The sequence below is a fragment of the Xenopus laevis genome, chromosome 3S (assembly GCF_017654675.1).
Source record: "Xenopus laevis strain J_2021 chromosome 3S, Xenopus_laevis_v10.1, whole genome shotgun sequence".
Lineage (NCBI taxonomy): Eukaryota > Metazoa > Chordata > Amphibia > Anura > Pipidae > Xenopus > Xenopus laevis.
This window is the reverse complement of record NC_054376.1, coordinates 50169114-50278094: the sequence shown is the minus strand read 5'-3', so window position 1 is coordinate 50278094 and position 108981 is coordinate 50169114. Positions and strand designations below refer to the sequence as shown.

The 108981-nt window shown below is 37.9% G+C and overlaps 2 protein-coding genes across 4 annotated transcripts; both read right to left on the bottom strand.

Annotated features, from left to right (window-relative positions):
- Window positions 1-7708: 7708 nt before the first annotated feature.
- shc4.S (SHC (Src homology 2 domain containing) family member 4 S homeolog) lies at window positions 7709-52308 on the bottom strand. Its single transcript, XM_041588286.1, has 12 exons — window positions 50825-52308; window positions 38541-38611; window positions 27194-27257; window positions 23633-23752; window positions 22730-22783; window positions 20853-20904; window positions 19286-19409; window positions 18380-18548; window positions 15896-15956; window positions 13831-13962; window positions 12540-12766; window positions 7709-8609 (listed from the first exon to the last, which is right to left on the bottom strand). Exons 1-12 carry the CDS (start codon window positions 51317-51319, stop codon window positions 8463-8465), a joined length of 1716 nt encoding a protein of 571 aa, XP_041444220.1. The 5' UTR covers window positions 51320-52308; the 3' UTR covers window positions 7709-8462.
- A 15078-nt stretch (window positions 52309-67386) lies between these two features.
- Window positions 67387-94214, bottom strand: secisbp2l.S (SECIS binding protein 2-like S homeolog). Of its 3 annotated transcripts, none has more exons than XM_018255415.2 (18): window positions 93928-94214; window positions 85971-86149; window positions 84614-84935; window positions 83550-83700; window positions 82206-82429; window positions 81535-81559; window positions 80937-81052; window positions 80260-80391; window positions 79567-79647; window positions 79240-79407; window positions 78861-79002; window positions 78327-78496; window positions 76454-76583; window positions 76152-76314; window positions 75430-75650; window positions 74670-74824; window positions 73884-74100; window positions 67387-72457 (listed from the first exon to the last, which is right to left on the bottom strand). In XM_018255415.2, exons 1-18 carry the CDS (start codon window positions 93943-93945, stop codon window positions 71841-71843), a joined length of 3231 nt encoding a protein of 1076 aa, XP_018110904.1. In that variant the 5' UTR covers window positions 93946-94214; the 3' UTR covers window positions 67387-71840. The 3 variants fall into 3 exon arrangements, with proteins under 3 accessions (XP_018110904.1, XP_018110905.1, XP_018110906.1); XM_018255416.2 differs by having other exon boundaries at window positions 83565-83700; XM_018255417.2 differs by lacking the exon at window positions 79567-79647.
- Between the last annotated feature and the right edge of the window lie 14767 nt (window positions 94215-108981).

Below are 108981 nucleotides of genomic sequence, written 5' to 3'. Positions count from 1 at the left end.
GCCCAATTATGCGACAACTCGACCATACAAGAAAAAGGACAAGTATTAAAGATCATTAATCTTTCCGAGTATAAACTAAGTGAGAGTCACATTAATGTACTAAGTAAGGGTCTCTCTTTCTCACCTTCCCACAAATCAGATACCTTTGAAAATAATCAAAGATGTCAATCTATTCGTAAGAAAATTATATTTAAAGACATTTTTTGGACCTAATACCAATAGTGAGACTAATATGGAAATACCAGAGATACAAGCTCTGAGAGATCTTGAAGATCTACTAATGGAGGGGCAGGAATACCCTCCAGAAGAGGTTGAACTAAGTTTCAACAACACTATTGAGAAACAATTGAAAATCAAATCAAAATTTACACCTCCATCTAACATATGTCCCAACATAAATATCTTTACGAATTTAGTGACCCAAGACATTTTAAAGTTAGCTCCGAAAGTATATGAAAAAAACATAACTCAGGATGAAAGAAAAGCTATTAGAGAAATAACTATGTGGGATGATGTTCAGATCAAACAATCTGACAAAGGTGGGAATATTGTAATCTGGCCCAATGTAATGTATCTGGAGGAAGCAGATAGGCATCTGACATCTGAATGCTATAAAAAACTACTGGGAGACCCGACTGAGAATTTCGGTACAATTTATGAAACAATACTCAAGAATGCACAGAAAGATTTATTAATTAGCAAAAAGGAATATCAATTCCTTAAGGTTGAACATCCGAGAATTGCGACGTTTTATTTGTTACCGAAAATTCACAAACATATAGAGAAACTTCCAGGTAGACCAATAGTGTCTGGAAATGGTAATTTATCTGAAAAAGCGAGTCAATATTTAGATCTATGCCTCAAACCCATGGTAGAATCTTTGAGGTCTTATGCAAGAGACACAATGGATGTTCTAGTACAAATCAATGACATACAGCTAACGCCAAGTAACATCTTATTAATTACACTAGATGTTGAAGCGTTATACACCTCAATCAGACATGAACTAGGAATAGAGGCTGTACGATACTTTCTGTCCAAATCAGGGAAAGAATCGGAAGATCAAATTGAATTTCTGTGCAAGTTATTAAGGTTTGTACTATATTTCAATTATTTTACCTTTAATGGACAGTTCTTTCTCCAAACCCAGGGGACAGCCATGGGTACAGCCTGTGCCCCAGCGTATGCCAACTTATTCCTGGGACAATGGGAAGAGACAATTGTGTTCAGTGAAAAACTTGCCAAGTACCACAAACATATCCTTAAATGGCATCGTTATATAGACGATATACTAATAATTTGGCAAGGAACATATATAGAATTCTCTAGTTTCCTAGAGGAATTAAATACCAACAACCTGAACATTAAACTAACTTCCCAAATATCAGATAGAGAGGTGTCCTTCTTAGATCTCAATATAACCATGGGAGAGAATGGCGAATTAACAACAAGCAACTATAGGAAAGAAACGGCCACAAATTCTCTTTTGAGTCACTCCAGCTTCCATCCAACAAGCGTGAAAAAAGCCCTACCCACAGATTACGACGGAATTGCACTACTCAGACCGAATTTAAATTACAAGCAAAGGATCTAAAAAATAGACTAAAAGATAGGGGATATTCCAACAAACAACTTAAAAATGCCTATCATAGGGCTCTCTGTACAGAGAGACAATCTCTCTTAACAAAGAAGGATGGAAAATTAGAAGGTGATAACACCATACGGTTTATAAGTACTTACAGTACTGATAGTAAAGAAATTCGGAGCATCCTTAATAAGCATTGGAGTGTTCTCCTAATGGATGAAACATTAAAATCAATATTACCTAATCAGGTACAGGTCTGTTACAGAAGAGGCCCCAATCTAAAAGATCTGATGTGCCACAGCCATTTCGGCAGTAAAAAAATCCCAGAAAGGATCAAAGGCTCCTATCCATGTGGAGAATGTAATATGTGCAAACAAATGGTGAGAAAGGAAGCATTCCAAGATAGATTCGGTAAAAATAGACAAATACGAAACTATATAAATTGCGAAACAAGAGGTGTAATTTACTGTATCGAATGCCCGTGCAATTTACGTTATATTGGAATGACTACCCAGATGCTGAAACAAAGGATGCAGAAACATTGCAGCACCATTAAGAATGCCGAAAATGACAAAAAAACTGAAAAAATCTTATCCACTGTGGCACAACATTTTAGGGCCAAACACCAATCAGACCCAAAAAAATTATCATTTGGGCGATAGAAAAAGTGATATTGGGAATTAGAGGTGGTAATCTAGAACAAGAACTTCTCAAAAGAGAAACCTTTTGGATCTTTAATCTTGACACAGTTGCACCCCGAGGCATTAATGAAAATAATTTATTTACAGCATATATTTGAACAATAGTTTATAAAATGACAGGATTACATGTTATAGGCTTGAAGGTATCATCATTAGTATAGAAACCGCTACATCCAATTCCCCAAAAATCATCACCTCAGTTCCAGTAATGTGGGGGTTAACTTACAAAGAAGTCCCCTACATCTCTGGATTTAAAATCGGGAATTAAGACACGCGCCCGTCATTGAAACTCGCGTAGATGCACGTCTGTCATAGTCGGGCACGTGATCTCGCGAGAGGATGACGTCAGTGCAGAAGATATGCGGAAGTGAATGCGGCTATAAAGAACCGCGTTAGAAAGCGAGCGGTAATTGCCTTTTGAAAAAGCGAATTGCGAAACGTGCGTCAGGGCAACTGACGGTCTCCTTGTTTTTAGCCTTGAACCATCGGATGGTGGGGCGGGATTGAAACTAAAAATCTTTTTAACATTCTCAGACTCTTTTTACTTATCTATTTTCCTTTCTAAGGACTGTGGGGTTTGCGGTTTTACAGGTTAAGATAGCCTCTCTCAAACAGTTAGAAAAGGTACTTTTGAGACCGCAGCCCTACAGGTCCTGTCGTTCTACATCTTTGTGGTGCTCCTAGGGACTTAGAAAAAAACTATAGTTACAATCTTGGGAGCAACTCCACCCTCTATACAATTTCACTTTTCTCAAATTTTAATCAGAGATCGATAACCAGGGTTTTTTTTTTAATTGTGACCACAAGGATTAACTCTCAGATCTTAATTAATTTATGCACAAATCACTAAATGGAATGGTGAATTAATCGATTGCAAATTGCACTTTATTAATCAGAGCACATAAGAATTAATCAACTTTGAATTAATTGCACAGGTCACTTTATATTAATGAATTATAACAGTAAACCTTTTATTGGTTAAATTGGTTAAAAAAAAATATTGAGAGTGAATTTAATGAATTTTCTGAATGAACTTGAATCCTCATAAGATAAACGGCACCTTCAATCACAAGTGATTGAATAGGGAGTAACGAACTCCTAATCTATTGGTTATCGACTGTGTGGGTTAAACTGGAATAAAATAACAAACGATACCAATTGTAAAGGTTTTTCTTTATTAGAATTACTGGTTAAAGGTGTTTGAAGGTGAATACTGCATATGACTTGTCATATTCTGCAGAAAAGAGTCAGATTCACTAGATTTTAACAACAAGCAACTTTGTAACATTTTTATCTGGTGTTATCAGTTCATTTTAAAGATTACCAACATAGTTTCAGTTTAGATTAGTGTAACAATTAAGTATTACCTTGTTAAATTATACAACAAACCGAAACTATATGTGGAGAGAAGTGGGTGAACTACAGAGGTGTAGTGTTTTATACAGTTACAAAACAAGGTTCCTTTTCTCTTTTTCTTTTCCTTAGCCTATGATTAAGGGACTTGTTTCACGAAACGCGTAAGGCCATGCTGATCCTTTCATTGTTGGAATAAATTCTCTTCCTATTTTATCCGGAGTGCCGCCTATTTGCTTTTTATTTACAAGACTCTCTTAGTCCTGGTTAGCTAACAGAACAAAAGTAATTAAGCAATTAATAGGATTGAGCCAAATGTGGCAATACAATGGCTAGAAATGCTAGAATGCCATGAGGGGAAACAGGTAGCTTTTGAGTGGATTAGAGATGTTTCTGCGAGTAGCTAGGCATGGTCAAGTTAAACCAGGGGCTTGACAGAATTTGTACTGTTTATGGGAATTCAAATGTTGGAAGATGTGCTTTTGGGTGCACTCATAGGTTATGCAAATTTTTTCTTAGAAAATTTAATAGTTAGCCAAAAATGTAACATTTATAATAGCCAGAACACGACTTCCTGCTTTACATCCTTCTACATCAGTGGAAACCAAGAGAGCTGCAAAGCAGGAAATAGTGTTCTGTTCTGTTATGTTAGACAACCAGTCACTCTATCCTTTATACATTACATTTTTGGCTGATTTAAGGGATCCTGTCTTCGAAAAACATGTTTTTTTCAAAACGCATCAGTTAATAGTGCTACTCCAGCAGAATTCTGCACTGAAATCCATTTCTCAAAAGAGCAAACAGATTTTTTTATATTCAATTTTGAAATCTGACATGGGGCTAGACATTTTGTCAATTTCCCAGCTGCCCCCAGTCATGTGTACTTGTGCCTGCACTTTAGGAGAGAAATGCTTTCTGGCAGGCTGCTGTTTTTCCTTTTCAATGTAACTGAATGTGTCTCAGTGGGACATGGGTTTTTACTATTGAGTGTTGTTCTTAGATCTGCCAGGGAGCTGTTAATCTTGTGTTAGGGAGCTGTTATCTGGTTACCTTCCCATTGTTCTTTTGTTTGGCTGCTGGGGGGAAAAAGGGAGGGGGTGATCCCACTCTTTACTGCTCTACTGCAAGTTAGAGTGAGATCACATGACTTGGGGCAGCTGGGAAATTGACAATATGTCTAGCCCCATGTCAGATTTCAAAATTTAATATAAAAAAATCTGTTTGCTCTTTTGAGAAATGGATTCCAGTGCAGAATTCTGCTGGAGCAGCACTATTAACTGATTCATTTTGAAAAAAAAATGTTTTTCCCAAGACAGTATCCATTTAACTGTATTTTTTATTTTGCACAGCCTATCTATTTACCCAGTTTTTATTTTTATTCTGAATTCCTTTAAGATTCAAATAATCTGTGATACTGAAAAGTCAGATAATTTTTTTTCAAGTGGTCAGTACTAATACATGTATGGGATCCATTATCCGGAAACCCATTAACCCATAACCCATTATCAAATATCTTTGTACTTGATGCAAACTAACAAATAATTTAGCAAACCCAAAATATTGGGTTTATTTAGTGTTTACATGAGTTTCTTGTAGATTTAAGTTATGAAGATCCAAATTACATAAAGATCTGTTATCCGGAAAACCCCAGGTCCCGAGCATTCTGGATAACTGGTCCCATGCTTGTATACATGTATTGTATCTGTTTTATGCATTTATCTTACATGGATATACTGTATATTGGGGATGCACCAAAACCACTATTTTGGATTCGGCCTAATACTTTGTGAGAGATTTGGGCAAATACTGAACTGAAACCAAATCTTAATATGTAAATCAGGAGTGGAAAAGGAAAAAGATAATTTTTATTGCCTTGTTTTGTGGCAAATGTCACATGATTTTAAGAATTCAGATTTGGTTGGGCCAGGCACGAAGATTCAGACAAAACCTCCTGAAAAAGAATCCTGTCTGAATTATGAAATGAATCCTGGTTTCAATGCAGATCTTTATAATACTGTATATAGAAATATTTATCACAATAATGTTTTATGTAGCAAATACAATACAAAATGTTGTACAGTATTTTCCATTAGTCAAAATTGTCCCGACTTTCAGCAAGTTTTACTGACCGTCTATAATTTTTTAAGTAATTGACACAATTTTTCAAAGTCAATATCATTTTGTCAGAATGTGTTTGACTGCTTTGAGCAGTTGAATGCCATAATAGTCATGGCACTCAGAACAACTCAATTTTTCCATTGATTTTTACCTATTGCATTTTATTGGTTGAAAATTCAAAATGCTGCCATTCTCGCAAATTTGTCCCCAAACTTTTCATAGTTGGTCTCTGGGGGACTAAGTTTAAAGGTTAGAAAATGTGGGCAGAGCCATAAACAGCCAATCAGATTTCACCCATTAGATTTCATTACTTTATATTTAAACTGCTGCCTATAAGAAACACTTTGCATAGTTAGTCACTAGTGGACTGAAGTTAGAAAAAGTGGGTGGAGCCACCAACCATCAATCAGATGACATTTATAGACTTCCATTGGAGAAATTTAAATTCAAGCCCTATGATTGTATTTTAATTCAACATTATGGCAAAATTTAAAAATTATGGTAAAAAAGTTTTTTTTTCTTTTCAGTAATAAAGCATGTACATTCTCACATATAAATTCAACATTTATTTAAAATAATGATGGTACATTCCAGACAAAGCACATAATAGATGACTATGACATAAATATATAATCTTTCTAATTTTCAGTTATCTTATAAACATACCAAATGGCATAGATGAAAAATACTCTAAACATTTAAAAATAGTTGCCCTTTATGAACCTTGCAAAAAATAGAACATTTTACACATGCATATATATTTAACTATTGTCTAAATGGAGACATACTGTGAAATAATGAATATATTGGCTGAATGTTTTAAAGATTTCAGTTAATTATTTTGACAAAAAGATCTCAATGATCTGATACTGTATAAAAATGTACAGTACGTTTAAAGTGCTATGATATGTAAAGAAAATATGGTTATAAACAGATTCAGGCTATGGCAACAAGTATAAGTGCAAACATGTATACTTTTGTGCATGTGTGTATAGTATATGTATTGTGTCCATTAAAATATATTCTTCCTCTATATCCTTTACTGGTGGACAGTCCTCAAGCTCAGTCCATCTTCACCTCATCCAGTCACTCGCTGGAGTCAATGACAGACTGAAGTATGGAAGGCAAGCAGACTTCAGGCCATGTCCACCAATGAAAAGCACAGTGAATGTCAGCACCGATGCACCCACTCATGTGATCAATTAAGTGCACATTGACATAATGGAACTCTGGAATTCTAGGTTCCACTAGTGGGTTACATATATAGTCACTACTTACTTGGCACTGCCCACTTTTTCTCTAGACTTCTGGGAATAGACGCTATATTTTGGGTGAAAAACATTGCAATTTGAGTCCAAAAATTGTACTTTGCACTGTTTAAATATATGAGGCTTATCCTCTTACTATATATAAATATATATATATATATATATACACACACAAGTCTCATGGGTGTCCGCACTCTTTTCTCCTGTTTTGCTGAGGTGCACGATCAAGTGTTGTATTATATATGATAAAGGATCAGCACACTCATTTGTAGATCAATCAAACGTGCTTTTATTTATCACAATGCTGTGTTAAATAAAAGCACGTTTGATCTACAAATGAGTGTGCTGATCCTTTATCATATATATATATATATATATATATATATATATATATATATATATATATATATATATATATATATAGAGCGTTAATGGGACGCACATCCATTCGAGTGAAAATGTCTGGGTGCCAATTGTAAAGTAAATAAATGTATCCCAGCAAATGACGGCACACCAAGAAAATTGTAGCAAAACGCAAAAAAGGTTGAATTACATCAGGTTTATTTTGATCCAACGTTTCAGCTCCATCTTGGAGCTTTCGTCAGGGAAAGCTCCAAGATGGAGCTGAAACGTTGGATCAAAATAAACCTGATGTAATTCAACCTTTTTTGCGTTTTGCTACAATTTTCTTGGTGTGCCCACACACACACACACACACTACTCCTTTCCAGCAAATCGACCGCATTATTTTCACAGCCCTTTTGGATTAGTATTGGCTCAAAAGGTATTCGGGTATCCAAGGATAATGAAAACATTAAACATTTCAGCTACTACATTTTAGCTATTTGCTATACACACAATTATGAAGTCTACGTTGCTATTTTTATTGCACTTACATGATTTGGTTCTGTAGATTAGGAAGAACTTTTTTTGTAACTACTTTACCCAAATTCGGAATATTCCTCTGTGTAAACCGAGAAACTATCAGAAATGAAGCACAATCTTTTAAATGCATTTCAGAGTAGTTATACCCTCATATACTTTAACACGCAAGGCTATTAAAGTTTCCATGAGGAAGCAGTGATGTATAGTACTGTTACACACCAAGCTTAAACCCAATAATTTAATTAAGAGGTGATTAAAGGCACATAGCTTTCATTCAAGGTGATTTATGTAACAAGTGGTTGGTTGTGCTTTCAAGTATAATGTGTTTGTATTATTTCCTAGTATGAAAGTTAATAGTGTCGCTGGCAAAGAAAAATATTGAGATCTCCTAAATGCAAAGATTATGTGGCTTATATTTGTTCTGAATTCACAATCAAAAATGTCTCTTTTTCCTTTTTGCAGCTCCGTGTTGTAGTCGTGCCATTATGTTTGATAATGTCACGTCAGGGATAGGTGCAGTTGTTCAGCATATATTCACAAATAGGATGCAGTCTAATCCTTGATTCCAGGAAAGTGCTGTTTTTTTACTGGCTTCCTGAGATACAGTTCACTTCCAGAAGATATGATTGGCAATTCATTTTCCACGTGATAACTGATCAGATGGATCACACTTTCAAAAATATGGTCTTTAGTCCTTACCTAATAAAAGAGTATAAATATTTTATTCACACACAATGTGCCAAAAATTCATTAAAACGTGTATTATAAGAAAGTCAAAATCCAGATTATTTAGAAGTTGTGGAATAAATACACCCCCTTAGAATGACCCATATTGGAATACAAACTGTTATCCTAAAACTGGTTAACTCATTTTTTATGTATAAAATACAGATGCTAACTTGATAAAGGTCCTAAAAAGTACAGATATCAATGTGTGTCACATAAAGCCCCTACATTGGGGAATATATTATCCCCAAATATGTGTGTAACACATAGAAAGAAAACATGCTGGTGTGAGTAACATGTGGCTTGATGTGAAAAGCCTTTTTAGGTAGACACTTTTGATGTAACTGTTCCTTTCATATATCCCATACTAATCTGTATAGCTTAATGTGTGCAATGAACATTCCCTTTCTCCATATTTGCAGTTAAACATATGTGTGGGGTATGTCACACCTAAGAGTTGCTGACATCCATCCAGCATTCATTAAAATCCTGGGTGACACAAGCACAGACATTTTAGATTATATTTTGTAAGGTTTACATTGGTTCATGGTTCATTTAGAAGGATTATACACTAAATGCCTTTAAAAAAAATGACTCATCAGTTTTTGAAAATAAAACAAAAAAATCTATTTGAAGCTCAGTCTGTCAACTTTCTAAAGGGAAAACAGACAGACTATGTTGTAAAAAAAGGTTTGACCCATTGCAGGTATATCGCATCCATGTTGAGGTATTGGCTTCCTTAACGGTAGAACTGCACAAGCGTTTTTCTTCGGATCTACGTCCACCGACAAAATGCACGCGACAAGTCGGATGGAGATGCAGGTGTCAAGATTCTAATTGGACTAAATGAAAAGTCGCAGGTAAAAACTACATTACATCAGACGCAACACGACTGTCAGATGTGGACGCAGAAAGCAGCGTATTCATCCGACCGTGTAGTTGTTACCTCCGACTTTTCATTCAGTCCAATTATATCTTGATGCATGCGATTCCATCCGACTTGTCGCCGGGCGTCGATCCAATGATAAACACTTAGTGCGGCTCTACCCCATGGGTAGAACCACACGAGCGCTATTACTTGCGGTAGCATTCGTACCGACTCGCAGACGTCATGTTGAATCTAAGGTGAGTAATAGGAATGTCGGACGTTGTCACTGCGTGCATCTGAAATGACTGTCGTGTCGGATGCACGCAGTGACAACGGCCGACATTCCTATTACTTACCTTAGATTTGGTGCATCCAACATGGCGCCTGCGATTCATCTCAGCGCGTTGGAACGTATGCTATAGCAGTTAAAAGCGCTCATGTAGTTCTACCTTGAGTCTCCAGTGTACAAAAGGCAGTGTCAGGAAAAAACCCGGCCCAGACCCAGTACTAGATTGGCCCCCCAAACGGAAAGAAAAGTTGTGCGGCGCTAATAAGAAAAGGCTGCCTGTGAAAGAAGCTGCCTTTGATATTAGGACTCCTGGGAAAGACTGCCTTTTGACGGCAGAAAGGACTTTTGTTTTGTGTGCTTTGAAACCAACAATCTGGTGAGACTTTACTTTACTGTTTTCTTCCTAAGCATGGATGTTGTGTCTTTTTATGTTTTGTATGCTGTCAAAATAAACCACAGACAGGACCCTGAAAACTTTGTGTTTCCAACCTGAGACTCCTGTTTCACCCGTGAATCTGTTTTGCTTGATCCCTACTAGCTGCTACCAGCATTTCCCCCACAATATATAACATAAGAAAATGTAACTATAGTTATGCAAAAATACAATTTTGATGTAAAGTTATCTTTTAAGTAAAGACATTGCTGTGTTTGAACTTTTTGAATAAACAGTGAACCGGGCTTTTAATCAGTGATGTAAACCTTACAAATCACTGCTTGGATCTAAATGCATGTGCTCGCTTGTGTCATTCTAGGCTGCTATACAATGTACCTCCCTAACCCATGGGTAGTATGCTGTCCAGATATTTTTGCACATTCTTCCTAGTCCTCCAATTTCTCAATTTCTAGACCCACCCTGTATAAGATATTTAACAATAATGAAGGGTGTAAAGAAGGATCAACCTATTGTCTGGAACCACCTCTTGTGCCAGTTCCTTGTGGTCTTTGGACTAGTCACATAGCTACACATTCCTACATATCTAAAAGCTCTACTCTAACATAATAGAAGTAATCCAAATATTAACATCACTGATTTCTTGTAATACCTGTATGCATTTGTTTTTTAAAGTCAGAGTGCTGTTTAGCTCCTGCCAAGCACCATCACAGACATGTGCCAGCTACCAAATGTTTTAGTGAATATTGCGGGCATACACCCCTATCCCCCCATTATACTAAATGTGATATGTTTTTGAAAATCACCCTCATCATGTAGGCAATGATGAATAATAGATCCTATCTGTTTTAAATTTAGGCTAAAACAGATAATTGTTCCTCTGGGCTACCTGTCTGTGATAAAAATGATCTCTCTCCCAGAAACACAGAAAGATTTGCCTATCCAATAACAGCTTTGTCTTCACACAGGGAAAGATAACATTTTGGTTACTCTTCAGTTGCTGATTGAAAAATTAAAAAAGTGGAATGGCTGGTGCTAAAGATTTGGGGGATAATTTGTATCAAAATAGACCAAAACTTTTGAATGTAACTATAGAGGAAGCAGACCCTGCAGCTGCAGGGGGCCCAGGAGGTATAGGGGGCCCCATGAGGCTCAAATTCATATACAATTTCAATACATTTTGGTAAAACAGGACAACCTCTGTATATGTTTGGGGCCCTAAAATTAATTTGCTGTGGGGCCCAGTAACATCTAGTTACGCCACTGGCCTTGTGTTAAATGCTATTCCCTTCTACTTTAAGAGGTATGTAATGCAAATATTTGATCTGGACACAATTGGGCAGATTAAACAAAAAATAAGTTGGTGTTTTTTTAGATTCAAGAAAATATCCGTTGAAAACTCTTAGGGGTCGATTCACTAACTTCGAGTGAAGGATTCGAAGTTAAAAAACTTCGAATTTCGAAGTTTTTTTTGGGCTACTTCGACCATCGAATGGGCTACTTCGACCTTCGACTACGAATCGAAGGATTCAAAGTAAAAATCGTTCGACTATTCGACCATTCGATAGTCGAAGTACTGTCTCTTTAAAAAAAACTTCGACCCCCTAGTTCGCCATCTAAAAGCTACCGAAGTCAATGTTCGCCTATGGGGAAGGTCCCCATAGGCTTGGCTAACTTTTTTTGATCGAAGGATATTCCTTCGATCGTTGGATTTAAATCCTTCGAATCATTCGTTTCGAAGGATTTAATCGTTCAATCGAAGGAATAATCCTTCGAACGTTCGATTGTACTATCTGCACTAAATCCTTTGACTTCGATATTCGAAGTCGAAGGATTTTAATTCCCAGTCGAATATCGAGGGTTAATTAACCCTCGATATTCGACCATTAGTGAATCGGCCCCTTAGTGAAGCGTTAAACTGTTGCATATTGTTTCTTTTCTCCAAAGGGAGATTGGATGCCAGAGACTAACTCAGATAAGTAGCAGTGGCAGGAGGGAGTACAAATAATATGGAATGGACTGTGTCTGTCCCGAGACCACAAAAGAAAAGCTAGCACGTTTTAGTTAATATAAATTAATTGTATAAAAGTTGCTTGTGTGTGCCAGTCACTGTTTGAATTGGTTTGTTTGAAAAACTGACCAATCCTTTCTTTGGCTTCTAGTGCCCCCCCCCCCCAGTGTTCAGACAACATTCAGACAACATTAGATAGTGACGGAACTATATATTTTTTATACAGCATGGAAATGTCTTAAAGTAATAGTCTAAGTTTAAAGTTATAGTGATGTGCTTTTCTAAATAACCGAAATGAGTCTGTGTTGCAAACATGTATTGAGTAGAGTAGTTTTTACATGTACCTTGCCATCTGGGTCCACCAGCAACAGATGTTTTGGATACCCTCCTTGAAGTCCACTTAATACATATTGACAAGCAGATGTTGTGCTCTCCCGTATTAAGAAATCTCCATCATTAACAAGGAGACCTTCTGCAATCTTTCTGTTCATTTTACCATGGTACCACTCCTCACACTGCAGTGAGCTGCACACAGGCAATTTCATCTCTTTCTGTACGAGCTCTTGAAATTCTATGATAGGATAATGAAAAAAAAAAAATGAATAAAAAGCAAACGTTTCTGTTCTAGCCTCACATTTATTTATTTTTTTGTAACTTATCATTTTTATTTTTTCCTCAAAAAGAGCAAGGCATAATAACACATTTTGTACAGTCCGCATTTATTTTTATAGTACCTCTATTCACAAATTTCTGTTCTTTGTTGTCATAAAAATGTACATGTTGCCAACATTAAAAGGTATATTTTTGTTTTTAAAGCTGATTGTAAATTCTTTTAGCACCCATGCCTTATTGTTATGCAACAGAATAACAGTAGAAGAGCATAACAGTAGAAGAGGGAACTTTACAGGTATCACCATAATAGCTAGCAAGTGATCTTCCTGGTTTAAACTGTGTTGTAAAAAGTAATTAAAACACTGGAATCAAAGGCATTATTGCGTTTTAAGGTTATACATCTCATATTTAAATTACTTTTTCGTATAGTGCAGGCCACAGTTGTCTTAGACAATCAGCAGTTAACCTTTAATATTTAGATTCTTTGTTCATTTTGTTTTTTTACAGTTTGGTTTGGAACTAAGACTTGTCTAATTCATAAACACTACTTATCCTAGTAACCAGGCACCAGTTAGGAAGTAAAAATGTAATATGAATAGGAAAGGGCCTGAAAAGCAATATAAGCAATAACAAATCCTGTATGATTTATGATAAAATGAAAGTCTCCTAGTCATCAGGGTTTTTTTTTTGTTAGGGTCAGTGACCTTTACAAGAAGATAGTATTTTCAGTTGGAAAGAAATAGTATTAGTTATAGCAAATGTTAAAAAAAAAACACTTTAAAATTTGTTCCAAATAGCACATTGAAACATACTCAAAGTTGATTTAAAAGGTGAACTTCCCCTTTGCATATCATATCCACTAAAGATTTACATAAATATTTGTTAATTCCCAAAATCCCAAGGTACAATGGAATGCCTGTTCACAATTTTTAAAATGGCTTCATCGTTTGGAAAGAGTTGTTTTTCTGTTTCCAAAACCTTATTAAATTACTTAACGCCTTTATAGAAAAATCTGTAACATACTTTCTTGGCTTTTTCCAGATATCTGACATTTGTTAGGGCTGTCTTGTTTTGGCTCTGTATTTATATAACAAGGGTCATCAAACATTGCGGCATTGCTAACTTGTGGTTTCAGTATTTTGGAAGGTGAGTGATCTGTGGAGAATGATAGGTTTTTATTAGACATAATTCCTTTATAGTTGTAGAAGTTATACAGTTTGTATATTAATGCAAACATGCCCATACTTCCAAATTAGGCAGCAGACTCTAATATTAAGTCAGTCTTCAGTCTCCTGTTCTCTTTTTCATCTAAGCCAATACAATGGGTACAGGATTTTACCCAGCCCCACACATTGTATCTCATTCCCTGTCCTCCTTTTAGCAGGACCCTCTTTACTATATCTGACAGTATTTGGATGCAATCTTTATATTTGATATATGCATCCTAGTATTGTACAATGATGCAGAACATGCTGCGTTATAAATACTTTTGAACAATAACACTGAACAGTGAGCATGCATAAAGGTCCATTTGCCTGCAGCACAAACGGAGTTTCAGATATTGTTAGGACCACTGTCATTGTACACTGGCATTTGATTGATTGAAGTTCAGTGAGAGGATGGGGGTATCCTTGGCTTCATCTTAAACTTTCAGTTGTGAATGGGAGTTAATGCTTTATAATGCTTGGCACCCCTATCTGGTCCTTGTATGTATGTCTGCACAGTAGAGGGAAAATAAAATACCAACAAATCATATATTTAAAAATAAATCAAAACAAAGATAATTTGAGTATGATATTGTAAGTATAAGGTCAGGAACAGTGTAAGATTGGTGGGGAAGTTGAGGGGAGTTATTCAAACCATTTAAATGCATGGTCTAGTGTGCTATCCTGTATTGTGTGCTAGGTGCTTTGGACATTTTGCAGTGCCTCATGGTACACAATTTTTTTCTGTTAGAATGTATGCTACATTGGTACTGTCATTAAACCTTAAAGGGATTCTGTCATGGGAAAACATGTTGTTTTCAAAATGCCTCAGTTAATAGTGGTGCAAAAGAGCAAACAGATGTTTTTATATTTAATTTTGAAATCTGACATGAGGCTAGACAGGTGCCCCTAGTCATGTGACTTGTGTTCTGATAAACTTCAGTCACTTACTGCTGCACTGCAAGTTGGAGTGATATCATCTCCTTCTGTCCCCCGTCCCCCCCATTATCAGAACAATGGAAATGTAACCAGATAAAAGCTCCCTGGTAGAAATAAGAAAAACAGTCGATAGTAAAAACTTTGACTGTAAGGGCCACTGTGTTGGCTGCACTCTGAGGTCAATTTTAGAGGAACAGAACCATGCGGCTAATTATTCCTGGTAATACAGACACGTTGCTATCAGTTTTCATAAGAATATGTCACTTAACCTTAAAGGGGTGGTTTACATTTAAGTTAACTTTTAGTATGTTATAGAATATTTATTTTAATTAGGGATGCACCGAATCCACTTTTTTGGATTCGGGCAAAACCCCGAATCGGCCGAATACTGAACCAAATCCTGGATTTGGTGCATCCCTAATTTTAATTAAAAATTTTTAAATTATTTTCCTTTTCTACAGATTCTTTCCAGCTTTCAAATGGGGTCACTGACCCCATCTATAAAAATTAATACTCTGTAAGACTTCACATTTATTTTTAGTGCTACTTTTTATTACTAATTTTTTCTATTCGGGTACTCTCCTATTCATATTCCAGTCTCCTCTTCAAATCTAGGGCAAAAAAATGAAAACCAATTGCAAATTGTTTCAGAATATCGCTTTCTATATCATACTATACGTTAACTCAAAGTTGAACAACCCCTTTAAAACATAATGCTCTGTAACTGAAGATTGCCCCAATTTTAAAAAGAAAAACATTTTTGTTTTATCCTTATATATCCTTATATATTATCATTAGTTTAAAGTGCATCATGTGCTTGCTTGCTGCAGAACCTTTTAGCCCCTGTAATCAAAGCAGGCAACTAGACTGTAGTTTGACATCATGTATAACATAACATTTCAAATTAAAGCTTATTGAAGAAACTGAACAATTTCAGATCTTACCAATTTTTTTGTGATCCTCTAAACAGTTTTCATAAATGTTGGAACATTTTGCATAACCAGTCTACAAAGTAAAAGCAAACAATAAAATGAATAACATGAATAACAATGTTAAACAAAAGAAGTGGAGGGTACTCAGAGCTGGTACAGACCCAATCAAATACAGAATTATAACCAAACCCACAATACAGGTATGGATACAGGAAACCAAAGTACTTTCATAAATCTGCCCACTGGAGAAAAAAAAAAAAAAATGCTGAAAAAATAATAATAATACAATCTTTCTGTGATTCTTTTTCAACATGGGCAGTGTGTAGAATTATTAAAGAATGTTCATTCAAAATGCTGCCATAACTATTAATAGTTTGTAGTAGTTTTTTATTTAACTGCAAAATTAGTAAAATATGAATGCAATATTTCTGATCATTCTACAGAATGGCAAATGAATACTATAGAAGAGCAGTAGCCATCCTTATTTCTATTCTATGTAAATTCTGTCAATGCTAAATAATTTGTTTTTGGAGAAACCATTTTAATGATATGACATTAGTTTTCGTGCCTGTCACTAGTATGAGGCATGGGGGCCGTGTGGGTGAATAAAATGGGGTCCTTGCATCAAAACCAACAAAATTAAACTCCAGATTGTAGTAACATTGGCCATTTGCTGCTCACGTAAGAAAAACTCGGGGATTGCCAGGCAGTGTATTGTCACAGTGCCAGTTTGTTATACAAGTTTGCTCTTTTGCAAACGGTTGAATATTACCTTTATGCTATTTCTTTTTTTTTTATGTCTGGGGTCACATATACTGATAAATACATGGAATCATTATTGATGCTGTACGGGTTTTGTCACCACTCAAAGTACACTCATTGCTTAGGACTCCACCAAGAGGTGACATATGCAATTTAAACAGGTAGTTAGTATGTTATAGAATGCCCTATTCTAAGCAATTTTGTATTTGGTATTCAATTTTATTATCAATAGTTTATGAAATATTTGCCTTCCTCTTCTGCCTCTTGCCATCTTTCAAAAACAGCCAAACAACTATTGCTCTGGGAGGCTACAATTTTAATGTTTTTGGTACTTTATATGACTTCTCTTTCTACTCTAGACTCTCCTGTTCATCTTTAGTCTGTCATTTTGACCACTGCCTGGTTTCTAGGGTAAATTGAGCTTTTTATTTTATTATTTCAGCCCCTGTGATTGGTTCTTACAGAGACGTTGATGTGGCCACAATTCCAACTGTTAGTTGGAATCACAGTAAGAGATACTGTATGCTTTGAGGAAAAGGAAAGGATAAATCACTGATGGGAGTGATTTTAATTATATTATTGAGTGCTATGCTGATATATTCTTGCCTTTCACACGGATTCCTTGCTGGGTCTGAAGTGCAGTAGAGTAAAACCAGGACAGTCAAATTATTGCTCTACTGCACATGAGTACAGCTCAAGGCCACTGCAAAATTCCCAGGATGGAAGCACTCACTAGAATACTACAATAGGCTGGCATTTATTTTGCCAGGTAAGCAATTATCGATGGTGGTGTCTAAAATATTGTTTGATTAACCATTTCCTTGTTCTTTAATCGTGATATATGAGCAATTTGTGGTACAGGTACGGGACCTATTATCCAGAATGCTCGGGACCTGGGGCTTTCTGGATAATGGGTCTTTCTGTAATTTGGATCTTTCCACCTCAAGTCTACTAGAAAATCATGTAAACATTAAATACACCCAATAGGCTGGTTTTGCTTCCAATAAGGATTGATTATATCTTAGTTGGGCTCAAGTACAAGGTACTGTTTTATTATTACTGAGAAAAAGGAAATCATTTTGTAAAATTTGGATTATGTGATTATAATGGAGTCTATGGGAGACGGCCTTTCTGTAATTTGGAACTTTCTGGATAACGTGTTTCCGGATAACTGATCCCATACCTGTATTTTGAAACTCGTTGGCCAAATGGAAAACACAAGGGCAAAATGCTACAAATTCATACATGTGACATAAGCTTTAGGTATATTTTGTGTGGTTGCCAGCTTGTGTGTTTAAAGGAACAGTAATGTCAAAAAATAAAAGTGTTTTAAAGAAATGAAAATATAATGCAGTGTTGCCCTGGTAAAACTGCTGTGTTTTCTTAAGAAACTCTACTATTGTTATATATTGCTTAATAAATAATATTGCTTAATAAATAAGCTGCTCTGTAGCAATGGGGGCAGCCATTCAAAGGAGAAAAGGCTTGTGTTATCTGTTATCCATTAGTAAACCTGTGCCATATAGCCGTTTTTCAATTTCCGCCATTGCACCACAGCAGCTTGTTTAAATGAACTATAGTAGTGTTTCTGAAGCAAACAGATCAGTTTTACCACTGCAGGGCAACAGTACATGATATTTTCATTACATTAAAACACTTAAATTTTTTGGTGTTACTGTTCCTTTAAGTAAATTTACTGATAAATTTATGTTAGTGTTGCTAATATTTGCTTACAATCATATGATGTTTATCATAGGTAGATATTAATTCCATAGTCTCTGTTTTCATCCTCTTGCCCAGCACATCATCAGCTAACGGCCCTTTTCCAGGTATCTCATTGTAGTACTTCTGGGTGTCCTTGTCTTCATTTTTCTGAGTTGAAATATTAATGTCTAGTTCTGCACTATATAATAGAAATAAATAAGAAATTAGTAACTGCACCTACTGTATTCTACAGTTCACCTCGTCATTTGTTCTAGAATATAATTAGAAAATATTTGGGCCAGATGCTCCAATACACATGTGTAACCAGCACAATATTGATTAAACTACTATGGAACACAAAACATCCCTGTTTTTGTCACAACAGTACATTTCCTAGGTTTAATGTCACTGCATTGTGTTTTTACACTCCTTATCTTTCTTAATTATTTAAGAAATATTTCTGCATGTGTCTGTTATAACTCTTTCAAGATAAAAAGTATTTCTTTGAGCAATAAAAACATCTTGGTTTATGTTAATTGATTCTTCTAAAGAATTACCCCATCGAAAGGTCTGCAATATTGCTGCAAAGTTGTATTACCCTCTGCTTTCAAGGATTTCCATAGAAGAAGTGTTTCCCAAGTAAGTTGCCCCGTAGCCAGTACGGGGCAACCCTTTTGAAGTAAAAAATAACAGCGGTATCACTTTTTTTTTTTTACCACTTTCTTATTTTTTATTTCAAAGGGTTGTCCTGTAACATTCTTATACTGAACAAAGATGCAATTACCGTCCCAGCTGGTATTCTCTTGCATTCCAATTCAACACATATATTCTGTATATATAGATGGTGCTCACATCAGGTGTGTGTGCTAGGTCTAGATATATTTACATGACCATTTAGACAATTAACTTTAGTGACTTGTTTTAAATTCATCTTACCTGTCATTGGTGTCTATCAAAGACGGACTTTTCAAAAACTGCTTAAAACGTAGTTCAAATGCTTGCCCAATAGCATTTATAACCTCTTGAGCCAAGTTGTTTGTGCATTCCATTATGTGACATGCTAAAGCAGACCAGAAATAATAGCAGTATGCAAAATTAGACATGGTATTTTGTAGTTAATATAAAGAAATGTACATTATATATAATATACCAGTATATGATCTATTATACTGGGGGATTTCCAGATAAATGGTCTTTTTGTAATTTGGATCTCCATAACTTAAGTCTGCTAAAAATATTTAAACATTACATAAACCCAATAGGATTGTTTTGCCACCAATATTGATTTTTTACAGATTAGTTACCATCAAAACCCCCCACCATCTCTTTTTAACCAATAGTTCCCTGCACATTGCAGACTGTGTGTAAAAGTCCAGGGATCTCCCCTAGTGGCTTTTTGTATGCAGAGTTGTGCAGTTGGGTTGGTGGCCAACATCTTTGGCCATGTCACATCTAGGAGGTTATTTAACAAGTTCCGAATTTATCTCAATATCGGCTGCTACAAACTCCGATCTAACCCGCTGGGGTTTTTAACGCCTGAAAATTTGCTTTGCGGGAAAAGCTCCGATTTTCATGATTTTTTCCCGTGAATTTTCCCTGAAATCTCCGAATTTTTCGGAGTTTTCACCCGAAAGCTCCGAAAACATTGTGAAATTGCCTGAAACCCCAGACACAACCAAAAATCAATGGGACTGTTCCCATTGACTTTTATGCAACCTCGACAGGTTTGAGATGTCGTGTTTTTATATTCGGGCTTTTTAGCCCTCGGGATTTAATACATTCCGAAAAATTTTAGATTTTTTTTAAAGTTCAGATTTTATAAAAAAAATCATGAATTTATCGGATTTCGGGTAATTTTGGGTATTCAGAGTTTAGTAAATAACCCCTCTAGTATCTGTCTCCCTGGCAGTCTTCTGAGTTTGACAGCACTTTATGTGGGATTGTTGATGATGGTGGTGGTGGTGGGGGGGGGGGGTTGCAAGGCTTCATAGAGTTCTCACACTTGTGTCTAAACTCATAGTAAATTACCCCTCTGACAAATCCACTAGAATTAGGATGCTATTTATTTCTTAGAGTTTTGTGTTTTTATTTATTCAACTAGTCCACATTTTTTCTTTCTGACTTTTTAGGAAATGTCAAATGGAAAGCATGGTATTAAAACAGAGCTGCAAATTGGCAAAACAGATTATATATGTGAGTGATATAAGTGAGTTTATCCATTTCCCACCATTAGATGGCAATATCTATTCAGTTACGCTAAGACATTGTCATCAAAGATGATATATATCACTGAGGACGTAAAGTATTGGAAAATAAATACAATTAATGATAAAGTCTCCAGAAATTGCCCAGCAGTGTTAGTATGTGCTATAAAACAAGCAAGATTTATTGATAATCCCATACATCTAGACATCTCCTTTATACATGACAGACATGAAAAAGCTAGTAATGCAAGGGCTGCCATCAGAAATCATGGGGCCCCATGCTACTGACTGTAACATACCTCTTTGGTTAACAGGATCCTTGGCTACATATGCAACATAGTCGGTTGTATCCTAAAAAAAAAAACACATTTCCATTCTGAAATATATATATACAATATTAACTAAATTAAAACTTTTTTTTAATAATATTTGATGAATTGCATATGTTTCTGCATAAACTGCAAGAATGAATGATGTATTTGACCTTTGCAAAATTTAAAGGAAATATATAGCTATGGAGGACAGTGTTGTATGAAAGAATTAAGATATTTGTATTATGAGAGCTGAGATAATAAATAGAAGAGGTGCTTGGACAAAATATGACAACAAAATATAAAGTATGAAAGTGGGTTTATGCTTAAGTGTAATAATTTTACACAAGGAGGATTTTCTGTAAATTAGAGTCACGTCAGAGTTGCGCACTGAATGACATATGTATGCATTAAGCAGATTGATGGTGTGTTAGTTGGACATCAAACTAAACAGCTGTCATATTTATATTGTGTTATGTGCGCTGTTTTGGAAAATGTAGACGAGAAAAAGTTATTAGGCAAATGGTGCACGTGGGAACCATTAAAGTTGGCGCTCCTTATTATAAGAATACAAGCATGTTTTATGCTTATAAACATGCATGTTTACCAATACAATTTAATTGAAATTGAAATATTACACTTTCAGTACATTCACAATATCTTAATGTAAAGGGAACTATAATGTAAGAACAATTGTTACTTAAAGTTCATAAACATGGCTGTTTTGCCAACCTGACTGTCCCATCTCAGTCTGTGGGTTAGAGTATCTAATGCTAACCGACTACTGCTGCACAAATATGGCTGCCCCCTCATACAGGAACATGGGGGGTAAGAAAGGTAATGTAAAAGCATCAGGCAAATACTTTTATGGCAAAATTATAAATAGTATTCAAAGATAAAATTATGATGGATATAAAAAAAGATTTTCGGGTGTCAGTATCTCTTTAAAGGGGTTGTTCACCTTTGAGATAACTTTTCGTATGACGTAGAGAGTGATATTCTGAGATAATTTGCAATTGGTTTTCATTTTTTATTATCGAAGGTTTTTGAGTTATTTAGCTTTTTATTCAGCAGCTCTTTAATTTGTATTTTAAGCAATCTGGTAACTAGGGCCCAAATTACTAGGGATGCACCGAATCCAGTATTTTGGATTCGGCCGAACCCCCGAATCCTTCTTGAAAGATTCGGCCGAATACCAAACCAAATTTGAACCCTAATTTGCATATGCTAATTAGGGGTGGGAAGGGAAAAACATTTTTTACTTCCTTGTTTTGTGACAAAAAGTCACACAATTTCCTTCTCCGCCACTAATTTGCATATGCAAATTAGGGTTCGGATTCGGTTTGCCTGGACAGAAGGATTTGGCCGAATCCGAATCCTGCTGAAAAAGGCTGAATCCTGGCCAAATCCCGACACAAATCCTGGATTTGTTGCATCCCTACAAATTACCCTTGCAGCCATGCATTGATTTGAATAAGGTACTGGAATATGAATAGGAGAGAATCTAAATAAAAAGTAACAATAACAATACATTTGTAGCCTTACAGAGCATTTGTTTTTTTAGAAGGGGACAGCGACGCCCATTTGAAAGCTGCAAAGAATCAGAAGAAAAAGACAAATAACTATAAAACTATAAAAAATAAATAATGAAAACCAATTAAAAAAGTTGCTTAGAATGGGTCGTAATATAACCTATTAAAAGTTACTTTAAAGGTGAACCGCCCCTTTAATGCTCACAAGAAAAGTATTCTGGACCACTGCATGTTTTAGCCAAGAGAAGGGTCCAAGGTTAGTGGTAGCATCCACTGGTGGGTAAATATAAGACAATAAACAGTGTAAACACAGTTTTTTAACTGTTTACTTACTGGATCTCCACCAGATGCAAATGATATTGACTGCATATGATGATTGGCAACTACCTGCACAAATAATTAAGCATAAGTATTTATCAAAAAACAAACATATATCACAGCTTATTTTTGTTCCAGGTTGAAAGATGCAAGCATGCTTAGTAAAAAATTATTTCAGGAAGGTATTTGGCCACACAAACCCGGAAGGCCCAAACCACACTGTTATGTGACATGCCCAGTTGTTATGCCCCAACCTTTCCCAGTCCAATGTAAAAATCCTGGAGACACATTGAAAAAGTCCAGATGGGTTCACACTGCCACTTTAATGCAATGATACATTGTATAAATCATACCTCTTTATGTAACCCTGTAATGGTTATATTCAACCAATTGTAAAATGATGGCGTAGAAGTTTGAAAAAAGCATTAAAGCAGTATTCCACTCTACCACTATTCACACTGCACTTTATACTGCTTTTTATGCCAGAGGCACACTTTGCTCATAAGGCAAGAATCATAGTTACGTCTGTGACTGTTAACATCCCAACTTTCATAAATCGTATTTTTATTATTTATAAATTTAGCAGTGCCAGGTTACTACAAAATTATAAAAAAAACAAACAAAATAATATAAAGTAACACCCACCTTTCACATTTAACAGGCATGTAAATTTGAGAGAGACTGATTTTTTGCAGCTGCAACTTTTTTTTGTAAAGCATTGGGGTCGCATTTTTACTGTGTCTCTTTGCAATTTTTCAAAAAGAAAAAAAAATTACATTTTGCGACCTAATACCATAGAAGTTGATTGATATTTGTTTTGTTTTAGTTTTTCACGTCAAAATAATGAATGTAACAAATGCTCCTCAAAATCTTTAAAGATATTCACTAAAACCACAAAGCTTTGCTTACTGTGCTTACCTGTTGGGTATCACTGTTTGTCAAAGTGAGGCTGTTTGTTGATATAGACAGCTGAACATTCATACCAGAAAACTGTAGATTGCTCTTCCCCAAAATGGAAGATAAGAATTTCATTGGAGGCTAAAAAATAAAACAGCATTGCTATATTTAATTGTATTTAAAATGTAGTTATTGTGAACTGTTATTGGTTGAAAAATGAGGTTTCATCCCCATACCTACATACCCAATCCACTATATACTATGAGTATAACAGGGGAAATATGCAACAAATCGAAATCTGAAATGTTTTTGGGTTTTTTTTTGTACCTTAAGATGTTAGGATTTCCAACATATTTTCACTGGTAGTGGATCAGATTTAGATGATCCGTTTCTATTTGGAAATACTTAAAATGAATTATCTCATTCTCTCTTTTGTGGAACCAAGACTCAAACCTCTTTGGTTATCCCAAACCTGGCAGAAGCTAAAGGTAGATGTGATTAGAGATGATAACTTTTAGAGGTGCTCTCCACCAGAAAACTGCTTTTTTGCATAATGAAAGAAACAGCCAGTCAATTTTTCATAATCCAATACGACTTTTAATTGCCCAGTATGGCTCAAAAGGGAACCAACATGCAACAACTGAAAATAAGGAATTACAAGCCTTCTATAAAACATGGATGCATGTTTCACCAGCTTTGTTAAATGACTTTTTTGCCTTTTAATTGCAACAGTAAAATGCCGTCCTTATATTAGATGCTCCCCATTGCTGAGAATCAATGTTTGGCACACAATACTATTGCCATTTTTAGATCATGAAGGAATGTAGGTTAAACTACATGTATTAATGTATTCTTCTGCTGCATACATCATATGAGAGTTTTAATGATCCGATATAAGTGTGTTATGACTAGGGTTGCCACCTTTATGTCTGGCTGAGACCAGGCAGGGGGCAGGTCCGTGACATCAGTGGGTGTGTCTGTGACATCAGTGGGCATGTCTGTGACATCAGTGGGCATGTCTGTGACGTCCGTAGGCGGACCCGTGACGTCAGTTGGCCGGGCTACGACACGGCGATCAGTGATTGGCCGATCGCCGTGACAATCAAGGGAATCCCTCCCGGTTTTCCTTATATGGAAAACCGGGCAGGAAGTATAGACCCGGGCAGCCCCTCAAAATACCGGGCTGTCCGGGTCAAAACCGGACAGGTGGCAACCCTAGTTATGACAAATGTTGAACAACAGTGACTCAGGGGAAGGTTTATTGTAATATGTAATTCTGTTTGCGTTCTTTTTCCTTTGAACTCGAAAACTCATTAATCTGCCTCCCAGTGTGAGGTATTGTGTATTAGGAAGCTGTTACCCCCATATTCAGCCCAACAAACTGAGTCTTCTATTCATATGACTAAAACTGCCAAAAATACAGTATGTTTATTTCATGGACAAGTAACAACAATCATAAACATATTGCTTCTAAAAATTACAATACAAAATGTCATAACACTGGTTATTTTTATGGTATCCATGTTTATTCATTTACGTATATAAAACCCCACTCCCCCATCTAAAAATCATAGGGGCCTATTTATAAAACCTCAATTTTTTTCTGCTCGAGTTTTAAAGAGGAAAAATTTTTTTTACATTTTCAAGATTTATTATGCTCCAAAGCTGCTAAAAATCCGAATTCAAAAATACTTCATCTAAAACCTGTTGAAATCATGTAGACAATTGCAGATGGTCACTTTAACAATTGGAACATGTTTTTTTTTTACTTTCAGGTTTAGCTTTGGGCTGTTTGCACTGATTTGTGTTCGATAATCCAACTTATCAGAGGCCCATTTATCAAAGGTTGAACTTTAGAGTTATGTGAATTTTATTTTTATTCACAACACGAATGGTTAATGATTTGATAAAAAAATTTGATTCAGAGATGGGGTTAAAAAGTCAAAAATTCTAATCGAATATGATTAAAGTTTTTTTTATTTGAAAAAATCTCAAATATCATTACTACAAACAAACTCGTCTTAACACCCATTTATGAATTTGGTTTACTTCAGGTCGAAAAAATTGTATTAAAAAATACTAACATTTATTTTTTTTAAAAAAACGCAAAAAATTATCGTTTCTATTTGAATCGTATGCTTTTATCGAATTGCCACTTGAACACCTCAAAACACCCAAAATTCATGAAGGTTAAAACATCTTCAAATGGTTAAAATTGTTCCTTTTTCGAAGAAAAAAAGTACAGGGTGCAGCAGATGGGTTACCGGTAGTGATGTGTGGGCCGGCCCACAATTCAGATGGGGTTCGGGCCGACCTCACACTGTTCCTCGCAGGTGGCAGGAGGGTGCGGTTTGAGCTCTTTTCCTGCTCTCCCTGCCCACCACTATCAAATGCCGGCTTCCGACTTCCAGGTTCGTCTTTTACAGACGCTGCTACAGCTTGCCCCTTTTGTGACATCATCGGCGGGGCAGCGTAGGTCTATAAAAGTAACAGGAAGTCGGATGCGGGCGGATTAGGGTCGGGGAAAACCCCAACCCGCACATCACTAGTTAAATAAGGAAATGATACCCTTAAATAAGGACTATGCCTAAAAGTATATTTGAGTGAAAGCATCCCACAGTAAACATATTTACGCATATACTTACATTTAGAAATACCCACAAATAAGTATCAGTCCCGACATAAATTATAAGATGGACATGGATCCTGCTGTCACAAAATCACGGGTTACCCTTAATTTTGCTCACATCAATGTGGTACTGTATATCAATGAAGATGCTGGGTGTAGCTGGTTGCATAAACAACAGTTACTTAATAAGTGACCTTTTAATAAAAGTTATCTAGTGGCCTAATGGTTTTATCTTCTAATTGTCTGGTAAGTTACATTAGGAGGTACATTATTCTCTGAGCATGGCTGGCACAGTTCCTCAGAGGTTGCCATTCACCTTGACCTTTACGTGTAAACTCTTTCTTAATTGATCTGACTAATGGCATGCTATACGCAAGAGCAGGCACTTTCACTTTTCTTTAATTAATTAAAATATTTGTTTGATTTTTGGTTTTTTTCCGTTTACATAGTTAACTAATTTGTGAGTACTTCAACCAAACTTTAGTTTTTAAATGCAAACACACATGCTTTAGGGCTCTTACACATGAGCGTTCTGACCTGCGCTCCCCTGCGTTCCGTTTTTTGGCGTTCAGCCGCAGGAGAGCGCAGGAATAGACGCAAGTCATTATTTGAAATGGGGCTGTACTCACTCAGGCGCGTGTAGGCGCCGAACGCAGGTTCAGACACAACATGCTGCATTTTTCCTGCGTTTGGCGCCTACACGCGCCTGAGTGAGTACAGCCCCATTTCAAATAATGACTTGCGTCTATTCCTGCGCTCCCCTGCGGCTGAACGCCAAAAAACGGAACACAGGGGAGCGCAGGTCAGAACGCTCATGTGTAAGAGCCCTTAAGCCGCTGACAGATTCTAACATGAGTCAGTCATTTGCAAAAGTGTTAGGTTGAAGAAGCATGAAGAAAACAAGACAAACATTTAGTCTTTTAGGGACTGTTTAAATCAAAACTTACAATTACCTTTCTTTTCTTTGTGGCCCCTTTTGCACCTGGCACTGCTTCACAAAGGCGACTTATTGCTTCCCTGCAGAAAATAAAATAGAAGTACATTGTATTCCATTCCCAAAACATAAGACCGATGCCTTGTTCAGTTATCTTAATATTCTTTGTCACTAGAGAAATGTCAACTAGGTCACTAAGCCTGGATAATTATCCTTTTAGTGAGTTACTATTGCTAACATGGAAATTATTTGTTGAACATACCATCATTATTTACATATTACAGGTATGGGACCTCTTATGCAGAATGCTGAGGACCTGGGGTTTTCCGGATGAAAGGTCTTTCCCTAATTTACATCTGTATACCTTCACGCTACTAAAAAATCATTTGAACATTAAGGTGGCTATTTATCAAAGTCCAAATTCATCTCAATATTTTCTGCTACAAACTCCGATCAAATCCACTTGGGTTTTTTACGCTTATTTATAATTACATTTTCCCGAAAATTTGCTTGGCGGGAAAAAATCTGAATGTCATGATTTTTTCGGCTATTTTCAAGATTTTTTCAGAATTTTTACCTGAAAACTTTGGGGTATTGAATGAAACCCAGCGCATATCAAAAAATCATTGGGACTTCTTCCATTGACTTATATGCAACCTCGACAGGTCTGAGATGCCGGATTTTCAGATTCGGACTTTTCCATCCTCAGGGTTTAATAAATTACGAAAAAATTCGTGATTTTTAAAAAGTCTGAGTTGTGATTTTTGCATTCGGAGTTTAGTAAATTAACTCAATAGGATTATTTTGCCACTTATAAGACTTCATTATGTATTAGTCCAGGTACTGTTTTATTATTAAAGTGAGAAAGGAAATCATTTAGAAAAATGTGAATTTTATCTGCTTAATTGATAGTGACATAACGAAGGAATTGCCCACACCTTTCCATGAAATAGCCTTTGGGTCAATGGTCCAATTACTTTTGAGCCCCTGAAATTAAGTGATTATGTTAAAAAAGGCTTTAGTTCCTCACTAGTGATGGGCGAATTTATTCGCCAGGTGCGAATTCGCGGCGAATTTGCGCTATTCGCCGCCAGCGAATAAATTCGCGAAACTCCCGCGAAAATTCGCGTAAAAAATTCGCCGGCGTCAAAATTTTTTTTTCGAAAAACGGACGCCGGCGTCAAAAACGGGCGCCGGCGTCGGAAAAACGGGCGCCGGCGTCAAAAACGGGCGCCGGCGTCAAAAACGAGACGCCGGCGCCGTTTCGCGAATTTTTCGCCGTTTCGCGAATTTCGCGCGAAATTCGCGAATTTTTCGGCGAAGCGAAACGGCGCAAATTCGCCCATCACTATTCCTCACATTTTTATGCAATCTTTTTGTTCAACCCACTGAATTAAAGCTGAATGTCTGTAGTTCAACTGCATCTGAGTTGTTTCATTTAAAATTCATTGTGGTAATGTACAGAACCAAAATTAGAAAAAAATGTCTCTGTCCAAAGATTTATGGGCCTTACTATATAGTGGATTGTATTAATTACTTTAAAACATGGAAAATTCATACTTTATTAACTGTCAAAACCATGAAAAAACTGTAATACAAAACTTTGCTACAGAGTTCACGTGAGCTGTCCTTTTTCAATGAGAATTTTCTAAGAGGATTTTGGGGTTTTCAGATTCTTTTCAAAATCTTTTTGCTTTTTTTAATAGGATCGTTTAATGAATTATTTACATTTTGAGACTTTAGAGAAAATTAGTATTTTTGTGTTTTCAAAAACCTCTAAAACCACACAAATCAGGATTTTGATAAATGGGCCTCCTGTTCTACTGTATATTTTCCAGACATTTATATAGTTTTCCTTTATACTCTCAGACTACTGGAAAACAAATCAGAGTTACCAGGGTAAGTGTTACTGCTATTTTATTTTGTATTACATCCTCGTACTTGCAGATGATAGATCCATTGGTGACCAAGCAATTTAAGGACGACTAGAGAGCACTTGTTCTCTAATAATGGGAAGATGCTGAATGGCTTAATTTCAGATTGTATTGTGTAACTTTAGAATCCTGCTTTTTGAAATCCATGTTGTGTCCTCTTCTTTACCCACTCAGTAAGCATAATAGCAGACTCTTTGTTCATTGTAACTTTTGGAGGAAAGAAAGATGATATAAGAAGTAAAGAATGTTATCAAAAATTGCTTTTAAGCACAAAAAAGCTCTGCATCACCGAGGAACAGAAAGCGGTATTGTCTGAACACGACGGAAACAGCTCATCTGAACAAGGATACTTATTCAACAAATTTCCATTCAACGTCAAATTCAGCTGTATAAAAAGACATTATTGTTTCGTGTGAGAGCAAAAACATGGGGTAAAACGTATGTGTGAACATTGGGCTATTTCTTGTTTTGTTGGTCATTTCATGCAAGTGCAGATCTTAAATCAGAACTGCAAACAATCTGTTGAATGTTGGAGGAATCATTTATCTTTGTAAATGTATTTGTGAAACACTTCCCAGAAAGTTGTAGAGGGAACCTGCATTTAATGGTTCATAATATTCACGAAATTGTCAATGTACTACCTTTCCAAACTGTGTAATGTTTCATAAACACATACATGACAAGAAAATAGTGGGAGACTAGAGGCTGATTAACTCATGTTCCTATCTTTTTCAACTGAACCTTTTATTGTTAAAAATTGCACATTTAATGAATTATTCTGAACAATGAAAAATCCAATATTAATTAAGTGTAAAAACCTTGTAAAACGAAAATACTCCATCAAAAACTAGCAAAGTCACGTAGAAGTCATTGGGAGCTTTCCCTTTCAAATTGTAAAATCTTTCTTTGCTTTGATCTTTTAGAAGTTTTCAGGAGGGGGGTTCGTTTATAATCACACAGAAATTCTTACAAAAACAAGACTTTCAACGTTTTTGTATTCTTATATGGATTCATTCCATGTTTTTACCTTTTATAAATAAGTAGACATTGGTAAGTTTTTTAAAATGTGAGTTTAGTTGAGGTTGAAGACCTCTAAAATGACACAAATTAGAATTTTGATAAACAGGCCTCTTAAGGTTGTACAAGCAACATAATAATTACACTACAGCAGAGGACTAGAGAGAACACCCTATGAAGGTTGGTTTCTGATTGAAGACATCTTCAGCATTAGGAATTAACACCTGTGCCTTCAGCCCTGCAGCAGTCTCTGCTGTGGCTGAGGTGGACACTAAATAAAAATAATTTTTCAATTAATTAACCCTCGAATTCGACCCTCGAAGTAAAATCCTTCAAATTCGAATATAGAAGTCGAAGGATTTACTGCAAATACGATTGATCGGTGGAAGGAAAAATCATTCGATCGAGCTTAGTAAATGTGCCCCTTAATCTATCATTTCTATAGCTTTTTAAGAAAAAGTAGAAAGCTATGAATTTTTACAGAAAAATAGAAATGTCACTGTTAGTAAATGGGCCCCTTAAAGTATACTTCCCTTTGACTTCTATGGCATCTCAATAGTTTTAGGTTGCAAGATTTTTTTCACATTGTTTTTCGAAAAAATTGCGGTGAAAATGTAATTTTCACCGCTGTTTCAAGCCGTTTCAAGGATTCACCTTGTATTCAGATAAATCTTACAGTCATCTAGGTGTTTAGCACACTGTCCATTTTGGTTCAGCAATATGCTTATAGTGAAACGATCTTTTAAACATCTTTTACATCAGTTGTAGCATGTGTGATCAATCATGTATAAAAAGTGTTTTCCTTTTTAAATGTCATACAGTATGTGCAGGTGTGCTGTTACAAGAAGTCAGTACACAATGGGCCAGATTCAATTCAGTGATAAAAAGTTATCTCATGGTTTAACAAGGAGGAAAACATTGTCTTCTAATTCAGTTCAAAATGTTCCCCATAGATTTGAATAAAGTTTTCATGTGATAAACCATGAGATAAACTTTTCTGAATTGAATTGCAGTCCCAAAGATGGCTGATGGAGACGTATTGATCGTTCAGCAGTTAACTCCTTCCAGGAGTATGCTTTTTTGGGAGGTGAGTGGGCACCTCACAGTGACGTCTAAGGCCGATGTGCACTCTGGAGAGGAGTTACTGGTGGTCTGAGGACGCTGGAGTCTCAAGGAGTCAGGAGCGTTCTGATGGGCATGTGCACAAAAGTTGAGCGTGGCGTGGAAATTGTCGCATGCCGGGAATTGTCACCGGAAATAGTTGCGCGCGTTGGGAATTGGCGCGTGCGGGGAAAAAGTGTGTGTCCCATGAGTACAAATCATGACTCATTTTCCCGCGTCGCCTTCTAGATGCGGAGAAGAGTGCACGCTGAGAGCTGCGTTGATTCCTGCCTGGATTGCAGCCTCCTGAGTAGGCTATAAGGTACCTTGTGGTGAACCCCCCGTGTTATTAATATGTTTCACGGTAAGTAATGATGTTGTTCTTGTGTTGCAGATGTCCACTGTTGCAAATAACCACCTGCAAAGAAGTACAGGAAATCTAAACATTTGCAGTGCATAGCTTGTGTGATCAGCTGCCTGATAATTATGACAAGAGATTCTGTGAGCAGTGTTTAAGTATTTGGCGGATAAGGACAAGGGAAATGGTGTTTACCCAGAGTCTTCAATTGCCTGGATTAAGGATGTTGTAAGATCCACCATAAAGGAAATGTTATCCCAGTCTCAGCATGCGACTAATTTAGAAAGCATCTCAAGTCAGGTGGATTCTTCCTTTTCCAGCACAGTTCAATTAGAAGAGTCAGATAATGGTTCTGCAGTATCCTCAGATGAAGAAGAAGCTATCTATCTGTTTCCACCTGACAGTACCTCTAGATTAATAAGGAGAATTAGGTCAGAACCACCATGGAAGCATTGGAGGGGGAGGACCCTAAGACTTCCTCATCACAACTTGTGGGGAAACTTAAAGGGATACTGTCATGGGAAAAAAATGTTTTTTTCAAAATGAATCAGTTAATAGTGCTGCTCCAGCAGAATTCTGCACTGAAATACATTTCTCAAAAGAGCAAACAGATTTTTTTATATTCAATTTTGAAAATTTACAAAATATCTAGCCCCATGTCAAACTTCGAAATTGAATATAAAAAAATCTGTTTGCTCTTTTGAGAAATGGATTTCAGTACAGAATTCTGCTGGCGTAGCACTATTAGCTGATGTGTTTTGAAAAAAACATGTTTTCCAATGACAGGATCCCTTTAAGACTTTTCCTATTATGAAAGATCTTATGACCAGAGAGTGGAAGAATCCGGAAAAAGGGCCCTTGATTACTAAACGACATAAATTACTTTTTCCCATTTAGGAAACAGAGGTGAGCGCCTGGGGGTTGCCTCCCAAGGTGGATGTGGCGGTGGCCAGATTATCTAAAAAGACTTTAATTCCTGTAGAGGATGGGTCTGGTCTTTAGGATCCCATGGATAGGAAAGCTGAAGGTATCCTGAAGCGTTGTTATTCCACAGCGCTAGTCCTGTGTAAACCTGCCCTAGCAGCTTCCAGTGTGGCTCAGGCTTCAAAATTCAGGATCAAGGAGTTGGCAGAAGATGTGGATAATAAAGTACCCAGAGATAACTTATTGGAATCACTATCTAAGATTGGGTCAGCAGTAGATTTTTTGTGTGATACTACTATAGAGAGTATTAAACTGCCTTCAAAGGCTATGGCACTCTCCACGGCAGAGCTCTATGGCTTAGAACATGGTCAGCTGATGTTACATCTGTGTTCCATGGGATTTGAACCTGGGCGATTGTTCAGTTCAGATCTTGACAAGCTTATTGAATCCATTTTGGGCTCTAAGGGAGGCAAACATCTTCCTCAGGAAACAGCTAGGAAACTGAGAAACCAATTTTTGCATTCAAGGAGATATTCTCCTAAAAGAGAATCTAGCTTTCAGAGACCAAGATGCAGAGCCATACAAAGTGCCTTTCGTCCATTCAGGAATACCCCCTCAGGGAAGAATGAAAGAGGAAGTGATGGACAATCAGCCCAGAGGAAGAAGATTACCTTCTGACGCCAGGTTCTCCCTGCCGGTGGGAGGGAAACTAACCTATTTTCTTCCAGAATGGGAAGAAATAGTCGTAGAACCATGGTTAATGCAGCTCATTGGAGAAGGATATTGAATATAATACGAATCCATACCTCCTTCAAAAGTGGTAATTACTACTTTAACAGACCTCAAAAAGCAGAAGGCATTAGAACAGGCCATCTCAGAATTCATTGCGGCAAAGGGTTCTGGAACCTGTACCTACTTCAGAAATTGGTCTAGGAACCGACTCAAGTTTTTTTTTTTTTTGGCCCCCGAAGCAGATGGGAAATTTCGAATTCTGCCTTTTGGGATAACCACTGCTCCTCGAATATTTACAAAGATTGTAGCAGTTGTAGTGGCAGTGTTACGGAAAGAGGGAATTTCAGTGATTCCATACCTAGATGACTGGTTGATTACAGCAATCTCAGAGTCTCTTCTAAAGAAGCACCTAGACAGAACTGTTCAGCTTATACAAAGACTAGGCTGGTTGGTGAATTGGGAAAAGTTGGTGCTAACCCCAGCAAGATCCATTCAATTTCTGGGGGTTATCTTCAATACATTAGAGATGAAAGTTTTTCTCCTCAGAAACAAGATAAATCTCATTCTGACAGAGGTTCAACAGATTATTCTTCACAATACTCTTCGAGACCTAATGAAGGTTCTGGGGTTAATGACATCAGAGATAGATGCAGTACCTTGGGCCAGATTTCATATGAGACCACTTCAAGGAGAAATCCTGTTGAGATGGGACAAAAAGCTGTCCTCTCTGGATACAGAGAGATCATCGTTTCCAGGGAGACCAAGATACAACTAGAGTGGTGGCTTCAGAGGAACAAGCTATGACAGGGTCTCTTTTCGACAGACAGACTGGTCAGTAATAACGACTTATGCGTCCCAAACAGGGTGGAGAGCCCATTGGGGACAACGCACAGCCCAAGGTCTTTGGAACCGTATGGAAGCCTCCATGTCTAGAATTTCAGGGAGTTGAGGGCAGTCTACAATGCAATCTCAGTCTTTCAGGATCGATTGAGAGGGAAAGATCTAAGAATCAAGTCAGACAAACAAACAGGGGGGAACCAGATATGGAGTGCTGAACAAGGAAGTTTCAAAGATCCTCTCTTGGGCAGAGATGAATATTCCCAAAATGTCAGCAGTCCATATAAGAGGGGAAGACAATATCCTGGCAGATCAACTCAGCTCAGATTCTGAGGCTAGGGGAATGGATGCTGGATCAGAATATTTTCCACTAAATTTCTCATCGTTGGGGTCACCCTTGTATAGATCCGATGGCAACCAGATGGAATCAGAGGGTAGACAGATTCTGTTCTCTGAACAGACAGGATCGGCCGAATTACCTGGACACCATGTCATTCAGATGGGATTTTGCCAAAGTATACAATTTTCCCCCTTTGCTGATGATCTTAAGAGTCTTGCAGAAGATCAGACAAGAACAGGTGAGTGCTATTCTTATAGCAACATTTTGGCCCAGGAGGAGCTGGTTCTCACTTCTAATAAGAATGTCCAGGAACAACTACTGGATACTTCCCCAGATTCCCTCACTTCTGATGCACGGGGTCCTATGGTGCCAGAATCTGCATCTACTTCAGATGACTGCTTGGAGACTGACAGGTCCATAGGAAAAGTCCAGGGGCTGTCTTCTGAGGTGATTGACATCCTGATTCAGTCCAGAAAAAGATCTACGAATAGAGTTACTCAAGAATTTGGAAGATCTTTCAAAAATGGGGTGCTAAACATGAGTTTGGGAATGAATTATCTTCCACCAATACATTCCTTAAATTTCTACAGGAGGGGTTTGACAAGGGGCTGGCAGTAAATACACTCAAGGTACAGATTTCGGCTCTGTCAGCTCTCTTCCACAAGCCACTGTCTTCGTTGGCCCTCATTAAGAGGTTTTTCAAGGCCATATCCAAGATTCGGCCCAGACAGCTCCAACCCTTTCCTATGTGGGATTTATCGCTGGTGTTAGAAAAGCTGTCCGGAAATCCATTTGAGCCCTTGGAAGAATGCTGCCTAAAATGTCTTTCTTTCAAGACTTTATTCCTAGTAGCTATTACATCAGCTAAGAGAATTGGAGAATTGCAGTCTTTTTCCGTCAAGGAACCTTACCAGACAGAGTAATCCTGAGACTCTTTCCATCTTTCAGGTAAATTCCTTTTCCAACAACAACCCGTAGATTGTGCTTCCATATATTAACCAAGCAGGAGAAGAACAAGAAACGCAATTGCTCCTCCTAGATGTTGGTCGAGCTATCAGGATTTATATTGATCTCACTAAGGAGTTTAGAAATTGTGAGAATCTGTTTGTCTAATTCTCTGGAAAGAACAAAGGAATGAAGGTAGCCAAACCTACCATTTCTAGATGGATTAAGGAGACAATTCAGATGGTGTATATTAAAGCTGGTCCCTTCAGGATCAGGAGCCATTCCACCAGAAACAGGGATGTCTATGGACAATATCTGCAGATCAGTCACTTGGAGTACCCCGAATACATTCATTCAGCACTACAGAATGGACATCTTAACCTCTCAGGAAGCTTCCTTTGGTAGGAAAGTTCTCCAGAAGGCGGTGTAACTGGATCCCGCCCTTATCTTGCTAACTCTTACGGTTGCTCCCGGATGGGACGTAAGGGAGTGAGTACATTTTATACTTACAGAAATGTACTTTTCCCTTAGTCCCTTCAGCAGCAAAAGTTGTCCCACCCTAATAAAATTCTTGCATTCTGTGTGTATACTTTTTTGATGCACTGGTGAGGAGTTAACTTGTAATTATAGGCGGGGTTAGTTAAATTGTGATTGGCCACTTGTCCTACCTAACAGGGAGGGAGATAAATCTCACGGTTGCTGCCGAAGGGACTAAGGGAAAAGTAAATTTTGGTAAGTATAAAATTTACTCAATATGTGATATGTGAAAAGTTTGGATATATTTTGTATATTTGATGTTTAATGTAATGAAAAACATGTGAGAAAACAACTTTTGTACTGAATGCTTTTATATTTTTAAATGACAAGTAAAGTTCCCCTGGTGAATTGCAGTTTTCAGCTAACAGGAGCATCATCCAGGGTATAAGGTAAGAGATTATAATTACTAGGGGGTGCCAAAAAAATAATGTGATCATTTGAATTCTTTTAGTTATCTTAATGAAAATAGATCTTTTGTTTTAAGAAAATATAATTTTCTAAAAACCATATATTAGTTTAATAGATGGTTAAACAGACACATTTCAAGGTGGTGCACATTCACTTATGGACTTTACTATATTATATTGCTTAATTATAGTCATTTCATATACATATGCAAGTCTAGAAAATTAACAAACATAGAAAATACATTTGGTATATAACTGTGTAGATATATGGAGCTGATTTATTAACATTTAGAATGAAGGTATGCTGTAAGTTATGGCTAAAAAAACCTCCTTTTTTCGTTTTTCTTGGATTCTTCTTTTTTGCAGAAAGTGTGGTTTTTCAAAACATAAAGGCCTCACCATCTAAAACCTTTCATTAAAAAAAAAACATAATTGCAGAACAAAATTTCTCAGTCGCAGAAACAAAAACTGCAAAAAATGTGCTGCTTAAAATAGGACATTTTATAACATACTAAAAGCAAGCAGCCCCAATAATTAATTTTCCCTTTGTGTGTGTAAATTGTTTTCTTTATGTCACCAGCACGTCAATAACATTGTTACAAATCATCAGCAAAGGGAGGTTAGACACAGACTGATGTGTATGATGTATAATCTTTGTAAAGTATTACAGAATATATTGGTTCTCTATAAATAAAGATTAATAATTACAGTAGTCTAATGAATATATATATATATACATACATACAGTATGTATAGTGTCTACAGTTATGTTACATAGTTAGTTATGTTACATAGTTAAATTGGGTTGAAAAAAGACAAAGTCCATCAAGTTCAACCCCTCCAAATGAAAACCCAGCATCCATACACACACCCCTCCCTACTTTTAATTAAATTCTATATACCCATATCTATACTAACTATAGAGTTTAGTATCACAATAGCCTTTAATATTATGTCTGTCCAAAAAATCATCCAAGCCATTCTTAAAGGCATTAACTGAATCAGCCATCACAACATCACCCGGCAGTGCATTCCACAACCTCACTGTCCTGACTGTGAAGAACCCCCTATGTTGCTTCAAATGAAAGTTCTTTTCATCTAGTCTAAAGGGGTGGCCTCTGGTACGGTGATCCACTTTATGGGTAAAAAGGTCCCCTGCCATTTGTCTATAATGTCCTCTAATGTACTTGTAAAGTGTAATCATGTCCCCTCGCAAGCGCCTTTTTTCCAGAGAAAACAACCCCAACCTTGACAGTCTACCCTCATAATTTAAGTCTTCCGTCCCTCTAACCAGTTTAGTTGCACGTCTCTGCACTCTCTCCAGCTCATTTATATCCCTCTTAAGGACTGGAGTCCAAAACTGCACTGCATACTCCAGATGAGGCCTTACCAGGGACCTATAAAGAGGCATAATTATGTTTTCATCCCTTGAGTTAATGCCCTTTTTTATGCAAGACAGAACTTTATTTGCTTTAGTAGTCACAGAATGACACTGCCCAGAATTAGACAACGTGTTATCTACAAAGACCTCTAGATCCTTTTCATTTAAGGAAACTCCCAACACACTGCCATTTAGTGTATAACTTGCATTTATATTATTTTTGCCAAAGTGCATAATCTTGCATTTATCAACATTGAACCTCATTTTCCAGTTTGCTGCCCAGTTTTCCAGTTTAGACAGATCACTTTGCAAAGTGGCAGCATCCTGCATGGAACCTATAGTTCTGCACAATTTAGTATCATCTGCAAAAATAGAAACAGTACTTTCAATGCCCACCAATGATTACCAATGATTTCCCTGCAATTATCTTTGATCATTCTGCTGCAAGTAAAATATTGAAAGCAAATATCTGATTGGCTGCTTGCTTATAGAATTAATGTCAATTAATGGGAAAATTGAGTCTTAAACAACCTTCCCAGCAGGCCTGAAAGATAAATAAAAAAAATTGTTCTGATCGATCTGCCTTTGCCCAAGGAAACATAGGCTACTACAGTCATTGGTGCCCTGGTATAACTTACAGTAACATAGTGAACAAATTACTACTCTGTATTCAGATTTTTAAACTGTGCATCTGAAGTTTATAACCTACATTCATGGTTCACTGTTATCACACAGTACAGATTTAATTGATTTTGCAACTTAGATGTATTAGTAGGAGTTAATGCATTTTATTTCATTGTGCCAAAAGGTAGTGATGCTCATTGAACTTACACAATGCAATTGCTTATGTTACCTTGTAACTTGTGTTCTTGTTCCGAAGTCTAGGGATCTCATTGACTGCAGCACTTCAATACAGCCCATATACTGTAAAACATGAAAGAACACCAGTAGATAGAGTTAGTTGTGAGACACAGTCCTAATTTGTAGTGATAGTTTTGAATTCTTTGTCTGCTGTTTTTATACACTTACCATTCAAAGTGCACTAGTTAGTGCCACATGTAGCGGACCCGCAGGCCGAGAATCCATTCCTACAATATGCAATGTGCCTGCACACAAAAACATTGCCTTGGCTCGGGTGCAAGCAGACCTGGCAGAGAGATATGCAAAATCTCACAATTCTGCACAGAAAGCTGCTGCATCTTCCTGCACCTGAGCTGAGGCAATGTATTAAGGTGCAGGCACAATGCACAGTGTAGAAGGAGTGGATTCTCAACTTTATGTTAAATAGGCCAATATATAGTATATGTTATGTTTATATTCAGTATTATGCATGAGGGCATAGCTTATTACAGTAGATGCTCAGAATATTACTTCCCTGCATATCCACATTCATAAAATTCATGCAAGTCTGAGCAGCTTGCAGAGGCATTCTGCATGAATAGATAACTTTGGGTTAATGTAATAAAAGATCAGTGGTGTAACTTGCAGGGGTGCAGAGGTTATGCACATACTGCACCCAGACCTGCCTGTGGCTAGTTACGCCATTGTAAAAGGTTGAAGACTTGCTACAGTCTAGTAACTCATAGCAGTCAGCATGTCCCACTGTCTGTTCAGCTGCTTCAAAGGTTATCAGACCTGGGCAGTTTTTAGCAGAAATGTAGCTCAACAAAAGGTATATTTACACAGCCATGCCTTTTTGTTCCTGCCCTGGTTGCTTTCCTTCCTAGTGTGCAGGAATGTGGCTTGGTTTTTGTGGATGCATGTGTTGTGGTAAGGGTATAGGGAGAAGTGTCAGGCCTGCATGATAAATAATCAACTTGTGTATTTTCTTGCTGAGCCACTGGAGGCATTTGGAGCTCACAATTTGGACTGTCCATTTAGACTGCTGCTGCCTCTGCTATTCCCCTGGTCTCCACCCGTAATCTCATTAAGGTCAGGAATCATTAAGTTCATGCTGATGGTCTTACCCCCATGTTCCTGTTCCACCCTTGCTCCTGAACCCTTGCTTCTGAACTCTTACTTCTGAACCCTTGCTCCTGAACCCTTGCTCCTGAACCCTTGCTCCTGAACCCTTGCTCCTGAACCCTTGCTTCTGAACCCTTGCTACAATTATTGACGTCTGGATTTGACTTGGCCTGTTTCTTGGACATTCTCTGTGATTGTACTCTGCCTGCCTCTGACCTTGCCCCATCCCCAACTACGAGAGAACTCTGCCAGCCCCAGACCTCTTGCCTGCTTATGGACTTGCTTCTGCTCACCTTTCTATCTACAGGTTGTACTGGAATTGTTCCCTTGTTCAGCATGTTTTGCATTGTTTTGTTTTTGTTTATACTTATTAAATCTTCTGTTGCACATCATATGGCTTCCATTCTACCTAGCAACATGCACATATGCTCTCACCTGAGGTAGTTCCTGACAGAAAAGTGTAAGCAACATATTTAGTAGGAAACAAACCATTCCTCTGCCCTCTAGATTTTATTCAGGTTGCAGATAGAGTTGTGCTTGCAGGTGCAACTGTCAGGGGGCAAATTACATGGCACTTTGTTCTTATTTTTTGTATATTGCACTTTGCACCTTTCCCCCATTAATAACTTAATCTATTATATACCTTCACTGTTATTGTACCAGAATATCCTGTTATTTTATTTTCCTCCTTCAAATTGAATTAAACAGCTGCCTAATCTAGATGGACCACGAGTTAGTCTGTCCTCAATTTCAGAATGTAGGAGAACTTTACAATAGATTGTGTTGTGCTGCACTGAATTCATTTCTGGCACACAAGAAATCAAATGATGTTCTCATGACTACGTCAGCATGTAATGGCCAGTGCATTTTTTTTCAATAACTTATTTACAATTAAATCTTTTTTAAAGTTTAAAGGATGCATTTTGAAATCATTTGGAGTGCCTTGATTGCAAATATACACAGTTTGCTATTTTTTTCCTTTTTGAGTATAAATTATACAGAAAAAAATATATGAACTGCCCCAATGATTTATCATCAACAAAAATGAAGGTGTTTGCATATTTTATTGCAAATATTTTTAAAGGGATTTCTAGGGTTATTGCAACAGTCTCCCTATAATAGTTTTTAGGAGTATCTGTGGCAGAACTAACACTCAACTCTATTGGAACCAGTATTCACCAGACCCCACAGAGACAGTGATTCTGAGATAAGTTTATTGATAACATGTACATTAAGAAATATACAATTCTGACTTAACTCCTGAAGGAGATCATATAATAATCTCTCTAATGCTTTATTTACCAGTAGGTCTTTCCAGCTGACACAAGTTCACCCATTCTGAATACAGCAAAGAAGGTTCCGGGTAAATATTCAGAAGGGTTTTTTTTTTACAGTGAGAGCTGTGAAGATGTGGAATTCTCTCCCTGAATCAGTCGTGCTCACTGATACATTAGATAATGTTAAAAAGGGGTTGGATGGCTTTTTAGCAAGTGAGGGAATACAGGATTATGAAAGTTAGTTCATAGTACAAGTTGATTTAGGGACTTGTCCAATTGCCATCTTGGAGTCAGGAAGGAATTTTTCACGTTATGAAATATTTTTTAAAAGTGCTGACTAGGCAAATGGTATGTGCAAAAACATTTAAGGCAATTTAATTTCCTTGCTTTAATCCCCCTTCTAATAGAATACAACTGAGCATTGTTCTGAAAAGACGTCATGGGACGTTTCAGTGTCTCTCTTTTCTACAAATAGTTTAAGTTTCCAACTGATTCACCAGAGAGTTTTTGTTAACTTCTTATTCACTTTCTAACTTTACCCCTAGTAGCCCTGTTTCTTTAAACCTTCCCTTTCTCTGTCATCTTAAAGTGTTTATGTTGTATACAAAGCAATATATTATATATACAAACCCCAAGGATCAAACACGTGACCCTTCCCATTAGATTAATTGGCTTTATTATGTGCTCTGGTTTCAACCCAATCTGTGTGTCAAACAACCTCACAAACCCTCCAGATTTTGCACATATTCATAGAACAGCACCGAATGTCAAATTTAAAGTAACAAAATCATTTTTTTGGAGTTGTTTCTTTTCAAGCACATTTAAAGTGGACCTGTCACCCAGACACAAAAAGCTGTATAATAAAAGTAATTTTAAAATTAAACATGAAATCCAATTTTTTTTTTTATTAAAGCATTCATAGCTGTTGTAAACTTATTTGAAAATCAATCAAATATTGCCTGTCCCTCCTCTATGCCTTAGTGAAATTACTTTCACTTTCCATTCAGCACTTCCTAGATGCCACTGATCTCCACGCATTCTCCCGTTCTCTTCACTGTTTATTTGTGTAGCCAGGGCATGGCAAGATTCTGAGATGATGCAAGGCTTATCCACAAAATGGCTCCTGCCTGCTTGTTATAATTTTGAATTCCCAGACTGAAGGAAACAAAATTCAAATAATTTATATAGTGTAATTAAAGTTCATTTTGCTTGACTAATGTGATAAAATAGGATTTTGAATAATTTTTTTGGGTGACGGGTCCCCTTTAAAGAGAAAATACCTACATACATTCAACAGGCATTAGCAGCATACACAACTTCAGAGACAGATTAACATAAATTAGTTCTCTCATTAAATGGCACTTCTTAATTTACATTACTGGGTCGGACTGGGCCAGCGGGGCACCGGAAAAAACCTGGTGGGCCCCCAGGTCTTGTGGACCTCGCAGGCCCAGACCCACGCCCTCCACTAACCTTCCTGCAGCGACCTCCCTTTTTTCGAGCAGGTCGCAGCAAATACAAAGTGCGTGCATGTGCGGTGTGGGGGGGGGCGGCCCGGAGGGGGGCCCTGCAACAGCAGCCCCAATGGGCCCCAGTCTCCCCAGTCCATCCCTGTCTACAACTTTCAAGCTTTCTAAAACTTTTCCAAACTGGAGAGTGGCCGAACAAAAAGATAAATAACTGAAACGCCACAAAAATAAATCTTTAAACCAATTGCAGATATCAATGTCTACATCATACTAAGATAAGATAATATAAATATAAACAACCCCTTTACACCATTACCTGAAAGTATTTCATGAAAAATAGATAACACCTTGGTCCAGACTAATGAGAAAACGGTTTCTCTTTATTCAATTCCAAATCTCCCCATTGTCAGCAATGGAGTATTCATGCAATAAACCATGGGGTATAATTGTGAGCTTTACCTCTTGTTTCTGTTATTGGCTGCTTTGTATTTAAAAGTATGTTTAATGTATGCACCCGTTCAGGGGCGATCCTGGTCCCTCCGCCAACTGAGTCAGCTTGGTGTTGCTGCCGCCCCTCCCCCCTCACCGGTGTGCTCACCTTTTTGTTCCGGGGAGGGGGGTTCCACGAGGGCAGCGGAGAGGGCCAGGACACTAGTGCAGAGAGCATAATTGCACTCTCTGTGCTAGAAGAGCCGATTTTCCAATCTGAAAAATGGAAATTCGGCTCTTAAAGTACCAGGAATGGTCGTCCCTGGTACCTAGTGGGGCGCTGCTGCCTGAGGTGAGTTACTCAACTTGCCTCATTGGCGGAGCGCCCCTGCACCCATTGTGGAATGTGCTGGTGTGTTATATATAAGTCATTGAATTCATTTCGTTTTATTTTATTTTTTTGTTACAAAAATACTTTTAAAATGGGGGACTCTTGTGGGCCCTGTGTGGGTTTTTGATTGATGCTTAAGATATAGTTTGCTGTAGTGAGGGGTGGGGGTAGATATAAAGGTTTTGTTTTGGACCTAGTAAAGGGGTTTCCCTATGATTCTGTGCCAATCTGTGTGGCAGCAGGAGAAGTACAAGCGGCACAGTTCATTGTGGATTCCCAGCACGTAAACTGCAGAGCTGCTATTAGCCAGGATCTCTGGTCTGTCATTGATAAAATGATATATTCAGAAGAGTAGGTGAGTCATGCTCTGAAATCATATGATGATGACTAAGTGCTCACTTGCATCTTTGGCCTGTGCGTGGGATGCTACTCTCAACCCAGCTGGAAAAAAAAAAATCAATATCAGAATTACCCAGAAGTGAATAGGGTTGCAGTTGTCTTTTATTTACAGTGCAAGTCTTTTGTTGCCTTTTAACTCCTGCTGCGCCATGCCCACAGGAAACACGGCAGCAGTGGGATTCTACAGAGGCAGCTTTGCGTGGGAAGCAAGTAACTCTGATTTCCTCAGATATAATGAGATTAGTATGCACTGCTGCTCAGCACTCCAGATTTATGAATGTATTTTACATCAGCGGAGAAACAGAGCTTCTGCACTTATTTTCACACATATTACTGATATATACGTCTTTCAAATTAATATAGCAATTTCTGCTTTAATGCTATGAGATACAGTTGCCGTGATTCAGCTGGCAGTTTTTACAGGTTCATCATACTTGCTGCCAGTCTATGTGAAATATACAAAAGAGAAAAAAATGCACATTCCCAGTTCCAATGCTCCACCTGTATCCCAAGACACTATGTGAATTTAGGGAAGTGTAGAGGTGAAGAGTTTGACTACAGGTGGGTGGTTGGGACCACCATGTGGGGTTTACCTTGAAGTGGTGTGGTGGTTTGTCAAGTTTATGATTATAACTTTGTAACTAAAAAACAGTTTTTTTTTTAAAATACCTGTTACTGGTGGGGCAGGAGGCCGGGGAATGTGCATTGATCAATTTTATATAATTATTTTGTATGTTTGTAGCTATCCTGTCCAGTTCAGTTGCACTTCCTTTGTATTTGTATATTTTAATTAGCCTTGGAGTCTATAGGAAATGTCAATGTCACCATTTTATTTTATTATTTTTGGCCGTAGCTGGGCAGGTTATATGATGGCATGGTTAAATTACGATGACACAATTAAAGGAAATTATTATCCAGAGCCTCTGTAATAATAAAACAGTACATTGTACTTGATTCCAGCTAAAGGTGGCCATACACTGGCCTATATAAGCTGCCAACAGATTGAGTCGGCAGCTTGTTGGGCAGTGAATGGGATCCTTCGATGGGCTTCCCCGATTGATATCTGGCTGAAATGTTATGTTGTACCCAATAAGTAAGACCACAACATACAACAGTTTGGCACATTCCACTTCCAACCAATACATATAATTGCAAATTAGGGATGCACCGAATCCAGGATTCGGTTCGGGATTCGGTCTTTTTCAGCAGGATTCGGATTCAGCCGAATCCTTCTGCCCCATCCGAACCCTGGTCTGAATCCTAATTTGCATATGCAAATTAGGGGTGGGGAGGGAAATCACGTGACTTTTTGTCAGAAAACAAGGAAGTAAAAAATGTTTTCCCCTTCCCACCCCTAATTTGCATAAGCAATATGGGATTTTCGTGCATCCTGCCTGCTGCTAATTATCCCTCACTACCTTAAAGCGTCAAACACACTGCGGTGTCTTCAACCGACCTTAAATTGAACACTTCCTCTAATCATATTTTTTTGGAAATGGATTAAACAATTTAAAGCACTTATCACATTTGCGGAGTGCAAGGACTGCATGGAGCGCCTATTGTAGGCAGGGTACTTCAGGAAGTCTGAATCACTGATGAGATTGGGCCACATATGACTCACCGAAGTTTAATCCATTTCCTCTGAGACCAGTCTGTTTTTTATGCCAGCGGTATGGATTAAGGGCCAGAAAAATCTGTATTCATGCAACTCCCTCATGACTCATCTTTGAGGTCTGACCTCCATTGTAATTGATATCACAAATAACAAACATGTATCGAATCTCTAAGGACTGGCAATTAGTGATTCATTGGAAATATTGGGGGGATGATGCCTATCCTCTCATAATACAGTCTGCTCCCCAAGAATGAGTTTAGCCTTCAGTTCATTATATTCTGTCTGTAGGCCAAGTATTGACCGATAGTACCTATGTGTCTTTGGTCGGGGCTCAGCAAATGAAGAACGGGATTAGAGTAACCATGGGTCTTCTTGGAACCCTGCCCTTAAATACGGCCCACTAGAAAGATGGCTTTGTGGCATATTTTTTTTATTTTTATTTTCTTAAAATCACTAGTGAAGTGAAGGACCCTTAATGGTCACCAATCACTGAGTGACAGTGATAGGCACCAGAATGATGCAGAGACACATTAACCACTAAAATCCTGACACATGGGAATGGCAGTTGCCTTCCAGCTATCCCTTTTCACTATCACTCCCGTGAACAGTCTCTGAACTGCCGTGTATCTCAATTGCATCCCAAACTCCTCCAGCCTGCAGGCCGTCAGCAATAGCACTACACAATATAAGATATCATGGGCTATGCAAACTGCTAACTTCCAGTTTTGTTCCGGTTCATAATGTTTCAGCTGACATATCCCCCTCCTGTACCATCTGTGTCTAAATAGTTTATTATTTAGTCAGTATCGTTTTCCCAAACATGCATCTTGAATACATTAGAAAAAAGGCCCACGCAGTTAGAAGTAATATGAAAAATATAAAAGGTTTCAGTCACATGAGCTAAAGATTGTATCTGTATTAACAGCTGCTTATATTAACAGAGTAAGTTCTTGTCTAGATTAAGCATTATTACAATTAAATGTGTTGGTCACTGAAGATCATTTGCATGTATTACTAACAATGAACGCTGCGGTGGTGTTATGTAGATTAACTGCACGGAATCCATTTTATTCCAATATTCTGAACCGCTGTAGTATATATGAACTGCCAGTTGCTTGCTGCGAGGTTCTTTTTGAAATTGCTACCACATACCCGTATTGACAGATTCCTAATAAGACTGTTAAATTAATATCATAGTATTATTAGTGTTGTAGAATGAATTTAAGAGCCAGATTCATATGAGACACATCTGACACCCCATGCCTTTATGCAGAGGAATTTAGTCACAGTTTTCTTGCCATATGCAAGGGAAAAAGTTGTATTTATGACTGTAGCCTTGGGATAGAGAGATGTTTTTGAGAAGCAGACATCTGCAGAACAAGAAGTTGCTTTGTTCTCTCGTATCATATGGCTCTTCTGAAATACAGCAGGAGGTTACTGTGGCAGGGCCTCCCTTACAAGTGCAAAAGGAGACTGCACCCATTCAAACAACCTTTGATCTGCAAATGCATTTAAGAAAAACAAAGTACTTTGCTTCCAAAAGGCAACCATATCCCCATACTAAAATGTTCATAGAAACCAAACACGCTTTCATTTTCTAATTTATAGTAGACTGATCAAAACTAATTGCTGATTAGTTGCTATTGGTGGTTGCACTGGTGTTATCTAGCACATAATAGAGAAGGAGTGCTCTAGGGAACTCTGGGGCGGGGGGTGTCAGATGATGTCAGGGGCAAAAAGAGGTTACATTTCAGGACAGGTCTGTGATGCCATGGGGTGGGGTTATGATAAAGCGATCAGCCAAACCATTAACTTCAAAGTGCTGTTGGGATTTCTTGATTTGGAAATCAGCACAGCCATTTTTCACCAAGACAACCCTTCTGAAAACCAGGCGGCCTGGGTAAAAACAGGTGGCAAACCTATTGTGCTCCTAGATGTAACATTGATGACCTACTAGAACGGTCTAAATGGGGACATGTATTACAATCGTATATCATTTATACATCCTTATTCACTTTGTGATTGACTAAGAAACAGGTCAACGAACATTGTTGTGAGAGGTTCAGTCTATGGAAATGCATTGAGCAAGGCAAGCTAGTAAACATTTGCTTCTATGATACCAAAGCAGACAATTGCACATGTGTATCAATGCCATGGCTTTTAGCTCACTTCTTATAAAGGCCTTTTTACCCAGTATTTCCCTTCATAACAGCAACACTGACCTGTTGGAATTAGAACAAATTAAGAGGAAATCTCAGTAGCTGGCTAAAAGCTGTACTTTATAAAGAAAAAGGGGCTCGTTGGCATGTCTAAAGGCTTAGGCCTTGACTAGAGAAAACAGTTACCGTATATACTCGAGTATAAGCTGAGGTACCTAATTTTACCTCCAAAAAATGGGAAAGCTTATTGACTCGAGTATAAGCCTAGGGTGAGAAATGCAGCAGCTTCTGTAAGTTTCAATAAAAAAAATTGAGGGTTTCTGCTCCCATTGGAAGTGCCGGCGTCTCATTTTTGGATGCCAGCGACCATTCTTGGAGGCTGGCGAATATTCTTGGAGACTATTCTTGGATGCTGGCGACTATTCTTGGATGCCGGCGACTATTCTTAGGCGCGGCGACTATTCTTAGACGCCGGCGACTATTCACCCGAGTATAAGCCGAGGTAGAGTTTTTCAGCATATTTTGGGAGCTGAAAAACTCGGTTTATACTAGAGTATATACGGTATGTAATTATAAATGTCTGACCTGTGTCTGAGGCCTTCCAGCTGATATAACCTACATCAATAGCAGCAAAAGTGAATATTCAAAGGCAATCATTGTTTTTAATGCACAGGGACCCTGTGAGTGCAAAAATGCCCATTGCAGTTAAACAATAGATTTCAGGTGTAGGGTTAAATATGAGATATCTAAAATAAGCCCTAATTGGCAATGTAATCTCTGGAGAGAATGAGGTATTGGCAGCAAAAGTCTAGCTGCTATAGATTTAAAGGGCATGTAAAGTCTAAAATAGAATAAGGCTAGAAATGCTGGATTTTTTTATACTAAATATAAACATGAACTTACTGCACCACAAGCCTAATCAAACAAATAATTTATGCTTTCAAAGTTGGCCACATGGGGGTCACCATCTTGTAACTTTGTTTAAACTTCTTTGCAAGACTAAGACTGTGCACATGCTCAGTGTGGTCTGGGCTGCTTAGGGATTGTCATAAACAAAGCTGCTTGAGTTCTGCATGGCTGGTTTCTTTTTAATTAAAGAAAGTAAAAATGGGATTTTATTTTTTTTTGCCTTTACATGCCCTTTAAGAATCAACCTGTGTTACTGCAAAATTGCCTCGGCAGTGGTTAAATACAGTAGACTTTTGACCCAGGCTACAGGGCCTCCCAAAAAACATTTTTTTGGAAAGGGGTCTGGGAAAGTCAAGTTATATTACTGCACTATACTGTTTAGTAGTGGCAGCATATACAACACAATGGGGATCAATATTACCCCCACAATAAAACTAAGCCTGATTTAAGGTTTTGCCATATTTAGAGCATTTTAAAAGCAATTACCGGTAAGCAATTGCCTCCCGTGGCTGAAACATGGGAACCAGTATGAGAAAGGAAGGCAGTAGTGCTTCAATAGTGATATTAGTATTATACACATATTCTTTTAATACAAACGTTTCCTATAAAATTGACCTTTCCCCTAGGCCTTTAAGATAACAAAGACCTCTGTTGTGCTTATGAATAACTGTTAGTGCAGGCATTGGATTAGAAAGGGGCTGATATTGATCTTTTCCGTATGTATGCAACCCTATTCCTGTCTAATAGCTAAATAAAAGCTTTTATGTCGTTGAAATTCACTTCATTAAAGTGCTTCCTCTTTTTCAGCTGCTCATGCCACATACAATAAAGTGGTAAAGTATTTCTAAAATGAGAAGTAGTTTGTTATAAATGGATTATTACTAAAAAAATAATCCACAGCAAGGAAACATTCAAACGGCAAATAAATCTTCTGTTGGGCTTTATTATACAATAGAGGAGCCGTCAGTTTGAGACACTCAGAAATGTACAATGCTACCCCCCCCCCATCTGCATTTTTATAGTGAAAACAGTGACATCATTAAGCCCAATATAAAAGGGAAACACCATAGGGAGTTTTGATTGCACAGCTCACAGAATTGCCTCTAATTGCCAACTCTGCTGGGAAAAAATAATCTAAAAATATGTTATGGCATTTTATACTTCCCTACATAAATAATTACAGATACACCAATTCAATAATTTTAGGATTCAGATGGAAATCAAATGCTGAACACTGAATTATCATATTGAAATATGTGCCAAATCCACTTTTAAGAAATTGCTTCAGTTGTCCAGTTAACATAGCACTAAGGGTTCAGATAAGGTTTGGCCAGGCACTGAGAAAGTGTCAGAATGCAGCCGAATCTTGAACTGAATCCTGAATCCTCTGCAGCCATATATGTAAGTCAGTGAATGCTTTGAAGAACAAGCAGACAAACAGATTACAGGCACTCTAAATACAGTAAAAGAACTCAAAAACACAAAGGAAGATTCAAGGTCGTTTAGAAGCAGCTGCTCTTTGCACAATGTATTGTTGAGTGAGTGTAGAGCAAAAGTCTGCATCATTATCACTTTGAAACACATTTTCTATCATATGGAATTCTAGGTCAAGGGTACCAACCCAGATAGATAGATAGATAGATAGATAGATAGATAATAGATAGATAGATAGATAGATAGATAGATAATAGATAGATGACAGATAGATAGATAGATAGATAGATAGATAGATAATAGATAGATAGATGACAGATAGATAGATGACAGATAGATAGATGACAGATAGATAGATATAGATAGGTAGATGATAGATATAGAGAGATAATATATAGATAAATGATAGATAGATAGAGAGAGATAGATAGATAGATAGATAGATAATAGCTAGATAGACATAGATTGGTAGATGATAGCTATAGATAGATAGATATAGATAGATATAGATAGATAGATATAGATAGATAGATAGATAGATAGATGATAGATCGACCGATCAATAGATAATAGGTAGATAGATGATAGATACTGTAGATAATAGACAGACAGACATATAGATAGATAATGTGAATGTACACAACACATTTCCACTACCCATTTATACTTAGGATATAGGATATAGTAATTTCTGAGCTTTTTACTTATGCAAACACTGTTGCTACAGAAAACAATGTTGCATTTACACTGTAATTGTAAATGGTACCTAATTAATGTCCTAATTATTTCCCTTAAAGTAGGGAATGAGGCCATATGTGCTTCTTTGCAGTTCTTCCTGCAAGCAAATGTATGGGAGATGCCATACTGCTTTCCTGAGCTGTAGCCTTTTGAGGGTGCAGCTCCTTTGTACTGAATGCCTTAGCAGTACCGGTAATACTGATGCCTCAAATTATACACATAAATTAAAATTTACATACATTTAAAGTCTATCTAAAAGAAATGAAAGACACTGACAAATAGGATTACAAATTCACATCAGGCCACTGATAAATGACAAATATATAAAGGGTATATAAATAAAAGTACTCACTCGGACACAATAAGAAGGGCCCATTCTGACTCTGCTGGGACTTATGTGCGGAGTGGAACTGAGCATTGACTTCTCGTTGTCTGAATGCATGTTCTCATCTTGGGGCTTTGCAGTCACATCCACATCCTGTTTTACATGAGATGTACATAAGTAGCTGTTGAAAGTAATTTCTGTAGAAGGTGGGCTGCTCGGAGCAACTTGGCTTTCTGTCAGTTTCACTCTTGGCACCTCTTTAGTCCCCAGAGAGAAATGCTTTAAGCCAAGCAGGCTTCCTGCACCTGATAGCTTGAAATTAGCCATTTTTGGTATCAAAGAACATAAAGTGTTTGAAGTGTTCTGTGTCACAAGGGTGATATTTTCAATGGATAAGGAGGGAGTAGCCATTGCATGGGAGTTGGTACAGGTTTTGCCATTGAAATGCCCACTCTGGGCACTGTCTTCTGTAGTGCTTAAGGACTCATCCCTAAAGCGACTGTATTTCGTTCGCTGAAGCATTACTGGGGGTCGTAGAAGCTTTCTATGCAAACTGTGTCCCTTGTGTGTTCTCTCATAGCCTATATAAAGCCAGGGCCTTGTTCAGTTCTCATTTATTATGGTTCCGGCTAGTTTCAAATGAAATAGTTATATACAAGGTTAATATCAGTGCCAGGAAAGGCCTCCATGATAGCAAGCATATAATTATTGTTCTAAAATAATCTCATACGTGTATCAAAAATACTTTGTGGCATCAAAAATCCAACAATATTGGCACCAAGTCATTAACAAACATTTATTTTCTTACATATCAGTAGTAGTCTAAAAAGATTTGTCTTCTGTCGCTATTAGATATCTTTCAAGTTTTCATTTATCCCCTAAAGCTTCCAATGTTTCTGGCAGAAAATCCACTTTAGGAATGGGAGAAAACCCCTTTAAAATCCAGGCTTGAGTGATGAGTAAAGATGTAAAGCAGCAGAATTATCAGAGTAATCCCTCAAAAATAGCACAGGGATCCAAATATCCACAGCAGAATCCTCTCTCTGGCTGCCATCCTTCATCTCCTGAATGAGCCAGGGCACAGTGGGGGCATTCTGTACTTGAGGATTTTGGGGGCGTTGCAAATTTTCCATGAATGAACTCTTCTGAATGAATCGCTCCCTATGTCTGCATGCTATAAATTCTGTGAATGAAGCCGAGAATGGATGTAATCGACTCGCAATCCCCAGGGTGTTCTGCTGCTATCCAATAGGAGCAGAGCAGAGTGACTCATGCATCACAATAACACTAAGCTGCTGGCTACAGCTCGCTTCTTTTAACAGCACAGTATGTGTGTTCATGGACTGGATGTCTATTTGATTGTAAGCCTACTCACCGAGGCCTTGTTCCTTAAAACTCAGTATTTGCAATCCTTAGCTTTCATTTCATTTACATGAACAGGATGATCCATTATTGCCAGCACTCAGTAGGTACATACTGTACATTATGATTCTATAAAAAAAGATTCAGGACACCCAGCTGGTAAGCAATATACATATATTCATGAGTTTATACCTTACACTCCCACATCTATATTTATACCCACAAGAGAAAAGACAGAGACCCTTTCTCAGGTATAGGGAGTGAGCTACACAGAAGATGAAATAGGTCAACATTCAGGACATTATAAATTGCCTTAACCAAAAGCCCACGGTGGCTGTGCCATGAATAATTGTCCTTGTTAGCAGCATCAAACCTTAATTCATACTCCACCTTGTGTCTTCTACATACATATAAATGTGGTTTTAATAGACAAATTGTATTATGGAAACCCCTTGTGTATTTAAATGTAGTTTTAATAGACAAATTGTATTATTTGGAAAATCCATGTCCTGAGCATAAGATTAATATATATATATATATATATATATATATATTCCCTACCTGTGTACAGTAAATAGATCAAAGGAAGTATATTAAATATTTTTCAGTCTGAAAACCAGAAATAGAGTGGGACAGATTTAGAACAGACTGGCAACAATGGTGCAAATAACTCACTGGGTATGTCTACAATCTGGCACAAATTCTTGCACTTAATGCCAGAATGTAAAGACTTGTGCATGGTATAGAGTATTGTGCATGGTGTAGATTAGTGTGCATGGTATAGAATATTGTGCATGGTATAGAATATTGTTCATTTGAGCTCAAGTCACTCCTGCCATGTAAGGGGGAAACACAGGCAGGATTCTGCTCTTTCCACATGACCCTTACTTGGGACTAAGTACAATAGTAGGTGCCTAGCAGAGCAATCACATCAGCAGCCCTATACTTAATGTTTGTAGCAAAAGCAGGGCTTCTTCCTCCCAAACATGCTGCAACTTGTATCTAGTGGAAAATTTGGCACAACTAAATCAAAAGTGCAGAGCTGTGCTATAGGGCAGCACAGTTAGTTGCAAAGACTTTTGGGTGCAGCCACCTCAAAATCCTGCACTCATTTGAAAAAGTGGCACTTGCTTCATAATAAGTGTCATATGACCAGAGCATGGGCATTCACTTTGTGGCTGCAGATACACAGATGTACAAATTGTTCAATGGAACCTGTACAGAATAAGACTTATATTTTGTGTCTGAAAAATGAATCCATTTATTATGATGTTAAATGCTTAGTAGATTTATCACCATTAAGACGCTCACAGCTGCCATGTTGGAAGGAATCCATCCTCTGCACTGAAACCTAAAATGAGCTTGCACAGAGGCAGAATAAATCAATCCCTTTTGCTCAAAGGGACTTTGGGTCACATAACTTGTAAAAATACACAAAAAAATACAGATTCACCTCCTTGCTGTTTAAATTGAGGGACAAATTTAAATTGAAGGACAAGCAGGTGAGAAATCAGGGCTCCAACTTATGCAGGGCTCCTCTGAATGCAATAATGAAAAACCAATGGAAACAGTTTGTAGGCACACTGTCTCATAAATTAAAAACCAATATGATTAGGGGTTCTCTAGGGGGTGTTAGGCATCCATTACACAGCATCCACTTGTTTTAAATGGTATAATAAATGGTGGTTTTTACTTTATGAGACAAATTTTTAATTTTTTCCATTGGTTTTGCTTATTAAACAAAGACCATGTCCGGGAGAACTATGGAAGAGGGGCTATAGCTGTGAACTAATTTCTATTCTTTTTTGTAGCTATGTAGACTCACCTGCTTTTGTGTAGGGAGTCTCTTGTTTATTCCTCCTTTAATCAAATCAGAGTGCCTTTAAACAGAAGAAATTTACATTATATATACTTGCTGTTTTTATCCTCATGATGGATCCTGCAGCGCCTTTTCTGCAGCACTTCCTCCTCTCCACTCAATATAAATAATGGTGCCACATCATTAACCTAACAGAGTGCAAACATGTCCTTTATAAATACCACTACTGGTTCTTTTGCTGTGTTAAGGACAATGCACAGTGCAAATTGCCCATGAAGCGAAAGCTACAGCTTTATCCATTAACCATCTATTTTACACCAAGTTTCATGCAGTTTTTCCCCAGCTTTATAAATAGGCCCCTTTGTGTCCCCTTTAGCCTTTTCCTTGCTGGGGAGCTTTGATCTTACTGGGGGCTGGCAGACAACAAGAGACAAAGCACAAATCAAAGAATAACCCAGAAATGTAAAATACTCATTCTAAGTTAAGAGAAGTAATAGAGCGCCAGAAATAAAAAACACAACAGGCACGTGATGAGTTTTTCCCAGCACAACCCTAATGTCCTTTGGAATAGGTTTTTATTTACAATCACAGAGCTGAGTTTCTTTGCTCGCATTTCAATACACTTTGGCACATTATAATGTATGAGTATATTGAAATGACCTATAGATTATTTACCAGTATGGTTACATACAGTAAATATGGATCTTCATCCTAAATACCATTGAAATCCTTTTCACAATTTACACAGTCAGCACCCTCACCTCCAAAAAACTTTAGTATGATGCACGTCCAACGGTTCCCAGCCTCAATCCGTTCATCAATTCAAATTGCAGTAATAGACGGCACCAATCATTGATTTGTTGTCTTAAAATGCCGTTATTGGGACATAGGCTCTGACCCCAAACACCCGGTAACATTTCAGACCTTTCACGGTCTTTTCTCAAGCCACGGCAAAGACCGTGAAAGGTCTGAAACGTTGCCGGGTGTTTGGGGTCAGAGCCTATGTCCCAATAAAGGCATTTTAAGACAACAAATCAATGATTGGTGCCGTCTATTACTGCAATTTACCATTGAAATCCTGCCATAGGATTAGACTGTAAGCAGCATCAGACCGGGGTGTCTTGGGCCCACTGGGGCTGCAACCTCAAGGGCCCTCCTTTCAGCATCTGCCCCTGCCCCCACACCATATATCATGATGCATAACTTTTACCTCTTTCCTCCGGCTGTGATTGGGGGAGTGGGTCTGGTTCTGTGGGGCCCATGAGGGCTCGGCCTACCAGGTCTTTCCCTGGTGTCCCACCAGGCCCAGTCAGACCCTGGCTATGAGGATTTATAAATGTAGGGGATGCAAATAATTTACAAGAAGGTGTAGTAGAGTTATAGAAAAACAACACACCCAACAGTCATAACATGCATGCTGCTGATTCTGTGTTATTGAATCATTAATTCAGGCTTGAAATAATAGTAGTGTGGAGTTCAATTTGTAAAATCATTCATTCTGTTAAAAAACAGGTGTCAATTACAGCAGCAAATGTTGTGCATTTCTCTCTGCGTAAAATGGGTCGTTCCAGACATTGTTCAGAAGATCAGCGTACTTTGATTAAAAATTTGATTGGAGATGGGAAAACAGATAAAGAAGTGCAGAAACTGATAGGCTGCCCAGCTAAAATGATCTCACCAAAACCTGAAAAACATGGAAGAAAATGGAAAACTACCATATGAATGTATAGAAGAATAGCCAAATGGCAAAAACCTTGCAGATTATCAGTTCCAGGAAGATCAGGTTACCTTTGAGTACTGTTACAATTAGAAGACGCCTTTATGAAGCCAAGCTATCGGTTAGAACCCCTGCAAAGTCCCACGAACTAGCAGATCACAAAGTGCCGGCAAGGTATAGATTTTCACGATTTTTTCGTTGTTTGGAAAAAAAGCGTACAGAAATGAAAGTCCAACCTAAGGAGTGATCCCAATGCGTTTCACCACACTAGGGCTTTCTCAAGCAGTTAGAAAAAGGTTTTTCTAACTGCTTGAGAAAGCCCTAGTGTAGCGAAAAAAACGGAACTGAGAATCTGGTGAGATCAATCCAATTATTTTTGGGGGGTTCTTACAGCTGGCAAGGAGGAGGGAGTGGGGGACGCCCCAATACATCTCCTAGGCAATTGGCTCTCTATCTATAGCCAGTCATCTATCTTCCTGTTAATCCACTAAGAAAAGCACTCTGCATATTTCACTGCTTCACTATATGGGGGGGAAAAAAATCTTGATCTACACCCACAATTGAAATAACTTTTCTATCTTGCTGACCTACAACTCACAGTTTTTTTTTGTCAATCTACAAGCATACACCACAACCAAGGAACAGTTACTATATTTTTCTTTACAGGAAAAGTGATTACCCACCTGGATTGAATCAGTACGGTAATTATTTTTATGCATATCTATTTATAATTTATTCACTGTGTTTCCTGGCCGGCCAGTGTTTTAGAGATTTATATGTAAGTAATAAATTGTACATTTTTTAACATACTGGCCTCGTAATCCACCTTCTACCTGTTTTTCAAAATACTTGAAGAGGTTGACTTGTCCTGAAGAGGAAATGCTCTTGAAGTGGGTGTTTCAACAAGAAAAGGACCCCAAACACGCCGCAACATTTTGGTTCCAGACCAACAAGATTGACGTTATGGAGTGGCCAGTCCAATCCCAGGATTTTAATCCAATAGAAAACATGTGGGGTGACATCAAAAATGCTGTTTCTGAGGCAAAAGCAAGAAATTCAGAATTGTGAAATGTAACAGGTGCCAGGAGTTGGTTGACTCCATGTAACACAGATGCACAGCAGTTCAGAGAAACAGGGTCACATTTCCATAGGTCCGCTGTCGTTTGTCGCCCAAGTTCCTCCCTTTTATTCGCTCAAATTTTCATCATCGGGATTGGAGCGCGGGAGATTTATAAACCGACTATCTACGCATCTCCAATGTTTCTGAACCAATGTTGGTGTGGTTGGGCAGAATGTCGCCTCCCTAAAATCCTGCTGCCCTAGGCCGGGGCCTTGGTGGCCTCTCCACAAATCCGGGCTTGCTCAGAAACTGCTTATACAACTAAATATTAGTTGTTTCAAAGGAAAGCAAATTATTGAAACATTTTTCAGTTTATACAGTGAATGTTTGAGTTTGTAAAGAAGTATACAGACACTGCTATTTTTTGGAACAGCCTAATATTCCCTTTTCTTCACTTTCTGTAAAGGAAAAACACAAATTTGATACATTTTGCTTCATGTTTTGATTTGGAATAGAAAGTGCAGTAGGGATGCACCGAAGCCAGGATTCGGTTCAGTATTCGGGTTCGGTATTCGGCCAGGATTTCTCCTATTTCAGTATGATTCGGATTTGGCCGAATCCTCGTCCCTGGCTGAACCAAATCCAAATGCTTACAAACATGTTAATTTTAGTCACAAAAAACACATTTTATCCATGAGCGGCCTTTTTTTTCCTCCTGATTTTCATATGCAAATTAGGAGTTGGATTCCGTTCGGTTTTCGCCCAAATTTTTCACGAAGGATTCGGTGGTTCAACCGAATCCAAAAAAGTGGATTTGGTGCATCCCTAATGTGCGATGTTTCAAAACATTTGCGTGTATGGAAATAAAATGTATTATAAGGATTATTATTTTTTTTTGCTTATAGTTTATTAATAGATTTTTCCTTTTTTTTTCAGATAAAAAGAGTAAGAATACAAACAAAGAAGAAAGAAAATACATCCAAATACAATTACAGATACAAAACATCACAAAAACAACAACGAAACTCGTTTGATGTCCATTGAAGGGCTACACATATATATTCATATCTGGCCTTATTCTCTTTTTCATTATCCTTAAAGGAAAACTATACCCCCCAAACAATGTAGGTCTCTATTAAAAGATACTGAGTAAAACAGCTCATGTGTAAAACCCTGCTTCATGTAAATGAACCATTATTATAATAATATACTTTTTTATTAGTATGTGCCATTGGGTAATCATAAATAGAAAATTGCCATTTTAAAAAATAAGGGCCGCCCCCTGAGATCGTACGATTCACTGTGCACACATACAAACCACATGTAAGGTCACATGAGCCAATTAACAGACAGAGTTGTGTCTTTTGCTTCCTCACTTCTTCCTGTTACAGTTAGTGTTGAAGTATTTCTGGTCAGGTGATCTCTGAGGCAGCACAGATAGAGTCACGAAATGGTGGTTCAAGGCAAGAGATGTAAAAGGGCAATATTTATGTAAATATATATTCCAGTTTGGTAAGATTTTTTAATATGTTATTCAAATTGATATAAACTATCTGTTGCTTAAGTATTCATTTTGGGGGTATAGTTTTCCTTTAACGACTCCTTTCTCTCATCTATATATTCTGAAAATTGGTCATATTTTGTCTCCATTTTTGGCAATATTTCTTTATAGGGGGCTTCTCTCTTTTGAAGATTCTAAGTATATATAGGCTTTTCACCTCTCATTTAAAGCCCACATATTCTTCCAGTCATATTAGCAACCTGTTTCATCCGTCCTATCCCCCAATTTGTGATTCTTATGTGGAAGATGGAAACAAAGAGAAAAAATAAATAAATAAATTCCCGAAGGATTATTTTTTAGCTTTATTCACGTTTTTAAACACACTGCTATTATTCTGAACGTGTGCGTGTACGTGTGTGTGTAAAGGAGCTGTGCACCACTAAGCAGTGTGGTTAAATGCACCTGGGGAGCGACAGCCTGTGCAGAGTTTCCCCTGAGAGCAGCCCGGCTGATTCTAGCCACAATACATGGGCATCCGGGATCCTACATGCAAGGTGAGCGATGATGTCGGGTTTAACCTTGCGGAGTAATCACCGAAAATGTACTGCTGGTTCCAGCTCTAGCATATGGTCAGCTGGGATCCTAGAAGCAAGATCCGGTTTTCCTGTGGGTCCTATGCTGCTGCAAAGACGACCACAAGAAGCACCAGAAGTCGGCCCACTCCTTCCATGAGTACAAAGGGTTCGCCAAGGCGCTTGAGTGACAGGTTGCGGTCGGAGGTAACAATACTGTACAAAGATTTCACATGAAGACTTTCTCTCTCACATTTGTGAAGCTGCTTAAGGAGTGTGTAATGCACACTAAAGAGACCATGCATGATTTAACACTTCACTGGATGAATAGGTGGACACTACTTAAAAGAATGGAACTTTCATTTACATTGAGGGGGTTATAACCACTACACACGGTGTTGCATAATTTTATATACTTTTAGTATTTTTTCGTTTTTATTTTTTATCCTTAGATTTTTTGGCAACATTTTTTTTAACCTTTTTAAAGTCTGATTTATTTACCCTGAGGTGTGGTTTGGGGAATAAGTAATAATCGTACAAGTTTGATATATGGGTACACATTTTCCTTTCATGCAATTTGTATCAATATTGACACGGGGTGATTTTAACTTACACATATGGGGCTATTGGATATATATTTATATAAGTGGGGCGATATATGTATCATTAAAGACGGGACATACTCCCACCCATCCACACGTGAATATTATTGTATAAATGATGGGTTCCTAACCTATGTCTTGTCCCTATGAGAACACATTGTGTGCTATAGGTTTTATAAATGGATCCAACTTGTATAAAACACAGTCTCCTTGTACACAGTTTGTCTGACGATATGTCTTAGGGCTCTTACACATGAGCGTTTTTACCTGCGCTCCCCTGCATTCCATTTTTGGGCGTTCAGCCGCAGGGGAGCGCAGGAATAGACGCATTTAATTATTTCAAATGGGGCTGTACTCACACAGGCGCATGTAGGCGCTGAACGCAGGAAAAATGCAGCATGTTGCGTCTCAACCTGCGTTCGGCGCCTACATGCACCTGTGTGAGTACAGCCCCATTTGAAATAATTAAATGCGTCTATTCCTGCGCTCCCCTGCGGCTGAACGCCGAAAAACGGAACACAGGGGATCGCAGGTAAAAACGCTCATGTGTAAGAGCCCTAAGACCCACTAACTAGCAGATTAGTTTCCTTTCTCCAAAGAGCAAAATAGGAACAGGTGTGTTTAAACAAAGATATGTAATAGTACAACATTGACACCTTATCATATAGAGAGCTCCCAAAGAATGGGGAAATAGAATTTTTATAATAGGATTAAATTAAATGAACTATGGATGCAATAGCCCATGATAGTTTGGTAGATTGATACATAGTGCTAAATATACTCTAAATTTTGGACATTATTGTAACATTATTTTTTAATTTGTTTCATGTTAAAGTAACTAAATAGATAAACATCAGTGGTTACAAATGTCTTGTTTTTAACTGTTAGGGCTCTTACAGATGAGCGTTTTTACCTGCGCTCCCCTGCGTTCCGTTTTTCTGCGTTCAGCCTCAGGGGAGTGCAGGGATAGACGCATTAAATTTTTTCCAATGGGGCTGTACTCACACAGGCGCGTGTAGGCGCCGAACGCAGGAAAAATGCATCATGTTGCGTCTCAACCTGCGTTCGGCGCCTACACGCGCCTGTGTGAGTACAGCCCCATTGGAAAAAATGTAATGCGTCTATTCCTGCGCTCCCCTGTGGCTGAACGCAGAAAAACGGAACGCAGGGGAGCGCAGGTAAAAACGCTCGTCTGTAAGAGCCCTAATTGAAATGAACTAGGGGATATATATTGTCTAGTTTTGGTTTATACAGTATGTGGATTTTAGATAATTTAAGTATTTATGTAAGGAAATCCGCTTACCCTGGTGGTTTAGCGGTGTGCTCCCGGCATGCGGGGGCGTCCACCGTGTCTCTGGCAGGGATGCCCGCCGCCTGCATCCAGGCTGTTCCTGTGCCGGCTTCCCTTTGGGCGCGCGCGCGGCGCGCGTACATTATTTAAAGGCGCATGCGCGCTGGCGTGTGGCGTCAGCGTGCATTGTCGCGAAATTCAAACAGTTTAAAAGGGGAATTTGGTTTTCAGCAAATTGCCCGTTGTCAGGTTCATATTAGCTTGTTCCTGGGTGCTTTTCCTTGACTCCGGTTTGATCTACTGTGTTTGACCCTTGCCTGCCTGATCTTCTACGCTGATTTCTCCAATCCTGACCTCCGCCTGTCCATTGACCATTCTTCGATATCTCTATCCTGATTTTTGCCTGTCTGATTATTCTACCTGCTTGTGCTAGCCCGGCCTGCCGGTTCCTGGTGTCTTCCTATCTTCCAGTATCCTTGTAGAACAGTCGTGCCCCATTGCCTGCCAGAACATATGCCTTGTACCTCTCGTTAAGTCCAGGTGGCATCTGAGTACGCCGAGGGCTCCTCCCGAGGCCAAAGGCGGTCACTTAACTGGTGAAGTCGAGCCGAGACCAGGGTGCTTGGCATCTGTTCTGGTGTAGGGTGCCGACCGTGACAATTTAAAGTGAATGTACTAATAGTACTTGAATTGCTGATCATGTGACATTTACCAGCTGTTTGTTCCCGCCACACTGTATAGTTAAGGCGGTTTAATGTTCAGTTTGTTACTTTGAGAAAGGCTAGGGACCTAGCCGAAATGTTAGTCATTTATAATAAATATTATGATTTTTATATGTCCTGAGAGTGCGGACCTTCTTGTAGTAGATATATATATACATATATATATGCACATACATACACACATACATATATATATATATCTATCTATATCTATATACATATATATATATATATATATATACACACAAGCAATGAATATGCTATAAGCATCTTAGTGATGTCATCAGTTATAAATGGAGCTTAGTGATGTCATTTTTGTGACGACTCACTGAAACTTGTGTATTATAATAAAGTACCTCTTGTTGAAAAATATTAGGATATTAGAAGTCACCTCAGAGTTCCACAACCTGTATAAAAGCACTTGATGTTTGGCCTTGTGCTATATCAGTCATGGAACTCATCTTTGACTTATAATATTCTTATATTCTGTACATTGCATGGTAATAATCCAAGAGTTTAGTAGATTCAGGTTTTTCTTATAAAAATTTGAAAAAGAAAGCAATTTAGCAATCTTATTTGAGAATTGAGAATCTTGCTGAGAAGATGCTCCTGGAGCTGTGCGGTGGGAAAGGGAGAGACTGCAAAGCCTTTATTCTTATTTACTAACTTGGGGGGGTTCCAAAATTGTGTCAAAATTAGGTATCAAACTGAACGGGGTTATTTATTAAAGTCCTCTGGTCAGACTTTTTTCATCGAAAAAAAAATTCAAGATTTATTAAACGCAGATGGTGTTGAAAGTCAGAATAAAGTAAGTACTCCCAACTCAGACCTGCCGAGTTCATGTAGATGTCAATGGCAGATGTCCTGTTGATAATCCTGATCTGCGCTGAGTTTTGTTCAATGATCTGAAGATTTAGTGGTCTCTGAAAAAGTTGGCGGTTTTGGGCGTCAAATACGGAAAAGTTGCAGTTTTTGGTGACAAATATGAAAAAGTTGCCCAATTAATTTTTTTTCCCAATTTTATGGAGTTATTCCTGTACAAGAAATTTTCAGAAAAATGTATTGATTTATTGGCTATGGTTGAGAGCAGCAGGTTGGGTCAATATCCTAGCTACAGATTACGTAACCATTTAGTTTTGTGCTTTTTATTTTAAAGTGGCTGTGTGCACTTTATGATACATGGTGTGATATTGCCCTGTGTAAATATTTCTCTAAAATACAAATTTAAATATCTTGTTTCTTGAGTTAGAGTCCTGTGTGGAACCGATGTTTGAAACCCGCCCCCCCATTCTTACCTGCTTGGACCCGCTACCCGACCAGCAACTGCCTTATGCCTTATACAGGTTTTGTGCTTTCACTGTACAGTTTTAAGAACATTAGTGAAACTCTCTGCAGAAGTGGAATTCCTATTGCTGATATGTATGTCTAATCCACCTTACACATCCTAGGCGGGAGTTCTACACTGGCTTATCCTTATTATGTTTAAGGCTGCTTGGAGCAGTTCTGTGAGTCTGTGCCTGTAACTGTTTTTTTTTTATAGTTCAAAATTTTAAATGGGGGTCACTGACCCCATCTAAAAAACAAATGCTTGGTAAGGCTGTTGTATGGTTTGTTATCGCTAGTTTTTATTTCTCAACTTTCAAGCCAGGCCTCTCCTATTCATATTCCAGTCTCTTATTCAAATTAATTCCTGGTTGCTAGGGTAATGTGGACCCTAGCAACCAGATTGCTGAAATTGCAAACTGGAGAGCTGCTGAATAAAAAGCTAAATAACTCAAAAATCACAAATAATAAAAATGAAAACCAATTGCCAAGTGTCTCAGAATATAACTCTCTGTGTCATACGAAAAGTAAATTCAGATGTGAACAACCGCTTAGGGGCCTTTTTTTTATCATGCTGTGTAAAAAGTGGAGTGAAACATTACCGGCAATGTTGTTCATAGAGTGTTCATTGACGAACTGTGGTGCTGAAGCAGCAGGGCGCCCTCTTCTGTAAATGGCGTGGTATTACCTCAGGCATTGATTGATATTTCTTACACACAAGCAGGGTTAAGGGTCCGGGTAAAGACCTCATAGCCAAAGCCCTCACACTGCATTATGGGAGATCTATGGTTTCTGTACATGTAAATGATGAAGAATGACATAAATGAGAAACATTTAGATTGATGTGATGTCAACGACAAAAAGCTGCCTGCACATTTTAGCTACTACTAGCCAAATAGGAATTTTATTCCTTCTATATTTTAGCCCTTTGTAGCATTGAATGGAATACATATATTTAAGTGATGCAGCCTGCCTGCAATACTCCTACCTATCTGACCAATCAGACTCTACAATTCGATTGGACAACTACTGTATTGTGTATTGTGGCACAGGACAAATGTATTAAGCTTCAGCATGTGATCCATTTATACACTAATCGAAAGCTTGTCCCTCTGACCAATGGCATTGCACTATTCCATTATGAAGAATGACATAAATGAGATAGTATTGGAGAACTACTCAGTAATGCATTGTAGCAAAGCAGAAAACCTATGGGGTTTTACGGGTGCTGAGCTTTGGTATGCAGGCCCGCTTGCCTTTCTGACAAATAGAATTGCTACATTCCATAAAAAATATACTCGCCAGCACATTTTAGACAAACCTAAAACATACCACAGATTTACAGGGTTTTTTATTAAAGTCTGATTATTTCTGGTTGGGCTTTTAAAGGAGAAGGAAAGCTACCAAGGCAGTTTACTAATAGATTAGCCACAACAGTGCAAGCTAGAACACCATTTTTATCCTTTAGAATGTTTTTCCATACCTGAGTAAACAGCTCTAGACTACTGTCTCTGTTTGTTTAGGATAGCAGCTGCCATATTAGCTTGCTGTGACATCACTTCCTGCCAGAGTATCTCCCTGCTCACTAATAGCTCTGGGCTCAGATTACAGCAGGGAAAAGGGAGAGAGGAGCAAACTGAGCATGCCCAAGCCCTGGAGGTTTAAGCTGAGAAGTCTGATACAGAAGCCCATGTGTACACAATCGAAGGAAAGAAATGCTGTGTTTCTTTTGACAGAGGACTTTGAGCAGCATTACTTTTGAGGATTTACTGGTGTATTTATATAGACCTTTCTGATTTTTTCGTAGGAAAAAAACCTTAGATTTGTGGTTTTGGGCATCAAATCCAAAAAAGTCACAGGTTTCTAGCATCAAATCCGAAAAAGTCATATGATTCGGATTTATTTTTTACATTTTTTCAAGTCTTTGTGAAAATGTATTGCTAAATAGGGGGTAAAAGATATTTGAAGGTTATGTGTAACATCTGCCAAGTCAGTTCTTATCAGTTTGCTGTAATGTGTTTTTTATTCTTGTACTTAGGAGAATCGTCCTTGAAGCTACTCCTTTCTTTTTCCCATACCAGTTAATTGCACACACAAACTGGTGAAAAAAATACTTCATATTACAGGCAGATAAACCATATTATTGGAACAAAATACAATTTGGAAAGCGCACACCCAAAAAGAAATGCTGAGTTGCTAATACCTGAGGGGGCCGTCCCAAAGAAGCCTCCTAACATTTACAAACTCAAAAAAAATAAGGATTGCACACTCTTAAATAAAGATACAAAAAATATTTTACTAAACACTTACATAATAGCAGGTCGCCCTACGCGTTTCGACCACATAGGTGGTCTTCATCAGGGGCCAAATATTATACAAATACAAAAGGTATAAAAAAAATGCCTTTGCTATTATGTAAGTGTTTAATAAAATATTTTTTTTATCTTTATTTAAGACTGAGTGTGCAATCCTTATTTTTTTTTGAGTCACCATATTATTGAACTGAAAGTTACAATTACTGAACAGATTTTTAAAATTTGAGACGTCAGATGTTCTTTTTATGTATTAACACGAGAAAGTGTATCAAATACTAAATAGAGCTACATTTTATTTAGAGGTACACTATAGATAAATAATAATTTGGATGAAGAGTGGGCTAATAAAACGTCTGTTTTAGTATACCCAAATCCAGTTCCCTTGAAGTCAAGGCTAAAAGTTTGATTAGTAGTGCAATGGGTTCATAAGTCCCAATGAGTAATAAACTCACCACTACCAATTATTTTCTGGGCGCAACTAGATCAAAAGACAGATGGTGAACCCGGGAAGGATCTATAAAACAAATTGCAAGGGCGCGCTCCCCTAGTGTGATCTCTTTTAATATTCAATTTTATTAGGAATAAAGTGCACTTATTATAGGCATTAACAGCGTATCAGTAGACAATAAGAGGATTCGCAACCCAACGCGTTTCATAACCCATCAGTGACTTCTTCAGGGTACAATCAATAAAAATTCCTCAAAGGCGAAGGCTCGCTCTGCAATTCAAACGCTGATGGATCATTATAATCTAGTATGATAGGATGTTTTGTGTCATTTTTGGTATTTATTTTTGAATACCGTTGTATTCGATTTAGTTCGATGCAGTTTATGTACTGTATATAATATGCAGGCACTTGGGGTTTTCTGGATAAATAAAGAAACCCAGTAGTATTGTTTTCCCACCAATAAGGATTTATAATGTACAAGGTATTGTTTTGTTATTACAGAGAAAAAGGAAATAGGTTTTAAAATTTTGAATCATTTATTTAAAATGGGAGAAAACTTTTCTGTAATTAGCAACCTTCTGAATAAAGGGTTTCTGGATAATGGATCCTATACATGACACAGTGACTGCAAACAAACCTAAAGGGAAGGTATGTATTTGTTTATGATGCCTGAATTGACAAACATGTAAAAATCTTGCTGTGAGTAAAACACAGGCACATATCTGCATAAAGATTATATTGGGTGTTAGAGTCTCCTTCTTGTGACAAGGCATCACCTATTCCGCTGTTTGAATTAACTCAATATGTAGGTTGTGTGTATTACAGTTAAAAAGGCAGCTTAAGCGGGAACTTTGAAATTTGGTATTACTTTACAGAGAGACATGACAAAACTGTCAGCATTTACTGCCAGAGGTTTTCCGTCTGTGACTGCTTCCTACAGCTCCAGCGACTTCAGTGCCGAACATGCGGACGTACATGTGTGCACCCCAAGAAGCTCATCTCTGGAAAAGAGCTCACACTTTTGAAACCAATGAAAACTGTGGAAGCAGAATTGGGGGGGGGGGAGGTTAAATTAGCAAAAGCATTTCCCAGTACTAAGCACTAAGGGTTATTTATCAAAAAAAAAAAAAAAAAGTCCAACTAAACTAGAATTCATGATGTGACCTTGTTTATTAATAAAAAAAAAAAGCACAATTTAATCGGATCAGGGACAAAACTGATAAAAATCGAGCGAAAATCTGAATCATATGATTTTTTTTTTAAGAGTTATTTTTTTCCAGAATCGTACGATTTTTTCAGGCTTTTTCCTGAAAAGCTTGAATTTTTCAGATTTTTGCCCAAAAAAGTTGGATTTTCGGGCTAATTCCAGTGCAAACTTCCAAATAGGATTCCCATTGACTTACATACAACCTCAGGTCTCAGATCTCAAAAAGTCCGAAACAGTTGGATTTTCTGTCTTATTCCAGCGCAGACCACAAAAACTTCAAAATAGAATTGGGACCTCTCCCATTGACTTACATATAACCTCTGGAGGTCTGAGATGCCAGATATTCAGATTCTGACTTTTTCTATCCTGGGGTATAATAAATCTCAAAAATTCAAGGTTTTTTTCCACAAAAAAAAAAAAATCGGATTTTAGAGAAAAAACCTCAAATATTTAGAGTTTTTGGCATTCGGACTTTAATAAATAACCCCCATAATCTTCATGTTATAGAGGCCTATCACATTAAGGCACACCAAACATACAAACTGTTTAGATAGGGAGAGGTGAAATACAATAAATGGCAAGGAGAAAATTACATCTCTTGAATAAAAAATAATAAAGAAACATAATTTAAAAATAAATGACAACATACCTACAATCATTCATTTATTAGAGAAGAAAGAAATTTCACTAGTATTTACATAGTGCAAAAAGCTGTTATTACTCCAAAATGAACAGTAAAAATAGAATTATCCTTCATACAAGAAAAACCCTTCATGTGGTATTAGCCATTAAATATTTGGTTCCTATGCGCGAATCACAACGTAATAACAACAATGGATAAATATAAGCATGGTATTATGAAACAAGCACAGGTTCTCCACATTTGTGTACACAGCGCATCATTTGGATTAAAACGTTAACTACTTTGACGCTGGAGGGAGATAGTCCAACAGAATAAGGTTCAAATACCATTAAAAAGGAGAAGGTAACAATATACACATTTTCCCCATTGCTGTATTGAATGGATAAGAGTTTTATACTCTATACAATAAATGAGTGCTTAACAATATGTAGCATATTCTCCGGGTTAAGGTTTACTCAGCCAGTATCAAGAACGCTCAACGGAAAAGGGACAAATGCCAAACTTGCTTGGTTTAGTCTACCTTCTACAAAATGTGCTGCCAGCTAAATATGTATTTACACAGACTTCATTTAGAATCACTATACAGATGCTCTTTCATTATAGGCAAGGTCCCTAAAAGGTACTCAACTTTTTTTTTTTTTTTTTTAAACGTCATAAATATTTCATTTATGAAAAGTTAAATCTGGAAGACCAAGCACAGCGTCTTAACAAGGGTCATTGGATTTTTAAAATGACCCTTTATATATAAACATGTGACCTGGTTCAAGCAGGCCCAACAACCCAAAACTGCTGTTTGTTTGAGTTAACAAAAACATGAGGGATTTTCAGAAATGTAGAACAAGTAAGTGTGTGTTAAGGTATCACTTTTTTGTGTTACTAGTCCTTTGAAAAACATAGCATTAGTGCGGGTCCATATGTTTGCTATTAAAGGAATACGGTATGTAAGAATTCTACATACACTTTCTTGTCTTCCATCTCATCTTGTCCTGCACAAAACAAATCTCTAAAAAAAACTATAATTGACCTCTCCAGTCCTGGTACAGTACTTTTTACTGTAATAAAGCTCTTCTCTATGAAGATCAATTAGTAGCAAGGGACCTTGACATTAGAGCAAAAAGGGCCTTCACTAAAACATTACTGGACTCTGTATTTTGAATCTGAAAGCACTAGGGAGTGTCAAACAAGCTAGAATAAAAATGGGCTCTAATGATACTGCAAGGCAAAATGTCCTAATATACAATATTCTTGTCTTTATGAGGTCATTTCCAGTATGTACAAACAGTCTTACAACACAGCTTACCACATAGAGCACAGGTTGCCTCAAGTATCTCCTGTTCTGATTGGTCATGAAAGCTTTTCCTTCTCTGGATGTTACACTATGCCCTTTCTCTTAAGGAAACTTGTATTTAATAATAACCAGCTATTAAAGGTCACTGCCCAAATGGAAACAAAAAAAACCAATGAAGGTAAATACAACAAACCAGCTATATTTGTGCTCCAGGTACAGTCTAGAGAAAATTTAGATTACAATAATAGTAAAGTAACGTTCTTGAAATTGATCAGACACTTTCCAATATTATGACTTCTGGTTTCATTGTAAAGCCCATTAACTTACATTGTAAGTAGTTCCGGAACGTTTTATTTTTTTTTTACATTCGTATCAAAAAGGTGGATTAAAAAAAATGTGTACAGAAAGAATTAAGTAAATATTGCCTATTTCAAGATCAAGAATAATTTGAACCACATAAATATGGACTTTTTCTTGTAGGTATTTTTTTTTGTTTTGTTTTAGGTTCAGTATTCTGTCACGTCCAACTATGACAACACTTAAAGGGTAAGGTCTGTCCCTGAACACTCATCGTTGTTAAGACTTCATTCCTTATCCTGAAAAACGACAACGTACTGTGGGTAAAACAATACATTGAATAGCCTTCGGTTATATAACTGGCACAACTGTGCAGAAAAACAGATACTTCCAATAACATGGAAAGTTTTAAAGTTCTAGCAAACCTTAAAAAGCAGCTACTTTTAAAAGGTATTTTAGTTGCAGGTGTCCACAGCATTGCATAGTTGTCTTGTTATTAATGGGAAAAAGGTCATGTTCTTAAATAAAACCCATCAACAACTTACTTAGATAGAGTAAGGGACATTCTTCTATTGCTTACATACACACTAGTGTGTAATGGCGGCTGCATTACTTGCTTTGGTTGGGTCAATCCCAGAGACTGCAAGCTACTTCTACTTGTGTTGAGATGCAAGAACGGAGGCCCCTGCTAACATACTATATTAGAGAGATGTCCTAAAGGAGTAGGTATATTTTACCATTAAGACCTGGCTCAAAGACTATGTCTCCTTCAAAACACTTTACTTTTGTAAACCCTTTTGTGAAAGAAGTGTACTTGAAATTACAACCACTTGTAATCCTGTATGCATTCACTTATACAAGTGATGCCACATATATAAATATATAGAACAAGTGAGAGACAAAATGATAATGAAGCATATATGGTAATAGGAGGACTAACTTTAGGGGACAGGAATACACCTTGGTTGTGCCGTTTTCATGTTGCGACCTGCACCTCTCTCTTCTCTTAAGGTCCCGATGGACGCAAAGATTTTTCTTTGATGAAGGATCGATTTTAGTGCAATACGACCAATCCGTCAAATTATCGCTTTTTTGTGTTACTAGTCCTTTGAAAAACATAGCATTAGTACGGGTCCATATGTTTGCTATTAAAGGAATACGGTATATAAGAATTCTATATACACTTTCTTGTCTTCCATTTCATCTTGTCCTGCACGAAACAAATCTCTAAGAATATATATATTGTGCCGTCATCATGTTGCGGCCTGCAGCTCTTTGATAGATCAGTAGATGATGGGTTTTACAAATACAAAATGCAAATGGTTGCATATAAAAGGATAATAATATATGTCTGTACTGTGTTTAACATATACTGTGTGAGGCAACACATCTTAGTAATAACAGAAGTTTCAACACACAAACTGAAGCGCAAAGCCGGCCTTCATAACGCATGACTTTATGTGCTTCTCATTGATAAATACAATGGTAGGTTCATACATAAGGAGCATTCAGAGACACCCAGGCACCAGAATGCAAATTAATTTGTACCTAGAAGAAGCCAGGAATCTATCATTTTGTAACACTGTCCTACCTTTGAGATGTTTTACCTAAAAGGCTTCTGAAACATTTCTGTGTAGTCATACAGTATGCAAAAGCGGAGTTGCACTAAATTCTTTATAATATTTACACTCCAATTAAATGGATTCTCCTCAAACCTAAGGATGACTGCTGTGGAGAACAAAGATAAAACATCAATTACTGGTGAGTTTGGTTGAGCCTACTTAAATATTTATAGTTTAATAATGACTGTAGGCAGTAACGTAACTAGGAGGGGGTGGGCCCTGGCGCGGGACGTGCAGCCGGGGCCCCCCGCCCCCTCCGTACGCTTTTTTTCTGCCCGCAATTCCGCAGGAGTCAGTGGCGAGCGAGCTGTCGGGGGCCCTGAGGGGGTACAGGCCCTGGCCCAATCGCACCCCCTGCTCCACCGGTAGTTACGCCACTGACTGTAGGATATTCTCTTAAAATTAGTTGTTTGGAAAAAATATCTGCCCAACATTCTCAACACTTTTTATATATCTGTCTCTAATATTTAATAAACAAGAAATGACATTCTTAAATGAAATGTTAACATTGATAATATATTGTCTCTCTACTATAATTAATACTTGGAAATCGTATGCTCATCTCCAGCAAAGCCAAGTCTAAACCAGAGTTGTTGCATTGGAACCATTACTATAAATACATGTTTCCAGACTGAATTCTATAAAATGATGACGCCATACGCGAGGTCAGACCCCAAGTGGACAGCACTGCGCTGAAACCATTACTCTATTGGAGCAAGCATACATCCTCTGCATCATAAACACTATACAAATGGACAATAAATCACATTATTGCCTGTTTTTGATTTCCGATTTATGAACAGATTTGTTTTAAATAAATATTTAGAAATATGTAAAATCTACCAGAAATCACACTTAACAAAAAAAAAACCTCTTTTAGAATGCAGAATCAAGTTTCAATGTAAACATATTGCCTGTTTTAAGACTGGGACTCAGAAAAAGATCATTTGTTAAATGGAAACAATGTAGCAGAAGAGAAATAGAACTGTAATAAACCAATTACCAACAATGTTGTTTTGCTGGATAGCAGGCGTTATTTATGCTTATATTTTATAGAAAAACTGATGTAGATTTGCGTGGAATTACATTTATATTAAACATATAAACTACTGTGCAAAACATTGAGATGAACCTTGTACGGGAATGGCTGCACTTTCCCACTAGAACAGTTTGCTTCTTTTTGCCAGTGGAATAGTTCCTGAGTTTTTGTTTTATTTCTTTATTTCTTTATTTTTGAACTACATAAAACTGGAGTTAGCTCTTTCTTTTCGACACACCAGGAGTGTGTGATCCATTTCTGGCATGCATTTCCGCTGTCCTTTCTTTGCAGTCAGCAGGTTCTGACTGTTCACATTGCCCTACCTCATCCTCTTCACTATGTTCAATATTATCCTCCTCAGGGCTGTTTGAGTTTACAAGCTGGAGGGATTCCATAGTTCTCTGGGTTTCGGAGACCCAAGATTCTATTCTGCTCACTGAAATAGGTTCTTGAGGATACTCCTCATCATCCTCTTCTTCATCCTCATCTTCCTCAAGCATTTCTGGTACCAATGTGCTTGCTGTGCTAGTCATAGATGAATTGAGAACATCTCTGCCACTCCCATCCCATGATCCAGTTTCAGTGCTCTGCTGTGAAGCCCATTCAAGATTGTCATCTTGTTTTACCTCTTCCTTGTCAACAGGAGCTTGCTTCTCAAGGGTAGCTGATGAGGTAGTACTACTGTCAGTTTTCGGTTGTTGCTTTTGTGTGTTATTTAGCTCCGATGGTGCACTGGCTGCTTGCTCTGACCCTGTAGTTCTGACTGAACACTCTTCATTTTCTAAAGTCTCAAGCCCATCAGATGTTTCCACCATATTTCGCCAATTTGTTTCTGTGAAAAAAAAAAAAAAATTTCAACAATTTGTTAATGCTCCCAACTGTAAACCTGATTCTAAATATTAATTTAAAACTGATTTTGAGATCCTGAATTATGGGCAGTACCATAAAAATGAAAATGTAATATGAACTACATCATACTGAAATAAACTCTAAATACAATCAATTAAATATTCTGCATCATTTCTCAAATAATCAAGTTTATCGTCACTATTCCTCTCTCAGCATCTGTTTCTCCTCATTCTCTCTTCATGCAGCAGATGGATGTCAGATATTCATGGACAGTTAGATCAAATATATCTCATCGGGGAAGAAGCTCCCTTTCCTTGCAGATATATTAGAGCTCACTCAAATAACCGATTACAGTACAAACAAAATCTAACAAAATCATTGCCTTTTGCACAAATTCTGCATGTGGAGAGACATGTCTGGTGATTTTAATAGAGTGAGCTCTAATACATCTTCTAGGCAAGATAAGATATAAGATATAAGATATATTGGATCTAACGGTCAATGAATATCTGACCCAACTCCTGCACGGCGAGAATGAAGAAAAACAAATGCTGGGAGAAGAATGGTGAAGATGAACTTGATTATTTCAGAAACGGTACATCATTTTTGATTTATTGTATTTAGAAAGTTTCTTATCTTTACCGAAGCGGCTAAAGATGGCCCCCATGAGCTCCGCTGACTCTGCAACAAGGGGTAACTAACGGCTTAGGGGTATTTACTTGTTTTAACGCCTGTGCGGGGGTAGCAGGGAGGGGGAACTATAGAGGGTAGGGGTTTTTATTAGAAAGGGGGTTTAGTTCTCGTGTAATGGAGTCTGCCTATATTAATACAAATCCATTATTGAGATATCCACATTTAACATTTTCATGCCCAGGTATTATTCCTGCAGAATTGAGAACTTTGAATACTTAGCTCATTAATGAACTTATCTACACAAAAGGACATATTTATAAAGCATTGGAAAATGTGGCATTAGTATACACTATGGGGCTCAAGCAATCATGAAGGAATTAAGAAAGCTTGCTCTAAGAAAAATACCTCTACAAACAGGGACACTCACACTGGGTACTAATGTGGAATTAATTTTTTCTTATATAAAATAGGGTGTAATTATGACATAAAAAGGGCTGCTAATTTCATAAATGCTGTTCAATTTTCATACAACTTTGGCTGAAAGAAACAAGCAAAATAAATTAGAGATGTCCAACCAGCTGTTGCTGAGTAAAAATTTCCAGCACCTACAGCTGAAGAATGCTGATTAGAGGGTGGGGTACAGATAGTTCAGGACTGTCAGCAAATAGCAAACTACTGTTTAAACACACACTATCCAATATGATTGGGCCTGTGGGGGCCTTTAGAAAATATTCTCTACATTCTTTGCTAAAAGTAGTTTTGAAGAAGAAACTTACCATAATCCTTTTCATTCACCTCTGAAATGGGCTCAGAGATAACACTGCAGAAGGAAATTGCACTTGCTGCAGATGGATTGCGAGAGTGACCCATGTGAGGAACCTTTTTAATGTTCTTCAAAGCTTCTTCAGCTTGTTCTTGCTCCATTGAAGAAACCATGTCCTTGTAGGCTTTCCTGGCTTCCTCAGTCAGTGACACCAGATTATGAAATAAATTCTGCAATGAAAACAAGACCTCAATAAGGTTAAGACAAAAAGATTTAGAAATACCAGATCATTCTTTAAGAGCATTATTTATATTATAGAACTCATTTAGGACAGCCCCTGCCATAACTGCTAATAGCAACCAATCGCCTTTAATGTATATACAAAAACTAGAAATAGACAGCACTTCTTGGCTTTTTTTATTGTAGCAGGTAGCTGTACAAAACCTAACGCATTTCGAGATAAGATCCCTTAATCATAGGCTAGCTACAATTAAACAAGCCCAGAAGTTCTGCCTATTTCAAGTTTTTGTGTGCAATACAGTGGGGACACTGGAGACTGAGCACCTGGCAGAGGGAGAAGGTAGCGCCGAGCTTGAGCGGTCTCCATTTTTGTATGTTTAATGTATATATATATATATATACACAAGCAACAAATCCAATCATTTTTGTTTTCTAACTGTTGAAATCGAATTGCTGATTGGTTGCTATGGGCAACCACACCCGTAATTAGTCAGATCTTTCAAATGCTGGCAGGTTTATCTTTGTACAAAATTTTGTTTTGGAAATTAGTATGCCTTACCTCAGCACCAGAATAACTGAAGATTCCTACAACACTAACAGGAACCAGTTTGTTTACACATCGCCCTAATGCTTTTCTACCAAGAGCAAAAACAAAAGGAATTTCTTGTTCCCTGGCCATAGCAATAACATTATACAGTGCTTCATCCAGTCCACCTGAAAAACAGAAAAAAATATAATTAAATATATATCTGAACTGAGACACATGACACACACAAAAAAAACAATGCTTTAACACTTAAAGTACCGTAGATTAGTGCTGGGTATTGGTGCTTTTACATTTCTGGGCAGATCCATTCTAATATATATTCACGCACATGAATATATTATAAATACACACAAACAGATACATGCAGATCTATATATTATACTGTACATGCACTACTGTTTATTTATATCAGCCAGAGCTGCTAAATGAGTTTTAGACACTTACAAAAAACATGGACAAATACCCAATGGCTGCTTTGCATACAATAAGTAATTGTTGCTTGAAGTTCCTAAACCTGACTGTTTTGCCAACCTGACTGTCCCATCTCAGTCTGTCAGTAAGAGTTTCTAATGCTAACTAACTACTGCTGCACAAATATGTCCCATAGAGGGACATGAGGGTAAGAAAGGTAATGTAAAAGCATCAGGCAAATACTTCAATGGCAAATTATAAATATCATTCAAAGATAATGTTATGATACAGTAGATATAAAAAAAAAGTTTACTGGTGTCGCTTAATTTCGCTTAATTATAGGTTTAGTGGAGAAACTCACCTTTTGACTGAATTTTCTCACAGTTTGGTGAAATGATCACACATTTTATTTTATTTAACTTCATGTGTTTGGTAACTTCTCGTAATCCCATAACAAGTCGCCTCTTTGACTTTGCTTTCACAGGATCTTTTTGGTAAACACGCTCTTGAAAGCTGACAAGTTCTTGCAATAACACTGTTACACATTCATCTATTTCTTTACTCAAAACTTGGTTGCAATACCTGAAATGAATTAGAAGATAATGAAATATGGAAATATGCATAGTTGATATCCCCCGCCCCCCGAAAAATGCAATAATGAAAAGTCTGGATTCACTGATGCGACCATTTTTGTCTGTCTTTTCAGCATAAGCGGCCATTAATTTTACTGGCTGAACTCTATATAGTGAGAATTACTTTGTCTAGTGAGAACATCACTAGATAATGCAGCAGATGTCACTTTACAAACAATCCTATTAGTTTCACATTAAATAGGTTAAGCTATATAATCACAGTCCAGGTTAGGTCATAGAAGGCTGTCCTTTCCATGGTCACATAAAATCAGTTTAAAAAATGTACTTCAAGAAGTCATATGTAGATTCACAACTGCAAACTCCTATTTACTTTTAATATCTGCTGTTTGCAACTGTAGTGAATATCACTGCAGAATTTGGATTGAAAAGAAAAGTAATGTTGCTTTCGAAATGAAACAAATTACTGAAATTTTATTTGCAGTTTACTTACTCTCTGAATCTCTTGCTGTGAATTTTGGTTAAGGTTGAAGTTGCCATGGGGCTGCCTATGCCTGAACTGGCTGGTGAGCCTTGAGATACCGGAGTCATACAGTAGGGGGAGTTTTGACTTGCTGGAGATAGAGAGGTATCACTTGGAGCACTCAGCCCTGCTTCTAATAAAAGAGACAAAACTATTATTATAAAGACACAAGGGATAAGTTCACCATGACATAACACAGGTATGCATGACTTTTCATGTGCAAGATCAACATTTAAATGAAACCAAAAAAAAAATTAACATTTGCATTGTACCTTCTTGTGATGCTACCTCCTCCAACTGCTCATCTGCAAAACTTAAAGCATCTTTTTGTTCCTCTGACTCCAAGACACTTGGATCTACAGGTAAACGGCCTTTCTTTTCTTCTCTTTCTTTAAGGATGATCTACAGGATAATGTTCTGAATTAGCTCAGTCAGACACATCAAGTTACTCTTAGGGGGTTATTTCTAAATTTCGAATGCAAAAATCACGAAAAATGTGTGATTTTTTTTTTTTTTTTAATCAGACTTTTTAAAAATCACAAATTTTTTGGAATTTATTAAACCCTGAGGATGGAAAAGTTTGAATCTGAAAATCCACATCTCAGACCTCTCAAGGTTGCATAAAAGTAAATGGGAGAAGTCCCAATGACTTTTTGATGTGCACTGGGTTTCGTGCAATACCTCGAAGTTTTTGGAGTTTTCGGGTGAAAATTCCGAAAAAATCGTGAAATTAGTGAAAATCTGATGAAAAAAATCTCTGAAATCGGATTTTTTTCCCGCAAATTTTCGACAAAATGTAATAATACATAAGCGTGAAAAACCCGAGTGGATTTGATCGGAGTTTGTAGCAGAAAATATTGAGATAAAAATCGGACTTTGATAAATAACCCCCTTTAATATTCCTATCATTTATAATGTTCCCATCACTCATCACTTAAATAAACAATGAAAAAAAACAAAAAGAAACACTTATGTTATCAACTGTACCAATAATTAGCAGTATTTTAATAAGGCATGAGAGAAACAATCAATTATTAGCATCTCTATAAAATCAATTACTATAAAGCAAACAAAATTGATATAAAACATTGTTCTGGTGTGGCACTGAATGGGGGGAGGAGGAGGAGCAGTCAGGGCTTTTGGCTGTGGGGGGTGTTAGCTCTTCTTTTAAATAATAGATAAAAATGGTTATACGTAAAAAATAGCCAGGAGCCACGTTTAAAATAATAAAATCTGCATTTCATAAATTTGGCTCAACCATTTTTAAAATAAGTCTCAATGTCTCACAGTGCCTTCTGCCCCACAGTAAAAAGTAGCCATATTGTAGTATACTGTAGCTTGTTTTAGTTCATCATCAACCAAAAAGTTTGCTAGCACTGGTGGCTAATGTTAGTGGCTTGTTAGAACATTGTATATCCATCTGTACAGTTTATTTTATACAGGTATGGGATCTGTTATACATAAATCCATTATCCAGAAAACTCAGAATTACAGAAAGGTTATTGCCCATAGACTCAAGTGCAACAAATTCTTATTTTTAAAAAATACTTCTTTGTAATAATAAAAGAGTACAGCATGCTCTTGGAAACCAGAAAACCTTTAGTAGCTTCAGGACTATTAAATCAGGGGTATTGGGTCCCTATGGTGCAGCAGAGAGGTGCAGTAAGAACAGCAAAAATGACATAAACCTTAAAGGAATTGTTCAGTTTAAAAATAAAAAGTGGGTAAATAAATAGGCTGTGCAAAATAAAAAAAATTTCTAATATAGTTAGTTAGGCAAAAATTTAATTTATAAAGGCTGGAGTGACTGGATGTCTAATATAATAGCCAGAACACAACTTCCTGCTTTACAGCTCTCTTGTTTACATTGGCTGGTTAGCCTGGTTACCAGGCAGTAACCAATCAGACTTGGGGGGGGGGCAACATGGGTCAAAACTGTTGATTTTGAATCTGAGCTGAATGCTGAGGATCAATTGCAAACTCACTGAACAGATATGATGTGGACCCCTTCAAGTCGCTGACTAACTCAGAGTTAGAGTTTTTATTTTCACACAGAACTGTTCCTTTAAAGAAGGATTGTCTGCAAACTTTTGTCTGAGCTGACTTCTGGTCAGTTAAGTACCTTTATCATTTTGGATACCTTACCTTTTTAAGTGCAGTGGGGCGTTTTAACTTTGGGACTTCCTTTTCTTTTCCCCTTTTGACTCGAGGAGCAGTGGAATCCAAAGGGTTGGGTGAACCCGTTACTGACTGTGCCTTTGTAAACATATTTCTGTTTGTATGTTCTTTGATGTGAAATGGGACAGCACTACCAACTGTACAATGAAAAAAAAGATAATATAAATAGCTATCTGAAGCATAAATACAATTTAAAACCCTTAAATTTAACAGAAATCTATAGTTGCCCTAAAAACCAAAACACATTTAATATATTCTATTTAAGGTAGAAACAGGCTAAAGGGCATACAATTCTTTTAGAGAGCACTGTATATAAGTTATATGGTATAAGAAAGTAAGAGTAGTGATCAAAAGCACTTCGGTGTACCACAGCCCTAAGCAAGCTGTAAGCAAGCTCTACAGCAGTAAAATAAACACTGTTATGTGGTACGAACAACTACTTTATTTTGTAAAGAGTGAAGTATTTAGCAGGGTTACCTAGGACAGCCAAGCAATACTAACCTGTATAAGATAAAGGCCTGGTATTGGTGATCTGACGAGCTTTCATTGCTTGTTGCTGTCTCTCCAGTTCTGCTAGCATATCTCCCAAGTCCAGCTGCACAGGAGTCTTGCTTTTCTTTCCCGATGCCTTGGACAAGGCTTCCTGTAATTAAGACAAATACTGGCTCCAAACATGCAATCTCTATCAATGCAATATAATATACATAAGGCTATTGGTATGTGAAAGAGTAGCTTTCAGTATGCAAACCTTAACACAATTTAGGATTATATTTATACAGATGTGTAAAAAAACAGAGAAGACGTAAACCCCCTGAATAACAAATACAGATAACAATAATCCGTAAACACAGTCTTAAAAATTAACAACCTGAAAACAAACCTGGAGCTTTTTCTGTTCCATACTAATTTCTGAATATTCCTGTGCAGTGGCCAGTGCAGCTGCAAGGGCCTTTTTCTTCTGACTTTTGGCTCTCTTTGGTACAGAAGTGGTGATTGGAATTGGTGTTTGAACAATATTAATTGGTGAATTTTCAGGCAAACCGTTCAGCTGTGAAAAGCAGAAACAGCCTTAATTGCATTGAACAATGAATTATTGCTGACACGGATTCTTTTACTTAGATGAGGTATGAAATATAATATTAAATACAGCATTTACCTACTATAACAAAGTCAGAATGAAAAAAAAAAACTATAGTCTATAGTTTACCGCTTTGGCTGGTAACTTTGTCTGTGCATTGTCATTTCTAGCGCAATTGCTGCTGTTAAGCTCTGGAAATTCATCCTCATCCTAATGATGAAAAAAGGGAGAAGTTACGCTTAATGATAATTATATATGTATATATTATGTATGTCAGCTAGTGAAATGTGAAAATATTATCAAATTTGTGCATATAATGATATTTTTATATGAAAAAATCTGTTAATATAGAGTTACTAACGACATGCAATGTTATGCTTAAAAGAAGACAAGCCACATTTTCAATGCAAGCCCTATTTATTAAACTCATGAATATATATATGAATATACTGTAGGTATATCAGGTCTAACTTAAGCATTTAGCACAGTCACACCTCCACCCTCTCCCACTGAAACAGATTGTGCATGTTCTCTAGATGTTCTAATACAGCAGTTTAAAATTAAAAGTCCCATTCTTCTCACCAAGGAAATCCTAGAGCTGAAATTACATTATTATTATTATTATTTAGCACTTTTCTCCCATGCGCCTCAAAGCCCTATATAGACATATATATACATACATAAATACAGGATAATGAGGCCACGGTTGTAATATTCTAAAGGTACAGGTCAACAGTGAGGCCTAGGTTCTAACCATTATTTTCAGATCAAAATCGTTTGGAAAATGTATGTGTTAAACAAGGACAAATATTTCCCATTTACCTCATAATAAAGATGATCTGGGCTTTGTCCAGATTTAAGTGGAGTTGTACTTCCTGTCTTGTTCTCCTGTTTCCTTTGCAAATTATGCCTTCTCTCTGAAGATGTACTCTGCCCTCTTAAGCGATATCCAAGCTGTAGTTGTAAAAGGAACAACTTTAGAAAATAAATGCTAGATGATTGTGTTTTTTTACTTAAGTGGTGTGTGTGTGTGTATGTCTTTGTGTTTATACAAACACACCCACTCTTTTGTTATTTTAATTTAGTTAAGATTAATGGGAGAGGAAAAAGGAAGTGAGCAAGACTGCAGTGTTAAACAGAAGCATGCCCATTGATGCTTGCTCGAATTTGAACATGTCCCCAACAGCAGCAATCTGGCACACAGATATGTAGGTTGTTAGCTTTGATTCACAGCAAGGCAAAGCAAGAATTATTTATTCTAAGTGTAGGACTAAAGTAGAAAATTATAGTTTGATTGAAAAACACAATGGGGGTAATTTATAAACACCGGGCAAATTTGCACCTGAGCAGTAACGTATGGCAACCAATCAGATGATTGCTTTCAGTGCTCAACCTGCAGCTGGCTGAAAAAGTCTATTCACTGATTGGTTGCCATGGGTTACTGCCCAGGTGCAAATTTGCCCAGTGTTTATAAATGAGCCCCATTGACCGTTTGTTACCTGTGCAGTGTTTTGTATTTCAGTCTGTCTTGCTCCTCTAGAAAATGTTTGTACTTTTTCATTCCAGGATCTTTTCTGTGTTGCCTGAGAAGCTACACTGGCCCAGCTCCCACCAGCTTAAAAAGAAAAAATGTCACATCCTTGGATTAAGTCATATCATTTAAATTTAGAAACATGTTACACAGTATGATTGTGCATTACTAAGTATTATATCAACATATAACAAAAATAACTGCATACAACTATTACAACCTACTACAGCTGACTGTAGGAATACCTATTACCTGTATTTAAAATGCTCTAAACTGGCAGGGGGTGCAGGGGCGTTCCACATTTTGGTATGCCAAGATATAACCAAACAGTAAGATACCAAGACACTTGTTTTTTTTTTAATTCATGTGGATTTATACCAGACTGTATAATATTGATTATAGTGTACTGTACTATTATTACAGAGGAACAATAAAATCAGGCAGAAATTAAGTAAAATTCCATAAAGCATAATACAAGTGGGATGGCATTGCTGGTTATCATGTTTCACAATCAAATACTTGCACAGATATGAATAAAAAAATGAAAAGAGTAGGAAAGACAATACCTGCAGATACTGCTGGATCCGAAATCTGAAAATGAGATATACAAATAATGAAAACCTTACATACATAACATGCCCACCATAAATAAACATATTAAAGGAATAGTTCAGCGTGAAAATAAAAACTGTGAAAATGGATAGGCTGTGCAAAATAAAAAATGTTTCTAATATAGTTAGTTAGCCAAAAATGTAATGTATAAAGGCTGGATTGACTGGATGTGTAACAAAATAGCCAGAACACTACTTCCTGCTTTTCAGCTCTCTAACTCTGAGCTAGTCAGCGACTTAAAGGGGGGCCACATGGGACATATCTGTTCAGTGTGTTTGTAATTGATCTTCAGCATTCAGCTCAGATTCAAAAGCAACAGATATGACCCATGTGGCCCCCCTTCAAGTCTCTGATTGGTTACTACCTGGTAACCAGGGTAACCATTCAGTGGAAACCAAGAGAGTTGAAAAGCAGGAAGTTTGGCTATGTTCTGTTAAGTTAGACACCCAATCACTCCAGTCTTTATACATTACATATTTGGCTAACTATATTAGAATTTTTTTTTATTTTGCACAGCCTATCTATTTACCCAGTTTTTAGTTTTACAATTCCTTAATTCCTAATATTAGTAAAGAAGTAGTATATACTATATAGGTGTGTGTCCCAGGATATTAAAAGTACATACACTGACTGCGCCACAATCAGCATGCCTCGTACACATTGCTGCAGCTTGGCAATGCTTCGGACTACAATAGCCGCTGTCACTGTCGATATCGGCTTCACTGGCTCCCTGTTCACTTGATGACTCTGCAGCAGGGTGCGATGACCTTGTGCGTCTGCCCTTTGACTTCCAGGGTGTTGCACCGATGCTTTCGCAGAGAGTTTTGTTTGCGATTTCATTTGGGAAATCTAAAAACAAAATGATCAATTTGGTAAGAAGTAATACTTTAATTGAATCACAATGTGGTGGCACAGTTCCTTAACATGCTATTCATTAAACTGCAACTTTAATTAGATGCTAGCACAATGATGCAGACTTTTTAAAAGTCTACTACCACTATGGGATCCTCTCTATCAAAAACAGCATGTTTTCTCAAGAATGTAGGGCTTGTTTACAAACATGAGTGCTTACAAGCACAAGTACAGATGCCCATAGCAACCAACTACAAGCAACTACCAATTAAAACAAAGCTGTAATTGGTATATGGTAGGGATGCACCGAATCCACTTTTTTGGATTTGGCCGAACCCCTGAATCCTTTGCGAAAGATTCGGCCGAATACAAAAACGAATCCGAATCCTAATTTGCATATGCAAATTAGGGGTGGGAAGGGGAAAACTTTACTTCCTTGTTTTGTGACAAAAAGTCACATGATTTCCCTCACCACCTCTAATTTGCATATGCAAATTAGGATTCAGATTCGGTTCGGCTGGGCAGAAGGATTCGGCTGAATCCGAATCCTGCTGAAAAAGGCCGAATCCCAAACCGAATCCTGGATTTGATGCATCTCTAGTATATGGTCAACATCACTGGTGCTGTTTAACATACAGCAATACTAGTACATTGTCTATTTGCCTGTCCTAGAAGGCTTGATTCTGACCAAAGTCGCTCTATCAGGAAACAATCATAAATAATTACCTGGGAAAGTATTTGCAAAATTGATAAATTACATTACTAAGTGCTCCTCTTGGGATAGAACTTCCAGTTTTGTTGCTGCACTTATGTTGTCTGGACAGACTGACTGTGCTGTGATGGCATTATCTAAAAATCTGATGAAACAACTCAATAGAAAGTTCAAATATTGACATGTATGTCCACCTCTGCTTGAGATTCATAATCTACATCTTTGTCCACAACCCAAACATTTTTAAAGGTCATATTAGACAATATATGGAAGTCTGCATTGGTAAACTAAACATTCTGGCACTTTAGGACTATTTCTAAAACATGTTTGCCATTGATTTATAACTTAATCTTCCTTTTTTACCCTTGCACATGTAGAAAAATTAGAAATCTAAATGTGTTATACCTTGACATTCTTTACCTGTTTGTTGACAGGCATCTACTAAGAGAACTATTTTAGATCTTGTGTCTGGGCCTGAAGCACAGGTTTCTTTCTGAATGGCCACGCTCTTCATGGGAGGTCTCTTGAACTTGGGTTGTGGTAATGCCTGTTGTGGCTGTTTTGAAAATTTAAAATGTTAAATTTAAACATTAACACAACTGGAAAGCCACACAGATTATTTAGAGCAGTCTAAATTATAAGAAAATACTATGGTATTTATTTAGGTCAGATTTTCTAACTAGCATTATTAAAGCATTTTTGACTGGCAAGTAATATACTTTGTAGCACAGGTAGGGGATCCGTTATCTTGAAACCCGTTATCCAGAAATTACGGAACAGACGTCTCCCATGGACACCAATTTATCCAAATTTTTTAAAATGATATCCTTTTTCTCTGTAATAATAAAACAGTACCGTGTACTTGATCCAAACTAAGATATAATTAATCCTTATTGGAAGCAAAAGCAGCCTGTTGGTTTATTTACCGTTTCCATGATTTTCTAGTAGACTTAAGGTATGAAGATCCAAATTAAGGAAAGATCTGTTACCGAGAAAGACCCAGGTCCCGAACATTCTGGATCACAGGTCCCATACCTTTATATATTCAAGTCAAGGGCTGACTAAATTGGCCACGAATGCCATATCAGAGTTTATCAATGTAGGGAAATAATTCATATGACCAAAAAACATATTTTACCTTCCAATACGAATGTTTATTTATTTAATGGAGTTATTTAGTTCACTAGAATAACAGATGGCTCTTTAAATTATGTATTTTTGTACAACAAAAATGTAACCACAAATCATATATTCTATTGTAAGAATAAAATCACTATGCAATGTGATGGTAGTTTAGCATTACTAAAAAATATATCATGAGCAATGTGATCCCCGTCTGAGTTTTGGGAAAGATACTGAGAGTCCTTTTTTTGTATAACATTATGGTGTAACAATGAAATGAAACATCACAATCCCTCAGAAAGACATTGAAAAACAGATGAGTGCAAGATTCCACTTGACATACATACTTTGGGGATAAGTGGTGCTCTGGTATTCCTGTTTCTTTGACTGGTCAGGATATTTATCTGGCTCTGCTGGCTTGCCCGCTCACTGCAGTCTACAGAAACTGCATTTAGTGCATTAGTTCCTTGCAGAGGAGTGTTGTAGGGAGTTGGAAATGGGTGGTAGAATCCCATAACTTGAGCACACGGTGCTGGCATCAACTGATAATACATGTACTCTTGAGACACAGGGGGTTGAGTAGATATAATGGGGTAAGCAAGGTAGGGCCCAGCTGGGCTTGAGTTTGACTGCTGCCACCGAATATCATTGTTATATGGCGGTAATTGTCTGCGAAACAAAAAAATATATATATTTAGCATTTTTTCCACCAATTCTGGTACACTGCTATGAAATAACTCACCTCATTTAACAGAATTGATCATGATAATTCAGTCATAGATATGCAGTATAAAAATATACCGAAATATATAATTCCAGTTATGGTGCAAATCTGCCCCTTTCTGTGCCTATTGGCATTATACAGAGTACCAACCTCACCATTCATGACTGCTCTGATGTGAATGTGTGAGAAAATAGTTCCTGCATAGTGGAATCTACAATGCATGGCCATGGATAGAGATCTATGGAATTAAAAATAAAGAAAGCCGTAGCTTGTACCAGAATGGTAGCATATCCTTTAATGAGGAAAGGATTGGGCCTATATTAATTAAAACAGTGTGAGGACCAAATGGCTCTGAATGCTATGTGATACGGAATTTGAATTACAATTTCTGTAAAGTGCTATATGAACATGTTAGTGCTATATAAACAACATGCAATGCATACAATCTCATTGACTAGGATCTGCATCATGAAGATGCTACAGAGCACTCTCTCAATTCGTGAAGAAAAGAAATAACAATATATTTAAATACCTGTATGAAGAAGTGAGACAAGCTATCAGATAGAAAGGTATTGGAACATACCACCTGCACTGAATTTACAAAGTATGTTTATATTATCTTGATATGTTATAGGGCAGAACCCAGCATGGATGCCTGGAAATTGTCACATTTGGGTAAAGACGTAATGCTGCAGGGGGGATGTAAAAGAATATTTTAACTGTGCTTAACTGTGGAGGAAGGACTTATGCAGCACATTAATCTTCCCATTTGGACTTTGTTCCCAGGCATAATCATTAAGTAGGGTGTACATGCTATACAAGTAATATATTTGCGCAGTGACAATAAGAATAGTTCAGCTGATGTCAAATTTCTCATGACGTGTATGCACGATAGTGTCTATTTATAGAACTGACCAGAAAACAAAAGGAGAACATTTCCCTGTTTACATGCTGATTTTATAGATTACAGAAAGAATTACCTATTCGATTGATTTTCTTGAACAAATGGATAACAAGTTATAAGGTAACTCGGAATAGGAGTAGCTTCCAGTCCACCTACACTGCCACCGTCACTAGGAAGGGCCATGGGTATTGCAAGTGCTTCTGCCCCCTTCTTTTGAGGGACAAAGGGCTCTACTTCAGCAGATAATTTTCCATTCTAAAATAAATAAATAAAAATCAGTAAAACAATTGTACAGATTATAAACGACAGTCATGATAATTCAGGAGGCATTAGCACAATTCTACATATACTACATTTTAATAGACATATATGCAATATGTGCATATGTAAAACAGGTTGCACAAAGGTATGTGTCTGACAATACTAGTCATACTCCATCCATATTCCTTCAGAATTTTTCTGTTAGGATTACCCAATTGCACATACTACTAAAAACATTATATTAAGAAAATGGTTTATTTACATGAAGCATGATTTTACATATGAGCTGTTTTTTGCAATATATTTATTATAAAGACCTACATTGTTCAGGGGGTATAGTTTTCCTTTAAAGAATTCTAAACACATTAGGAGGTGAAAAAGAAGAAGCCACACTTAGAAATAATTGTAAATTTAGCAAGACTAACTAAAACTGGTCATTAAGAAATGAAAAACCCCACGTAGACCCTGTTGCCTAACTGCCCCCCCAGGTAAATGCCCCATACTTTATAGTTGCCCCTCGGCGCAGTTTCTGGCATCCGAATTACATGCAGCCATCTTCTGCGTATTCATCTTCTTCCGGCGCTTTGGCAATTTTCGCGAGTATCGTCGCAAACGGGCAAATTGCTCCAACTGCGCATGCGCCATCACGCCGATCAGTCAGCTTACCTGAATTACTGAATCTGCATAGAGAGGTAAGTATAAAGTATGGGGTATTTCCCCGGGGGGGCAGTTAGGCTGGTGGGAGGGGGGCCTACTTGGGGTGGGGGGTATGGTTTTTTTTTTTTAATACAGGTTTGAATTCTTCTTTAATACACTGTCTGCCATCTCCTATTTATATACTTGCACCAGCGGTGCCCACTCTGGTAAGGCAGGGACAGGTATAAATGAGGGCACACTGGGTCAGGTTGGTTTTGGGTTGGGAAAGAGTAGGTTAGGGTCAGAAGCAGCAAATTTATTGCCAACAAACACATCACAAATTCAAACCACCTGCTGCCCATCATAGACCCTTCCCAGAGCCAGCAAATGAAACACCTTCACCAAAACCACATTAATTCTAATCTCACGGATTAGAAATACTAAAAAAGACTTCCCTCTAATATCAATGGGAAACCACCCATTCAAGGTTCTAGCCATTATGATCAACAATTATAACTGCATACCAATAAAACATAAAATGAGGTTAGCTAGCAGGCTAGATGCTGGCTTCCACAATCTCCTCCCCATTCTAGTTGGCATACTGACCTATAACATGTCTAACTACCTCATTATATGCAAGAATGTAGAGTAACTCAAATACAGATCACAGTGTCTCTCAAATGGTTGACATGCCAGGTATTAATCATACAATATATGCCTACAAACAATGCAAATAGCTGGGCACCTACTGAAACTTCATAGAAAGGAAACGGGTCATTAAGATTTCATTTATACAACTGCATTCAATTGCTCATCTCAAATTACAGTGCTACGCAATATATTGGCGCTATATAAATACATGTTAATAATAATAATAAAATCTTGAACACATTTTTAATTTTCCTACATCTGTAGAAGAATTAGGGAAAAATAATGTCATGAAGGAATGAGGGAGAAACATATATAACAAAAAATGGCTGCCTCCATGGCTAAACAGCAGATTGTTTATATAAACTATAATAGAGTTTCTGAAGCAAACACACCAGTTGTACCAGTGCACGGCAACAGGACATTATATTTCTATTACTTTAAAAAAAACTTTCATATTTTGGTGTTACTGTTCCTTTAAGTGTGGAGCTACAACTTGCACACTGTTTTTACAAGCATTTTCAGTGACACATAGCTGTTATATTAGCCTTGTAATAAATTACCTATGTAAACATTTATTCATAAATGTTTATAAGATTATATGTAAATTATAACTTAACGGGTGCACCCTATCAACGCATGTGCATCCCAAAAGTGAAGTAACGAGCATGCGCGGAAGTTCAGTAATGCGCATGAACTTTACCCCACTTCCATTACCCCAATGCCCACAGGGTTCCCACTATCCCCCCCCCCCTCCACCCCTGAAAGCAAGTCAGTACGGACACTTTTCTGTTAGCTGAAATATTCCAGTGAATAAAATTCAACCAGTCTAAGGCTAAAGTTAAAGAAGGGGCAGGACTTCAAATACCATTTAAAGTGGACCTGTCACCCAGACACAAAAATCTGTATAATAAAAGTCCTTTTCAAATTAAACATGAAATCCAATTTCTATTTTTTATTTAAGCATTCATAGCTGTTGTAAGCTCATTTAAAAATTCCAGCTGTCAATCAAATATTGTCTGCCCCTCCTCTATGCCCGTGGCATAGAGGCGGGGCAGACAATTACTTTCACTTTCAATTCAGCACTTCTTAGATATCACTGCTCCCCACACATTCCCCCACTTCTCTTTACCATATAATTGTGTAGCCAGGGCATGGGGATGGACATCAGGTCCCCCATTCTGGTGCACAAACAAGATTCTGAGATGATACAAGGCTTGTCTTAATAACAGTGTCCACAAAATGGCTGCTGCCTGCTTGCTGTAATTTTGAAATCCCAGACTGAAGGAAACAAGATTCAAATAATTTATATAGTGTAATTAAAGTTCATTTTCCTTGACTAATCTGATAAAATAGGATTTTGAATAATTTTTTTGGGTGACGGGTCCCCTTTAAGGGTAAGGGCACACGGACAGATTAGTCCCCTCTTCTTAGGGGCGACAATCTCCCAGAACTGCCTTTCCCTACCTTCCCGCCAGGTAGAATGAAGAATCACCAGCGGGATGGCACTCACGGTGCTTCGTTTTCCGAAGTCGCCCAAAGTTTCCTCGTGAGTTTTGCCTGAAAATGCTGGGAGGGAAAGCTCTGAACTGGCATGTATGGAGCAGGCTGACTCTCACAGTACCCTGGGAGGCAGTGGCTCCAATACGGGTGGGGGGGGGGAGTGCAAGGAAGGAAAGGCAGGTTCTAGTTATAAGATAGGGTAATCTGCCATAAGGACCCTTCATGCTACAGTCTGCTGCTTGCCTAGTGCTAGGGTTCAGCATGTGGTGGAACGAGTGGACAGATTATTGGGAGGGGCTGGGGAAGACCCAGTGGTCTTGGTACAAATAGGTACCAATGACAGTCAGAGGAGGTGGTAAAGTCCTCAAGAACGATTTTAAAAAACTAGGTGTAAAGTTGAGGGCTTTTTAATGATGAGGTTAGTAAGATGCTGGACAGTGGGGGGGCAGTAGATGTGATCTATTCGGATTTTGCCAAAGCGTTTGTTATCATGCCCAACAAACGACTGCTTTCAAAGCTAAGGTCAGTAGGGCTTAATGAAGTTTGCACATGGATAGGAAACTGGCTACTAGATTGGGTACAGAGGGTGGTTGTTAATGGTACATTCTCTACTTGGAGTAAGTTTCTTAGTGGGGTCCCTCAGGGCTCGGTATTGGGTCCACTTTTATTTAACTTTTTCATTAATGACTTAGGGGAGGGCATTGTAAGTAATGTATCAGTGTTTGCAGATGACACAAAACTATCCAGCCCAATTGGTTCTGTCCGTGATGTGGCATCCTTGCAACAGGATCTTGATAGACTGGCAAACTGGGAAGCTAAGTGGCAAATGAGATTCAATGTTGATAAATGTAAAGTCATGCACCTGGGATGTAAAAATATCCAAGCCACTTATACCTTTAATGGGACTGCACTAGGCAAATCCATTATAGAAAAGGACCTTGGAGTCCTTGTAGATGATAAACTTGGCTGTAGCAAGCAATGCCAGTCAGCAGCATCAAGGGCAAATAAGGTCTTGAGCTGTATTAAAAGGGGCATTGATTCACGGGAGGAGGGGGGTCATTCTTTCACTTTATAGAGCACTGGTAAGGCCCCATCTAGAATATGCCATACAGTTTTGGTCTCCATCACTCAAACAGGACATTTTTGAATTAGAGAGGGTACAGAGAAGGGCAACTAAGCTGGTGATATAATAACTATGTATAAATATATAAGGCGATCATATAATAATCTCTCTAATGCTTTATTTACCAGTAGCTGACGTGAGGCTACCCATTCCAATTAGAAGAAAAGAGGTTCTGCCTAAATAGGGTTTTTTACAGTGAGGCCTGTGAAGATGTAGAATTCTCTCCCTTAATCAGTTGTACAGGCTGTTACATTAGATCAGTGATCCCCAACCAGTAGCTTGTGAGCAACAAGTTGCTCTCCAACCCTTTGGATGTTGCTCCCAGTGGCCTCAAAGCAGGTGCTTATTTTTGAATTCCAGGCTTGGAGGCAAGTTTTGGTTGTATAAAAACCAGGTGCACTGTCTCAATGTAAGTTGACAATCCATATAGGAGCTACCAAATGGCCAATCACGGCACTTATTTGGCACCCCAACAACATTTTTCATGCTAGTGTTGCTCCCCAACTCCTTTTACTTCTGAATGTTGCTCACGGCTTCAAAAGGTTGGGGATCCCTGCATTAGATATCTTTAAGAAGAGGTTGGATGGCTTTTTAGCAAGTGAGGGAATACAGGGTTATGGAAGATAGCTCATAGTACAAGTTGATCCAGGGACTGGTCCGATTGCCATTTTGGAATAAGCAAAGAATTTATCCCCCTCTGAGGCAAATTGAAGAGGCTTCAAATGGGGTTTGCCTTCCTCTGGATCAACTAGCAGTTCAAAAAAAAAAGTTAAAAGGTTGAACTTGACGGACGTGTGTATTTTTTCAACCTAATTTACTATGTATATCAGTTTTCACGATTTTATCGAGTTTTTTTCCCGCACCAAATTTTTTGAGTTAATTTATAATAGTTTTTTTGGGATTTTAGTAAATAACTCCATACATGTTGCTTAGCGTGGATTCAAACTGCAATTGCCCACAGTAATATATATATTTGTGGATGTGGTTTCTGAGCTGGAGTAATTTAACCCTGAATAGAAAATCTGTTTAAATTACTATGAATTAACCTCTACACAAACCACCAACTGAAATGTCTTTGTCTTTATGTAAAGCAGGAGCACTGAGAAGATGACACTAGCAGGAACAGACTGGTATAATTTCAACATGGTTGGTTACTGTATATCACATTAAATGCTTTTGTTTGTTGTTGTTCATTCATTGTAATTGGCAACTTAGATGTTGGCCATCACATGAAACTAATATCCTCCAATTGAGTTATCTATATTGTAAATTGGATTAAAGCTAAATACAAGTGTTATACAACACAATTCCTCAGATTTTTTCCTATGTTGAAATATATACAATGCTTCTGTTTGTGCATGAGCAGGCATAGATTCAGCTGTTAAAGGGCAAGGATACCCTTCATTTTGACCTAAGCTGATTCACTTGGGCTTATGTAGAAAAAGTGCATAAACACTACCTATAAATAAATATAAATGCATTTTATTTATACCAATTGGCTGTACAGCATGCAAGAATATTCAAAGGGTTTGATGCAGGCTGTGGCTGAGACACTCTAGGTTAACCACCCTGCTACAGTAGAAGCCTCAATTGAAAACAGATTAAATATAAAACATAATGATAGTGTTTAGTGGAACAGTCATTAAATCATTTCACATTCCTTTATTAATAATGACATTGCTCCTAAAAATAAAATAAATGTCTGTTTGGAGAATCTTAGCATAGCCTGCATATTTCTGAGAAAGAATGGCAACCATGCAGTCACACAAGTCAGAAGCCACAAAAACACCCCCATGCTGTCAGAATGAAACAAGACTGTGTCACAGCTATGACCGGATACACATTTAATCTCAAACTATCAAAATAAGATAACTTTGTATGGCTGAACATATGGCTGTGGAGCATTGAAGACAAATTCATCTGAAGTTGTTCTGCTTTGGGTTCTTCTTCAGTCTTTCTATCACAAACAACAGCCAAAACACTAATCCATGCCCTTATCCTATCCTGTTTAGACTATTGCAATCTCCAATTAACCGGTCTTCCAGACTCCCACATCTCTCATCTCCAATCAATCTGAATCTCAGCTACCAGGATCCTTCTGCTCTCTTCTAGGAGGGAACCTGTCCACCCCCAACTAAAATCATTAGCATGGCAGCCTGTTAAGCAAAGGATAGCATATAAAATCTTTCTGCTAACATTCAAATCCCTGCATTCCTCTGCTCCTCACTACATCTCTTCTCTGGTCTCACTGTACGTTTCTGGCTGACTTCTCCGCTCCTCTCAGAGCCACCTTCTCTTCACACCATCCACATCCACTGCCTTGTCTCAACCCTTTCTATCTTGCTGCTCCTTACCTCCGTCCCTGAATTCCTCTGTAAGGAGTGCAGTGCTCTCTCAATTTCTTCAAGAAAAAACTAAGAGCATAACTTTTGGAGCACTAGAATATTATAGTCTAGTCCTGGTACCTATTGGACAATGCCTTTACCTTGTGCATTTTTTTCTCCTCCAATTTGTGCCTGTATGTTAGTCACACACTAAAAAGATAAAAAGATAGATATTGCACTAGCAATTAAGCGTGTGGATTGTTGCACTTAAAAGACAAAGTATCTTTGGGCATTGAGCCTTAGATGGGCAGATCGCTTTAAAGGAATCCACCACTGGCAGGATTTTAATACAGAGACAGCACTGGAAACAGTACAAAATTGCACACTTGTTGCATGTTTTTACATTGGTCAGAAACAGCTACTGAACTGCAATATATAGAGCAATATTTATAAAGATGTGTACATTGTGTTAATTTGCACTAACACTTGTAAGATAAACCCTAGTTTTACAAGACCTCAGGCCTGTTGTAGCCCATGTAAGTCAGTGGGACATAGTTAAACAGCAAACACAGTAAAATATGGTGTACACTTTATTAGGGATCAACAAAGCTTTTTACAAGCTAACTACATTGACACCTTGCTACACAGACCAAACTCATTACACAGCTTATAAATAGGATTTGACAAGGGCTACCATGGGAACAATGCAGAAATGCTGGTGTATCTCAGCTACTTTTTTAAACCCCTGAAAAAAACACCACTTAGTTTATGCTTGTACATTGCCCACCATATTTCATATTTGCCACCAACAATGTACCTCCCTCATCCCAAGGTATATTCAATGTACCCTCTAAGCACAAAGAATTCTTTTAATTTACTGCACTTTTGTGACAAGCACCACTTACTCCAGTTTTACTTTACTGCACTTTTGTGACAAGCACCACTTACTCCAGTTTTACTTTACTGCACTTTTGTGACAAGCACCACTTACTCCAGTTTTACTTTACTGCACTTTTGTGACAAGCACCACTTACTCCAGTTTTACTTTACTGCACTTTTGTGACTTACCCCCCAGAGCCAATAAAGACCCAATGGAAAGTTTAGGAGATATGGTGACACATCTGGCAGGATTCATTTCATTTATATAAAGTAAGAAGGACCCAACAATGACAGAAAATTCACATGATAAAAAGTTTAGAATTGTAAAAACAGCCGATTTAAACCAAAGCAGTTCTGCTAAAGACATTGTATGAGTCCTCCAAACAAGGCACCAGAGAAGAGAATTGGCCTCAGCAGCTGTACAGAGAACTACGATTCCCAGCAGCCCCTTACAGATTGTGGAATGCTGGGAGTTGAAGCGGCTGCTAATCTGTAACATCACATAACTCAAGCAGAAAGGAAAGTGTCAAAGTCCTATGTTGTCCCATTGGCGAGTGATGAGAGCAGTGGGGCCGCGGCTAGAGCCTGTGTATAACAGGCGAGGGAAACGTGGGGATCAGCCGACTCTCTTGTACCTTTGCTCTGCTTTTTACTCTTACCTGCTCGTTCATCTCCATGATCTCAGGGCCTAACTCAGGCGACTCCAGCTACACTCGTTGCCCAGGAGCGCGTCTGTGTCACAGGGCCCGGCAATACAATATGACAAGCCCAGGTTCGTCCATTTTCCACCTCCCGTCTCTTCCCTTCTCCCTGGATCTTGTTATTTTCCCCTCTTCCTTCTGCCTCTATCCACACCCCGGGCCGCCCAGCTACGTAACCCTGGTCGTATCGTCGCCTCTGGGCGGAGCGGTCGCTTCTGACAGGCAATCAGCTGCGACGGAAGCCGAGGAAGCTCAATAATAGTGGTTTGCGCCATCAGCTGTCATATATGCGTTAGACTGGCGAGATACGGTGCACGGGCGCAGTGACCAGTGCGTCAGTCTCTGGAATTAAGACTTTCAGTTTCAGTACTACAGGCAGCAAATATTATTAGTGTAAATGAATATCATTAAACAGACCTTAGTTTTTATATATACAGTGTAACACAGGCAAACAAATATCCAGTGAGGTCTATGAAGCAACGAGTAGGCAGCTTTTGCTCGCTTGTTGGTTAAATGCAAATTTCTGGCTGGTTGTTATGGGTTACTAAATCTGGCACAAGTTTCAGTCAATGACTGCAGCTCACTGTTGATATTGTTTAAGAAAAAAGAAACCCCACCAAATAGAGAGTTACTATATCTATACCAAGTAGACTCAAACCATAAATTACAAAACCAAAATAATTAATGATAATAATAATTCATTCATAAAGGTGCTGACTAATAAATTAGGTAAAGTGCTAGTGCAAATAAATAAGGTGAGATCAATCAGTCCAAGGACTGATAAAAAAAGTTGATTATTCCTGAATCCAGAGGGTGTATTACCCCACCAATAGATTCCAATAACACCCCTTAATAAATAAATTAATTCATGAATTAATATATAAAGTGTGATTAATCAAGATAGATTTGGCAAATTGATATTGCAATAAATTACACCAATAAAGTGCAGTACAATATATAGGCTAAAAAATGAGACTTGGTAATTAATTAAATGGTTAAAAAGGAATTGGTAAAAAATGGCCAGAAAAAAATTCAATATGGGTTAAAAGGTTATTCGGTCATATTCCAAGAATAAGATTAAAAGAAATTTGAAAAATATAGAGGGTGGAGTTGTCCCAAAAACTAACTGCCTATTTTGTTTCTAAGGCCTGGGACATCACAAAGTCAAGGCAGGACAGGGTAACCGGAGCTGTGGCCTTGTAATTTAAATTGCCCTAACAGTTAAAAGAGGCTAACTAGCCCTAAAAAGCCACAAACTCATGGCCCCTTAGAATGGAAGGAAGATAGAAGAGGTAAAGCAAAGGATTTAGACCAAAATTCCTGCCCCCATCAAGAATATTCAGTATGTTCCCCTAATGGAAATATCGCTTCAGAAACAGAATTGTTATCTTAGGGAGATCGAATTTTCAAGAGGACGCCGACGCGCGTTTCGCTTAGAAGCTTTGTCAAGGCGAAAGTGGGAGCTCACTGTTGATTTGTTTGTGTGCAATGTGTATCCGGCAACCAGGGGCATAACTACAGAGGAGGCAGACACTGTGATTGGTTGCAGGAGGTATAGGGCCCCATGAGGCACAAATTCATGGATAATATCAATAAATATTGGTAAAGCAGGTCAACCTCTAGACATTTTGGGGGCAGGGGCAGAACCAGGAGGTATAGGGGCCCCATGAGGCCCTAATTAATATATCATTTCAATAAATATTGGTAAAACAGGTCAACCTTTTATACATTTTTGGAGCCTGAAAAATAATTTGCTGTGGGGCCCAGTGCTATATAGTTATGCCGCTGCCAGCAACCATTCAGCCTGGCATGGGTAAAAAATATACTCTTAACTGTACAATCTATGGAGTTGCCACAAATGGTATTTGTATGCCAGTGATGTAGACAGTAGCCTTCGTTGAGGGGGGCGGGCCCTGGTGCGTGACGCGCAGCCGGGCCCCGCCCCCTCCGTACGGCCACATTTGGCTGCATTTTCAATGGCGAACGGACTGCCGGGGGCCCTGAGGGGGTGCGGGCCCTGGCCCGCTCACACCCCCTGCTCCCCTGGTAGTTCCGCCACTGGATGTAGATTCTATGGGTAATGGCATCTAAGCCAGTCACAACACAATGTTTTGTATGATTTCCAGTATGTGTGTCATGGCCCCATGCTGATATCAAGTAGGGGTGCAATCCTTCATTGTGATGTAGAGGGGGGGGTGGACTGGGCAGAGATTGGGTGAGTAGGCTGGGTTACAGAGCTGTAAGGAAGAGGGAATTGGGCACAGGGTGGTCTTTAGCTGGTAATTTGTAATAGCAGCCTGGCCTGGGCTGGTATTTTATCATTTAGGCTGGTGAGATACTGCCAAGTTAACAACCATAATCCCAATTGATAAACATGTACTGTCACAGATCTGCCATGTAATAATAGCTTTAGCAGGTAGTGAACAATGCACATTTGAGGTATCACCTGGTATAACTTCAGGGCCGGATTTACATAGTGGGCACCCCTAGGCGCGCTGACATTCATCACCCCCATTCCCTCCCTTTTATTCGCACACATTTTCATTGTCTGGACTGGAGCAATGGGAATTGGCGATCAGGAAATGTAAAAAATGATTGTATCTCCTGTAAAAAGTTCCAAACTATTGTATGTCCTGCGCATTCCCAGTTTTTCTGAACCAATGTGGGTGTGGTTGGGCAGCACGCCGCCCCTAAAATTCTGCCACCCTAGGTCCAGGCCTTGGTGACCTTTCCACAAATCCGGGCCTGCATAACTTTAGAGGAAGGCAATACCGCAGTCGCAGGGAGGTCTGCTTCCACAATAGTTTAAAGAAATCTCCTCTTCCCAGCCAGTGATTAGGTAAAGTAATTTAAGCCAGGGAGCAGCAGGGGGGAGGGTGTTGGGAGGGATGGGTAAAGGCTGATGTGCACCCGGGCACCTCTATAGTTTTTTTTTTTTGTAAGGGGGAGGGGCGGTGCACTGTTGTTACGCTGCTGACCTGCCATGCACATGCCCCTTAAGCTGACCATAGATGCAAAGATAAAGTCATACAAAAGTCATACAAATCGAAAGTTCGTATGATTTTCAAAAAGTGTGTGGATCGTCCCGACATTTTTTTGTACCATGGAAATTAGTCATTTAGTCAATCACATAGTTTAGGAGATTTATGTCGGCTACCGATAAAATCTCTGCATTGCCTATCTGTTTATATGAAATTTTAATAATTGCATTCAGTGGGAGCACTTCTGAGCATCTATGGACGCAAAGGACCTATAACACTAAAAAAGGGTTTACAAACTATATGATATTTAAGAAACTCTTATAAGAAAATATATTTTATATAGATCAGCTGATGTGTAGCCATGGGGGCAACCATTCACGTTGAACGGGGCTACAGGCAATTTGCATTGCATGCCACAGATAATCTGCATAGAATACAATGTTTTTTGTGCTTTGCCTGGTAGATAAACAGAAGTCAAATGTCATTCATGGATTTGGATAAACAGATACAAATGTTAAATGCAACAAAAAATGTTACTGGTCCTTTTATTGTAGAAAATAATTAGAATAAGGCAGACCTCTAGAAGTGAAATGTGTAGGCAAGGAGATTCATTTTTTGTGCCTATTTATACAATGTTATGAATGTCTTGCCTAATCATGTACTTTGAATTGTTAGACAGGGTGACAGTGTGTCAGTGTATATGTACATTAATTTCTGCATTATTTGTATTGCAAACACTCAAACTTTCTTCTTGACATAACCTCACCAAAAAAAAAAAAAAAAAAAAAGAATACGTGGGAGAACTTTATGTAGAAGGCTAACTCTATAGCCCATTGTTTCTGTCTTTCAAACAAATGCCTCTTTGTAATGGATAAGAGAATGAGATTGGAGGAATGCACTTCTGCATGTACATATTTCTACACCAAATGCAATCTCTGTGCTGTGACATTTTGTAGGACACTCAGCGACAATCCTTGGTTAAATGCCACTTTTATGTTGCAATCTGTAATGATGGAATGCTTTCTAAATTTCCAGACAAAAAAGGGTCATATAAAGTTAATTATTGAAGCAAACAATATGCATAATACCCAGATATATTACAATAAAGTAGCTGAAAGGTTGCACAATGATCGTTGCAACTTAGTGACGTCTTAGTGACAGTTTTGCACTGAATTAACCTGACCACTTTGGCCATGCAGCAACTCAATGTGATCATAAAACTAATGGCAAACTGTGAACCTAAAGTCATCATATGTTGTGCAGCATTTAGAAGTGTAAGCTATGGAGCGCCAGCAGGTGCTGGAAATACAGGGAAGCCCTGTATTTACCCTGTAAATTGCTGAGTTGCACCTGAAATGCAGTAATCTGTAACTTGCACAAGGATCATTAGCAAATGACTCCTAAAGGCATTAACTCACATTTAATGGGACGTGCCAGCGTGTTTGGCACCTCTAGTGAATGTAATTACCTTATAACATGGGTCAGCACTGTTATTTACTAATAAGTGCAACAGCCCAATGTACTGTACATTGAGTGCCATGCTGCAATCTCTAGTGATGCCCCATTGATCCTATGCCCTGTACTGAATAGTGTGCATGCACAGTGGAGTAAAAATCCAAACTCTAACTTCAAAGTGAAAGCTGTCCTAGACAACAAAGAGGGTCACAGGGATTAGGCACTGAGATCAATGGATAGTACCTCAGGCCTGTAACTAGCTCAGACCTGTAACTAGCTCAGAACTGTGGCCTATAATAAGCAATTATATTCATATATAACACATTGGCCCCCAGTGTGCTGATATGCCCTTTAAAGGAATTGTTCAGTATAAAAACAAAACTACTTAAATAGATTTTATCTTTATACTGAACTATTCCTTTATGTACGCAGTTTGCACCTGCTGTTTGACGATAGTTGCTGCAATGGCTTAGATGCACCAAATTTGCCCCTAAATGCTAATAAGCATGGTAAGAATCTATTTTCTGTTACACAAATTATTCACTGCTAGGGACGGGTTGTGGTTCCGTTAGGCATGTTTGGCAATAGCTTAGTTTCTAAAGCAAGAGAAAAAGAACTGGGATTATGGTTGTTAACTTGGCAGTTCAGCAGAAAAGATTGATTCTTGAAAAATTGTACATTGAGAGGTAAGAGGCTTAGGGTTATTAAACTACTTCCATTCTCCCTCCATTTCAGCCATTTTAAATATGGGTGACTGATTTAAAAAGAAGTCTAAAAACAGATAATATAATTTAAAGATAAATAATGTTCTAGAACCTGATGACTAGAACCAATATAATAGTGAAATTTAAAGTTTAATTTTTGCACCTTATGTCTTTCTAAAAACAGCTCGGGGGGGGGGGGGTTGCCGACTCTTCTAACTGTTCTAAATTGATACATTTCTTACCTTTGTTCCTGCTGAGCAGAATCCCAGAGTTTCATTAAAGGCAGCTGTTAGAATTGATACAATAGTTACTAATATTCCACAGATGCTGCTGAGAAATGTATCAACTAACAAATTGTAACAGTTCAGAATCTCCCCCTGGATTACTGATCTGCCAGACTGAAACACCAGAGACACCAACACTAAACTTTTAACTTTAAGGGCAAGGTCACACAGGGCGTTTTTGCGTTGCGTTTTTAAAAACGTGCTGTTAAGCGTAAATGCGTGCAAAATTAAGCCCTACTGAAAATAAAGGAATATTTACTATAACAATTCCCAATGGGAGTTTGCAAGCCAACATCCGCCACAAGACACAAGTATTTGCGTTTTTCAGCAAAAACAACAATACGCCACAGAAGCACAATATTATTGAACGCAGGTTTGGAAATATGACACATATTTTCAATATGGCGGCTAAACTCTAGTGAGATGGAATGCATATATACATAATTGCAGAGTTGCCTGCTGCTGAAGAAAATGACGATGCATATTGATAATCAGTCCGGCTACATTTTGCATGTAAATTGCTTTTCCACTTGGCTTTTTTCACAAAAGTTTAGTCAAATTCTTCCAAGCGGAATTGTGAGGAATGAGAAAAACCAGAAATGCATGTTAGTTAAAGAAAATGACAGGCTGAAAAACATACATTATCATGCTCATGTGTTTCATTGGCGTATTTACACTTGAACATGTGTTTTTAAAAATGCCCTGTAAAAACGTCCCATGTGACCTTGCCCAAATTCTACAAAAACGGTCAATAATAAAACATGGAAAGTAATTGAAAAAAGTCTACATTTCTGGTGAACAATCAAAAAACAACTGAACTGAAGGTGAACAATCCTTTTAAGGCAGGGACTTTGGAAGATCATTGCCTTGGGGGTCAAGGCTGGGGGTAATGTTTGTGATTCTTTGATATCTGAAATTTTACCAAGTAATTTGTGATTTGCTTATTTGGTGCCTGTATTTGAACTGTTTATAGATCCCTATTAACAAGCTGGAAAAAGTAAACTGCCTAGTGTTGTCATTGCTGATTGTCCAGCTGCCTTTGAGAGACAGGTGACATATCAGGTCAGGTGAAGGACTACAGTTTATGTATATATAGAATATATATGTGTGTGCATATATGTGCGTATAGGTATGGTATTATTTTGTATGAGAGGGCAGTTTAAAGGTCGTGACAGACAGCATATAGAGGTCTGTGGTCTTACCCCCTAACTAAATACAATCATGCTCAAACTCAAAAATACAAAAACAAAATCACCTAAATAAAAAAAACAATCAATATTTCTTTTTATTTCAAACCACTAGTGCATATATATTGTTGGAGTGTGACTAGAGCTTATCCTTGTGACTACGAGGAGGTTAAGAGACACCCACAGTCATATTCTGCTTACTTTGCACATTCATCTCCTAATTCCATACTTAATGATGGAAATAAAAATTCATCCACATCTTGAGTTTTCCCACTTGCCTCCCAGTCATTAAGCTGTGAAACCCCCAGTATGTTATAGCATTGTTCCCAAGACAATGGCTCATTTCTTGCTTCCCTAACAATGTTGTGTTTATTTTAATTTTAGGCTTCTGTAAACTATAGAAATGCTAGATAGAGTGGCACACTTCCACTATAAACACAGGCAACATATATATATATATATATATATATATAAATGAAAAATGCACACAAATGCTGTATTAAAGGGCAAGTTACTGTCATAGGCTAAAATTTACACAATTGAATCCTTTCAGCGCACAATTGTCTCTCACTAAACAAGAGGCCACAGGGCCTTGCACATTGAATAATCATTTACCAAAGCTGGTTCCTTGCCAGAATAAAGGACAAGTAATAAACTGATTAACAGTCTTGCGGGCCTATTGATCATGAGGTGTAAAATAATTTATGTCATATTAAATGGCATATTTAGAAAGGTGTATATTTTCTTTTACCGCAGCCAAACACTGTATTATATTCAATTATTTTAAACCATTATGTATATACCATAACCCAGGCAGCAAGTAAATTCCACTGAAAATTACTGTCTAAAAAAACAAATGTGTAAAAAGCGTCAATGCCACCATGTTTTTTATGTGAATGCTTTCATAAAAATGCCATATTTTTCTGACGTATGTAAGTGTATTTAGTATTAGGTTTTATGCATCACATGATATAGGGCGATTAATGTACACTTCCCAAAATTCTGTAGTTTTTTAGAAAGCAAGATATTTTATTTAAAACACCACTAGTTATTATGGTAGGACTTTTTGGGACCAGCCCATGTATATTTCAGACCTCCCAACATGTGAATTATAAAATGAGTGATGATGTAATGATCCTGTAATCTAAGAGAAACTTAGATTACAGGAGAAATAGATTCCATCGATGGGGAAATAAATCTGCCTGTCTTTTGACCAACTTTGGTGCGAAAGGCAAAAGGCACATCATTTATCCCCATGATCAAAACTATGGTAGGACCTAAACACACCTCGGTAGACATTATCCAGGAATTTTGCTCATACTTTCACACCAGGCACCCAAGGATACAATGCAGGAGGGAGTGGAATATCTCTGATCAAACCTACCTAAATTGGCATAATCACAGAGAGATACAGAACAGGAAATAAGTGACACAATTAAGTTGCTCGCTGGGAACAAAGCACCGGGTCTAGATGGTCTTTCAAATAATAATACCTTAGGTTTCACATGTAACAGACAGTCTGTAAAGGCAATACACACTGCAACAATAATATCTGATTCTCAGGAGCAACTTTAATTGTTAATTTTGATGCTGGTAAGGCATTCAATTGAGTATGTCACCCCCACCTGATTACATTAGTTAAATTTAGACATTTTGGACCTTTATTCATAAAAGCCATTTCAATGCTTTAGCGTCCCTCTCAAGCTTAACTTTATGTAAATGGACACCTCTCTTCTCAATTCCTTCTTTCACGAGGTACCAGACAGGGGTGCCCCCAATCTCCATTATTATTTAACCTGGCCCTTTTTGCGTACATTAACTGCCTCATCAGCTTTCCAGGGGATACAAATTAGTACCTATCATTTTAAACTGAATGCCTTTGCAGATGACATTCTGCTTCTTACGACCAACCCATCAGAGTCAATCCCTTTCCTTTTAACTAGCATTGAATCTTTCGGCAGGGTGGCAGAATTCCAAGTCAATCTGACCAAGACAATTGCTATGCCTCTCAATCCTCATCTAAAAAATACATGGTGCGGTCCTTTTCCTTTCAAGTGGCAGTACAATTTTTAGGAATCCAAATCCCTTGGCAAATCCAAGCTCTATATAATTAAAATCTAACTCCTTTACTGAACAAATTGATTCAGGAACTTAACTTATGGTCAAAATTAACTGTAAATTACTTGGGAAAATGTCACTTAATCAAGATGATATGGTTTGCTTGTTTGCTTTACTCATTGCAAAGGCTTCCACTGCTTTTGACCCACAGAGATCTAGCAAGGCTAAATAAAGTACTTGGTCAATTTACTGAATTTGGGATGGTAAACAACCTCCGATCAGTAGGAAGAAACACCAACAGTTAAGTTGTCAAGGAGAGATAAATCTTCCAGACATACAGACATATAACCTGGCTTGCAATCTTCGATATGCAGCATGACTGGTTTAATAATAATAGAGAACTTTACACGATACCTTTACTAGACCAGGCCCTCGCACCAAACATTTCTTTGGCTTTTCTCTTGCATTCAGAAGAGAGACAACTTCCATCTAAGGTAAAGGACAACCCGATATTGTACACAACAATCAGAGCCTGTCGTGTAGCACGCCGCAGACTATCTCACCGTCAATATCACCCTTTATTCCTTTCATAGGCAACCCACAATTTCTGAATGCTTACATTGGCAACCCATTTCTTGCTTAGGCAGGGCAGGGGCTTACTCAGGTGAGACATTTAATGAGTACTCCCACCAATCTTTACTCCATCTCAGATCTTAAAGAACTACACCCCTCAATAGCTTGGGATCTCTTCTCATATCTACAAGCTAGGCATTATGCCCACACAGTGATTCACATTATTCCTTCACAGGCACTAGATAACCCGATTGACTGTTTATTCAGATTGGCTACTACACAACCTTCCACCTTTCTTATTTATAATATTTTAAAAGTCCCACTACTGGATAAGGATTTTGAGAGAGGTATGGAAAAATGACTACATTCAATCCCAGACCTGACTCGAGAAAATGTATTTACCTTACATTTTAAATCTCATCACTCCTAGTCTAGTCACTTCCACATTATTTTTCTAAATATATTACATAGGCGCTACTTCTCCCCTGAGCTACGCAAAAAAGTGGGCTGGTCTGACTCTGACGCCTGCCCAAAGTGTGGGGTCCTAAAAGCTGTCTATGGTCCTGTTCTTTGATTCAACAGTTTTGGGACACGGTCATATCCTATTGTAAATCATGTTACATATTCAGATACATCCCTCACCTCTCTGGGCAATTTTTGGAGATACCACAAAAGTCCCAAAGGCATTTAAGAAATTACCAGAAAAAAATGGGACCATCAGTAGGTATGTAATGTATTATGTACAACTCCATTTACAGGATTCGGGCAATGACAATTTCTGCTTAAAAAAAGAGTATCACATTTATTGGACTGAAATCAATAGCACAGCTCCCATTAATCATTTCCATTTTTGTTGCTGCTGGTCTCTAATTCAATATATATGTGGTGGAAATGCACACAAAAATTTAATAAATAGTAGATGTTTGCATATATATATTTTAGATATTTGCCCAAATAACATGCTGCTTTTTTTTTTATTATTATTTTTTAAATTTACTTCTTTTGTTTGCTAACATAATTTCCTGCATTTCTTGCTACCAAAGGAATATGTGGAGTTCACAGCCTTATGCTAGAAATACAAGTTTTTCTGCTTACAATAGCTGCTAGTGTCAGCTGCACGTAGTTTGGGGATTTTTACTTTTCTAACTTTGTGGGAATAAAAGGTATACAATACGGAGGTGGAAGGGACCACAACAGGTATAAGAAGCCAGCAGTTGGTATCACTTCAAGCCTGTGGTCTGTAAATGTCTGAAAATGGCTGCCACATGTGTATAGTTCATTATATAGCACTTCATTTTATTTAGGTCAGTTACAGCTGCCCTGCAATCAAAAGTGAGTATTGCTATAAGAGGGTGCAAGACAACACACCAATGGTGGAGGTTTATAAATGGGTTGGATGACATATAGAATCAATAACCAACTAAAGGTGGCCATACACTATTAGATCTGCTCGTTTGGCGAGGTCGGTAACCTAAAATGACCATTAACAGCAGGGTGATATTGGGTTAATCTGTACGTTTAGCCCTGGAGTCGGATTAACGCATTACAATTATGCGAATGGACGTCAATGGGTCGCAGAACAGCGTCAACTAGCTAATGCAGTCCTGGATCGGAAAAAAAAATCAAACTTGCCCGATCTATATCTGCCCGATTTTTGGCCTGATATTGATCAGGGGGACCGGTCGGAAGCCCCCACAAACAGGCAGATAAACTGCCGATCGGTCTAAAGGACTGATATCAGCAGCATTAATCTGCCCGTGTATGGCCACCTTTAAACTCTGGTCAGGAGTCTTTGCTTGTGCTCTATAAATGGGTCAAGTGAGCTGTTAACTAAAACAAATGTGTCTGATTCAGCAACTTATATTCTTTGTATAGCTGACTTAATGTAATGCAATAAAACAGTGTTTGGCAGAGTCCCTGTATGAGTTGCAACTTAATTGTGGAGCACTAGGAAGCTGTAAAGTGTACTAGGGACCATCCGTGGCAGTATCTTGTACTGGTTAAAATATAAAGTTATGAGGGATCAGTAACAGTCAACCAAGTCCACAGTTAAAGAAAGAGTTCAATGTAAAAATGAAAACTGGGTAAATAAAAAATGTTTCTAATATAGTTAGTTAGCCAAAAATGTAATGTATAAAGGCTGGAGTGACCAGAAGTGCTGTGTGTAGATGAACCGCACCTCTCACCCTTTCCACGATGTTTCCTGCCCTAGTGGTGCAGATCTCTCTAGGCGGTCGGCACTCGTCCGTACAATGTAGAAGATTTAACAGAATAGCACAACACCATATATGAATCAACGTTTCGGGGGGGTTAACCCCTTATCATCCTGACGAATCCCCGAATCGTTGATGCGCAGGTGGTCACTTTAAATAAAAGGTGTAAGCTCCCCACCTGCAACATACATGGTGTTGTGACCAGAAGTCCAACATAACATCAGAAAACGACTTCTTGCTTTGCATCTCTCTAACTCTTAATGACTTTAAGGGGGCCCACATGGGACATAACTGTTCACTAAGTTTGCAATTGATCCTTGCGAATTAGAATTTTTGCCACTATTCAATTCTTTTTTTGCACAAAAACTCAAAAATTCAATTGTCTGATATTTTATTAAGCAAAAAATCCTTGAAAACTTTCACCCGTTCTGGCCTTTCGCCTGGGCCCCAGATCAACTGATCACACCACAGATTGGCAACCAATAACAAACATAAACAGTATTCTCCATCTGGGTACTGATCAGCAGAGGAAAAAGGGTATCATCAAATTAGTCAATAACATGAATATGATTTGTAATTGCCAATTTTATAACAAAAATTTCTGTAGCCTAATCAAGCTTATTTGAGAGAAGAGCAATGACTGAGCATAGCATACTGGCACAAAAGTTCATTCTCATTGTTCTTGGAACAGCTGTTAGGTGCTCAGTAATGCATTCTCTTCAATCTAAAAATTCTAGTATTGGTCTAATAATAAAGCAGGTCTGTTACAACATCAGATAGGATTACATTCTTTCCCCCACAACAACTGTATGGAGATATCCCTGTGCTACAAAAAGCACCCACAGAGACAGACTAACCAAGTCAGGGAGCCATGATTTTACTACATAAATGGTGCGACTTCATATAAACCAACTGCTCATACTTTTTGGTGACCGCAAAGTTCAGGGGCTAATTTATGAATATTTGAGATTCACAAGCAGATTTACATGGCATTTCTTCACGTCTTTCTAAAAATTGGAAAATGTTCTGCCTACTTGCTGGGATCAAGCAAATTTCTGGTTAAAATTTGAAACTGTTCTTCTGCATGCACATACAATTGAAATGATAAAAAAACAAATAAAAATTTCTGTATGCACACATCATTCACTGTTGTGTTTGACCCACCCAAGTACTTGGCTTCATTTACCTTCTTATCAACGTATGGGACTTTCATATAACAACTTGCCAGTGACCAGTCCCTCCATAATATACTCAGAACTTGTTGTGGTTGTTCCTAATAGATGAAATCTATAGCTCTTGTAATACCGACTTGCTTCTAATCTAATAATCTAGTGATTGTAATAGTGGCCACACAGGACTCCATGTAAGTGGGGTAAACCCTGCATTGAAGTATAAAGTTTTGAGGGCACTCTCCTTTGTCAGACGAAGGGGCGTGCTCCAAAATGTTACACTTCAATAAACACAAAGGGTTTCCCCACTTGCATGGAGTCCTGTGTGCCGGTAATTTTTTATTTATCCTGGTGAATTTGGAGGGTGCCGATCCCTCTTACCGTGTACTGGACTAGCTTTTACTGAGAGGCCAGTGTGTGCTGGTGGGTTACCATTTGGGCTGTAAAATATATTGCCACAATGTAAGACTGGAACTTTTCTATCAATTGGAATTTATATTTTTTTAATATTATATATAATATATTAGAATTAATACGGATTTCTGTGTATTTTTAGAATCTACATGGTCTGAATAAGCAGCACAGACTCAGATCTTATATTTATAGCAGTGGGTACATTATTCCACTATCCACTGGAGGTGTGCCCAATTTGTTAAACACACCCCATTGATTCTGAGATTTACTGTACAGAAGTCTGTCAATTCCTACAATATGCATGCACCCAGATTCAATAGGTGCAAGTAACGCCTGAGAACAGTGAAGAAGAATGTTCCCAGAGCAGATGCATTTTTTTGAAGAGGGGTGCTTGCCAGGGGTAGTAGGTTAGTGATTAGAATCACTGGGGGTGCCTAAATACTGGCAATTCGCCCTGTGACTTTCCCTTTACATCACCTTTGAAAATTGCTTTTTTGCTGCAAGGGATTCCCTCTACAATACACATTTAAAGGAACAGTTCAGAGTGAAATTAAAAAGTGGGTAAATAGATAGGCTGTGCAAAATAATACATGTTTCTAATATAGTTAGTTAGCCAAAAATGTAATGTATAAAGGCTGGAGTGACTGGATGTCTAACATAACAGAACATTCAGTTCAATAAAAAATTTTATTTTCAAAATATTAATCTACATTAAGGGGCAGATTTATCAAAGGTCGAAGTGAATTTTTGAAGTAATTTTTGGGTACTTTGACCATTGAATAGGCCAAATTCGACTTTGATTCGAATTCAAAAACCTTCGAAAATAGACCACTGGAAATTCGAAGTACTGTCTCTTTAAAAAACTTTGACACTTCGCCACCTTAAACCTGCCGAATTGCTGTTTAGCCTATGGGGGACCTCCTAGAACCTATCTGAGGCTTTTGGACAAGTTTTGAGAAGTCTAAGTTTTTTTTTAGAAAAATCCTTTGAATCGTTCTAATCGAAGGGTTAAATCGTTCGATCGTACAATTTTACTTTGATCGTACTTCGATGGAATATGCCCCTTTTTGCTGGAAAAAATACTTTGACTATCGAAGTACTCAAATTCGATTGCCGAATTTCTAAGTTTTGTTTACTTCTAAATTCGATCCTTGATAAATATGCCCCTAAAAGTTGCCAATGGGTTATGTTGATAGTTTTTCGCTGATAGTTCTGATTATGTAAGTAATTGCAACTTGAAGTTCCTAAACCTGACGGGCTCTTCTCAGCCTGTCAGTTAGAGTTTCTAATGCTATTGATGCACAAAGATGGCACCCCTCCTAGAGGAACACTGGGAGTAAGAAAGGTAATGTAAAAGCATAAAAAAGTGCGTATGCACTCCCCGGTCCTCCTCAATTTCCAGAATCTGGTGCTCAGTCCTATAGGGAGACGGCCCTCCCCTGAATCCACTGAGAACAACAAACGAGGAACCGGCACACAGAAATTAATTCAAAAGGGGATTAACCCCTAAGTGTTTAATATGCCAAATGATACACAACGTTTAGGGGGCTGGCCCCTTTAGGCTATTTAAGGTCTGTGATTCATGTCTGCCACATCACCTGACACATTAAACACTTAGGAGTAAGTCATGCATTCATTTCTGTGTGCCGGTTCCTAGTTTGTTGTTCCGAATGTAAAAGCATAACACATACTTTTATGTCAAAATTATATATAGCATTCAAAAACAATATTAGGACAAATACAAAAAAAAGGTTATATTCTGGTGTTAGTATCTCTTTAAGGGGGGGCACGTGGGACATAACTGTTCAGTGAGTTTGCAATTGATCCTTAGCATTCAGCTCAGACTCAAAAGCAACAGTTATGACCCATGTGCCCCCCCAAGTCACTGATTGGTTATTGCCTGGTAACCAATCAGTGGAAAACAAGAGAGCTGAAAAGCAGGAAGTAGCGTTCTGGCTAATATGTTACACATCC

What these genes read in the sequence shown, in the direction of transcription:
- secisbp2l.S (XM_018255415.2), bottom strand. An exon ending in CTGATTGTGGCGCAGTCAGT is followed by an intron (nt 81,560 to 82,205) that starts GTATGTACTTTT and finishes TCTCATTTTCAG; the next exon opens with ATTTCGGATCCAGCAGTATC. An exon ending in CACAGCAAGAGATTCAGAGA is followed by an intron (nt 75,651 to 76,151) that starts GTAAGTAAACTG and finishes AATTCATTTCAG; the next exon opens with GTATTGCAACCAAGTTTTGA.
- shc4.S (XM_041588286.1), bottom strand. Translation starts at nt 51,319, where the DNA reads ATGCTTCAGCGAACGAAATACAGTCGCTTTAGGGATGAGTCCTTAAGC. An exon ending in CAAACAGTGATACCCAACAG is followed by an intron (nt 22,784 to 23,632) that starts GTAAGCACAGTA and finishes TTATTTGTGCAG; the next exon opens with GTAGTTGCCAATCATCATAT. An exon ending in TTGATAGACACCAATGACAG is followed by an intron (nt 18,549 to 19,285) that starts GTAAGATGAATT and finishes TCTATTATATAG; the next exon opens with TGCAGAACTAGACATTAATA.